This window comes from Pagrus major, chromosome 4 (assembly GCF_040436345.1).
Source record: "Pagrus major chromosome 4, Pma_NU_1.0".
NCBI classification, from domain to species: Eukaryota; Metazoa; Chordata; class Actinopteri; order Spariformes; family Sparidae; genus Pagrus; species Pagrus major.
In genome coordinates, this window is record NC_133218.1 from 6,616,958 (window position 1) to 6,732,381 (window position 115,424).

The 115,424-nt window shown below is 40.8% G+C and overlaps 5 protein-coding genes and 2 long non-coding RNA genes across 8 annotated transcripts; 4 read left to right on the top strand and 3 right to left on the bottom strand.

The window, feature by feature from the left end:
- Window positions 1–2,241: 2,241 nt before the first annotated feature.
- gldn (gliomedin) lies at window positions 2,242–7,030 on the bottom strand. Its single transcript, XM_073464579.1, has 10 exons — window positions 6,518–7,030; window positions 5,387–5,438; window positions 5,285–5,302; window positions 5,044–5,142; window positions 4,419–4,520; window positions 3,702–3,818; window positions 3,357–3,440; window positions 3,132–3,257; window positions 2,850–3,000; window positions 2,242–2,707 (listed from the first exon to the last, which is right to left on the bottom strand). The coding sequence occupies exons 1-10, from the start codon at window positions 7,028–7,030 to the stop codon at window positions 2,242–2,244; spliced, it is 1,728 nt and encodes a 575-aa protein (XP_073320680.1).
- A 4,994-nt stretch (window positions 7,031–12,024) lies between these two features.
- Window positions 12,025–16,002, top strand: cyp19a1a (cytochrome P450, family 19, subfamily A, polypeptide 1a). Its single transcript, XM_073464383.1, has 9 exons — window positions 12,025–12,246; window positions 12,351–12,501; window positions 13,075–13,229; window positions 13,333–13,497; window positions 13,645–13,759; window positions 13,865–13,976; window positions 14,109–14,271; window positions 14,852–15,093; window positions 15,549–16,002. Exons 1-9 carry the CDS (start codon window positions 12,051–12,053, stop codon window positions 15,807–15,809), a joined length of 1,560 nt encoding a protein of 519 aa, XP_073320484.1. The 5' UTR covers window positions 12,025–12,050; the 3' UTR covers window positions 15,810–16,002.
- A 13,533-nt stretch (window positions 16,003–29,535) lies between these two features.
- On the top strand, window positions 29,536–57,582 carry tnfaip8l3 (tumor necrosis factor, alpha-induced protein 8-like 3). The gene is made up of 2 exons (XM_073464672.1): window positions 29,536–29,805; window positions 56,509–57,582. The coding sequence occupies exons 1-2, from the start codon at window positions 29,760–29,762 to the stop codon at window positions 57,069–57,071; spliced, it is 609 nt and encodes a 202-aa protein (XP_073320773.1). The 5' UTR covers window positions 29,536–29,759; the 3' UTR covers window positions 57,072–57,582.
- LOC140994856 (uncharacterized) lies at window positions 42,517–68,291 on the bottom strand. Its single transcript, XR_012178747.1, has 3 exons — window positions 68,211–68,291; window positions 66,717–66,804; window positions 42,517–43,328 (listed from the first exon to the last, which is right to left on the bottom strand). It is a non-coding gene; the product is annotated as an uncharacterized lncRNA (long non-coding RNA).
- A 2,921-nt stretch (window positions 68,292–71,212) lies between these two features.
- Window positions 71,213–87,147, top strand: scg3 (secretogranin III). Of its 2 annotated transcripts, none has more exons than XM_073464441.1 (12): window positions 71,213–71,548; window positions 72,311–72,363; window positions 72,518–72,560; window positions 72,732–72,962; window positions 74,014–74,156; window positions 74,489–74,647; window positions 74,728–74,962; window positions 75,206–75,322; window positions 79,598–79,681; window positions 80,976–81,086; window positions 82,139–82,228; window positions 86,395–87,147. In XM_073464441.1, the coding sequence occupies exons 1-12, from the start codon at window positions 71,446–71,448 to the stop codon at window positions 86,511–86,513; spliced, it is 1,488 nt and encodes a 495-aa protein (XP_073320542.1). In that variant the 5' UTR covers window positions 71,213–71,445; the 3' UTR covers window positions 86,514–87,147. The 2 variants fall into 2 exon arrangements, with proteins under 2 accessions (XP_073320542.1, XP_073320543.1); XM_073464442.1 differs by having other exon boundaries at window positions 72,732–72,950.
- A 197-nt stretch (window positions 87,148–87,344) lies between these two features.
- Window positions 87,345–95,831, bottom strand: lysmd2 (LysM, putative peptidoglycan-binding, domain containing 2). Its single transcript, XM_073464518.1, has 3 exons — window positions 95,399–95,831; window positions 93,217–93,557; window positions 87,345–89,119 (listed from the first exon to the last, which is right to left on the bottom strand). Exons 1-3 carry the CDS (start codon window positions 95,642–95,644, stop codon window positions 89,068–89,070), a joined length of 639 nt encoding a protein of 212 aa, XP_073320619.1. The 5' UTR covers window positions 95,645–95,831; the 3' UTR covers window positions 87,345–89,067.
- Window positions 95,832–97,278: 1,447 nt separating this feature from the next.
- On the top strand, window positions 97,279–99,268 carry LOC140995201 (uncharacterized). The gene is made up of 3 exons (XR_012178760.1): window positions 97,279–97,962; window positions 98,486–98,579; window positions 98,699–99,268. It is a non-coding gene; the product is annotated as an uncharacterized lncRNA (long non-coding RNA).
- Window positions 99,269–115,424: the final 16,156 nt, after the last annotated feature.

Consider the following 115,424-nt stretch of genomic DNA (forward strand, 5'->3'; position numbering starts at 1 on the left):
AGTTTTTTTCCATCTGTGGAAAAATAAATTCCCTGGAATACATTTTTCTTCTTCTCTTCATGTGTGAAATAGAGTGGGAGAAAAAAAGTAAGGAGAAAAAAAATTGAATGTGTGAAAAAGGTTTTCAAGAGATGGAAAAAAAAATTAAGGAGCTAAGATAAATTATCCTGGCTAAACTGTTTTTCCTTGACCAATTCACCAAGTCATAAACACAGGAAAGAAAACAATTTAGAAAGAATATGGATCACCTGAAGAACTAAAATACTTTTTATTTTTGACAATATCACAAAAATTATTTAGCCAAAACTGATTCTCTTCAGTGAAACGGTGACTCTTAACAAGCAATCACATGGTTAGAATGCTGTAGAGCAATGGTTCTTAAAATGTTCAATGTCAAGGACCCCTAAACTTACAAATTAGAGCATTGTCCCCCATCTGATAAAATTTTATCTCAGGGATAAAACATTTGCTTTTAGATGCTTTAAAAAAAAAAAAAATTGGGTATGAAACCCATGAGCAAAAATCATTCATCATACATTTTATCATTGTGTTACTTGAACTGGCAAAAGACAATTGTTTTTGCTTCGACTTACCATTGTGAAACAGGAAGAGGCATTGTTTTTCCCAGTCATCTCCCCAGGTAACAATGGAACAACTGTGGAACCTCACACTGCTAAATAAATAGCACCCCACTGATTGAGAAGGCAAAGACGGTGAAGAGGGCGTGTGAGAGAAACTGAGGTAAAACAGGAGTGAAGGGATGGACATTCACTCTGTTCATACGTGTTTCCCCATAACCACCAACACTTGAGACGGTTCAAAACCAGCATTCTTTCTACTGGAGCAGGAAGTAACAAAACCTGCATGCTTAATAATACAACCAGATGTTTTACTCTGACATGGAAATCTTGGTCTCAGTGCTATATAAAGGCAAATTTGGGATTCTTAAGGTTGTTTTTTGCTTTGGACAGTTGTCAGGCTGCAAGCAGGAGCCATGTTGCTAATGGTGCGTTCAGACCAAACGTGAAGAAACTATTGACCGTATGTTACACGCACAAATTTTATTGCAGGATTATTCATTTTTAGCTGGGTGAAGTTCAGCGTCTGCAGCTGCATCTGGATGACTGCAGCTTCCAGCGCTACCTGAGGCTGACCGGTGCCCAGTTCTCAGCTGCAGTGTGTCCGTCCATCTGTCTCCGGTAAGTGGCAGGTTCTTAATAGGTGTGTTAAAATCTATTAATAGTTACTGTGACCAGCGAGTATACGTAGACTAATTTAATCTGTTTTACCACATCCGTATGAACCCAAAATGAAGTGATTTCTCTCTGACTGCAATAAATGGATCCGAAGGACGCTGAAATAACATCATAATGCCACCTTGTAAAAAGCCTGAATTCATGCTTCTGTCAGCCAGACGACAAACAACTTTTAAAATGCTTGTTCCCTGAATGGAGTTCCGATCAATCAGGGCTATGCTGTGCTAAGACATATTTCCATGACTTACCAGGTCATCCAACTTCCTCACTTACTTTCCTCCACACCAGCTCCTCTTTTTGTCCTCTCTTGATACCAGTAGAGGTGTTATCGTACAGCTCTGGGTGCCACAAACAGCCATTATTAGTGATTATTATCCTCTCCTCCATTGCTGATCATGAATGTCTGGACATCAGCAATGTCAACGTCATGACGTCAGTGTGAATGTCAATGCCGATAGGCTCGCACGAAATCTTCGCTTGAATTCAATATTTTCAACTCACGCGAATGTTGTGAAGACTGCATGTTCGCGTCATTCACACCACCCGGAGCAAACTGAAGCGAATTCCAGTCTTCATTGACATTGTGTGTAATCTAGACACACGAATGGTTCACCTCGCGTTTGGTCTGAATGCTCCATAACTTTGCAACAAGCACAAGGAGGGGGGAAAGTTGAAAAGTCAATTTCTTTGAGTCTTTAGTTGAGTCTGTCTTTAAGTAATACAGTAACAGAAAGTTTGATTATTTTGGTCATGAGTTTCATACACTGTAAATAAAAATACAAGCAAAATGGGGACGCTGGAATTAAATCTTTTTACCCTGATCGATGGTCTAACTTGTGTCAGTTTAGGGCTCCTTGATATTAAAAAGTTTGAGAAGCACTGCTCACAGGACGATAAAGTTGAGATTGACGTGTACCAATGTCCAAAGACGGAGTGAACAGTTTTCACTATATAACAGTCATGTCTGTCAAGTTCAGACTGATCGTCACTCGTCGGAGATGAAGTGAACCACGTGGAGCTTGACATAGCCGTGGTCCCACACATACAGGTGTCTGTCCTTCGGGCTATAGGAGAGCATTGCCAGCACTCCACCTGGAGACCTCAGGTCAAAGGTCACATTGACCGGCTTTCCCTTCAGCAGGTCAAAAGCGAAGGTGACTCTGGTGTCTTTGGTGTCGGTGACATACAGGACGCCACAGGCGATGAAGGCGTTGCCGGCCTTGGTGCGCGGGTAGGTGGTGTTTATGTAGGATATGACGGAGAAGGTCTTCTGGTCCAGCTGGGCCACTGTGATGGTCTCGTCCAAACTGGAGGCAAAGATCAGCCACAAGCCGTTCTCATCTGCTGCCAGTTTGAAGTAGGTCTTGGAATTGTGGAGCAGGTAGGCGAGGCTGTGGTGCAGAGCGTTGTCTATACTGAGAGTGTGAAGCCTCTTGGTTTCAAAGTCAAATCTGTGAACAAACAAAGCATCAAGTTGTTAAACGCACAATATGTCATTTCTGACACTTGGGGCCTCTGGACTTGGATGGCTGGACCAATGGGGGGCAAAGTTTAAAATTCTGGTATGGTGACAACATTACACTGTGGACTTACCTGCCGATGCTGGAAGTACCAGCGATGTGATAATAGAAGGAGCCGTTGTGAACAGTGTGTCCGCAGCCCTGGTAGAACTTTCTAACATCCACAATGTCACTGCTGCTGTTCTGGAAGGAGGCGATGCTTTTGTACTCCTTCACCACGCGACCTGGAGAAGAACAAGCAAAATGTTCACTGATATAAAATTCTTTTGAGATCCTGCAGTCTAACATGCCTGCTTTGCCTTGACATTGGGTTGAGATTAATATCTTTGCTCACTGTTCTCTATGACCAACCTACCAGAGAAGTGTTCTGCCACCCATATTCTCTCATCGTTCAGCCGAGCGGTGTCTTTCATCCATGTTCCAAAAGTGTTCTCCATCTTTGTCACGTTCCTGGGGTTGATCAGAGACTTAATGATGCACTCTGGGGGGAAAAAAGTAACAAAAAGCTGAGATGCTTTACATCTCTACCACACAGCAAATATTGTTCATGTACTGTAGACACACTTCTCTGAACACTCACCATTCTTCTTTGCAGGCTTGTCATGTAGTTTCACAGCCTCCTTCACAGGCGAGGTTTCATCATTCGGGATTGCATGTAGCAGCCCTGTTAGAAACAAATGTATTCAGTGTGTCTGTAACAAAACAATCTCACCACAAGGTAGTATCTGTTCTGGAGCTTCCAATCATATTACATGATCTTCATCATATAGTTTGATGAGTTGGATGAGAAGTCCTTTAATGCACAGTATGACATTTCTACTATCATGTCATGTGATCGAAAGCTTCAGAATGAAGTCAAGATTGAACTTCAGTCTCAACTGCAGTGTGTGCAGTATTTTTGATATAGGTCATAAAGTCCTCTCACCCAGGGTCTGCGCAGCCTGAAGGTTGGCTCTGTGGTGCCTTGTTCTGGAAGGCCCCTGAGGGCCCGGAGGTCCAGGAGGGCCCACGGGCCCAGGAGGTCCTGGAGGACCAGGAGGACCTGTACAAAGAAAAAACATCTTAACTCTCTCAATGAAAAAGTAGATGTATTCTGATCAGATCTGATGTCACAGACCTGGGCATTTTTGAGGAATATTTAAGGTCCCATATGCTCATTTTCTGGTTCATAGTTTTATTTTTGGTGTCTACTAGAAAATGTTTACATGCTTTAACGTCCAGGTAACACATTACTTCCTCACACAGTCCATTCCTGCCACACCTCCTTTCACCTTCTGTCAGAATGCTTTCTTTTTTAGTTTCTGTCTCCTCAATGCGCTCCTCCCAAAAAGCTCAGTTTGCTCTGGTTGGTCAGCTATCACAGGCCTGAGCAAGCACCACCCACCATGTTTCTGGGTTTTTGCAACCACACCTGTACTGGGGACGTGGCTGAGGGCCGTGACTATATAGCTGTGACATCACAACCTCACGGAAGTACTGAAAGCTCGTTTGAAGGCACAATTTCTGAAGAAAGATACAGTTTCCTGAACTTTGATACTTCCACAGCATCTAGAGAGCTGCTTTATATTTAAAAAATAACACATGGAAATCTCACCTTTTACAATATGGGACCTTTAAGTTCAGAGTGTAAAGCTCTACTTGCCCTCGATAATGACTTCATTGGATGGTTGTTCCATCTCTCCAGGTGGACCAGGCTCTCCTCTCTCTCCTTTTTCCCCTGGCTCTCCTTTGTCACCTTGCGGCCCTGTGGAGGACATTATGCAAAACAGCTCTAAGATTGCATTCATAAACTCAATTCACTTTCTCCTATTGTTAATACCATGAATTATTCCATTGACTTGCTCGGGTGAATCATGCCCTCCTCTGTGGAGGAGAACAGAGCGAAGTGGGAGAATATTTCCGGATCATTAAGCTGAAGCCCAAAACCGCAAAGCAGAATAATATTATCTGCAAAAATGAGAGAAGGGCAGCTGTTTCAGCCTCTTCAGTCATTTATGAATTACAGGAAGAACCCACTGTGAATCAAATCTGACGTCGTTATGACACATGGATGGATCAGGACACTGAGTGTGTTTGTATGGCTGCGTCTTTGCGTGTGTGTGCTGTTGTGACTGAATGTTTTGGTATGTTTGACCCCAGGTTACACTCAACCCTTTGACTGTCACATTGTACCAGTAGTTCTCCACTAAAATGGCCATCACTGCCTGAGGTATTAATAAAAAATGAATGGTGAGTTAAACCAAAATAGAGCCTCATCATTTCCTTACCTTTTTTTCCTCTTTTCCCATCAGCCCCAGGCAGTCCATTCAGTCCCGGGCTGCCATCAGTCCCATTGTAGCCGGGAATACCGTCCGCACCAGGCAAACCTACAGTACAGTAACACAAAAAATCTTCATCATGGGCTGAGTGGAAAATACATTCAGCAAAGATATGGGTCACTACACCACAAAGGAGGCATCAAGTGTGGCCAGATTTTAAATTTGGATGAAGGATTCAGAGTTTACTTACCAGGCGGTCCTGGAGGTCCTGGAACATAAGGTTCAAAGATGTTAGATAATAGAAAGTGATATATTGGACGTGAGTTGGTAGTTTAATATATAAAAGACGTACCGGCTATGCAGACTCCCTTGCTGCTGTTGCAAATGTCAATCAATAATTTGATCTGAAGGGAAAATATGAAAACAATTAAAATACAGTGATGCATTAAATTATAGCAGAAAAAAATCAACACTTTCAAAAAGGTTGGAAGTGGCATTTTTGTTGGCGGCGCTGCCACAAATACAACTGGATTGTTTTACATTTATCTCAGTGAAGCACCTAACAACACCAGGACAAAACACAAGTTCATTCATAGTCTGTTATGGAGATGTAGAAGCAGATACAAGTGGTACCAGTCTGCCAGCCTGATAGGATCTTCAGTCAGCCTTTATTTTCCAGGGACATTTGGTGGCCGGTGGCAGACAAAACAACAAAGTGGCAGCGAGGTTTACAGGGAACAAATCTAAATGTCATTATACTATAGCCATTACATTGCAATCATTTACTTCATAATCAAAGCGAAAAAACTTGTCTAGGTTAAGTTAAATTACAATTTTAAACTACTTTCAGGAAAATATATTTAACATATATAAAAAGAAAAAGTTCTCAACTAAACATGTAGCTGGTCAAGCTAATTTACCTTCTTTAAATACTGTTAGGAGGGGATTATGAAACATCATGCATTGCTATCACCTGTTCTGTAACATTTAAGTAAAATGTATAATATTTATCTCTGAAATGTTGTGGAGTATACCTCGAGATTACATAATAAAGTAAGATTTGCCTTCCATTTGCATTGTGCTCAGGTTGTTCCTGATTACTTAATCCCCTGACATTTAAACAGAAGTTTAAGCTTAGACTATTCGACTAGTCTAAATGTAAGAAAACACTGTGTAACCGACTGGTATTTCTCCTGCTGACTAGCGAGGGTAGCAAAGTTTAATCGATTAGTCGACTAGTTGCGCACATCCCTTATTGTGGTACTGCTGCAGACAGCCTTAACACACAAATTTGCAGGTAATCAGATTACCACAAACTGGACATGGCATCTTCAATCACATGCCATAGGACCACTGACCATTTTAACCAGCTGGTGATTGAGTATAAGTCAGCAATAAAAAAGTAACACACGATACAGACTGTGAACAGTATTTATAAATCTGTCCTCTCTCATATTTGTTCCACCAGCAGGTCTCCTCTCACCGGGACCATGGAGTAAGTCATCATCATCATCATGTCATCCTGCACGTGTGCCTTGTGGTAACTGTGTCGGTGCTTGTGCTTCAGCCCGTGCTTCATCTTCTTCTCCGTCTCCTCTCCCACCTCCTGGCTGACCTCCTGCTGATCGACCTCCTGTCCCTCCTCGTGATGAAGCTCCTGGTGCAGCTCCTTCTCCAGCTCTTCGCTTCTCTTATTCCTGGAGTACTGGTACTGGGGACGGTTGGCCTGCAGCCCCGCCGCTCCTCTTGGGACCTCCTGGAGGAACTCCACCACTGAACTCTCCTCCACCTCTGTCAGCCTCAGCTCTGTCTGCTCCAGCCTGGCACGTTGCTGATTATGCTGGACCAAGAGCACCAGAAGGCCCACCGAGTTCATCAGTGCCACAACGCACGTCCCATACAGCACCATCCGCTGAGGGAGAGTCATGCTGGGGGTCGGGATCCACATGGTTACCACTTCACCTCCTCTTTTCTGAGGGTCACCCACCAGCCTCATTCACAGGGGAGTACAATCCCAGCACAGCAGAGAAAAAAGAACAAAAGTCAAAGGCGGACAGAGAAAGTCCAGTCAAGTTTTATGACCTTGTGGCCAAAGATGCTGCCACCAAAAATCAAATAAAATCAACAAAAGCCAAATAAATCCAACATGAAGGACGATATTCAAGGTCCTGTCGAGATTATTTGAAAGTTCGAAGTGGACTCCAGTCAGCTTCAGTGTCTGAGCTCCACCAGGGTGGTCTCTCTGAGGGCAGACTGGTAAATACAGTGCTTGTTGTGTTGTTCGCCAAGTGGAGAAGGGGCTGTGTTTATGTGTGTGTATGTGCCCGTGAAAACCAGTAATGTAGGAGTGGGCATTACACAATCTTCTGGGCTTGTCTGGGAAGAAACCCCCGCCTGTTCAGTCACCTGATTTATATTCAGCACGACCCATTCTACTGCACCGCCGTGGGCAGACTGACATCACACACACACACACACACACACACACACACACACACACACACACACAGGGACATGCACATATGAATGATGTGCACACAAAAGCACTCACATAATAAATAAGCGCATACATTACACCAGACAAACTGACTGGTCACTCATGTTTACACATTATTGTTATTAGGACAACAGATCCAATCTTGTATTAAAATAAATCAAACTGCATTAACATCAATATAGTTTCCATTGGTTCATGCCCTCTCTTATCCAATCCTTGTACATCCTCCGTTCATTTCTCCCCCTGGGCGCTCGTCCTTGTCACATCTTCACAGCCTCCATCCACCAACTGCAACAATGACCCATTTCCATTGCTTTGATTAAGGCCAGAAAAGTGACATTCCACCAGAAAAATGACAGTTCAGATGAAAACACACCAGCTGCAGGCATTTAAGGCATTCCTCACTGTTACAGCGAGTTGGTACTGCCTCTTTTGACTTAAAGGGAAAGTTCACCCCAAAGTGAAACTTCAGTTATAATCTACTCACCCCCATGTTGATGGACAGGCGGGTGAAGTTTCGTAGTCCGTGAAACATTTCTGGAGCTTTATAGCAAAACAGCTCTGCAGCATTCTCTTCAGCAGCTGAAGTAGCTGGGGACTTGTTTTAAAACGTAAAAAAAACAACCTAAAATGGCTCCATACAGCTCGTCTGCCATAAGCCAAGTCTTTGGAAGCCCCCTAAATTGAATCAAAAAGATGTTATCTGCACCCTCGGCACATGGTGAAGCTCATTCACCTATTTCGGATGGGGTCAAAAAGTGTAAATAACGTCCTTTCAAATCAATTCAGGATTTGTGGGCATCTGAAGACTGGAGTTTGGCCTGACAAGTTGTATGGACCTATTTTCTGTTTGTGTTTTTTTACATTTTAAAACAAGTTCCCATCTACTTCAGGTGTTTAGGAGAATGCTAAAACAACAGAAATATTTCACGGACTACAAAACCTTCCATCGGCTTGAAGGTGAGTAGATTACTTTTCATTTGAACTTATCCTTTAAGTGTAGGTGTAGCTGGCACATTTTCTGTTATTAAACAAATAATTAGTTCCTTAACAATACAGTCTGTTTCAATGTCAGTCAGTCTCTCTGGTGATTCATGTAGGTGGCCTACTGTACATGCTCTTGCAGCCATATTATGCCCCATAAAACTGCTATGCACGCACACACACACATAAAAAGTAGACATATTACTGTTAGATTGAGGTCTGTTGTGTACGGCTCCTGCCCGAGGCTGTAGGTCACTGACAGCCAGTTGTTGGACAGCTTGAATCGCTCCAGCAGATGTGTAGATGTGTATGTACGTACATTCCTGAGAGCACTGAGGTCGTTTCTTTGTCGTCTCTCATTCACTGTGCTCTGAATCCATTAACATGAACCATGTGGTGTAAATAAGTCCACATGCCCACAGAATCTTCTCCACCTCTGGTCTCTAACTGACCTTCTCTGGTTCTGTTTCTTCCATCCTGAGGTGCAGCTGCAGGGTAAGCAGCCTTATCTCTCTTCTCACCACATGGCGGGGAAGTCCATGTCCGTCTTACCGCTGCAGGCCAAGGACAGCCTGATGACCTCACATGTCTTCATATTAAACTCTATCCTCCCACCAGCCTCTTCTCCTGGTTTCCAAGTTTAACAGATGTATTATCATTTTACAGTAATGTCACAATTCAACAAACTTATCAAGAATAAAGAACGGAAAATAAATCAATAAAATAATAAAGAAAATCAAAGAGGGCCAATAAATCAAATACACAAAATTACAAAAAAAATATTTATTGATCATCTAAATTTTTGAATAAAATGATTAATAGTTTAAGGAAGTTAGAATGTATAGTATATAAGTGTATTATGAAGTTTATTATGTAACTATGTTGATGGAACAAACAGTAAAGCTACACTGCAAAGAGTCAGCTCTTAAAAACAAGAATAAAGATATAAAATGGGCAAAATATGACTATGACAGCAGAGCACACAGATATCTTATTAGATATCTTATAACTGGTGTGCCCAGACTAAAAACAAGCACATTTGACTTATAATATCAAAATATTTAAGAATCATTTTCTTAATATGTAGAAAAATGTGCTTACATTTAGCAAATGAGGCTTTGATTAGGAACATTATCTTAAAACCAGCGCAGCTACAATAAAAAACATTTGTCCAGATACAAAGAAAAGATTTAAGATTGTTTTTCCTCAACATTCTGGAAAAAGTTCATACATTTATATGTTAACCCACAACCTTCTGGATGTGAGGCGACAGTGCTAACCACTGCACCACTATTACATTATGTCAGGGTAGTTGCAACTTAGCATCCAATGCTATTGCGATAGCCTTGATTTATGCTATATAACCAGGGATTTACCTATTTTAAGCTCAAAATGCTGTTACAAAACAGCATGTTGTGCTTAAAATAGGTAACCCAGACTAAGATAAATGTACGTGCACAACTAAATATGAGATTGCCTTGCTAAAAGAAAGAAATTAATGTCACGGCAAATACATTTCTTTTCACTTCATTATTGAGGACTCATTAGTCACATCCAGAGGCAGAACAAAGGCCAACTATCATCTCTATCACAGTGTGTTAACTGTTTCTGTTTTACTGCATATATACTGAAGCATATCATCTAAGAGACTCCTTACACAGTGTCAGAATTCATATGGGACTCCCCCCTCTCTATAAGCAGGGTGTAATGATGTGAAAGTGAACGGTAAAAGAGGCGTTAATACGCTCTGTTCATGCATCCTCTGACATTTCAGCTTTCTATCAATCTTGTTTGTTCGCTCCTGAACAACTCCCTACACATGCGGCTGAGACAAAGATGTGGTTGACCACAACAACAGAGCCCAGAGACAAGGTTACATTAACTTCTGTCTCTGCTTAATCATGCAGAACAATCTGAGCCATCACACAGGACATCGTTATCAGGGCAGGGCCTCAGCACACAGTCAGTCACTTCAACAATTCACATTCTTGGACTCGACCGTGGGCGGTGAGTGAATTCACAGAGTTCTTTATACAGAACGAGCCAAACGAACGACGGCAGAGATAAAGTCAGACAGCGCTGGCTTTGTCGCAAATTGCTCAATAATATAGAATTAAATCAAATAAATCCGCTTGGATTTTAAAGTAAGCTGAAGTAGAAGACACACTTCATAGAGTTCATAGTTCTTAGCAAGCGATATGCAGTACAAGGCTGGCTAAAAGCAACTGTTTATACGTTTAACAACGCACTTTAATCTATATGTGTGTCACCCATCTTGAATGGCCTACAATGCTTACAAAGGACTACACATACCACGTCACGACAGAATCCTGGAACTCACAACAAGGACGTATCAAACCATCTTCCATCCTCAGTGAGGATGTAGCATTCAGTTGTCAAACATTGCAATATTAACCAAGATATATTTCCAAATCTTTTGCCAATACACCACATGCTGTTGTCACTGAAAAGTCCAAGTCAGTGTTTGTTTCAGAGGTGGCCTGCACCTTTGACTTTCACCTAAAGGAAGAGACTTAAAAGAAGACACTGACTCCAACAACCTCATTTCCTCTGGCAGGTCAAAAAAGATTCATAAAGGATTAAAAAGTCTGAAATATAATCTAATGTCAGGCTATGAAGGACCTTAACAGTAATAAGATCTTAAAATCAATCCAAAAACAGACAGGGAACCAATGTTAAGAAGCTAAAACAGGTATGATGTTAATGTAATTCTTACTTCTTGTCTTAGCCTCGCAGACTTTAATTAACTTTCTGGTTTCAAGCGTAGCAACAGCCCTGAGTGAGTGAGCTGCTACAGAACGTGTGCTGTAATGATAATGTTATCATAAAAGTCAGTGTATATCATAGATTAAAAGACCCTGATTAATGCCTCGCAGCTCTGCTTCTCCATCTACTGGTAGTCTGACTTGCAAAAATCACAAATACTGTACGTTTTAAATAATCCCATCAAATAATTGTCCATGAGCAAAGGGAACATTGGAAGGATTGTAATGACAGTGAGCGTTTTTGAAAGGTACCGTTCAATTCCAGCTTTCCCCTTCAAAAATCAAAGAAAACCTGAAGTGTGGATGCTTCGTGGGAAAACAGTGAATTTAATTACACAAGACAGATAAAGCTGTGTTAAAACAGATTTTCCTTTGTTCTCACAGGCCAGATGGGTTTTTTTGTAGGATTTCCAACCAGATTCGTTTGATGTTCAAAGGAGGGTCAAACCTTGAGTCTCACCAAAATGTCAAACACAACGCATGATAGAAGCTCGCTCCAACATTTGATCACACCACAACATGTACCCACTGAACTACATCCTGTTCGCTCAAGGACACAGGCACAAATCCAACCCGTCAAGGTTTCGAGTATTGTTTGCAATTTTTTCTCCTCTGTTGTGGCGTTTGCATTACCCTGACCTGGCTGCTAGTCAGCTCAGGCCACATATAAAGAGGAAGCCCCGACTGTTGAGACAGCTTTCATCACTTCGTTTCAAGTTTGTGCCGCTGTGTTTTAAGCCTGCCTTCTTATGGATCTGATCTCTGCTTGTGAACTGGTGATGCCCCAAGTAGGTTTGGACACCGCAGTGGCAGACCTGGTCTCCATGTCCCACAATGCCACTGCTGTGGGAACACCGGGCATCTCCGTGGCGACCAGAACTTTAATACTGCTCGTCTGTCTGCTGCTGGTTGCCTGGAACCACACAGAGAAGAAATCTGTACCAGGTAGGTCCAACCATCATTTATCAGGGTTGATTACTTTTGTCTTCGAGCTGTTGTCGGTTCTTTTAACATTACTGATATAAATCTATTGTCATTTACCACAACAGGTCCTTCTTTCTGTCTGGGCTTGGGGCCACTTCTGTCTTATCTGAGATTCATCTGGACCGGTATCGGCACAGCCAGCAACTACTACAACAAGACGTATGGAGACATTGTCAGAGTGTGGATCAACGGAGAGGAAACCCTCATACTCAGCAGGTCGGTAACAATCAATCCTAATGAATAAAGTTAGGGTCGCCCCGAGTGTAAACTGATATTCTGTTCTCTGCAAAAACTCCAAAAATTCTAGTCAAAATATGTCATTACACTTTAAGACACAATCATCTAATGAGTAATATTTCAGTTGTAAACAGGGACTTGGACTTGTATACATTTTTTGAAAGAGCAACAATTCAGGAATGATAATTAACGAGTTGTTAATGAGTAATTCCTGAATAAATGTAACTTGAAGACTATACAGAAGATAATGATGAGTTAGAAGAGAACAGACTGAGAGATACTATATTAATGAATCATTATGTAATGATTAGTTCATGAGAATCCTACTCTTTGGTTCGTTAAGGAATTAATTGTGCAGAGCCATTATTACAGCCCTCATTACGTCATGAATATGGTAGTGCACAATAAGTCAACTCGGAAGCTAGCTGTTGTAATCATGAAGTAGTGAGGGACTACTTAGTAACTACTCAACGTTAGTTTGGATTAGTTCATATATATCTGTGAATCGACATACTTATTTATTTTTATTTCATGTATTTTTTATCATATAAGGGCATCAGCAGTGCACCATGTGCTGAAGAATGGACAGTATACGTCACGTTTTGGGAGCAGACAGGGACTCAGCTGCATCGGCATGAATGAACGAGGCATCATATTTAACAACAACGTGACTCTGTGGAAAAAGATACGCACCTATTTCACCAAAGGTACAATTCTAACCTTTGAATCAACCTCAGTGGTTAATCAAGTTATTTGTTGAAAGATATTCTAAATATTGACTTGAATCATAAAACCTTGATTTTCTGTCAGCTCTGACCGGCCCGAGCCTGCAGCAGACGGTGGAGATCTGCGTCTCCTCCACACAGACTCACCTCGACAACCTGGACACTTTGGATCATGTGGATGTCCTCAGTTTGCTACGCTGCACCGTGGTGGACATCTCCAACAGACTGTTCCTGGGTATACCTGTGGATGGTGAGTAGGCATAATTTATGTTATCATGTCAGTTGTAAATCAGTAAATCTATTTGTCTGGAAAGTTGGCTCAAACACATTTAGTTTGGGTCAGTGAAGTTACAGTGAATTTATCTCACTACTGTTTTGTTAATAACTCTGTGTGCAGAGAAAGAGCTGCTGCTGAAGATCCAGAAGTATTTTGACACGTGGCAGACTGTGCTCATCAAACCAGACATCTACTTCAAGTTTGGCTGGATTCACCAGAGGCACAAGACAGCAGCGTGAGTCATTTTATACATTCTCTTCATACATATGTAAGCCCACTTTTATGTGTTTTGGCTGAATTATGTTTTATAATCAAATGTTATATATCTGTTATCTCATAGCCAGGAGCTGCAGGATGCCATAGAGAGCCTTGTTGAACAGAAGAGGAGAGATATGGAGCAGGCTGATAAACTGGACAACATCAACTTCACTGCAGAGCTCATATTTGCACAGGTTAGTCTGAGAACTGAATGCACTTCCTCTAACCCAGATATCAGAAATCCTCTTGAGGTGAAATACAATTATTTTATTTTTTTTGCCAGTCAGCTTTTTCACATTTCTACGTGTGTGTGTGTGTGTTTTCAGAACCACGGTGAACTGTCTGCAGAGAATGTGAGGCAGTGTGTGCTGGAGATGGTGATCGCAGCACCAGACACTCTGTCCATCAGCCTCTTCTTCATGCTGCTGCTCCTCAAACAGAATCCAGACGTGGAGCTGCAGCTGCTGCAGGAGATAGACACAGTTATAGGCAAGTAGCTGGAGAACTTTAAGACACCGACACTTGTTAAAATGTCATGTTAACATGTGATATTATTTTCTTTTCTTTTTTCTTTTAATGTTAAAATTTTAGTTCACATATAAAGAGGCTAGATTAACATTTTCATCAGGGATTTCTTCCAAAAGTCTTTTTTTTTTTAAAAATCTAGCGCTGGTAGACAGCCCTGAATCTCAACTATATATAATAAGTGCACCACATAAGAACTTAAAATGTTCACACATGAATGACATATGTTCATATGTGACTGGCTTTTTGTCAGATGTGGATCAGGATTTCTACATCTGGAGACAAACTGAGTTACCATGCGATCTGCTGCACATCAGAGATGCATTTTAACAGGAACCCTGTGTGATAATAATGAGACAAAGGGGCAAAATAAAAGTCAGTTTACATACGCTCAGTTGCCAGTTTATTAGGTACAGCTAGCTAGAACTAATGGAGTCTAATACATCAAACCTGCAATAATGAATAACTTCATAATGTCATGTCAGCTCTTGTTGAAACTGTTTTGTAGAGGCCCAACAGTAATGACATCTCTCTACCATTGTAGGTGACAGACAGCTTCAGAATAGGGACCCTCAGAAGTTGCATGTGCTGGAGAGCTTCATCAACGAGTGCTTGCGGTTCCACCCTGTGGTGGACTTCACCATGCGCCGAGCTTTGTCTGATGACATCATAGATGGCTACAGGGTACCGAAGGGAACTAACATCATTCTGAACACCGGCCACATGCACCGGACAGAGTTTTTCAACAAACCCGATGAATTCAGACTTGAAAACTTTGAAAAAAATGTGAGTTGATGTATATTTTTGACTAGATAAAGTCAATTTATCAATCCTTAAAGCCTATTTTGTCATCCAACATTTTCACTATGAACAATGGTAACATGAGTAGAGACACAATTTTCTGACAAAGTTCGAATAATTTGGGATATTTCACTTATTCTTATTTAATTCTTGCTTTTCTCACTGGTTTGAAGTGGGCGGGGCTCAGCTGAAAAAGCTGATGTCACATATTTCTGTGCACTTATCAAGATCCAGCAACAGTTGAATCAGAATCTGATCAACTAGTCGGCTGTTTGTTTAAATTGCCACTGACAATGAAGTCTGATAAGACCACTGCACCACAGTCCTGATGAAGCACAGAAGCATCAAACTAATAATAAGTTAAATCTAAATTAGTTGTTTTCTTTATGTCATGAATATTTATGTTATAGAAACTAACCCTCTCCTCTGTCCTCCCTCAGGCTCCTCGACGTTACTTCCAGCCGTTTGGGTCAGGACCTCGTGCCTGCGTCGGTAAGCACATCGCCATGGTGATGATGAAATCCATCCTGGTAACGCTGCTCTCCCAGTACTCTGTTTGTCCCCATGAGGGCTTGACCCTGGACTGCCTCCCACAGACCAACAACCTCTCCCAGCAGCCTGTGGAGCATCAGCAGGAGGCAGAATCTCATCTCAGCATGAGATTCTTACCCAGACAGAGAGGCAGCTGGCAAACACTCTGAGACTCATTTGTACCGACGCATTCAAACAGAATACATACATACACTATATTATCCTCTTCATCTGTATTATCTTATGACTGTACAAAGCTAACTATTATATTTTGTTTGTATTAAAGTTGTATTATTTGAAATCCATTATGTGACATGTAAATTTAAACATGCTACCACTGAAGTAAACGTAAATTATTGTGCCAATGTTTTGTTTTGTCCTTTTTTGGGGTCATTTCTCTTTTTTCGTGCATTCAAAAAAAAACAAGAACTAATTGCGTTTACATTTTCTATCTAATTCCATCTAATAAGTTCAATGTTATGTTGCTGAATAATTAAATACCTCAGCCTGATTACATTAAATTAAGACTTGTACAGAAACCTTATGCATTTAATCTTTTATTACATATAAAGTTATGGGGAACTTCTACATAAACATGCATTTTTCTAGTCTATACAAAAGTAATGTATTTCAAACTGGTTATTCCATCTGCTGTAATAAATAACACATCTAGTGATTTGACTGATACACCGTGAATCAACATGATAGAAAAACCTTCATTAACACTGAAATTATGTAATAGAATAAGATGGTAAATTTAAATGTAATGAAAATACTAAAAGTGATTGTTAAAGGCAAATTATTTTATAAAGTTTAAATGTAATCACATATATTTAGACTAGAAAATATCAGGAGCATTTTCCAGATTAAAAAGTAGAACTTGGTGTAGAAATTCTTCTGTTCTTTGTTTTTTAAATCCTTCACTAGACCAACTCTACTGGTGGCACGGGGCCGAAAGCTGTCTCAAAATGGCCCTTTGATCCATTTGTTTAAAGGCTAATTAGCCCATTCATTAGTTATGCCTGTAGCTAAACTCTAATTTCTTGAAAAAGTTTTAACCAAGGCTGTTTAAGCAGGGTGAATTTATGAGAATCAAACTAACAACAGACAGATTAAAGATAATTTTTTCTGTAAGTATACAACGGCTCTTTTTCAAATGTGAAAACTAATTAGCAAAGAGGACGGGAAAAAAGTGTAAAAAAAGTTTTAAAACATTTCAATTCTAAGCTTTACGGGTCAGACATAGTGAAAGTAGCTAAAAGTCTGGCACTTTGGTACTTGACTTCTAAAGAAGAAATTGAATCTGCCTGTGCTACACAAACACACTTAAAAAAAATTAACTCACCATTTTATTCTGTTTTTTTTATTTTAATGCAATTTTAGCTGCATTGTCTCTGAAAAGTGCTCTTTAAATAAAGTGTATTTTAACTACGAGAAGTTTATGAGGATTTCTAAAATTATTTACTTTAAGAGTAAAAACTACAGCTTTAAACGTCACATATTAATGAGCAGGAATGGTGCAAGCATGCATATCAGATAAAGAGAGTAAAAATATATTGCTCTCTGTCTCTTCTTATTTTGTATTTGCAAATATCAGTCAGCAGAGGGCTCTGCAGCACACAACACAACACGACGATGTGATCTTCAGCACAGCCAAATATAGAACCAATCTGTTCATTATTGCTCTGCCTGTGGGCAAACGTGGCAATACATTTTCACCCACAGATGTTTCAATTTGTATTGCTTCCACTCTCTAAACACCCAGACTTTCAAAGGATTATTCAGACAGACCATGGGGGCTCCAATTACAAACATATTTGCTCAGTCGTGTGTTTGAAAGAAACAGAGGAGGCACTGAGGACGAGAAAATACGCATGTAGAGGAGGTTTTTGGCTGTGCGGTGCTTTTCCTCCAGAGATCAGGTGTCTATCAGTGATGCAACACACTGAAACATCTAAAATAAGAGTCTCAATTTCACTGACACGCAATCACCTGGAAGCTGCTTGTGCTGATTACAGTGATTAGAATCTGTTAGGAGAAACACACACAAGTGCTTGGTAGGCTAATCAATATCTGCAACAGACAGTTTCACCACCTCTGCAACAAGGTTATGGCTGTATGTGTGAGCCGTAAGTGTGTGTGTGTATACTGCATTAGTCTGCCTTTAGACTCAAGCTTTGTCATAATTATGTTTTTTCTCTGTAAAACGTTTTTTTTAAAGTGCTATTTGTGTGTTTGTGTGTGTGTGTGTGTGTGTGTGTGTGTGTGTGTGTGTGTGTGTGTGTGTGTGTGTGTGTGTGTGTTTGCAGGTGTCGCGGGACATAGCGGATGAATCACTATTCTCATTAACCCCAGTCTCATCCCTGGGCTCCATGAGGATGGAAATCATCTCATTTTCACTGCAGTAGCTCTGACTGCATTTAGTTAGAAGTATCTTGTAGATTTCCCCGGAAAACAATCATTTCAACAAAATTCTCCCTGTAAACCTTAAAGCCACTATTGAGAGTAAGAATATCAATAAGTAAATAGAAGAAAAAAAGGGAAATATTGAGCTGAATATCCAGTAAATCTGTTGCTACTTGACATGTTGATGAAGGTTCTCAGTCATCAGGGTCATGGTAATTCTAAGCGCTGTATCGTAGGCAGCTGGACCTGTGTCAGTTTCTGGAAGATGTTTCACCTCTCATCCAAGAGGCCTCTTCAGTTCTAACTAACTGGAAGGGAGTTCAGGCTTTTTAAACTCAGTGTGGGCGTGCTACTAGGTTCCTCACATTTGCAGCATGTTACTCTTCTTAAATCCTTTGAGAGCTGATCATTGATAAGGTCAAATGAGGATCAACAGACGTGGTGATTTAAGTTTTAAAGTGCCACTTCCAACAACATCTGTCATTTTTGTTAGCACTTACTACAGTTGAGAGATGCTCCCGGGTGAAAAGATGCCTTAATTATCACTTCCTTATGTAAGGGCCTTATACTGTCACTTCAATCACCATCAGCATCTATCCATCTATCTGTCCATCTGTCTGACCAGGGATGGAATGTGTACTAGAATACTTCCCTCAAGTTAAAGTAAAGTGACTCGTATAAAAATTAAAAATGAAAGAAAAAAGTGAGTAAAGAGTAAACATTACTGCGAGGGATGAGGTGTATGAAGACAATGGTGTTATATGACAGAATATTTAGTTAAAGAACACCTTTAAGCCACAAAAACAAGAGCATGATCGTGTCAGTTTATACACTAAAGGAACAACATTGTGCCTTTTAGGAGTACAATCTGCACCGGCAAGCCTTATCGTCCAAACCACCAATAAATTCCCTTTTCTATAGACGGACATTTGCAACCTGTGCGTTAGGGGTGGGCGATATATCGAATATAAGCAATATGGGGGTGGGGTTGTGATGCTAGCACACTGGCAAAAATCAATAAAGATATATAAACGTGCCACGATGACACACACACAGACTCACAAGGTGAAAGCCGACGCTGTCGTGGCTGGTAAAAATAATGTTTGCCTGAGTGGTAAGCATGCCCACACAAACACACACACGTTACATGGATAAGGACAAAGTGTCGCTCACTCTGGTGCACCCATACGAACTGCCATAAACACAGATATATATATATACATATCACAGGTTTCCTCTTCTAAATACACAAGCTAAGTACTCAGTTACATTTCTGTCTTTCTTTTACAGGGATTACATGTAAGTGTAAGTAATAAATAAACTTGCAGTAATTTACATGAAATCAAGTACAAGTACCTCAAAATTGTAATTAAGTACAGTACTTGAGTAAATATCCTTAATATGACATCACTTCACGAGTCCCATAAACTGATTAAACAAAAGTCATCCTATTGATTTCTTTTCTCTTGTCTTTATTTGCATATGTTTGATACTGAGTTAATCCAAAAGTAACGGAATGTAATGTCAATTTTCAGAAAAGATTTAGGGGGTGTTAATATTTCTCTGTTGTTTCAAACACACAGTACCACACACACAAACATGACCATGCTACACATAGTTGTTGATGGTCTCATTTGAAGAGTTAAACCCATCAGTGACGTTGGTGTAGTCACCGGTCTGTACGTCATTCTGACAGAACTTTCAGACAGAATGTTCACCCAAAGTTCAGCCTGGAAATAATGGGTTTCAGACGTTCTGTCTGAAAGGCCCGTAAGAGTCCTTGTCAGTCTGCTCTGTACATAATACAACCAGTCCACTGAATCTCTTCACCAAGCATCTAAGTGCTCTAAAGCTCTTGAGCTTGATGAGCGCTCTGCAGTGACAGCTGTGACATAGACTGTCTGAAACAACAGAAAGGTCGTGCACACCTCAGTGAAGGTAAAAGTTCTAAATATAGAAGTCACAGCTGGAGGACGCTGAGCCTGTTGATCACACAACATCCTGGGTTTGATTTGGGTCACTTAGCATGCTCTCTGTTCGGTGCATCAAAGATTATTGTAGATGTGAGCTTTTTTCATTTCTTGATTTCTAATCCTTACCCTAATCCATAATAAATATCCTTGAGCTTTTTTGCATTCCCGACCTATGTGATCACCCTCTTCACACACCCCCACAACACCTGGCTAGTCAACATTTCCAACCTTGTATCTATCTTTTACATGTTGATTAACTGCCTCTGAGCCTCGCATCATATTTACCACTTCACATTTAGCTCAGTTGTATAGAAACGAAGAGTCTGAGGCCACATTTGCAGCTCTGTGAGGTTGCTTTAAGCTAAATGCTAATGTCAGCATGCTCAAAATGATAATGCTAACATGCTGATCATTTGCAGGGAGGTTTACCATGTTCACCATCGTAGTTTAGCATGTAAGCATGAGAGTATTTCCTAATTAGCACTTAAGACCAAGTTGAAGCCGATGAGAATGCCATTGCGTTTGCACATATTTGGTCATACAAGTACTGGAAAAATGTTTTTAAAGTTTTAATTGATGATGGCGCTAAATCAAAGTCCACCGAAGTTATTACAATGTAACACATCATACCCTCATACCTAAAATAACTGAAAAGGGTGATTGTCAGTGTCTCTCAAAATGACATCTATCACTGTTCCCAAAGCAACATGACCTTTGCAGCGTAACAGTGGACCTTTGTCATGCATTTGAAGTTTGGTTAGGTTTAGGAGAACATCTTGGTTTGGGTTAAATTACTACCTTACTTCTTGTTACAGAAGTTACCTTGTCACAAACATACCTACGTTAACAAAGTAACTTATGTTACCTTGTGTAGATGACGTTACTTCACTGCGTTTGTGAATTCAAAAAACTTAATTGTTAACTTTTGGTTTCACACTGGACACGAACAATTGTCTCCTGATCGTCCTTCCCCGACCTTCGTAAATGGACTTTTCACTCTTTAGGCTGAAGATAAACTTGCTTTTAACAAGTCATTCGGGTGAGCATAAGGGCTGGCTCGCTTAGGGATGTCACAGGATCAGGAGTCAATAAGCATGTCAGTCAATAGCACAACAAGCTAACGTGTGCCATCTAGTGGTATCCTCCAGAATCATGCGTAGTATATAAATGAGTATGTGAACAACTATGTTCACGACACAGCCAGTTGTCAATGTGGACAAAAGCAAATAAATCTTCTGCCTTATATGACTTTCCTCACGTCCTTCTTATCAGCTGTCATAATTAGTATAGCCACTAGAGGTTGCTGCGTAACAATAAACGTAAATATAGGTCGATTTTTCTGATGAGGCTCAGGAAATCACATGGATACAGAAATATGTTGACATCATTCATTCTGGACCAAAGTGGTGGACCAATCAGCCACAGACCAACACTCCTGACAATGATGGGTTTCATGATGTCATCATCAAATGCAGTATCGACGATTTCCCTGAGTTTGAGGACTCAGAGGGTCTTCATGATGCATTCTGGTGCATGTCTTAAACTCTGAAATCTACATGTAAATGACAGATGTCATTGTCAGGGCAGAAAAAGTGCTGAACTTTTTTTAAAATCGATCTGAATCAGGACCTTAAAAAGTCAAATTGAATGATGAATTTGGAGAATTGTGACACCCCTATCCCTAACCATGCTACTAGCCTGGCAAATAATCCATTCTTACTTTCTTAAAAGTTTTTCTGTCTGTCTTTAAAAAAGAAAACATTGTGTTGCCTGTCAAAATTCAGGTAGTTTCAGCTGCGTAGTGCAGAAAATGTGAAGAGGTCGGGTATAAAGAGTACATACTGAGCTAATCTGGCTCCAAGCTGTGGGATATCAGGCATCTGCTAAATAGATCTGTGGTAACTTTCACTTCAAGTCTACTACGGGGACTGTGGTGTGTGTGTGTGTATGTGTGTCTTTGTCTGTGTATTTGTGTGTGTTTCAGTGGAGGAAATATTCTTAAAAGGGGAACTGAATAATACTTGTGGTTTCAAACTGTGTCAGCCTTGCCTGCTTCTGGCAGAAAGGTCGCCAGTGTGTCTGTCAGAGATGGCAGTTTAATCATGGCAGTGTCCTCTAAAGTGAGAGTTTTCACACTTTGAAACACTTTTTGTGCTATTCTAAGGTCGGGCACCTCAAATGAAATATGCAACTCCACAACACAGAACTGCATTTTCCTTGGAGCAGAGAGCGGCATCACTGTGAGGTTTTAAGGTATTATAACAGCACGCCTTGCAGAATCTGGTGCACTTCTTTGAAATATTCAGTCTGTTCCTTCTCGTAAAGAAGTCCATGGTTCTTCATTTGTGGTTTTCGCTAGTCACATGATGTATACTTTCCCTCTCGTTCCATTTATTTCCATTGCTGCATGACAGATTTATAGAGGCAGGATGCCAGACGGCTTTTAAAATAACTCAGACGTAAGAGCCTCGCAGCAAAAAGTTTAGACTGACCTGCATCGTGCCCTGATAGACAATCTGATTGATTACATGCTGCTTGCTGCCCACACACACACACACACACACACGCACTCACACACACACACAAATGTTGTGCTAAAATTCTCAAATGCCAGTGGCCATATTGTCTCTCTGTTTTAGTCCCCTGCTGGATTACTGCTTCATTATAAGAGAGCCTTGGTTGCCATGGAAACATCTACCAGTAAGGGTCAACAATGCACTCATCTCTCTACATCATCGGTTCATTGTCAGTGTGAATTGTACCTCCTACAGTTGGCAATGACACTGATCTTCGTGATGCTGTGGGACATTTAGCTTGTTGGTATGTTTCTCAGCCTCACAGTGTGTTCATATGAGCTTCATATTCCAGCTCTTTGGACACAAGAAAATATTTTTTCCTTTTTATAAAGTAGCCCGACTCCCCTTGAACCAGAAGTGAATCTCTTTCATTGGGCGAGTCTGTCTGAAGAGGCCCAGACTGGAAGGCTCTCTGCCAGCAAAGGCACTGGATCACAGGGAAACTCTCACTTCATGGCCTTCTCATGTGGCTCGCTTTGCAAAGTCAGCTCATTTGTTTCTCATTGAACATCAGAGGAGGGTGGTGCTGCTCATCATTACAGGAAGAGCTTCCTCTTCTTCTTCTTCTTCTTCTTCTTTCTCCTTTTATTCCTCCTTTGAGCCAGCCTGGAGGTTTCAGTTTGAGGCTGCAGTGTCTTTTTTTTTTCTGCCCACCCTTTTGATGTCGAAATCAAATTACATTAGTGTCTCACTGAGGATGGGTCATTACCACTGATGCAGAGTAATTAAAAGGTACATGTATTCTTGAATACGATTCAAAGACACTTCTACTTTGAGGTATTTACATTTTATACTGACTCGACTCTTATTACTTTATAGTTGTAGCACCCAGCCCACATCAACTCTTTAGACACCAAATATACAGCTAAAGTGTTGAAACCTTTTTCATAAAACAACCTCAATTCTTAATTATAACATTACGTTGCAAAGAAAGAAGATTGTCTCCTTTGTCTCAGCGTAAATAAAACCTTCAGCAAAAAAGTTTCACTTCGTCCAACACTTACTGTACCGCCTTACCAGCAGACTTGTCACTTCTACATATACTGCTTTACACTTCTACTATTTAAGAGAAAAATATACTTTCACTCCACTGTATCTATCTGATAATTATAGCTATAAGTTGCTCGAATTAGAGACTAACAACAGAAAAAAATATCTGATCCGTTTATTAGACTATATTTTGCATTAATTATCTAAGTCTGCAAAGTAACTAGTAACTTAAAAAACCTAAAGTAAAAAGTGCAGTATTTGCCTCCAACAGGTATTGGGGTAGAAGTTAAGCAGCATAAAATGGAAATACTCAATATTTTTTAAAGGTGTACTCAATAACATCACTTAGAGTAGTACTCCAAGGTAGAAACTTTCCACCTCTGTCTCCCACAGTCCAAAGACATGCTGGTTAGTAAACTGGTGCCTCTAACTGGCCTGTAGGTGTTATAGTGTGTCACACTGGTGACCTGTCAGGAGTGAAGCCGCCTCCGGCCCACAGGTTCCTGCCCCATGTTACCCTGCAGAGGATAGATTGTGGATCGCTGGATTTTACTACCTAATAGAAAATAATATACTTAGAATTTGCTTGGCTGTGACTAGCTATTGAAAAGCTACATACTGATGAATGAATCAGTAATTGTTATTTGTGAAGTATTTTGCTGATAATATATCTAATAATATATCAGTAAAGGGAGGGTTCAGCCCAAAATCCCAAATTTTTTTTTTTCTTATTACCTGTAGTTCCTTGTATTCATATTAAAAATAACAAATGTAAGTTCCGTAAGTCACGTAACTTTAACAAGTGATGTTAGAGGGGAACCTACGACTTTGAAGTGTTGGGCCCCTGACCAGGCTGGCCCTGTCACGATCAAGAGCCTCTCATCCAAACTGGGTCATGATTTCTGGAAAGACACATTGCTGTTGAGTTTTTCAAAAGTATTTTTATGGCGCTTTGAGTACAACAAACCCAAAGCCATCTATATTTGAGAGAAGGCAGACATCTCCTCCAAAACTCAGCATCTCACATAAAGACAAAATGGCAAAATTGCACTTTAGGTAAGAATGAAAATATGTAGTTTGCATTTTTGGGTGAACTGTCCCTTCAAGTAAGATTCTGAATGCAGGACCTCGACTTGTATTGTGGCACTGGAAATGAACCCTTCTTCCCCCTGTGGTCATTATCTCCTATTAGTGTAGTGCCGTTGGTTTGTCCTATCGTGCAGAGAAATGGAGATTTGACAGTAGCTTGTAGTTATACAAGCAAAAGAAACTTACAAACTAAATGGACCCAAAGTACCGAGGGCAGATTTACAGAGATGCTGATGACGGTGATTATGTCAGAAACTGAATTACTGAGGCTTTGACAAAAACTCAAGAGCTCTCATGCGAAGGCCAGGGGGACTGAAGTGTGCGCAAGAATAATACTCTGTTTCACTTTTATTGTGACCTTGTAACTTTTGATTAAAATAAATGTCTATGTATTTTTTTCTAGTAAACCAAGATAGCGTGGACTTACTTCCCTTTTATGTTTCTGTGTCTCAGGGCAATAGCAGTGTTTTTATTCATGTTCATACAACCTACACACACACACACAGACACACACACTCCATTTCCCATCAGGTTGAAGAAATACACAGCTATATTGCTAGGATCAAAGTAGCTCAGCTTGTTGTGATTACTGGCATATCTTTTTTGTCACTGCAATATTGCATAAGACAGTACACACACACACACACTAACACACACACACACACACACACACACACACGTACACGCAAATGCACACAGTGTCGAAGATAAGTCAGCCTTGGGCAGTGGGCAGGCAGGCTAATGCCATCTGGTGCCCAGTGCTCACGCTGAGCAACAGTCAGCTCCACACCTGGGAGATGGTATCGCCTGCAACTGTTGTTGGACCACCGACTGAACGCCCACCTGCCCCCACACTCATGACTCTGAGCTTTATGTCGTCTCACAGGCTGCAGACAGAAAGTAATTCAAGTTGATTACAAGCTAAACCAACCCTAAGAAGTTATTACACATCGTCAACGTCACCAGCCTGTCGTGCTGAATATCACAGAGCTGTTTTGTGATGAAGTGACTGACTTCATACATCGTGTCCCAGAATGCCTCTGTTTGTTTCTTGTTTTCAGAAAGAGGGTAAGATTCCCGATGCTGCAAGTCACAACCTTTACTCAAAACACAGCGTCTTGCTGCTTTAAGTGGGTGGAGAAACTGTTATATATCTTCTACAATAATAACTTCTTTCTGCATGCTTGTTGAATGTGTAACGTGGTGAGTCAACAAAGATTCTGTTGTTGTTGTCTGATTCTGATGCCAAAACTTAACATTGATTGCTAAAAATCTAATGCAGCTGTGCTGAAAGTGCTCAGAGACACTGCCTGTGTTTGCTTTGCCAGTAACATGGGAGTGATTTAACCCAGAACTGCAAAAGATATGACCAAAAAATGTTGTCAGAACAAGCTGTAAACACAACGTGTTAGCAAGCAGTCGACTATATAAATCGAGCAGAGGTAAAACAGTAGTGTTCATTTGGAGTAGGTGTTTTTTGTTTGTTTGCTTTTCTTAAAGGAACAGTTCGCCCACAAATTAAAATCTTGTCTATATCTGCTCACCCCCATACAGCTGGAAAGTCAAGGGACATTTCGTAGTCCACAAAACATTTCTGGAGCTTCACAACAATTCAGTGTTGCAGCATTCTCAAACAACCGAAGTACGTCGGGACTTGTTTCAAAATGGAAACCATACAGCTTGTCTGGCGCAATCCAAGTGACCGGAAGCCCCGATATCCAAACTCGATTTGAAAAGACGTTAGTTATAACCTTTTTTAAGCTGAAATCTTCACCTTAGCTGCGAAGCTATAAGTGTCAGCAAGCACCCCGTCTGAAGGAGTAGATCACATAATTTCAAATCAATTTGGGATCGTAGGGCTCCTGGAGACTTGGATTAAAGGAGATGAGCTGTATAGAGTCATTTTTAGGTTTTTTTCCATCATTTTTTCTGTTTTAAAACAAGTTCCCAGCTACTTCAGTTGTTTAGGGGAATGCTACAACGCTGTTTTGCTGTGAAGCTCCAGAAATGTTTTGTGGACTACAAAACTTCACTTGGCTTTCCATCAGTATGTGGGTCAGTAGATAAAGATAATGAATTTTCATTTTTTGGGTGAATTTGAAATTTGAAATTGTGTCTCTGGCCACCCATCCATATTCACTCACATTTTAGTTCTGCTTTTGTCAGAGGGGATTATCTGTCTCTTTAGCTGCTAAATGATCCACTATTGTTCACCAACTAGTCATTAACTCGGTCTGTCTGCAGTTTGTTGAATGCAATTAGCACATATTAGCTTTACCAGGGCTTTTTCTTTTAAAATAGCTGCCTGCTGCTGGAAACCAAGTTGATGGAGCGAGAGTGAACTAAAACCATATCTGAATAATAATGCACTTTAAAGCAGGCACTCAAGGACACACTGCCATTCTGAATTTCAGAATTGGCATTCATAAGCTGAGTGATCAGACAATCAAAGCCAGAGGGAAAATATGGACACTCTGAAAATAATGCTTTGATATTATTTTTTGCTTTGAAAAGGCTTCTGTTTGACGGCTGGAGCATCCCTGAACATTTTTAAAACACAAGTAAGTCTCTGCAACAAAGGGAACAAATACACTTCTGAGCAACTTTTTTAGGTACACCCATACAGTCCAATGCAATACCTTCACAAAGCTTAAAATGGCCATTTGTTTTTGTCAAAATTTCATAGAGGTGTTAACTCATATATGTATACTGCGGTCATAGTTAGTAGTGGTGTTTTACTGGACTGCATGATATTGAAATGTATTTCTGATATCTTTTCCCATCACATTCGTAAATGGTGTAAAACAGCACAATATCACCATATTGATGTTCCTGGAAAATCATTATCAGTGTTGTCACCAGGTTCATCATTGCAACTAACCAGTCACATTTTTGTAATATCATAGCTTTGCAACTTGGGAAAAGACCAGAAAAATGCACACATTAGAGACGCCATCTTTTGTAACACGTTAACATTGTGAAAGGGTCTATTTTAGCCCAAACCATGCCTCAACCTAACCAAGTATTTTATTGCCTCAACCTAACCAAGTATTTTATTGCCTCAACCTAACCAAGTATTTTATTGCCTCAACCTTACCAAGTATTTTATTGCCTCAACCTGACCAAGTATTTTATTGCCTCAACCTAACCAAATATTTTATTGCCTCAACCTTACCAAGTATTTTGTTGCCTCAACCTTACCAAGTATTTTATTGCCTCAACCTAACTAAATATTTTATTGCCTCAACCTTACCAAGTATTTTATTGCCTCAACCTGACCAAGTATTTTATTGCCTCAACCTTACCAAGTATTTTATTGCCTCAACCTAACCAAATATTTTATTGCCTCAACCTTACCAAGTATTTTATTGCCTCAACCTAACCAAATATTTTATTGCCTCAACCTTACCAAGTATTTTATTGCCTCAACCTAACCAAATATTTTATTGCTTCAACCTTACCAAGTATTTTATTGCCTCAACCTTACCAAGTATTTTATTGCCTCAACCTTACCAAGTATTTTATTGCCTCAACCTTACCAAGTATTTTATTGCCTCAACCTGACCAAGTATTTTATTGCCTCAACCTGATTAAGTTCTTTGTTGCCTCAACCTAACCAAGTTCTTTGTTGACTGAACTTAACCATGTTTGGTTTGGTTCAGTCAACAAAGGAACTTTGCTGCCTAAACTTAACCATGTATTGTTGTTGCCTCAACCTAACCAAGTATTTTATTGCCTCAACCTAACCAAGTATTTTATTGCCTCAACCTAACGAAGTATTTTATTGCCTCAACCTGATTAAGTTCTTTGTTGCCTCAACCTAACCAAGTATTTGTGTTGCCTAAACCTAACCAAACAGTGACCAAAAATTGAAAAAAGCAGGAAATAATAGGTGAACTTGCTGTAAAAATGACAAGTGAACAGTACAACAATATGTTCCAAATGGGATACAAACTCCAGACCACACCTCCTTGCAGAGGATCCTGTATTTAACCCCTTCAGCAACAACAGCTTGCTCTAGAAATGGACTTTGTCGCTGTTTTGTAAGTTGCAATGGTCCTGGAGCAACATTTATGATGATGTTCTGGGAACAAGACCAACACAGTGATATAGTGTATGTTAATGTGTGTAAAAGAACATTATTATCTTTGTAAAGGGAGAATGTAGCACTGAACTGTTGTACTTGCATTACAGGTGTGCCTAATAAAGTGCTCACTGAGTGGAAATTCCTGTAGGAAAGACTCTAAATATAAAATAGGCTTTGGATGGAAGTGATCCATGATCGATGGATTTGAATCATCCTTTCATTTCCTCTCTTTCACATTTAAATGACCTGAAACATGTCAGCTCCATTCAATGATTACTAAAGATAGTAAAACAGTAACCTGGCCTGACTTCATGTGACCGCAGATAGTAAGTGACTGATTTTTTAACAGCCAGTAACAAGGGGTCATGGGATTTTTACTGCTGGAGATGAATTTCAAGTTGCAATGAATGAGTCTGTGCTGAAACACAGGCAGCACTCTTACCCAGAGACAGAGGGAGGGAGGGAGAGAGGAAGAGAGAGAGAGGAAGAGACTGCACTTACAGCATACAGAAAGAGGTAGAGAAAGAGTTTGAGCGAAGAGAGCGTGAAGAGGCTGAGTGTGACAGCACCAAATGAGAGGAGGAGGAGGAGGAGGAGGAGGAGGAGGGACCGAGTGGCAGGGACAAGGGAGGGAGAAACCGAGAGGGGGACGAACCAAGAGTGAGCGAGGGGAGGGAGCATCAGAGAAAGTAGACGAGAGGGAGAAGGCAAGAGGGAAACTGAGAGAGTCAGGAGAAGAGAGAGGAGAGCAAAAAAAGGAGGACAGCTCAGCAAATCAGCCTAGAAGCGTTCCTCTCACAGCTGCAGTGATCCAGGCTGGGAGGGGAAGTTTAGCTCAGCAGGAGGAAAAAAAACATATAAGAAATAGCTTTTTTTTCATTTTTTTCATTCATTTATCTGGGTGAAGATATCAGAAGACTCCTTGGAGAGGAGAGGGAAGAAGAAGAAAGAGGAATCAGAGAGCTTCTGCAGCCTCCGAGTGTCCTCCTGCAGGGGAAGATGGATTCAGACTCCGGAGAGCAGAGTGACGGAGACCTCTCTCCAGGTAAGCTCCAAGACCATTCATGGAAAAACAACATCGGCTTCTGACATGTTGTTGTAACCAGACCAGACTGAGCAAATACATTCTAGATAGTATTACTTTATCTAGAGGATCTGTGAGGTCTTGCTGCCTGTTTTCCAGCACTTTCATCAGGCACTGGACCCTCAACACAGACACATTCTCTCACATTATGTGTCCTCATCAACTCCTCTCAAAATGCAGACTTCTTCTTCAATACTTCTTTAATGCCCCCAAACTCAAGACTCACATGATTTTCAACTTTAAGAGTCAGTTCACGCAGCATCTGCGGCTCATTTCTGACGTGTATCAAAGTCAAGCTGCTCTGAGCTCTGATGCATGCACACTGTGACTCTGGTGACTGGCGGAGCCTCGCTGAGTGTACGGATGAAAACCGGCTCAGTCGCCACCAGGAACAGGCAAGCTCCGACACGTGCAGCCAGTTTGTTCATCAACACATCCAGCTATAGAGAGACAGAGAGAGATGAGAGCCTCCCTGAATGCTTCAGTCTTCTTCTCTGTGGTGCATCTCACAATCTCACAAAATATTCAGATTCACAGTTTATTGGAGGGTGCGTTCGGTTGTAATACTGTCCGTTTTATGGTGTAAGAGAACAGGACTGCAAAGTTTTATTGCTAAGATGAAAGTTAACAGTTGGAAACACGCAGATACACACACACAAACACTCCTTAAAGTTTACTTTTTAGTGCCTCTTGGTGGATATTTTCCAGCCTTCTGCGCGTGTGGGCGATTTACTGAACTGTGATCTGCAAAAATTCAAGCCAGGAGATGAAACAGCCTTCTGGAAGATAAGCTTCAAGGAGTTCAAAGATCATGAATCAAATGAGTCTCCGGGAGGTTTTCATAACAGCACAGCATACTGATGTCAAATACAGGCTCTGTATGTCATCAGGAGCTGAAACTTTTTATGTGTAGCTTTAAATGACTTTATCCTTAATCAGAGGACTAAAAATACTAAAATGATCCTCCATTAGTCACGTGTATTAACTGTCCCTGGGTGCTATCTGCAGACCTGCTATAGATCAGATATATGATTCACATGATTTATCAGGGCATGTTGCTGCCCCAGTTAGTATTCATGTATTAATGTTGATGATGGTGTGGATGTTTGCCAGTTTATTTGACGCCGAAGAGCTTCGTGTGTTAATAATGCTGTGTTGAACTCTACCCATCTGTCTGTCCATCTGGACCATTGTCTGTCTGTCTTTTTGGTGCATTCTAAAGGGACCTTCATATGAGAAATATGACAAGTTTTACCCACATCATCAGCAGGTAGGGCTCGGCGATATGGCTTATAAATAATATTGCAGTATATATTCAGGCTATATCCAGCTGTGACTGTTAAGGCAGCTTCTAGTGGTCGTTGGTTTTATTATGGCAGCAAAAGAAGAAGTCAGGCGAAGCATGTCAAGGTCCACATAGAGAAGAGCTTGGAGATGGATGGATGGGTGAAACAAGCACAGGACTTTCACCCAGAAGACTGTTGTTTGTGTCCCTTGTGAAAGCAAAAACAACCCAATCACCAGAATAAATGTTGGCTAAGTACGTTTCGGCAAAACCACAGAACCACAGAACTTAAAACCGGATGTTTCTTTACGTTGCAACTGTATGTTTGTTTAGGTTGAATTTTCTGTTACTCTCTCGTCACAACCCTGCTTACACTCCGGCTAGGTTAAGGCACAAAAACCACTTGGTTAGGGTTAGGAAAACATCATGGGTTACACCTGTTTTTAGTCACCATGATTACAGATGGAGATGGTCTGACGTCCGATGAAAAATAGTCGATTTTGGCCACTACAAAAACGGCTAGGAAAATCCCCCGGTTTCCTTAAAAATATCTGGTATTGTCACCACTTAACCCCGCAGGTGCTTATAAACATATAATGTTAACATGATGTGCCACGTTTGGTATGAATGTCGACCTTGGACGCATCTGTGGTTTGCAGAAACATTAACTGCTAACATTATATCCTGACAACTGGGCTGAGCAAAAGTCAATGCTAAGTCATTTTAACTTACTAATGGAGTTAAGTTAAGTCATGCACACTACATAATTTAAGTCACCAGCACGAAGCAAAGCAGGTACGTAGTGATTGGAAGCCGAACCGTGATGTTTTCCTAAACCTAACCAAACTCGATATGTTGAAATCTCCTTTATAGCGCTTCAAAAATGCTTGATTTCACCAACATAATTCCATTATGTCTTTTTTTGAAATTTTCTACAGATTTAGTAATTTTATATCCACTTTAGCCAATAGTTTTCCGGAAATAAATGCTTTATTGTGCAGTTTTTGCAATTCTGAAGTGCTCCATAAGTGTTATGGGTGAGATGGACGAAGTCAAATGTTGAAGTATTTCTGAACAAATAACTCAATGCTGATATTGCGACAATATTGTAGGGAAAATATTCATTAACACAATGAGATTTTATATATCAATAATCATCAGTTATGTGGATTTAATGACAGTGAAAACAGGTAAAAGTATTACAACAAGTACAACAGTCTGGCAAGTTCAGAAAATGACATCACTCTACTGCAATGCAGCCTTTGAAACCAGGAAAAGACAGCACTTGTGTCATATTACGAGATGAAAGATGAAATGATGACATGTCTGTATCACCTGCTGATTCAGGCTGACGGTTCAAGGTCAAAACATCAACCAGGTCTCTCAGCCTGTTCACCTGAAGTACACTGATATCCAGGGACAGGGCCAGAGGTAAATCACGGAAACATTGTTCATGCTCTAATCTGCTAAAGCTTCCGGCAGTGTCTTTGTAACGGTAGAGGAAGTAGCTCTTGGAGGATCATGTGTTAAAAAGAACAGGTGACATGAGAGCAGAAGCAGAATGACATTTTTCTCGGTCGAGAGAACTCATCATGCTCCGTGGCTCTGCTGCTGATTCTCCTCTTCAGTCTGCCGTCAGTGAAGAAAAACTGGTATTGCTCACTTTATAAGGTCAACTGGCCCAACGAAACCTGAGAAAAAGTATTTTGAAAACAGCCTGTACACAAACATGACCCTTAATACTGTGGATGAGGGGTATTGTGGATGTGATTGATCTATGCTTTTAATTAGTACTCCGGCACTGAACATAAGCAGTGTAAATATTGAGATATTCTGTTTCAGGTGACTCCTCTGCCCTTGAGCTGTCAGTGGTTGTTGTTAGAGAGTGAGGCTGACATCTTAGAGCTCCATGCTCCCTTAAATTAAAGAGTGATCCATCTAGACCTTTTTTAAAAAATATTTTTCCCACAATGCCCTCTGAAAAAAGCCAGAGATCATGCCTGACCTTGGTCCTTTCAGCCGCAGGCTATGCTGCCTTCAAGTTGTGTTTTCAACATTGAAAGTCAAGAAAAAGCATTACGGTTGGCTTTTGAGCGGTTCAAATCACGAGAATATTGTGAATAGATGACTTACTACAGGAATATAGAATAGATAGATTGATAACTTTGTTGATAATTGCTTTGGCTGAATGTTTTGTGCATATTTAATTTTGTTGTCATGCTTGGAACAAGTGCAGGGTAGATAACAGAGGCCATTTTTATTGTCAAAAAAAGTTTGTAGCAGTACGCACATCCAAAAACAATTCAACACCAAGTCCTGGACAGAAACAAGAGTCAAAAATACAACAACAGAGTCAGCACATTAGATAATGCTCCCATGAACGTTTATTACCTCCGAAACGTCACATATGGAGGTAATAAATGTTCACCGAAGCATTATATAGTGTGCCGGTAACCTCAATGAGCTCTGATGAGGGCCTGAACAATACTGTATTTTCAGGGGGCAATGCCGATAATAGGGAGTTAATATATATTTATCTATATATATATATATATATATATATATATATACACTCTCTGGCATGCACGGTCTAGCTGAGTGGCTAATTTCTAGATTAGCCTTCCTCTAACTTGAATAGGAATAAAACTTTCTGAGTGGCTTGAATTCTGACAGTGAAATGAGTCATTTTAAAAAAAATGTATCCAGCTACTTCTTTCACAGTGTAGGAGTGGGCTGCTAATGTTAGTGGCCATTTGATGACTTGATTGATAGTGTGAAGTTGTGAACAAATTGCGAGCACCCATGCTTTTCTAACTCCATTCCAGGAGTGCCACAGTAACAGTAACAGGAGAAATCACCACAGCTGAAGACGACATATTGGAAACACCCGGTCGGGTCTGTTTACATAAACACCATAGATGACTACTGATGATGTATGAGGGTCTTGAGGGGGAGATTTCAACCACTACCCCTTGTAATTCCATTCTGAGGGCCAAGGAGGCACTCAAAAACGATTGGTAGGGGTAAAAATTGGAAAAAGGATTGGTTCAGTCTCTATTGTGAGGCTATTGTGTGACTCAAACAACCCTCCAGCTGAACAGGTGTGTTGACAGTCAGCCTCGCTTTGACTCATAATGAGGTGCAGTCGTCTCCACCCCACCACAGGAAGGAAGGACAGGGCAGCTGGGTAAATCAGTTTGTGGGTCTTGGTATGGTCAGTGCATGCTCATTGCATGACTGGATGGCTGGATGATGATGGGAAAATATGTGAACCTTTGTGTGTGTGTGTTGTGTGTAAGGTCTAAAGGGTATTTCTCTCAGAGTAGTTACAGCTGAGCTCTGTGCACTGAGGCTGGTCTTTGTGCTCTGACACAACAAAATGTACAGCACAGTGGAGCAAATATAGAAAAACATTATTTCTCTCTCCAGTGATTCTCTGTTTCACGCCACAGTCCAAAGCCTGACTCTCACATGATGAACACTCATAAAAACGTTAATTATAATTCACACATCTCCCCTGAAACTGTTCTTTTGTTGTTCTTCTTCACTTCTGAGGTGAGATAACAAAAAACAAACACACGTGATGTGTTGTTGCACTGAATAATTTATACTGCAGCTAAAAAGTTGACAGCAGAAAAGCTTCACTTCACTTCAGACACATCAGAGGCGAGGATCATATTTTAGTGTCAGCACCGCATACTGTAATTTAAGTGCAAGACCTGGATTGTGAGGTGTAAATTTTGTACATTGGCCCCACAATGTGAAAGATCTGAGTGATTTTACACTCAGGAAGTTGAACTTTTTTTGCTTCATGCTTCATGAGCTGCTCAGTGTTTCATTTCAGACGATTTTTCAAGTCAATAAAGTAAAATATCATCTGAACTGCATAGTCTCCATCAATATATGTCACTGACACCAACATGGCCGCCAACTCAGCACAGGAAAAGTATTAACAAAGTTGAAAATCAATCAGGAATCAAGCTAATATACAGGAGCAGCTCTACAATGTTTGAGTTACAGGTTTTGGTGACCGTTTAACAGGACGTCACTAACACGACTGTTGGCTGTGTAGTCTTTATAATTACGTATTTTCACAGCCTTTTATTTCATCAGTTTTATGACCAGTCGCAGCTTTTTCGACTTTTTTGAAAATTCTCTTTCAAATTGACAAACATCACGTGTGATTCATGACACAATTCAAACGGGATCAAAAAGGCATTTGTCTCTCTCCCTTCAGTACCATACAAAGTTTTTCCAAAATAAGGTCCCATGGGGTCCACCGGAAGAAGCATGACTTTCATTGAACAATGATACTTCATGATGATTTTCAGATACTTCTGCATTCTGGTTTGAATTCTCTTCTGGTTGTTACATTAGTGTGACACTGTGTTGGTGAATAATCAGCCCACGGTCTACTTTTGGCTGATTCATCATCACGGTGATGCGACTCTCTTTTACACCATAACCCAATCTGCCATCTGTGGAGCTATTTCCAGCCGTTTGTGTTTACTTCAAATTTTCTATGGAAAGCAGACTTGTTGAAAAGAGAAGCTGTTGGGCTGTTGTAATAACAGCTGTGGGATCCATAAGGGCATGAGGGCTGCTGCTGTGCTTCCATTACAAACAAAAAAGCTGCAGATGTTGTTTGATGACACAACTGAAATTTTAATCCTCGGCCAGGTGATCTTCACACACTCACATTCAGACGACTCTTCAGCTCTTTTGCCCCTCGCTAATTGCCGCTAATCCACACTTCCACAAACACTTGAAAGATTTCAGAAAAATAAATCGGCGCTGCATTAGAACGAGCCAGGAGCACCCAGCAATCAGAGGAGAGCTTCTGCCTTATGATTGCCATGTTGGCAGACTGACCACATGCTTTTCACATGAGAGACAGGCAGAGTGGGCCAGCCCTGCATACACTGCAACACTCCCATACTAAAATATGCCCGCGCTCTTCTTCCTCTTCTCAACACATGCATCCTGGATTTTTTTTTTTTTTTCCTCTCCGCCTTTAATCTGGCCCACAGATGGAGAGTGCTCACTACACACATACACACACACACACACACACACACACACTCTAGACACCAGGAGCTGGTTCTGGAAAATTGTAACATGAACTGAGAAAAAAAAAGAAACAGGAGTGAAGCTGTAAGTGGAAAAGACGACTCAGGAGAAAGTGGATTTTCCTCTGGCTGCAGCAAAAGACAAATCTGAAAACTCCCAGGTCTCTGACCGGTATGTGTGTGTGTGTGTGTCTGTGTATGTGCTTTCTCCCTCGTAGGCACATGCATGCGTTGACACAATAATACTGTGGCATCTCATGGTGTTTGTGGGACATTTGGAGAGAGAATTGTTTCCCCCACGGCTGAGCCATTACTGAAACATGGAATTAGACCACAGAGGCATTTTGACAAGGCCTCACAGACACACTCTCAGGAGGAGGAGAGGGCTGTGGTTTCCCTGCAGGGCCAGTTGGAGCAAAGCAAACAGTCACTAGTGGCGCCTGGTGTGAGAGGCGAGCTGTTTGAGGCAGGAGGGGGGTGTGTGTGTTATGGGAAGGCTGGGCTGGCGTCAGAGGAGCATTGAGCCTGTACAGGTATCTGTGAATCCTGTACATCTGGTGTGATCCAGGCACTTAAGTATGATGTTTTATTTCAACACGTACGTTGATTTAAAGCTCCTGCAAGCCAGTTTCATTCTTTGTTGATTCTGGCAGCCGCTGTGGACAAAAGATGACGGTGGTGAAAAAAAGTTAACTTTGTTTTAGTACCTCACCACCAGACTTGAGACCTGCTTCTTTCCTCAGGCTGTGAGACTCCTCAAGTCAGCCTCAACATAAAAAATGTTTTATGACTTTTCTGACGTGGTAAAAGCTGCAGTAAGCATTGTCGTCATTTTTGCAGTTAGCAATCCCCTCCTTCCTCTTCACATCACATGAACGCAGAGCGGTTATCGTCAGAGAGAGCTGCAAACAGAAAGATCTCTACAAGCAGACAGGACCGCCTCTTCATCGACTTCTCTGTTCTGATTGGATAAAGTGGGCATGGATATCAGAAGAGGGACATGGGTTACTGACCAAACAGCAGCTTTAAGGCAGAATATGGCCCACTGACAGGTATTAAAGAATAAGTTCACCCAAAAATGAAAATTCAGTCATTAGAGTAGATGGGGACCAGAAACAACATAAAATGTCTCCATACAGCTCATGCTGCATAAGTCTCTGGAAGCTCTGAGATCAAAAATTTATTTAAAAAGACTTTATTTACATCCCCAATGGGTGGTTGAGCTTGCGCATCCACTTCAGATGGGTTGCACGCTAACGCTTGTAGCTTAGCAGCTACAGTGAAGATTTCGACCGAGATGAAGATTTTGAGATCGCCGGGCTTCCTGGGACTTGGATTACGCCGAACAAGCTACGTGGAGCCATTTTATTACATGTTTTTCTGTTGTTGTTTTTTTTTTTAGATTTAAAGGTCCCCAGCTTTTTATTTGTTTTTGTGAAAGACAAAACTTCATCCGTATTGCCATCTGCATGGGGGTGAGGAGAAAAATGACAGAATATTCATTTTTGGGTGAACTTTTCCTTTAAGAAGGAAAGGTTCACCCAGGAAAGTAGCCAATCTTCTCTCTGATGGTCTCATTTGCTTATGTGGGTCATATGGACGCATCAGTATCAAATTGAGACATAACCAGTTAAAAGTTCCTTGTAGTTCATTTAAATTCATGTTGAAAAAAGTCCTTTGCTGTTTCAGGTCCGGTTTCTGGTTTCAACTTAGACGTTACGGTCTGATGTGCTTATTATGGAGGCCACTGCGGCTTTGCCTACCTTCTTATAACTTTACCATGAAGATCATATCATTTTAAAGAGACTTTTCCTCTCCCACGTGCCTATTATGGCAACAAAAAGCCAATAGAAAACGAGGCTGAGTGGGAGGCAATTACACACAAAGCTTTTCACAGCCTAACTGTGACAAAACTTAACTTACTGTGCTGATTATAACATAATTATATCATGTTGTGGAGGGAAAAAGTAGAATATGTAGAATATACTATATGTTCAGCTTGATATATAACAACCGTTAGTGAAGCAGTGTGTCACATTAAGCTGCTTTTAGCGTATTTTTTTAATATTTGCCACGGGGAGCTAGAAAGCAGCAGAACAGACAGAAGTAGCAAATGTGGCAATTAACATTTGTGGGTTTGGGAACCAAACATCCACACTGTTATTCTTAAAGGTTTGGATTGGAATTAAGTCACAGAAGGATTAGGGTTCATGCTGGTAGTGGAGAGGGTTAAGCTGAAAGAAGGAATGTAGTCACTTACAGTAAGAAACGGATCTACACATGTGTGCCTGTGTGTGTTGATGTGAGTGTGTGTGAGTCCGTGTGTGTGCGAGTGAACCACAGTTATTTCCTGGTCATTAGTTAGTGGTGGGTTGGCAGCCAAGAGAGCAGCAGCACTTTGGCTTTACACTAAAGCGTGTCATGCATAGTGAAGGCCCTCAAGGCCAGAGCTCAAAGTCTGTCCAATTTTATTACCAATCAAAGCAGCAGCAACCTTTTAATTGTGGCAGGATCGACAGCTGAAGCCCTGCCCCCCGTCCTGGCTGACCTTTGCTACCTGAACAGTCAGAACTAACTGTTATTTTCTCATTGAGGATTTATCTCATCTGTGCTCTGGAGAAGATGAAACATCTACTGTACTGGCAAGTAGACTTAGTACAATTTGTCATTTAGAAATAAAACATGACGCTCGCCACTGGAATGTTGTGTTTGAGTCATCCATGCCATATTGAAGTCACTCCCAGGATGTAACTCATCTCTCTTTCAGTATTTCTTTTATTAACCTCCTTTAAAAAAACATTCATTTCCTTAACAAAATTGATTTAAATTAATTTGATAACTTACAAAAAAACTCACTACCAGGCCAAAAAGCACCTGAACCATGGATCTAATGAGGTAAATCTAGATTTGTTCATTCCTTTGACCCAAAAACGCTCGACTCTTCCTGGTATAGAATTACTCGGATCTTCCGCATTGCGCGGCACATAGAGCGTGAGCTCCTTTTAAGCAGGATAGCATCCAGTAACTTACCTCGAGATAAAATTATTTAAAGGAGACTGAATATGCTTTTTCCATGTTCTTGTACATGTAAAAGATCTTGAAATTTAAAAAGCCGCACCAACTGGAGGTCTTCTCTCCCACAGAAAACACTGCTTCTGAAACGCCTCATCAGTAGCCTGCCTTTCATACCGTCATTTCTTAACATCACTATGTCACCATGTCACACATTTGCATAATTTACGCCTATAGTCGTGGTAGTAGTGAAGCTACACAGGAGACACAGTGAGCAGTGCTGGGCCAGGCGTGTGTGAATTGACCAATCAGAGCAGAATGGGTATTCAGGAGGAGGGGCCTTAAAGAGAAAGGAGCTAAAACAGAGCGTTTCAGACAGAGGGAGAAAAGTGATGGGATTTCTGAGCATGTAAACCTATTCTAGTGGTAACCAAAAACACAATTATGAACCTGAAAATGAGCATAACATGTCTTGTTTAGCTCTAGACTTTCCAAATATTATCGGGCTGAATGGATGAAATGATCAAAGCGAAACAAGTGATTTCACAGGAGTTGTGGCGCTCAAAAAAATGTATAGAGAGTAAACAATCTGCCTCCTGTTTACAACTGCCTGAGCATGCCCAGTGTACATGAATGGCCATGAGATATGTGTTTTCAGGTTGCTGTGTTGGCAGATTATTTCTGACAGACATGTTAAAAGCAGACACAGAGAGGACAGAGAGGGTCTCACATGAACTAACATGCATGAGCACATGCATTTAAACGCACACAGCCATCCTGTCAACCTAATCAAAGAAAAAGAGAAGCTCAGCTTAAAAGACACAGAGGGATTGTGATGTCGCTCTCTGTTCAAAATATCATATACTTAATCTTTTCCTTGTAACACAGTATTTCAAAGAGGGACATTTCTACTTTTAAAAACTAAAATTAAAGATTGAAACACTTCTTCTAGCACTGTTTTTTACAAATACACTGTGATCCCTTTAGCATCTCGTTAGCCGTAACGGTCATGCTAACAAAATCATTACTTGGTCTTTGAAATGAACCATAAAGGACAGCAAATACCCATGAAACATAGATTATGGACAGAGAACCTGGGAAATGCTTCTGTTTTTCATGACAGCAGCATGGATGAGAAAACCCTCTGAGTTCTGGATGCCTGTGGTAAAGAGGGTACATGGGGCAGGGGGGCGGGGCTTCAGCTCTATATAAGGGCACTGACAGACAAGACTTCTTGTGATTCAGAGCTTCCCAGCGCCTCGCTTTACGTAAACTCAGCTAGAGTGGGTGAACTAGTAAACAAACCAGGAGGCCAAAGTTATGGGGAAAGCTGGCAAGGCTCTGACGATTGTGCACGCGAGTATTTGTGTGTGTGTGTCTGCGTGCACGTGTGTGTGTCTTTGTAAACGATGCCACAGCATGCTGAGACTTGGCTGAGGTCTATGAGAGGAGCGTTTCACCCAGGGCCGGAAAACACTTTACTTCCTTGCCACTGGCGCTCGGCTCAGTGTCGTAGATCTGGTGAGAAATGGACAGAGACAAAAAGAGATGAGAGCTTCGTGAGTGTAAGACAAAGACACGCGTTACAGACAGTTTTTAAGACAGCAGCACATGATGCAACAGGGAATGAAGGCGAGAAGATGTCTTGATGTTGTCTGATGTAAAGAGACTTTGACAATCACAGTATGGACATATGATTTCACCTCTCTTTCTCAGACACCACCACCTCCTCCGTCCTCACTTCCATCACTCCTCCACACTGTTTTTAATCGAACTGACACATCTGCAGACATTCAGACTGGCTGTGTTTGTATATTTATTTTTTATTTGTGCTCAATCAAAGCATTTTCCAAGCAAATGTATTCTCCTTCCTCACTTCTATTCTAATCTTGACTGAATGGTGTGAAATGGAAATGTACATTTTGCCAACTCGGCCCACCTCCTCCTTCTTTCTCTCTCTGTAAATAGCTTAGTTTCTTTATTTCAGATGGAAGAAGTTAAGGGAACTTTCTGCCGGCTTGCCAGGGCAGATAAAGTAAGAAAAAACCCCCAATATTTTATCCTCCTCTGTTTTTTATTAGGCCTCAGACTCACAGTCTATCATTATAGTCCACCCGCACACCCACACGTTTGTACCCAGCCTTCTAAAAATAGATAAAAAGCCTCTGTTTTATGAGTCAAATAATATTTTGAGGTGGTTAAATACAGGATTTTTTGCTAAGCTGCATTTTCCGCTGATCATATTAATTAAACAGGATTTCTTGTGCTGTCCCACATACCTCATTTAGACCTGGTATTAAAATGTGATCTGTATCCAGACACATTATCCAGTTAGCTTTTTAATGCAAGGTATAAATGAAATATGATAAGATATGTGTGACCACATCTGGAGGAAGTCTGGTTCCCATTGTGTTTGGATCTTCGGCGTGAATGCAATCTGTACAACGTGCTGACATCTGTACACAAACTGACATTGATAAAGATATGTGTTTTTAGCTAACATTAAAGCGAGAAGGCTGAGAGACACACTTCTAATTACTGGTAAAGTATACGTATGTCTCGTGCCATGGAAGTGCCAAAAGAAGAAAGAAAACTCAACAGAAGTGCATGAAAACGAAAGCAACAGGGGAGAGAAAAAAAATGTCAGTAAGAGCTGTTAGTCACAGAGAAGCCCACATGCTATTACCGCATCACGCCTGGACAAACTGACTCTATATCTACGTATACAGAAAAAAGACAAAGATTATATAGTTTCCCTTATTCAACAAGTCACAAAACTCAGTGATTTTGTAAGGGAGTCTGGGGCTGATTTCCCACCACCCCTGGAGGACAGAGATCCAATCTTAATGTGGAAGACGAGAATGCATTTGTAATACCATGTGTAAAAGCAAAGTCAAGATCGGATCTTTTATTATCCGGATGTATCCAGATACTGATTCCAGCTGTAAATGGAGTGAAGTTTTCTCGTCCTCTGTCCAGCCATGGAGCCTTCACTGTATTCTAGACAAACCATGGTTGTTGTTGACAAAAAAGCAACACTTCCTGTGAGCCAAGAAAAACAGGTTCACAGACTTCAAACCACATGGCTGTTTCATTGAACCTTTATTTAAATCTTGAAAAGATTTTGATGGTATGCCGTCACTTTCAGTGATGTTGAGACTTAAAACAGAATAAATACAACAATTATTAACAAGAAAACAAACAACAACAGAACATGTTTACAGTAAGTTCATGGTTATAAAATGACCTAAAGATACAGCTGTGTTACGTTTAAAATGTTAAGTGTTACAGCACAAAAGCAGTTTTCCCAAATGTTGTCTTTGCACGCAGGACTTCAGGCCATTCCCATGAGCAGGTCACATGATGACCGCAGGACCAGATTAATAAGGAAGTGATGTACGATGGCAAGTTATTGTCAAGGGCTTTATAAACAAATAGAAACCAATGTCTGTCACGTCTTACTGTTAGAGAGGACCACCCAACCTTCTCATACAAGAAGTGATGATGAGTGTCACCAGTAATGAATCTCATCTTATAGTTCGAGTCCTTATTGTGTTGTTGAAATGATCAGTGGACGTTTGAAAATCTGCCTTTTCTTCACACAGTAAAATTCAGCATTTTTTCCCCTCAACCAACGCCCACCTGACAGGATCTGTAAGCGAATGTTCGTGGCAGAGTAGTTTTCCAGAGAAGCTCCCAGAGGAGGGAGGCAGAGAAGGGAGACAGCCTCCAGCCAGTTCCCATGCCCGCTTCACCGGCTAGCTGTGGCCTGGCTCTTTACTTAGCTAAACAATGGCACATCAGCAAACCACAGCTGGTGAAGACATTAGCTTTACAGCAGAGGAGAGGGCAGAGGGCAGGGATCTCACCCGGCTGTGTCCTAACAGGATGTTTCATCCTCTGCGGACCAGTGGTCTTCATGACGAGGAGTGAAAGACAAGGACAGAGCTAAAGGTGGAGGTCAAATCGCTGATCTCTCTCTCTCTCTCTCTTTCTCCTCCTTTTCCATGAGACAGCTGATCAAGCCAGCGGCACATTAATCAATCAGACGTCTCCGGCTGCTGCCTCATTCCGCCTCGTCCCTCTGGTTCAGCTCTACAGGGACATGGCCATTAAAACTAAGAGACAAAGAAAGAGATGAAGGATGGAGCATTAAATAAGGCTTCACGGCGGCCAGAAGCAATCTGTTCTTGTGTCCCTCCTGATTCAGAGACACTCCTAAGTGCTTTTCCCTGGACTGTTACTCACAGTAGAGACTATTAGACTGGTCCCAGGATAAACACACTTCTAGTTCCAACCACCGTCTCGTCCTGTATTAACAGACCTCTTCATTACAAGTACATTAACTTACATCAACTGGCTCATGACAGGTTTGTTTGAGTGAGTTTAATCCTTTCTGCATCTGCCAGTAAGGCTGAGTCAAACCTTGTTTTGCTGCCTGTTGCCATTAATTCTGATTAACTATAAACAGTGAATATCTCAAAGTGTGATGGCCAAGTTACCAAATTCTATCTTCATTTAGACTCCATGTCAAGCTTCCGTTTAGACTTTTCCATTCAGTTATATCAAAGGTATAATATGTAGCATTTCCACATTAAATGTCTTAACACAACTAGGCATTTTTTATACATTTTGTTGAGATGTGTAATTACATTATCCTAAATGTTTCCAAAGATGATCAAACCCAGAGAAATTCATAATTTTACTCAAGGTAACGTGTATTAGAGACAGTAAGGGAGGAAGTGACAAGAAATAAGGAAAATGAAACTTTAAAACATCACCTCGTGCATGAACATTTCTGCATGAGTCATGTAGATCAGTTTTCCTTGCAATAGTGGTCAACAATGAAGACAAAACTACCCATGATCCCACGCTACTTACATCTTTTGTTTTGTTTTGACTAAGGAACCTCTGGTGGCAGAAATCATACACTGTTTGTTTCAAGCAATATAAATCACCAGACAAGTCAATGTTAGAGGGTTTATTATGCAATCAGTCAATTACAGACTCACTTTGTGGTTCTTATTCCACCATATTCTTTGTTAATGTCCAGACCTCCGTCTATCTCGTCAGGTTTCAGTATGCTCAAAACAAACAGCCACAGTGAAAGATCAGTTGAAAAGCCTGCTGTTATAGTCATGATCACCAAAACAATGAGGGGAACAGTGCATATTATTGGAAAATCTTTCCTCAAAGGCGTTCATAGTGTTGCCCTCCGTTGCTAACACAAATTTGGTTAATGTAGTTGTGTGATTTTCACTCAAAAGAGAGCGAGAAGTTCAAATCTTACTTTAACAACCCTCCACATCCGGCCAATCACTGCATGACGCAGGCTCGAGTGTCAGATTGTTTGTTTCGTACACAGCAACAACCCCGATTTCTGATGTTGGAAAGGTTTTTCAGATGCTGTTCAACCATCCAACAAGCACTTTGTTTGTCTCAGTTGTCCTCACATGCACTTCAGAGCTTTACAGCACTCTCACCTGTATCTTTATACACTGTGTATGCACCTCACCTCAATATGAAACATAATGGGCTTTGCATATTCATAATTCTAGCTAAATTCACTAATTATCCACTTATCAAATATATGCAGCTATTGTACGTCTTGTGTGATGTCATTAGAACGTACACACTATAATATGTGACATCAATATAAAGGACTAACATGTGTAACTACAGTAGCTTAAATGAATAAAGCCTCACTGATCATGGACTATAAAGGCCAATACTGATAGCAACATGAGAGATTTAAAAAAGTATAATAATGATAAATCAGTAATATCACCAATATGTGAACTTATGAACTCTATGATGAATTACGCAGATGTGTCGCTGCTACTTCAAATATATCTTTGACATTTCTGTACTACAGTTCCTTAGTTATTGGCTAAAATATGTGCTGATTCTCATGTATCTGCGCTGAGCTGATACTGACTGATATATCGACCCAACAGACATATCAAGTCAATGTAAATCTGTTGAATTACTGCGCTGGCGAGGCTTTCAAAGGGAAACCACTGCAGCCATTTGCTCTTCATCATCCTCTTATCAGGATCAAATTCACACAGTCCTCCAAGAAAAAGATCATAAAACGCGACTCATGGGATCAGGACTTCATCTGAACATTTGTTGCATTTTTAACAGCAAAATTAATGAGGCACTTTATCACATATTAGAAGTTTTTTTGTGAGGATGCAGTTTCGTTTCATCCCATCTATATTCCCCATTCAGGGCAAATAAGTTGAGATCAGAGAGAGAAAGAGATAACACCTGCACAAACCATTACCAGGGCAAATAAATCATAACATCCATTTGTCTTGTCCACAGAGTTTACACAGCAGTGTGCCTTTTACGAGCCTCTGGGAGCTGTGGAGGATAAATCTGTATTTCCTGCCGTTGCACTTTCATCCAGTAAAGCATGAGGAAGCTGTAACCTGCACATTCCAGTTTCAGCCGGAGACACTAAATGATCCACATGTACAGAAGGGAATGAACTTTAAACTCCATGACCCCACTTCACACAAATGAGAGTCATTAAGGTATTAAAAGGGAGTTATTTATTAACCCTAAAGGTCTGGATGCCGCTCTACATCCTGAGCAGCTGTTAATGGCACGGCGAATGACCACAGTGCCCTTTGGAAACTGGCTCCGAGTCAGATTTAACAAGTCATGAATAATGCACAATAATGTACTACGCACTCCACTGTCTCCCTCTCTCTCTCTCTCTGTCGCAGTAGAAAGCATATCTTTCTAAATCTTTATGATCCCCGGTGACTTTCATCTCAATATAAACACACACACAGGCTCTACATCAGAGAGAGAGTGAGCAGGGGTGGTGTGTGTTTGAGTCATCTGCTGATTAGAGCAGTGGGAGTCAAAAATATGCCAGTACGGAGCCTTTGCAGGTCCAGAGTAAGCGGAGGAGACACATGAAGCAACAAAGACAGCCTCAGTTTATTCCAACGCCTGCAGCTCTTTCTTCATTTATGAAGGCCTACATCGTGACGGATCTTCACCGGGGCTGTCACGATATCACATTTTCACTATGTGGCTAATAGAATTGACCATAACGATATTATTGTGACATCTATCCACAAGTTTCCTGGGGACATCACTGGGGAAACGTGTATGGGTGATACTTCCAGTGCACTGCAGGAGTAACGTGATAACTGACACACCGGTGGTACTTTTCAAGCTTTACAAGTGTCCGCTAAGTGGGCTAAGCAATAATAATAATAGTTTGTCACTAAAACTAAAGTCACACCCATAATTTGTGCAAAGTATCATCGGGGCTGAGAAAAAGATGGATCGAAAATGTACAGAATCCAAGAAAATTAAAATCAAAAATAAAATAAAATATCTATTGGTTTCATGCTTAAAAATGTTGAAACAGCCTGGTGGCAGTCTCGCCTAGATCCTCCTCCTGACATGTAAGTCAGCTCGTATACATCTGTAATCTGAACGTGATATGACACATATCGTGGAAAGCACTGAACATGTTGCCAAAGTCCCTCACTCTGCTCAGTTTGCTGCTGAAAAAGGATGAAATTGTTCCCAAGAAGAAGAAATAAGCTTCCAAATGTATCTCCACTTGGGCTTTTGATCCCTTTTTGTACATTTTGTATGTTTGTTTTTTTTTATTTCACTGTGAATTTAAGCCTATTTTACTTTCACATCCTTGTATTTTTTTACTCTTTGGTGTAAGGTTTTATCGGGGTGTTGAGGGTAGGCCATTTTCCAGTACCCCTGAAAATCTCCCTCTTTTTCACAGCCTAATGTTGGTAGGTACGGCGAACTGACAAACACAAAGCTTGCAGCCTTGTAGAATGACACTGGAAAGTAAACACATCTCCCTCCAGCTCCACTAGTTAAGCTCTGGTACCAGCTGGCACAACACACCATCCTCTGCTCCCCACTCCAGTCCACTGGCCTCTCAGGCTTGCTTAACACCAACCCTGCAGGCTATTAAAAAACCCTTTACTGTTGCTGAATGACCCACTCCATTGTTTTCCTCAAGCCTTGTAAATGCAGCCAGAGTGAGTCTGCAGCGACTCCTTATTGGAAACCAGAAATGATGAAAAGGCCAAGGCAAAAGAAGTGGAAGTCAAGCTGTCACCCCTGTTTACTCCTCCTGAGCAAAGAGCATTTTCCCTGACATTTTCTGAGCACTGATGGTTGTTATCCTTGTGTTTGTTCGCTGTGAAATGGCAGAGCTGATGGGTGTCAGACTTTATTACTGCTAACGTACGAGCACACAAGTTGGAAAACTTTAAAGTCAGTCTGTCTGTGATGTAAAAATGTATGCAACTACAGCAGGAGTCTAACTTTACAGCACACATGAGGCAAACGGGGATTAGCACTATGCTGCTGTTCCCCTTATAAAAGAGAGTATCTGAAAAGGAAAATGTCTGGAAAATGATTGCCGTTTTAGCATTTACAGGGTGCAAAGAATGGCCTGGCAACCACTCACTTCAGAGCGGCTATTGAGTATTAAAATACATTACTGCTATTACTGTGAATGGAAAATAGGTTGCACATGGAAAGTGAATGTATAACGGTGAATTCTGACCAGAACTGGGCAACAAGGAAGCTCTGCAGAGCTCAATAGCTCATTGTTTTGTCACTCGGGCACAAACACACCAAACCTGTCCTGCCTTTTTGCATCTCTGAGCGAGGCCGTCTGTCAGCGACCTTTCCTGTTTGGACCAATAATGTTTAGTGACAGGTGGTAAGCAGTTTTTGCTCACATGTTTTTCGTCTTCCTTTTCCTTTGTCTTTTTCAACTGGCAAGAATGTATCCAATGCAACCCTGTTATCTGTTGTGTGAGCACATACAAGCACGTGTGGTCAACACATGTAGGCGCGTCTATCTGGGGGGAAAAAAAGAAAAGAAAAAACAGTCCCATGCACCGGTGCAGAGTGTGACCTGGTCCTGAACATGTTGTCATTAGCAACCCATACAGGGACGCACTGATCAAGCATTGTGCTCCGTGTGTGTGTGTGTGTGATTCAGATACCTGATACAGTCATGATCTGGAGTCCTGCAGAAGCGGCGAGTGGTTCAGAGCAAAAACATGATAATTAGTGGCTGCAGAAGTAAATGACTCTCAGCTCTTCGGGCAAGAAAACTCAGGAATGAACATCATTAGAAAATTAGTAAGAAAGTACAGTTACGTGTTGTGTTGTTTCCCGTTTTATTTCTTTTTTTAATTTAAATTTTTATTATTATTGAAGTTTTGCATTTTTATTTCTTTTAATCATTAGATAGTTTAGTTCCCCATTTGTTGTTCCAATTTTAGGACGTTTTCTTTTTATTGCTGTTGTGGTAGTTTAATTAAGATTTTTCAGTTTCTTCACTTCTATCATATACTGTATAAAGTTCCTGCAGTTTTACATTTGTTTTAGTTCAATTCAAATCACTTTATATCCAAATAATATCATGCATCCCACTGTACGTATCATTACGTTTCAAAATTCATAGTTCAATAATCTTCCACAGGTCCAGCACACATTTTATGCAACATGCAGAGTTTGGTACCATTAAAGGAGCAGTTTGCCCAAAAGTGGATTTTCAGTCATTATCTACTCACTTTCATGCTGATGGAAAGTCGTGTGAAGTTTCGTAGTCCACAAAACATTTCTGGAGCTTCACAGTGTTGCAGCATTCTCCTAAAAAAACTGGAGAAGTTGGGGACTTGTTTTAAAATGTAAAGAAATAAATGAGAATAAAAAATGCTCTAGAAATGTTTTGTGCACTATAAAACTTCCTCAACTTTCCATCAGCATGAGGGTGAGTACATAATTACTGAATTTTCATTTTTGGGTGAACTGTTCATTCAAACAGTTCACCAGTTATGCTATTCACTACTTTATCTACACCTATATTCATATATACACTCACCCATTTACACATATATAAGTTCCCTTATTACAGCCTGACATGTACTGCTGATGAAGTTACTTTATTTATTAACACATTAATGTCCACAGTGGAATTTTGTCATTTTCTTTAGAGCATTTAAAGTACCAGTTGAGCACACATCCGTTGAATTTTTTCAAAATTGGTAAACTACTGTATAAGGCTTTCTTAACATACTAAATATAGTTGTATTTCCTTTTATAGGCTACATCCTCATCTTTTATCTCAGTATGAATAATTACCCTGACCGGTTGAAGCTAAACACAGAAGAATATCTTTAATCATCACTGTAAACAAGCAGTCTTCCTCTTAACTTATGATGATGAATGACTGTATTCTATTTATCTCGAAGCTGTTTATTCTGCTGTCGAGACATGAAGCCCAACAGCCTCTGAAAGACACACATGGATTCACACACACTCACTGTCAGACGTGTGTGTTCTGCAGCGTTCCGGCTAATAAGCCCACAAGTGCCTCCAGCGTTGACTCAGTAAAGGCCAGTCGGCCCTCGTCACTGTTAGCTGCTGGCCCTACTAATGGCTCATTCCTCTGGTCGCTCTGGAACGAGACCAACACGAGCTTCATGACCCGTCTCACAGCTCAGCCGATTAGCAAGTCATGTCATATAGTGTTGAGTTTAATTGCTTTACACCAATAACAAATTCTTGATGATGTTTGAGTGATCTGCTTAAGTAGTGATTTTAGAATGTGAACAGGTGACCAGGTGCATGTGGGAGTCAGGTGACCAGGATTAGGGGGAAACTCTGAGGACATCTGGTGGACAGGTGGAGGACGGCAGATCTGGAAAGTTACTCAGGAACTCATGGTCAACAACATCATGTTGATTAAAGAGCTTTAGTAGCTTGCTGGAAGGTGGATTTTGTTACCTTTGGACAGAGCTAGGCTAGCTGTTTCCCCTTTTTAAAGGTCCTTGTGCTAAGCTTATATAAACGGCTTCTTGCTATAGCCATACATTTACCATCTTGTCATCTAAAAGTCGCATTACAGTGGAAAAACATGGGCCTCGCACTACGCTTCTGCATTTGATGCCATTGAACCACTCCCAGTGATGTTGTAGCGTTACTAACTGCCACTTTAGCTACAGTGATAATAGTGCTAACAGATTACTACAAGACTCAAACAGGGTTTTTGTAACAAACCTGGTGGCTGCATCTACATGTTGATATTGCACTAAGCAACAAATATGAGCTTTCCATGCAGATCTGTTGCGACACAACACATACAAAATAGTTAAGGCACTTGTGTATATGTAGTTCTAAGCTTATTTGCATCAGCTGGTAATGTTTTCACCTTGTGAGTCTGTGTGTGTGTCTATTTTTGTCAGCACGATAGCGTCACAACCTTGCAAGACAGTCACAAAACTTTCCAGGTGTGTAGTTGAGATAAAAATGAAGCCTTAGTTTGAAGATGGGTGTGATGAGCAAGGGGGCTGGAAGTAGGGGGTGCCTGCCTCCCCACCTCATGCCCCTGGCCCACAATCGTAGTCCTGGAGACAGCTGTTGTAGCAGGAACAACCACAGAAGTGATTTTAAATACCAGGTTTTTGTGTCTGTCTGTCTTTCTGTGGACAGATAACGTCACAAACTTGCAAGACTCAGTCATGAAACTGTACACGTGTGTAACTGGGATCAAAATGAATGCAGAATTCAAAGACGGATGTGGTCTCATGGAAAGGCTCATTTATGTGCCACGGTAGATACACATACGGATACGACTGTCTGTGCTCTGCGTTAATTTCGTCCGTATTTCTGCACGTTTTCTGAAAGCTGACAGATACGGACCAACGGAGCAGAACCTCTGGTAGTCGTGGGGGGCAGTGTAGCAGCGTAGCCAATAGTTAAAAATGGTGGAAGTTTTTAAGAAGAGGTTATGTGAGTGGGTGAGAAGGTTTAAACATCTGTATGATGGTACTTCGCCCAGGCACAGAGACAAACAATCACTACAGAACAGCTGGGAGGAGGCTGGACGGGAATTAAATGCGAGTTGGATGGTGGCGAAGGAAAAGTGGAGGTCTGTGCGAGATCAATTTGGCTCTGAGAGGCACCCTCTAGTGACTCTGGCTGTATTGCTTAACATCTCGGCCAACGTGAAAGTATCTATTTTCAGACTTAAAGGAAGCATAAATGAGACTTAATAATGAAATAATGACAACTGAGTACTCATGGGTCATAATGTGAACATGGTTCACATGTTCTATAGTTTTTAAAATACCTTTGTTCAGCTTGGTTCCCCTTGTTTTAGCTGTTTTATTTCTACCTCACTCTAAATGATTCATGAAATCATACTTAAAACCAAAGTCAAATGTCTTGTATGTGTACATGACCTACTTGGACAATAAAGTTGATTCTTCCCTGCTATCATTTTCAGGGAAGATTTATCGTCAACTGAATAGCCATTTACCATAAACAATCACTTCATTGATACAAGTGTCTCTGGCTGAAATGAAAATAAATCGGCCCAGATGGGCATTTTTTGCAGAGCGCCACCCTTAGCAGGCCAGGTTTGGCGGGTCTCCATGTTCCACACTGGATGTATGTTCTGATGCAGTGCAGCAGAAACTGTTGACTCAGCGCTCTAAAAACATCAGGCGGAACAAAGAGAGACTGTCTGGTCAACAGCCGCGGCCAGAGAGCAGCAAGCACCTTACTAATCCTGACGTTAAAAGTAAACTCCACCAACTCCCAAAACACTCTTATGTAAGCGCTCTGATGGGCCGGTGGCTGCTGCGACTGGCCCGACTTTGGCGGAGAACTGGTTTGTTTTCAGTCACTTATTCTCACATGCAGAATGGCCACTTTATTTTGTGAAACCTTCACACTTGAGGAGAAGTGATGAGAGAAAATAATGAGCAGGCAGGAGAAAAAGTGTGAAAGCAGGAGGGAGATAAGTGAGGAGAGACAGTTTTCTCTCCTGACAGCTCGGACTCTTCTGTAACTCGTTCTGACAGTCTGGCTCATGCATGTCACTCATCTCAGCCTCTGGGTGACAGGCTGTATGTGAGTGTACGAGAGAGCTCGGACTTCTCAGAGCCTCCTTGTGTGCACTTCTACTCATCTATCCTCGCTTACTGTATGTGCTAAAATCTCCAGCCAGACTCTGAATCACCCACCTCCTTCCCCGGCACTCTGACTCACACCTCGAGCAGCCTCACGTCCATTCTTCACAGTGTTTTTTTCCCCCCACACTCCTTCATTTTTGCTTACATTCTTCGCCGCTCTGGGATGTGCAAACAGACTTGAGACAGGGGTCAAGGCAAGTGAGTCGACAGCCACCTGCTGGTCCTCAGAAAGTGGCTCCAGGCTGCGTGTTGAGGGGTGGCAGGAGAATAATTAGCCTGCTTTTAGCTCTGCACTAAAAACAGAAAAGATCAAATCTTTGGTGCAGGACTCTTTTCAGTTATGAGCTAAACTGATCTTTGTAGCGATAGCTGCAGATGTTAAACTGAAAAGAAGAGAAAGTCATTTAGAAAGTCACACACGCTGGTTGGATCCAAATCCAGATAGACCGAGCGACGACTGGTCTGACAAGGCCGGCTTTATGGAGTGAGCTGTCACCTTTTTTAGTGTGCCAGGGTTTCAGAAATCTATCCAGTCGGGTTTCTGAATATCAGAGGCTCGCTGGAACAAAGAGCTGCTTCAGAGAAACAGGAAATAACAGTTACAAAGAGAGCCTGTTGATGAGAGGCACAGATCTGCCTAATGAAAACCAGTTATATGTCCTGGTGTTGCAATGCAAATATCACGGAAACCACCGTGTTGTTGTTGTGAAGCTTGCATGTGCGTTATCTATCCATCACTCGAGGCCACATTATTTACATTTCGTAGCTTTAAGAGCAGTTTCTAAACTGCAGCCTGCAGCGATGAGACAGTCTAGGATTTGTACGGAGTCACTGGAGGCCACTCTTTGTATTGAGTGCTGCTAGTGGTCACAGGATATTATAAGTGAGGATAGATTTGTTCTTTCAGTGATGCAAAATTATTCCTTCCACATAACTAACACAGACCAGTTACTTATCCACGAGTGTAGAAGATGTACTTTTTGATTCTATATTACTTCAAGCTGCACTAATTCATATTTTTGAATCACCAAAGGTGAAATGATTTTATGTAGCAAGAAAGGGATTAGTTTTAGCATCTTTCAGCTTATTGTTTTGATTGTATGGCCCGCAACATAGAAGCTTTGGTTCAGTTCCACCACTCTCATCAGTCTCGTTTTTGTCTGCTACAGGCAGCTGTTTTCAGGGGAAAAGTTTTGTTTACAACCTGCCCAGCACCAAAAAGCAGATGAACAAAGTTAGCAACTAAGAGATGAAGAAAGTCTGACCAAAACAGAGCTAGAGGAAAACTGAATAACAGACTTCCATTTGTCAGATCACCAGAAAAATTACTCCAAATCTTCAGTCAAATTGTTCCAGGTCTGCAGAGTGTGAATTGGCAATCGTTAGCTAATATGTTGGCAATAACTTTATGATGCCTTTTCCATATTGGTCAAGAAAAGAAACCCACTAACACCTGCTAACATATGGCTTTTGTCTTTAAGGTGAATGTATAAAATCTGGATTTACTCCTGCGTCAGTTAACCCTGCAGGAGTCACAGGTATTTATCGACTCCACCTCGGATCAGCCGTAATGTGAACACAACATCCGAGTGAACAGGCCAATATTCACCACTATTGAGGCACGATTTTATGACGTGTGTTGAAGGTTGAAGGTCTTTGGCTGAATACTTTTCCATTCATCTCTGTGTAAGCAGCACTTGGACATCGTTCAGATGGAGCTGAATTAGAAAAAGAGACTGAAGTTAAAGATATTAAAAAAGTACCACCGTTAGTCACTGTTATCCAATTCAGAATTGTATTGATTAAGATGTTTAATCACTTCTGGATGTAGTCTGCTGAGGTTTATGATCTGCTGCTTTACAGCTACCTGTTTTTCCAGCGCTTTCATGATGACGAATGTGACAAAACAAAGGCAAACTCGTCTCCTGGCAGTGCCTATTTTTAGTAGGTTAACCCACAATTTAAAGCACAATCAGAAGTTTATTCACTTTGAGTTTGATTTTCAAACTTTTTTCCTCATATCGAAAGCCTTGATAAAATGTTCTTTCATGAAAACAATAAGTATTTACATGGATTATATATACTCACCCCCACTCTCATGAAGCTGTACATCAGATTGTATGTATTGGGAAATGAATGTAGACAAAGACATTTGCTGTATTAGATGTAAATGTCATAGTTGGGTAATTATATGTACGAAATGTCATTTAGCTGCAGACCAACACGTGAAATGCCACTTCTACAACACATGAAATGCCAAGGATAGGATTTCTCCCAATTGTTGTGCAACCTCGTGTGTATGTGTGATTTTAATTAACACACACGTGGACATAAAGACAAACACACGCGCAGATGATGTGACGATGGTGTGAATTCTAAACGGTCACATAGCTGTCTGTTTTAATCAAATTAAAATGACAACAAAGCAGGTGTTCCTCTTTGAATCGGGGCTCATCTGCTGCTCTGTATCGAGAAACGACGCCCCCATCCATTCTCTCTCTCTGTGGACATACATGTGGAGGAGGCTGACAATGTGCCCAGGCTTCAGTAGGGAAAAAGTGAGGTGTCATTCCTGAGCTTTAATCATAATTGGAGTTATCTGGTGTGTAATTTGTAGCTGGGTGGCACCTAAATAAAACCCCCTTCCGTCCTCCCACTCCACACACACTCACACAGACACACGTTAAGCTGCTGCCGTTGCTACGTGAGGACACGGGTGGTCTTTGATGTTCTCCTCTATGATAAATTGCGACTACAGTGGGACACGATGTGAAACTGTGATCACTCTGGACATGTAGAGTTACAGCAAAAGGGGTTCTTATCGGTGTACAGCTGTTTGATGTTATCCACAGCAGATAGTCATTCCTTCCCAAAGTCGGCCAACCACACTCCAGGAAGGACGCCGCCCTGCTTTGAATGCGGCTGCACCGCGTTTCATCTACTCCTCAGCCTGTTCAGACTGTGCTCTGAACAGAGTTTGTAACTTTTAAAATATCTGTAACCCTCAAATGAAGACAAATTTTGCTTTCTGTCAAATAAAGTTTTAGTCAGTAAGAGTTCTGTGTATCCAAGTTTGGAATGGATTGGCTTTAGCCTTTGTTCATGCCAAACACACTGAATCATCCGAGAGTGTTTTGCACCAGTGCTGTGCCTTTATTTTTTACTGAGGTCGCATTTAATACTGCTACCAGTTGTCTTGTTACACAACAGTAAGTTGTGTAACAGAAAAAAAAAGTTCTCCTCTGAACAACTAAGAAAACTTAAAATCAGCCTTTTTGAGCACACAGTTCTTTATGTAAGGACAAAGTAGTCAGTGACAAATGGAGAACGGAAGAACCCCTATTTTTTCCTACAATAGGTCAACAGAGTTGTGAAAGCTTTGTCCACATGAAAGTCAGCTGTTACATGTAAACACACTGTACTGGAATTTAAGGGCGGTGGTTAAATACCACAATAATAGACAGAGACGTTCTGGAAAAAGACTCCATGTTTTTCCAATTATCTGTCATCTGTATTTATTAAAAAATACATGAATACAATCTTTCAACATCTCTTAAAGGCACAACACACTGTCTGTTTAAGGGTAGCTCCACCCATTTCACACATTAAAGTGTGTTTACAGGTTTTGTCACTGAAAATCACTGGAGGCAATATATCAGATTAAATTAAAAGGCTTTCTGCTACTTTTTTCACAAATGCAGTAGTGCTCTCCAAGACCTGTAAACACACTTTCATTTGTACAATTGTTGGATTTACCCTTTAATCTGTTAGGTTACCAAATGCCAAGTCTTTCCCTCAGGGGTTGGTATAGACCAAAACAGAGCTACAAAGAGACTGAACATTGGACTTGGATTGATCACTTGGACACGAACAAGACTACAAATAATAATGTTGGTCTATGTTTACTGGATCTGTGGCTAGGAAATGTCAACTTTATCCACCCTATTCCAAGCCCCCATGATACCTTGCATGAATTAAGGGCATGACTTCAATCATGTCCTGCCCCTGAACCGGTACCTGGGTTTTCCATGGTAACAGGAGGCTAATCATCTTTCTTAGAGCGAAACGTACAGTGTATCTTTTATTCATGAAGATCTAGGTTAGCAACTTGGAGTGGACACTATTATCATTGCTTAGTTCACATAGCTGATGCTTCTAAAGTCTTGAAAGTGCTGCTACTTATTATAATACTTTACTTACACTAGTTCCATGAGCACCAGAAGTGTCACCCGTAATCATTTCCCCAGTAACTTCCAACCTGTAATCCAAAACCACTTGTCTTCTTCTCTCCCTTCAGGACATGAGAGCTTTAACTCGCGCTCCCTGGCCCTGCAGGCCCAGAAGAAGATCCTGAGCAAGATGGCGACCATGGTGGTGGCCAACATGCTGACAGACGACACCAGCAGCGAGATCTTGGACGAGCTCTACAAGACGAGCCGGGAGTTCACCAAGAGCAAGAAGGAGGCCCACAAGATCATCAAGGACGTCATCAAAATCGCCCTGAAGATCGGCATCCTGTACCGCAACCACCAGTTCAGCCCCGACGAGCTGGACACGGTGGAGCGCTTCAAGAAGAAGATGAACCAGGCGGCCATGACAGCGGTGTCGTTCTATGAGGTGGAGTACACCTTCGACAGGAATATTCTGTCAGAGCTCCTGCTGGAGTGCAGGGACCTGCTTCACACCCTGGTCGAGCAGCACCTGACCGCACGCTCACATGCGCGCATCGATCACGTTTTCAACCATTTCGCCCACGGGGAGTTCCTGGCCGAGCTGTACGGGGACGGAGAGGAGTACAGACTGTCTCTGAGGAAGATCTGCAACGGCATCAACAAACTGCTGGACGAAGGAACGCTTTAACCTCTCACACCTGACCTCTTTCACCTCTCGCTGGTCACTTCTGCCTCCTTCTATTTCCTTTTCACTCGCTCACCCCTGCTCTATCTTCTTTTCGCTCTCGTCTTCCTCTTTCTTCTTCACCCATTTCCATTAAGCTTGTTGTAACATCCTGCTGCTGTGGTTCAATGAGGGAATCAGACTGTCTTTCCACTCAGTGGATCATCGCTGCACACTGGGACAGCCTGTATCATGTTGTGTGCATTGTAGCATCCCAAGTCATCCTTTTTGTGTGCAAACGTGTACTGTACCAATGGCCAAAAAACATACAGTAGGTATATTTGGATATGGAAGATAATCAGTGGTAGTAATCAGTCTCTCTCTCTTTGTGTGTGTGTGTGTGTGTGTGTGTGCGTGTGTGTGCGTACACATGTGTTTGTATGGGGTTCGCTTGAATAATGTGTTTGTATATAAGACCAACTATGACATGGTGTGTATGTATTATGTATCTGTGTCAAACTTCTCTACAAGGGTGTAACACTTGTCTTTTATTAAAGATTTCTTGTAAACATTATTTTGCAGTTATTTTGCCGTCTAGTTGGCAGTCATAATAATAATATTTCTCTCATGACAACATGCAAGGGAAACAATGATTTACGTGCCTGCTAACCATGTTTATTAATATTTTAAACAACTAAAAATAATGCTGCCTCGTTAGGGGAAAAAAGCCACAATGACAGAAAATGGACTGGTGGATCGAATCTGGAAAATAAGCCACAAATGGTGCATTAAGCAACCACTTTCCCGTCCATCTGACCCACATGCACGCCAGGCATAAATTTGCCAACGCTCATTTTGAAACGAGCAGGAAAATCAGTGATTTGTCATTTCTGGTTCATTAGTTGCCCTCTCATCTATTCTGCTCTCCAGTCCAGGAAAACATATTACTGGTGGCTTGGTGTGACTCCAACTGGATTATTTTGGCAGCCAGTGGAGAAGAAGTCCAGTTTTATGTCTCTGTCTCCTCGTAGAGACACAAAACAGACAGACCACCCAGCCATTGGACCTCCATTTGCTCTCACGTACTTTCTGTCAGGCGGACACACATGCATCCAATTTGTTATATAGTTATAGTTTATTTAAATGTTACTAGAGAAAGGTGAGGATTTATGTCATTAATCGTATCGTTCACTGACTTCTATTGAACCTTTATTCTTTCGGCTACAGCTTCTCGAATCATATGGTTTGGGAATGAGGAGTATTAAAGTGTGTCAAACACATAATTGATGTAGATAAGTTGTGTTACAGGGACAGAACACACATATCTATTAAGGTTGTTCTGATTTTAGAAGCTAACAAACATTTAATTTATTTATCTAACCTTTAAAAGTCTGCCAGAGAAGTCAAAACTATTCGTGTGGTACAGCAGATACAAACACAAGTAAATTAAGGGAATAGTAATCAGTCGATCACATATGTAGTGCTATCTTATTAAGTCAGCACACTGTGAAACAACATTTTACTCTGAGGCAGCTTCTGTATCTACAAGGTCCTGTTATTGAAATCAATTTATTTTACAAGAATAATACAAACATTTTGGAAAATATGTTGAGAAGATCAATTCAACTCTCATGATCTGCACTGCAAATATGACGCCAGCAGACTTGGCTTAGCATCAAGGCACGAAACATCTGGAAGCAGTCCGCCTGGCTTTGTCCAAAGGTCAAAAAATCCCCCTACCAGCACTTCTAAAGCTCACTAATTAACACATTATTTCTCATTGGTTGTGGTCTCCTGTCTAGCTTCATATTCAATGAACAGACACAAGATTGGTATCAATCTTCTCATCCAACTCTAGGCAAGACAGCGAATCTCAGCATTCACGAGTACTTCATTTCCATAGCCATCAACTGATCCCATAAAGTTTTAGAATTCATTTTTAATTGCAAGAGATTTATCATACTTTTCACCCAACAACAAGGTCCCCAATACAACCAGTGAAGGGTTAACTAATGTAGGCAGAAATTAATGGAGTTTGGCCAAATTAAAGGGAAAGAATATACCAAAGACTTGGAGAAAGAGACTGTAATGAAGGACTGAATTTGGCCACCAACAAGCCAGTTTTTACAGGTGATAATGCAGTACTTGATAAAGTAAGTGTAATGTTATTATTAAAATCCCTAGCATTGGGTTATATGACTTTTTTATTGTTAAAAGTCATATATTACTGTTATCTCCAACAATGCTCACTGATACTTGGTCCGTTCATTACATGCAACTTCCTTATTCTTACTTTCATTCGTATTTTTGAAATGGAAAATAAATATACTCATACATTAGTGTAAATACAGTATAAATTGATAAATTGGACGCATTTGATAGCCTGATATGAGGCATTATGATGTCACTTATTACTGCTAAAATCTAAGCTGACGAGAGCAAATGTGTATTTTCTAAAATGTTGAACTTTTCCTTTAATTTAAACCAGCCCACACCCTAAACTTAAAGGGGTAGTTCACTACATTGGTATTGCACTACATTTACTCACAAGACAGACTAAAGAAGGAATGGTCAAAGAAAAGAAGCACCATAACGCAATATATGCTGACTTTTAATCCCTAATCAAGCTCGAAAAACGTTGGATACTACAATTCCCATAATGCAGCATCTTTTCTTTAAAGCCAAACTGCCTGGTATGAACACATCTTTCAAGCCCCCATGCTTGAGTGCATAACACAGATTTCAACCTCAAGACATCATTAGGGGTCATTTTCTCAGACCTGACAAAGCTCCTCTAGAGCCACAGATGACATTAAACAAGTGCTTTCAGAAGTGCAGTTAAACGAGACCACACACACACAACACACAAACAAAATATAAAATATCTGGTGCTGGTGGACTAAAGTGGCCTGTGACTTAATGAACCATCCAGAGGATCAGAGGACGAGGAAGATGTCAGCAGCATTATCACTTCATGTCAGCTGATGAGAGAGAGGCCCGACTGTTGATAACAACACTGGGAGGTCACACGTTTGATCCCCACTGCAGCACATTATACTTTTGAGAACGTCTTTGAGGAACGCTACAGAGAACTACCGGGTCATTCACTGTAACTGCCTAAAGGTGGTAAAAATAGTAAAGCTAGTCAAACTAAAAAGAGATAAAAAGAAGTTATAAATCAGGATGAGGCAGTGTCACAGATGTTCAGTGGTGTTTCACTCACAATGAAGTTTCATTAAACCAATTTGCATGGGGGAAAAAAATAGGATGGTTCAGATGTTTGCTCGTTTTGTTCATTAATTTGGCCTCTTTCCCCTTTTATCTGATTTCATGCAACATCTCCTTCTACTCTTTGTTCCCCACTGTGTTTGAAAGGAAAGCATTGACCTCTAGTGGTGAAGTGACTCCTCACACACATTAATACATCACTGATGCTCTTTGTGACTGCAGTCATAAAAACAGCGTAACTAATGAGAAACAAGTGGCTAATATGGTTTATCCAAAAGATTTAACAGTTGTGTTTTCCTCAGTCAAACTGGATGTTCAAATGGAACAAAAGGGAACCACATCAACCACTATTCACAATGGCCTGGTGGCAACAGATAACAATCTGAATACAAGAATGGATCAATGTGTCCACACAAAGGGTCGTCTGTCTCAAATAACCACAGGATTTCTTGGAAAACGCTGAACAAATAAAGTGTCCTCTGTATAGTGTTTGAAAAGGCTGTAAATAGATGAAATATCAAAAAGCTCCTCCCTCCCTCAATTTCCTCTGGAATGACTCCGTGAGGCAGCGCTCCCGTCTTTGAAGTCATACAAACAGTTCACCCTAGGGTCTGATGTGTCCTCTGGAGACAGACTCTGTTTAGACCTTCCAAAAAGAGAGTCAGACGGCATTTACAAACAACAGTAAAAGACAAATAAACACAGAGTCAACGGGCCGCCGCAACAGCTCTTCCTCCAAACACACACAGCCAGAGACAATGATTCTCATGTATTTTTCTGTTTGGTTTTCAAAGTTTACAGCCCTTGAGGGGTATGACTGCATATGTTCAAATAGAAAAACTTAAGTGTTTTGATGCTCTGATAAAATGTGATGTCACCTAAGTCAGTGTCGTTCAAGGCTAAAGGCTATGGTGGGATTTCAGATCGTGTTCGCTAGAGATTCTTCTCTACTGCATACTTCATTCACAATAAACTCATTTCCTGTCTTAACTTTAACTCTTATCCTGTTTGAGCTATTTAAGAATTCAATTGGAGAATCTTGTTATCAACTGCTGTACCATTTTTATGTTTATCACTGAAGTCTTCACTGATTAGTGATATCCCCTAATCTATTCACAAACTATGTAACTACGATGTAGTTTGTAATCACCACTGCACCAAATATGTGCACCTGTATGAAATGTATAGTTTTATCATTATTAAAAGCTGACCAACTAAAAGCCTCATTTCAGCACAAACTGTGTTTTATTCAGTAAACACATGATGGCAGTATACTCACTATATATACACGCCACAGACTGATATGAGAATACTTCAGATTTATTCATTATAAATGAATGATTATTTTATTTAAAGGTGCAATATGTACAAATTTTGGTTGAGAACATTCAAAAAATGAACTAAAATTATCAACAGAATGTGAAGAAATAACAGGTGTTGCATTGTGATGTCTATGTATTGTAGCCATCCAGCTAGCCATGGCCCCAAGGACAGTACGTTAAACCTGTATCCTGAAAAATGTATCCACCATTTTAGAGACGCTTCTTTCACAAAGTAAGCTAATGGGGAAAAGTCTTTTTGGGCCAAACCACGTCACTTTTTAGTAGTGACGTGGTTTGGCCACTACGAAAGTTGGCTTCAAAGCCTGGCACTCTTCCTGGGGTCTTGCTTGGCCCCTCCCAGTCCAAAGCTGCTGTGCTAATGGTGTAAATACCAACTATTCCCTGTTGCTCCCCAAGTCTGGACCACAGCTAACCAAGCTAACCAAGCTAAGTAGCTACCGGCAACTACAGTTAGCAGCAGTTAGTTGTTTCTCACAGTTACAGTTAGTCAATTCTTACATACAGCTATAATTATTCAAGACTAAAATTAATTTGTTATATATATTTATGTAATTAAATGTTATTGAAGACAGAGAGTGCAATCTTTTCTTCTGTTCTCTTTAGAACCACAAACATCCAAACCCAGGCCTCGTGCTCATCCACGACCTGTATTTGTCCAATGAGCTCTTTCTGTTCTACTCTCTAATCAGGGTCCACTATCAAGCCAGAATCCCACCTATAGAAAGAAGTTACTGGCTACTGCTGTGTAGTACATTTTATGAAGTCACCATGTAAACAAACACAAAAGATCAAATATTTGTTAAAATTCAGTAGTTACATCTCCTGTATGAGGTTTTGACAGTGCTTCCATGGCTAAGATTATGATGTTTTTGACTAACAACAACAACAACAACAACAACAACATAAAGTAAATCTAATTGTATTATTTATGGTGAGACGGTCCAATTTCAATAGCTATGCTAATGCAGTAGTGAACCTTCATTTATTTTAGCGCAGAAAAACTCTGAGTCATGTTTAATTTTTTTAGGAGGACCAGCGAAAGAGACCGGCAACCTTTACTATCAAAAGAGTCATTTTTGCTCCCCTCCCTTGCAAAAAAAGGAAATAAAAATAAAAAAATCTGTCTGGAGCTGCAAAACACATTTAGGCCTGATGGTGACACAGCCTAAAAAAATCTAAATTAGCCTTCACATGTGTCTTCTCTGCAGTGAAGTGATTAGGTGGTTTCATTACAATAATACTAGCCTGCAACTAGCCTGCAATAAAGTAAACTGTTTACAAAATACAAAACTGAACTGAACCACAATGATATTAGCTCAGGGTCATCCAGGTCACTGACAAAATCATAACTTGCTAGAACAGACAGGACATCAGGAGAATGTAAGAATCACTCTAGCCCTACGACAACAATAATGTTAACCATAAGGCCTGTTCATTTCCATCTAATTTTAGTCAAAGCCACTTGGAGCCACTGCAAACTGACCCCTGATCTATGACAAAATACATTACAGCCCAAGCGTACACTTACAGCCAAACCAGTTGTTTACAAGAGTTTTCAGGGGTCAGGAAGTTCTTGTGAATATCATTTCTCATCAGGGCTGGACGCTGATGGATAATCTCTTTTCTCCATGGAGTGAATAGTGGGTTTTTTGTTTACATGTTGGCATCTTGTCAAACAGAAGAGTGAGTGTAATTACAGCTGCCACACACAAGATGTCAGTAGTGATGTGCATTTTCCACATGATGACACCCTGAACTAGGACAGGCATAGAAAAGATCAGCAAGAAAAATCAAATATGAGGGAATGGTGGTAAATATAAATAAATAAATCTATGTCAACTTGAGGAAATAAGCACAGCTGCACATCCTCAGAATCTCTCATTCCCCTCTTGGTGATCATTGCTGATCTGGATGATTACATGATATTCCTCAGAGGTGTCCTTTGGTGTTCTTAGCAGAGTATCTGATAGGCCGGGATCTTGGCAAGGATCCTGTTCTTAGACTGCTGAGGCAGGCAGAGGACAGGAAGTACAGTCATCCTACAGGAGGTGGCAAACATCCCATCCTGCACTGCGCAAGGAGCACAGTGATGGGGCAGAAATCACTTTACGATCTTAAAGAATCTTCGCTGTGTTGGCAAAATTGCACACTGAGTGAGTTTTTATATTATTATGAAGTGTCAGAATGGGAGTTTTCAATTGATAATATATCCTCAAATGAATAGTTTATTCTGCGTCACACAACATTCATGTAAAACAATATCTTTCTGATCATTTTTGAAGCCTTGATGTTGTCGTATTGGACTGCATTGTTTCCGTTATTTTGTCCACCCCCTATGTAATCTGTATATACGCCATCCACTGCTGTAACTGTTTCTTTCAATGTGCTGTGTCCTTTGTGAACACATAATGAGTCTGAAAGCTGTTGTTAGGCTGTCAAACTTGCCTACAATTAACCGTCATTGTGTATTCTGTTTTTAACAGTCCTGAAGTGAATATATAGCGCTTACTGCTCGATAAATGTTGGGTGTATTGTGGATTCTGTTTCTTGGTCTTCGCCCACTGAAACCCTCCTTAGGGCAGGAGAGAGGGAGAACGAGACACAAAGGAAAGCTTGAGCTGAGAGGGAGCACATTAAAATGAGAAAAGCCCGGGAGGAAAGTCCAGCCAGTACTACAAAATGTACAAATATGTTCAGGAGGAATAATCAGATCAGATCAAATCAAGTTCATTTATAAAGCACATTCAACAGAGATGACCAAAGTGCTGTACAAATTAGCAGCAAGAAGGCACACTAACAGCAGTAAAGCAATGAAAAAAATGCAACATTATATCAAAAATATGTGCAGAAATGCAAAACAAAGTAAAGATTGTAAAAACAATCAATAAAAAATAAAAGGTTAAAATACTAAAACCACTAAGAGCCACCAAAGGTCATTAAAAAACATCTTGAGTTATTTTCCTTAAAAGTGGGGGAACTTAGAAGGAAGGATGTGTGTTATTACTGATCTGTGCCAAATTTTGTTGGATTGGGGAGGGCTGGGAAAGGGAGGGAATAAGTGGTTGTTGTTTTTGGAAAAAAAAGAAAAAAATCCTTATTTTTCACTGTATGTACTTTTACCTGTCAAATGAATAAAAACATTAATAAAAAAAAAAAAAAAAAAAAAAAAAAAGTGGGGGAACTTGAGGCACCACGAGCACGGCAGGCCAGTCGCCAGACAGGATATCATTTTGGCAGTTAACATTTCTACAATTCTACATGTGCGGACATTTCCTGCAGTTTTTGTGGTGACCAAAACCACCTATTATTCACAGGAAGTCGCACCATCTCCATCTGTGATCGTGGCAACCACAACAGGTATTTTAGGCCAAACCATGATTTTCCTAACCGTAACCAAGAGGTTTATTGTGCATACGACTAACCCAGGGATAAGCACAGCCTTGTGACAAGACAGAAATAGAAAATTCAACCTAAATAAACATAAAGTTGCAACATAAAAAAACACTCAGTTTGAACTAAAACGTACTTTACTACGGGTTAAGCATGTTAGTTTTAAAAGAGCTATAATATCACAACTACCCTTTCCGGCTTGATAGAAACAAATAAATGGTACCAACACTTAATCCTGCTATGTCAGAAAGCAGGGGATGTGTGGAATAATATTGAAAGTAATGAGCTTTTCTCTCTCAGGTGGAAATGTCTCCAGTTGCTCAGAGCAACCAGAGCTTTGTGATGATCAACAGATATCCAGTCAGAGCTCTGGAGAAATCCAGGTGCAAAGCAAACAATTCAAAAGTTACTGAAACTAAAGAGACTGTTGTTGCTTTTAACTATTTTGGATGTTTTTCAAGCAATGTTATGTGTAGCAATAAAACTGAAATATGTCCTACTGGTTATAAACAGTCAAAAGAAAACCGTTTCAACACGTTGTCTGGTCCCATCACCTGTCCAGAGCTACCCCACAGAGATGTTTTCACTTATGTTGCTTGATGAGACCTCCTCTCAGGACTGTGTGGGCGCCTACAAACTGAGCTTAATTGACTTTGTCTTCACTTTTTCTGATAGCTTTGTTGCACCAGTGTCAGCCTGACCTTATCAGCAGGAGTAATTGAAGCTTGTGTGTGTGAGAAGGCTCCTTTGATATATAATAAGGGTAACGATGGCTTAAGTCCATTTAGCTATTTTGGTGTCAGGGTCCCGGTATCAACAATTAGTCCATCAAAAGAAAATTAAACTATTTTGATAATCAGTCAATCAATCGTTCCTCTCATTGTTTGAGAAAAAGTGTTAAATATTTGCTTGTTGCAGCTTCTTGTTTTGAGGATTTGCTGCTTTTCTTTGTCATTCCTGACAGTAAATGAAGAGTCTTTGAGTTTTGGACTGTTGGTTTGACAAAAGAAGCAATCTGATGACGTCACTTTGGGCCTGAGAAATAGTAATGATCATGACGTGTCATAGACTCGTCTGATGAATCATTTAATGAAAATAATTCTTAGCTGCAGCCCTAAAGGTAACACTTGTGCTTCTCCTACTATGATAATCCAATATGTCTACTGTGAAAAATAACTATTGCATCGCATGGTATTATCTCATTATATTGTATTCTTTTGAATGTTCCCTAAAGGCAAGCTGAACTGTAACAGATAGAAGACACCCACACACTAACCACTAATGGCACACAGCCAGCAACAACAACACTAAATTTTAACAGGGTGAAAGCTAACAGAGCATCACTCCCACTTACTGTGTGGGGGAACAACTGACAGTAAACAACATTAAGTCACAGCTACATTTACTCTGCTAGCAAAGGGAAAGGTATTAACACAGTTTACTGTTTGTTATTATGACAAATAAATGTGTGCTGAGAAGTGAAGTGACTCCTCTGAGATAAGAACTGTCAAATCACTGACCGCCGGGGTGCATTTTAATCCCACACATAAGACTTTCATAAACCAGCGGATTAACAGCAACATGCCACATCATCCACATCATAAACCCTAATGCAGCAATTAAGAGTTCCCTGCTATGGAAGGATACGAAATGTGTTGTTAAAGGAACAGTTCAACCAAAATTGAAACTTCAGTAATTATCTACTCACCCCCATGTTGATGGAAAGTCGGGTGAAGTTTTGTAGTCAACAAAACATTTCTGGAGCTTCACTGGAGAACAGCCAAGCACCTAAAAAACTGAAGTAGATGGGGACTTGTTTTAAAATGTAAAAAACAACAGAAAGAAATATTAAAATGGCTCCATGCAGCTTGTCTGGTGTAATCCAACTCTCAGGAAGCCCCAAGATCCAAAATGTATTTATAAAGACATTATTTACACCCTCCCCATGCGGTCGATCTTGCGCACCCACTTAGGACAGGGCATGCACTAACACTTTTACCTTTGCAGCTACAGTCAAGATTTCAGCTTCAAAAAGGTTGTAATTGCCTTCCTTTTAAATCAGATTGTGATCTCAGGGCTTCTGGACATTTGGATTATGCTGTACAAGCTATATGGAGCCACTGTTATGTTACTTTTTGATTGTTTTTTCTTTTAAGTCCTCAGCCACATAAATTGTTTAGACGTAAAATGTAGAAAAACAACAGGAAAAAAAATGAAATGCTGGTCCATTATAATCCAAGCAGTATATGGAACTGCCGAGACCCCACACTGATTTAAAAAGACTTTATTTACACCCTTGACTTGCAGTCGAGCTTCAGTCGGTGTGTGCATGCTGCAGTGAAGATTTTGGCTTCAGAAAGGGTGTAAATAACGTCTGTAGACCCTCCAGTAACAGCCACGAGTCATGATAAAAAATGGGTTTTGTTCCAGACCAACCGGTGAGAACTGAGTTAAAGAGAGAAAAAAACAATAAAGAATTAGGGATGCAAATTGTAAACAATTTCTTTATTGGTAGTTGCCTCAACAATCGATTATGGATTAATCATAACTGATATATTAAATATGTTGGAAGTTTTTCCATTAGAAAATTGTTTGTAGGCCACATTAGGAGGCAAGTTACTTGGATAATAAACTAAATAACACTGGCCCAACAAAAATCAACCCAGACTGAGGCGACTCAATGGCTAAAATGTAATAACATCAGCTGGTATCGAAGGTCTTTTTGCATTTTTAAAATGACAAACTACTTGTGTGTTAATTAAATATAATTTCTCATACCAGTATTTTGATTTAATTTTGATATATTTGTATTTGTATTTTAGTATTTAGTGATTTGTAAAATGATACTTTGATGTATTTGTGCCTGTTTCTGATTGTCAGTTAATACATCTTCTATCAGTTCATTCTTAACGGCGATTAATCGATTAATTAATCAATAACATCCCTATAAAGAATACAGTGAATGAAATGCTTCATGTCATGTGTTTACAGTTCATGCCCCTAAAGCCATTCAACACATCATAACATCACTTGTAGCTTGACTGTAAGTTATTAATTTACTTATAAAACATTATGTGAACTTAAACACTACACACACTCACTTAAGGTATTAAACTAGTCACTGCAAATCACAACTGTAATATTAAATTCTTATACTTGTTGCACTTCTTTACTGTATAAATTTAACATGAACAAAACACACCTCGGAGGCTGAATCTTGCTCATTTAGTCCTCCTTGTCTTCTTTGCTCTAGTTTTTATCCCTTTACATGCTTAATATTTAGTTTAGCTTGAGCTAATCTTGGCGCTTCGCTTTGAAGTGTTCATTAAATTAATTACGTGCGGAACACTGGAGCAGCAGTAATTAGTTCCGCCTTGGAGTTGCTGAAGCCACGCCCCTTCCGGTTTCCTTCACGGGACATTATTTCAGAAAACCTTTGTATGGTAGTGTATGGAGCGTGATAAATAATTGAACAAGTGAAGAGAGTTCAGTTTGCCATGAAACTTATAAGACTGAAAATATGTAATTATAAAGACTACACAGACAACAGGTGCTAAATTGGCGGCCATGTTGATGTTGGTGACGGTGTAGTTCACTGAGCAGTTTAACACAAAACTAGATGGTATTTTGCTTTTATTGACAAACATCATATGTATACTTGTTACTAGCATACATTGTTTTTCCAAAATAAGGAATAATACATTTTATTTTGTTTTGTGAATATTTTTGTTGCCCAAAAATGATGCGACACATTTCATTTGACTTTTATTGCATATCCATATGTATGCACTCATATCTCATAAGTCCTTTTAAGTAGTTGTATATCACAGATATTATATCCAAGCTAATACAGGTAGGAACTGAAAAAAAGAGCAGGCTGAACATCGAGAAACTAAAGTGACTATGTAAGGCGGTTACGTCTTTTCAAATCAATTTGGGATCTCTAGGCTCCCCGCACCAGACAAGCTGTATGGAACCATTTTGTGTTTTGTTTCAGTTGGTGTTTCATGTGTTAAAACAAGTGCCCATCTAGTTCAAGTTTTTAGGAGAACGCTGCAGCTCCTTTATTGCTGTGACGCTCCAGAAATGTTTTGTGGACTACAAAACTTCACCCAGCTTTCTATCAGCATGAGTCTGATTGAATTTTGGGTGAACTTATCCTTTAATACACTGTGGATCACAAGCTTTATCATCATGACATTTTATTTTTACCATTTTTTGTTACCATGACCTTAAAAGGGAACCATGTTAAAAGCCATTTCTATTACTCTTATAATAGCTGCAGTACCTAAATTATAGGAGACGACCTTTTATGAAACAGATGATTCTTCTTCACTCTCTCCTCCTGTGCAAGTCTAATAAAAGAAGAGGGAAATTAAACCACTTCATTCTGCTCGCAGCCTCCCGTTGGGAACAGAACACAGGAAACTGGACCTAATAACACCTGAATCATCACGTAGACACGCAGGCCTCCATCTAATTAGTCAAACGCTGCGCTTGTGAAAGCAAACTAGTCATAAACCTGACCTCATATATCTCCCTCTTTGTTTATGTGTCTAATTGTTTGCCGTTTTATTAACGGTTGCTATTGACCGGCCAGCCGTAGATCTACAACCGTGACGCAGGTTGTGTGTGACGCACGAGATGGGAGGATTTTCTTCTCAAACGCTGCGAAAAGTGTCAAACTCAGCATTTAGTTCAGTCTCCTGAACACTTAAAGGGGCACTGTGTGTTTTCAGAGAAGAAATTCAAACTCAGAATTTTAATGTTTACAATATTAAAGAGGCAACGACATAAACTCAGAGATATTTATTTTTTCCATCATTGAATAAACGAGCTGTTCTCAGAGGAAAATAAGGTCCCAGAACACTGTTTGAAGCTAGAAAGGTGGCAGGGTCCGCCAAATATAAACATTTATTTAGCTTGTTTAGGCATAAAGAAATCTGTCAATGAAGATCTTTCTCCTCTGATTAAAATTACTTCCCAAAAGCTACATAGTGCACCTTTAATAATGTTATGGGTTAAAAGGATCATTCTACAGAAATGTCCACTTTGGGAAGGCAAAATGTCTGAAATGTCTTTTTCTGATATTTAAAATTCCATAACTCATTGACTCTATGGATACACATAAATGAAAGCTTAATGACTTTTCTATCTTTTTTTAAATGGTTTTACTCATAAGGCAGGTAAAACCAGTGACGGTAACACCAGTAACAATATTCATGAAAAATGCATTTTACAAAATGGCTGCTACAGGAAATCAAAACCCATGTTGTCAATCGTGTAAAACTCACTAAATCATGTCATTCAGTCCACTTGTATTTTACTTTTTAATAAAGTCGGTCACACCAGTGATGTCAACTAAAAGCTTCTCATGACATTTTGAGATAAATGTTAAAATTTCTTATAACTGAAAAGAGACAGTGGACTTTATCTTATCCATTATTCATGGGTCTTCTGGGAATAGGTCAAATGAAGTAAAGTGATGTCATCAGTGGGATTTTGATTCAAAAGGATGACCTTCATTACATATTTTATCATATTCATTTGGAATTTGATGTTTTTATGTCATTTCTATCATATAGTTGATAGTTATGTATATTTCTGCATTTGAAATGGTAGAGAACGTGGTTTTGAACTCACTTTCCTTCTATACATGACCATGGGGACATTCTGGGTGCTCGGACTGTTAAATAACTGATTCAAAAACAAATATTGATAAATTGATGACCCAAGAGGCGGTAATTGTTCAAATAACCTCTTGTTTTGCTACAAAATATGAAAAAAGAAATTAAGCCTGAAGTGCTTTTCATGTGTAATTCTTCTGTAGAGGCTAGGGATATAAAAATGTGACGTTTTCATGGAATGACCCAAAAATGGCGTCCTTCACTTGTTTCTGGGCACCCAAAGAAATTCTTATTCTTATTTCAAGAAAAATCTGAATTAATTTGAGATCTCTTGGCTCTTGAAATCATGGCATAGCCTTTGATTTGTTTCCCCTGATCAACAATGAGCACGTCTTGTTAAGACTGACACTTTTTGCAGTGTTCTCCTCCTCCTCCTCGGTGAAGACACGAGGGGGCAGGTCTTGTTGTAGTGGGCTCTATTACTGCTTGGCAGGTGACGCTGTAGCTCACACGGGGCTTGAAGAGCCTCCCAGCTTATCTGCTTGTAATTATAGAGAGGTGACCTGGTTTCAGCACCGCGGCTCGTCAACAGCTCCAGTGCACAGCGGAGATTTGTCCGGCCCCTCCCCGCCCCGGTGCGTCTGACAGAGCGGCTACCCAGGGCGCAGCCTGCGCGGCAGATTCAGCACCAGCGGGCGGCCGGAGAGGAGCGGAGCTGTCCACACATTCAGCACTTTCTCTTCTGGGGGAGGGAAGCAGACCACAAAGAGCCAGGATATATCTTCCTCCTGGACGATCCGAGATTTCAGCATGGCGTCAAAATCCGTCGGCCTTTTGGTCCTTTTCCATCTTCTTGTCCTGAATGTAGTGAGCCAGATCTCTGCCTTCCCCACACCTACAGCCTCAGCGGACGGTGAGTGGGACGTCGCCTCTGCCGTGCAACTAAAGATTCATCGTAGTAGTCTTGAAGTGTAAAAGCGTTTGTGCATAATCCTGCAGGAAACGAGCTGTTTCTGTGATTTATAAAAGAAGATTTTAAAGCGCAAAAGGCTCATAAAAGTCTCTTTTCCGCTCACATGGTGCCTGGAATTTAAAAACAGAGACTACTACCAGATGAACTCATTATTATTCATCCATTAGACATTAAAAAATAGGCTATATACAAGTTGTACACCTTGTACAGTCCACACATGGGGAGTTAAAGGAGTAATAAAGGGATTTCTCTTCAATTCAGTTTGTCAGGTTTTATAATGTTTTATTGTTTGTTTCGGTAACTCCGATTTAAATTCAGCTGTAAACCTGTTGACTAACACAGAATATATGAAAAAGCAGCGTGTTTAAAGTTCATCTCCAGCACTGGCTGGCTGCTCGCATGTTATGGCCGCTTGTGGTCTATTTTCGCCGCAGTTTAATCTTTTGTTTGATAATCCGATTAAGCTCTGCCTCTGCTGCGTGCTGAGTTGGGAGAGCAGGAGTGATCACATAAGTCTGAGAGCAGGAAATGTCACAAAATAACAAGAAAAACAAAGAATTCAATCAATCAAAGTTGAAATAAATGTCATAGATTTGTTTTATCTTGTCATAGCCTGGTTATCTGTGTGCAATTTGCATCCATAACTCCAACGTCTAGGTCTGTTTTTAAATAATAAACTCTGCTTTATCTCCTCTGTTGCAGATAAAACTGTGTACAACAGACAGCTGACAGAAGAAAGGCCACTACAAGAGCAGGTAAACCCCACAGCTGATTTTCTCCTCCAATATCCGGCCCAATGTTCTTTATTGTCACTCGTCAAACAATCTGTTCATTAGCCCGGCAGACATTATTAATCAGAGTTTACATCCTGACTGGAAATTATGAGTTTATTGTTCGTCATTTCCCCAGATTGCTGAGGCGGACAGCGTGAAGGCTGCAGTTCAGTCGGCTGGTAAGAGGAAACCTCGTTGTCAATCAATTAAAGACTTTATATCCGCCTGCTGAGTGGGTTCATGTTGCAGCACTTCCAGTAAAACAGGCTTCATCAGTAAAGACAACCACGGTGATGTCTTCACCGCATGCATTTCTCCAGTTTGCTCATATTGTCTGTGCTGCCTTTCAGAGAGCCAGCGTCCCACTTCATCCAAGGACACCGAGTCGCAGCAGGACCTTGATGACTTAACCTTGCTGAAGTCACTGGCCGATGGCCAGAAATCAAAGGAGGCCGTTGAGGAGGTGCCACTGAAAAAGGAGGAGCAGTACGTCCCAGATGAATCAGACTCCACCAAGAGCCGGCGTCTGGCTGAGGACTACGACTCCACCAAGAACGGGATGGACTACGGCAAGTACCCGGGTACGCACACACCTTTGTTCGTAAAGGTGCTGTGATTTAGCTGCTCAGCCCCCCGTTGGGTCTGAGTCTTTCTGCTTTTCTGACCCACAAGGGCAGGCCTCATGCCGTGTGCTTCCGTCTGTCACATTTTAAGAAAGAGTGGACAGAGAAAACACGTGCATGTGATGGGGATAAGCAGAGACAGATAGAAAGAGTCAAAGACAGGACACGTGCTGGCAAGAGAGAAAGATTATCCTCTCGCCCTCAGAGACTGCAGTTGTGAAAGCTGAAGCTAATGTACCAATTATATCTTATCTGCATGTCATATAATGTTGAAGAAAGAAAAAAGATTCCTGACTAATCTAAGAAATCACATTCAATTAAACATTTGTCCTCATTTCCTCTCATCAAAAATAGCCCCTCAGTTACATTTGAATCAATGTTCACTCAAACTCCAATCAATTTGCTGAAACCTACAGATTTCTCGTATCCACAGATTTCATCAGATCAGCAAACATTTCTCCACATACGCACGTAATTTGATATCCAATCATCAGCACAAAGCAGAGACTCTGAGCCGAGGTGACTCAGACTCAGATCGCTGAGTGCTACGCTTCATCGACTCCCGGGGTCGGCCCCGGCAATGTCAAGCAGCTCTTCGGGTTACGCTACATCTAAATTTGGCGAGAGCGCTCTGTATTTCATTTCTCAGTTCCTTGAGTGCGACAGAAATAAATGTTTGGAGGTGAAGTACATCGGCGATGATTCAGCTCGCCAATACAGGCAGAAGTATTCTGGCACTGCTCATTTTGATTGTGTGTGGACCTTGGAAAGCAGTTGGGACTGTTATGTAAGAGTCAAGCTGTAACAATTGTACACTTCTTGCTCGGTCTTGCGGAAGAAAACAAGCTTGAAATATACAAATTGTATGCTGTTTGACTGTTAAAACTAGAGAAAAGTCTGAATAAAAGTCAGACAGATGGAGAATTAAATCAGAGACACCTGCACCCAGCTAAGAAGCATATTCAGAAAGTTTTGAAAAATTGACATTATCTGTTTTGTCTTGTCTCAGATGACACAGAGAGCTTCCGTCAGGTCGACGGCACTCCGCTGACGGCAGAAGACATCGTCCAAAAGATCGCTAACAAGATCTACGAGGAGGACGACAGAGGGGTGTTCGACCGGATCGTCTCCAAACTGCTCAAACTTGGGCTGGTAGGTTCTGAGCTTGTACTCGTATGGCGTCCGACACAGCATGCCGCATGACATTTTCTCAACAGGAAGTCTCTCTGCAGCCCTGCCTCCTCACCGGGAGAGGAAGAGAGGTGTAAATTGTCTTCTGTTCTCTGAACTCTGTTCTGTCTTCCGGTTGTGAAGCACTTTCATGACACTCAATAAGTAGTCTGGCGGTGGCCAAATTGCTCCCTGAGATGGATTTCTCACTGATCAGTATGTGATAGACGGAGGTTTGTCATCAGCGCATGTTGTTCTTTTCTACCACATTTGTTAAAGACACAATTGTTCTGTTTTTCTGTGTCTCTCTGTAGATCACAGACAGCCAGGCGGACACCCTGGAGTACCAGGTGGCCGAGGCTCTCCAGGATCTCATCACCAAAAACGCCAAGAACAACGAGATCGAGGACATCGAGAGCAACGACCAAGAAACCAGGGGAGAGCAGGACGACCAGGGCTCAGACGCAAACACGGTAAACGCCTGCAACAAAGTGATAGTATGACAACAATCATAAGAATAACAACAATGACAATAAAAATCTGGTATTTCCAGGACACATGGGACCCACCCAGACGCCGCATTAACGACGGCGACGAGGACGAGGAAGAAGATGACGATGAGATTGAGGACGAGGTGGACAGAGACGCAGAAGAAGAGGAGGGTGACGCAGATGCCAACACCTGGGACAAAGATGCCGAGGAGGGCAACGAGGTGCGCCCTGAAGACGGCCTCCAGGACCTGCAGTACTTCCCCAACTTCTACCGCCTGCTCAGGAGCCTCGACTCAGGTGAGAACTCAAACACACCACGGGGGCACTGTGACATTTTGGATCGTTGCATCACATCAGCCGTCAACCAAGAGATAGAAGTTCCTCTGAAGTGCTGACACACACATAACGAGTAATTATTTATAATCCCATCATTATGACCCCAACAGTCAATCACCATGTGGTAACATTCACAGCATGGAAGCCAATTAGCGTCGATGTTTGATCCTGGTTTTCAATTCATACTCTGGTTTGCTGTTGCAGACCAAGACACTCAGGAGAGAGAGACACTGATCACCATCATGAAGACGCTGATTGACTTCGTTAAGATGATGGTGAAGTACGGCACCATCACGCCAGAGGAGGGAGTGTCCTATCTCGGTAAGACATGACACAACACAAACATCGTTTATCTGTAGTCCGGTGCATTCACTAATAGAACGTGAAACATAGAATCCTTTGATAGGTCCTTGAAGATGGGAATTTATGGGACTTTTTCCTGGTCCTTCATACATTTCAAGACTGTTAAATGCTGTTAAAAGGTTTGGAAAAATCTTGCTTAGTTGGCTAGTTAAAGGGACAGATTGCTTTGGCATGAGTTGGAACTAGGAACTAGATGGCACACTAGAAATCATGACCTGGTTACTCAAGATAATCCACAGACTTTGCACCCACCAACTATATCACCGCGCTGAAGGAATTGTGCATCTACTCATGGGAGCGCAGGATGTAAACATTAATGGCATCTTCCTCTGAGCTGTAATGTTTGCTAGATTATTTAGCTCAGTTAGTTAGTCTTGTCACAGTTCATCAATTAAAGTCTTAAACACAGACACAGAGACAGGCGGGTTGAACAGCAAAAAGTATGCTTTAATGTCGAGCAAGTAATTTGTAAATAATCTAGCAAGAAGGGTTTTTGAGTTTTTTGTTCTACACTTGCAAACAGTTGCGCTGATGTGCTGCATTACAGTGGAACACAGTTTATTGTTTTGAAGCCCAGTTTCTATCTTTATATCAACGCTATATATTAATAATAGTTTGATATTGATTTGAACCATGCTGAAGAGAAAACTTCACAGTGAAAGATCAAAGTTTCAGTCCCTTCATTTGCCGACTAGCACGCATGCATTTCTCTCTGTGTGGTTTATGTGCTTTTGCCTTGCGTTCTGTGTGTTCAGTCGAGCTAATGTTGCCTATCAGCGTGTGCGGTGGAGTGTGAAGCCTGTACAGACAGATTAGTGTCAGGGGCACCCTATATAACCAGCCCCGTTTTTATGGCTGGCCATCACATCAGTAGCCAGTGGAAAAGGTCAGTCACCTGTAAGGGACAGCTGTCATCTCTCTCTCTGTGTGTGTGTGTGTGTGTGTGTGTGTGTGTGTGTGTGTGTGTGTGTGTGTGTGTGTGTGTGTGTGTGTGTGTGCAGCTTCAGTCTCAGACAGAAAAAATAGAAAAGATCTCCTCTTTTTATACATGTAGTTGTATCTAGGGCGGCAAGATTATTTTTATTATTGATTAATGTGTCGATTAATCAATGTTGTCCTGAATTTTCCGGTCATTTCACATGACAATTATGAAAAAACTGACCACCACAAGTTTCTAGAGCCAAAGATTACGTCTTAATATTGCTTGTTTTTTAAATCCAGCAGTGGAAAAATATACAATTTTCAGTGATATAAAACATATCACGGTCATTTTATGAGAGCTTCTGTTAGTGCGGACTTTGACCAAGGAAAGGGGAAAAAGCATAATAGGTCTCCTTTATACACAAAAACGTTTGGGGTTTTTATCATTGTATGACTAAAATAATACACTGAAACCAGTTAATTTTCTGATTATTGACCACTCAACTATTTGTTTCAGCCTTAACCTCAACCAGAAATATAATTGTGTAACTAATCAGATTAGGTTTACAATGCGTGTGTCCTGCTAAAAGAGCAGTGATCAAGTTACCCGTACAGGCTGTAGCGGGATAAATCAATACTCCTTCAGATGACCGCTGGCAGCAGCCTCTCTGGTCATTGTTGTCTCTTAAAGCAGAGCGAATGACCACTGCTGACGTTACACACCAGAACAAAACAGGCATATACGCTTACACAAGACATCAGTTTCCTAGGCAGCCTCTTATGTCGTATAGGTTGTTAGGAGATAAGAGGACAGTATTCACCATCGCCTAGCAACATGTTAATGCCCCCTCCACCTCCACCTCCACCCTTCCTCCCCCAGCTGGCCGCGATGCTCCGATGAGTCACCCAGGTATAAAACTGAACACACACAGCTGTCAATCAAGTCTAATCTGCCTGAGGGTGATACAGCCCCAAGACAGATAGTGTGTGTGTGTGTGTGTGTGTGTGTGTGTGTGTGTGTGTGTGTGTGTGTGTGTGTGTGTGGGCAGATGGATGAAATAATAGGCCTCCACTCAGCAACAGGTGGGAGGAGGCAGCCTGAATACACAGAAAGTAAAAGGGAAAGTGAGATGCTTAGATAATAAGAGAGGAAATGAAAGCAGGCTGGAGTGAATCTAGATGAAAGGGGAAATTGTGAGACTCCCTGATGCTCAGTCTCGACACCTCTCCTGCTTCTCTTATCTCCTTGTTGTCCTCGTGTCCTGATATCCAGATTTCTAATATTCTGTCACCACGTCAAACTCCCCTTAAGTTTCAGTGTGTAGGATTTAGGAGGATCTATCGGCAGAAATGGGATATAATATTCATAATTATGTTTTTATTAGTGTATAATCACCTGAAACTTAGAATCTTTTTTTTCCCCCTTAGAATGAGTCTTTTATATCTTCAGAGGGAGCTGGTCTGCTCATAGATTAATATGAAGAACTAGATACTGAATGTACAGATGGCGTCTACTTAGTCCAACAAGAATTGCTTTCATACTCCAGAAGAGTTTTCTAGCTTCTGGATTTTTCTTCCTGGATGTGCAGCCCACTCAATATCTGCAGTAGAGTTTCTCACGCTGGCCCCACCCGCTAGTTCCCACCCTGAGACTTTACATTGTGATGACAACTCCATGAATGAAAAAATCATAATGGAAAGAGTCATAACTGACCTTGTGTGCTGTCTGAGGTGTCCTGTCAATAGTTTTATCGACGTCTCTTTTATACAGTGCTCTGTGGTGAAAATGCTTTTTGGGCCGCAGGATAATTACTGCTGCAATACCGCGAGTGGCCACTGGGCAGAATTGGAAGCGAAGCTAAGCAGCGCCGCCGTATCCAGTCCTAAATGATAACTTAATGAGTCTGCCATGTTGCACTGATATGCGTCTACAGTAGCCCAGAACACAGATACAAATCAAACACTCGTTCTAGAGAGGACTTTCTGAGTTTTTTTACGTTTTCAGCAGCCACCAGGGGGTTGCAATCTACAAACACGCTGCTAAATGCCACTAAAATCTTCACACAGCAACTTTAACTTCTGAACACATTTCAAATAAAATAAACACTTCCTCTAACTTGTCGTTGTGCGATATGGCTTTAAATAATATTGCAATATTTTTAGGCAACATCACATTTCACAATATATTTCTCCATATTTTGAAATTTCTTCCAAAGCACTTAACAAATCTAAAGACTGGGTGACAAAATAAAATATCACAATATTTTTAGCCAAATACATCGCTGTCGATATTGTGACAGTAGTGATGACTGTTGGTACTTTGACAACACAATGACTTTTGTGATAAAGAATCATCGGTAATGTGTATATAATGACTGAAGTGGGTATTAGAACAAGTATAATAGTCTGGTTAGGTCAGAACATTATATAATTTTACTGTAATGCAGCTTTAAAACTAGGAAAAGACAACACTTAGGTCAAATCATGATATAATATGATAACAATATAATGTTGATATATTGCTCAGGGTTAATCCACAAAGCATAAAGTAAATGATCAAATTATTCAATTTCAAACTATATGTTAAAAACCAAAATATTAAGTATAAACACTTGTCCTTACAGCTGCTACAACTCGATTACAGCTAAGTACAATCCATTTATAAAGTGTTTAAATTGTGCCTCTAAATGCTTCATTGGGGGAATTAATGTGTTTGTTGAACTTGATATAGAGGATCTGATGTCTCTATAATTTCAGCTGATCTCTGGGGTGTGTGTGTATCTACAGAACATCTGCCTCCTCTGTTCTTTGAACATAATGTTTACCTCTTTGTTAATCCACAGAGGATCAGTTGTCACTTAACTTGGGTCTGTTTGAACCATCTGATCTGTTTGTGTCAATCCCCGGCTGTATGGGGTCTTTTAAATTCTCTAATGTCGTTGTGAAAGTGTAACCCGTGGTATTAATTGTGTAACACAAGCTTAGTCTGTCAACACAAACAAAATACATTCGGTTGTTTCTTTAGACTTTTCTTTCACTAGTGGATAAAGTATTCCTATATTTCTGATGCTGTATCCTCGAAAAAGATGATGGAAAAAACAAGATTTGGTTTTTTGCTCTCGTCATACTGTCGAGCCTCCTTTCCATTAATTAGATGGAGCCCTTTTCTAATGCTAATCACCCTCTGAGTCACACAGGAACAGCATGGGCCTTTTTAAAGGTTAAGAGCTTTTCATTCATCGTCTGTACGGGGAGCTGACGACACAATGCTGATCAGATCTAAAGTAAATGTTTGGCCTGTTTCGCCCACAGAGAACCTGGACGCTATGATAGCCATGCAGACCAAGAACAAGCTGGGCAAGTCTCTTGGGCCTCCTGACTTCATCGGACCCAACGGTAAACAGCCTCACAAGTTATCCTCCAAACATTTCACACATCGATAAAATAACTCACTTTCATTCAACATGGTCAGACGCAATTAGCATATTAAGCTATGTGGAGCTGCAGAGACTTAACTGTGCAAGTAAAGGCAAAATGTGTTTTTCTTCGATATGTTTTTGTCATGTTTCCACCTCAAGAAATAATTTAATGACCAGAAAGACTTTGTGACCAACAGTATATGATCCAGTGTATTTTAAGCTATTTAAGTTTTTCACTGGGAATGCACGATAATACCGTTAATCATCAGTATCTGCCAATAAAGGTTGTAAAATGAAATATTGGCATCAGCCTGAAATTAAAATGTCTACCAATATGACCGAGAGGATGACACAATCAACTAAATGGTGTTTCCCGGTGAAAATCATTCTGTGTCAGCATCTGTCAGTCAGCCACCAGGATAAGAGCCGGCAGAATAATATATATATAACATATATCAGTGTTGGCATTGGCAATTAGTCAGAATGAGTGGCAAATATCCAGCGTTGTGCCTCCTATTATGCACCTTTTTAAGTTATGAACTAGAAAGATGTGGGACCAAACCGGGACAAAAGAATAATTCCCAAGTAGACAGATTCAAGGGGGTTAAATTCGCATAATTTGGGTAAATATGCTCATTTGATTTCTGGCTGAAAGTTAGACTCTCAAATCTATCCATTAAATATGAGGCTACAGCCAAAAGCAGGTTAGCTCATCTTAAGTCGAAACAGCAAGCCTGGTTTTCTCAGAAGATCCACATAAAGCTCAGCTACAACCACATTATAATGATTGTTTAATCCAGACAAAAGCTTAAATGTAAAAATGTCAATTCAGTGTTTTACTGGGGGTCATGTGCCAGAATGTTTCTTGGATGGGAGCAGTTGTAGGGAAACAGCACCTGAGTCTCCAGGAAGTCACTGCCCACAGACAACTTCAGGTTTTAAATAGATTAAACAAACAATATATAACATGTTCATTTATATTAATTAGTCTCGAATAAGAATACAGCTCCGATTGGGATTCAATCCACAAGTGTATATTTAGAAAAAAAACAGTAAGGTTCAGTTTTACATGAAATATATTCCTCTTTGTAATGTATTCAATTAAATATAGGTCACAATAGGATTTTGAAATCATTGGATTTTTCTTTTAATTGCATTTTACGCAGCGTCCCAACTTTTTGGAATCAGTTTGTTTTTCCCCAAAGTCCCCGACAGTACCAGTGGCCGAGCAACAATTTGTAATGCTCTGTGTTCTGTTTTCTTTGCTTTAGGAAAAATCTTGGACGAGGACGACAACACAAAGGCGGAGGCCGCCAAGATGCAGAAGGAGTATGAGAACCTGAAAGACTCGACCAAGGAGGAGCAGCCGTCAACTGAGAGCAGTCAGTCCACCACCCACCCCTGATGCCCTGAGGGAGCATGATAGCTTTCTGTTTAGTTTAGTTTTCGAAAATCATTTTAAATAATTTTACCATTTTGCCCCTCAACTATGATAAACAATGTGCCTTGTAATTTGCATGACCCATTTTTTTGTTTTTGTATGTTTTGCTTCTTTTTTCTATCATTTTTTATTGTTTTGTTTTGTGTCAAATGTCTCAAATAAATTCAGAATCCTCAAATGTAGCAAATCCCAAACACATCCGTTGAATTCTTCGCTCTACATCAGTGAAAATCAGTTTGAATGTAACAGCCGTGACCTTTTTTTGAGTCCTTTTGTTTGGCCTCAGCAGCGCTGACAGGAAATAAACACCATGCAGCCAATCATAGTTAAGTCCCTGCTCGTCCCTGAACTAGGCCAGTCCAATAACACTCACAGGAAGGATGCCGTTAGTCTTTGTCACTGTACACTGCACTGCAGCAGCTCATCAGTCTAATCCACACAAACACACTCGCATGAAAAAGGAAAAACAGAGTGAAATGTAGAGCAGGATTACAAGCAGGGAATTCATTTCAACAGGACATTAATTAAATCCTGAGTAACGTCAGTTTAGCTTGCATAACAAGATTTATGGAAATATGAGGGCCGTGCATTATAATCCAAATGTAATCTGCGGTTGAGCAACAGTCTGATCTTGATCAGTGATGTCAATATACATCTCAGACTGTAGATATCACGTACATACTGTAGCAAACATTCCTCCGCAGTGAGAGTATTGTGCTTCTAGTTTAATATAAAAGTACAACCCTGGCTGCCAGCGTGTTCCCAGCGCTGCTGAAGTTTGAAAGATAAAGCACAAGTCTTGCTTTAGGAAAATTACGCGGTGTAAATAATTGATAAGTCTAAGATAGCGCTAACTTACTCTTCGGAGGGTAACTAGGCTCCTCTGAGTGCCATCGTACCACAGAAGAAGTTAAAGGAAATTCAATTATTCTCCGCTTTCTAAAAAAGAGGAAGACTTTCATGATTTTCTTCTCTCTCTGCGTCTGTTCCCAGATCAGCCCAGCAAGTCAGAGACTTATCTGGAGGCCATCAGGAAGAACATCGAGTGGCTGAAGAAACACAGCAAAGAAGAAGGCAAAGATGGTGAGAAACAGCCCCTCGGTGGAGGATAGATGAGAGAACGCAGACCTTTAATCTTGTGTTTGTGCCATCTTTGAGTTTTTAAGAGCCTCGTCTCCTCACTTCACCGTGGTGGCTCGCAGACAGGTCGGAGGCGGCGTGCTGAGGGACAGAAAATTTGAAGCCTCTTTTGTCAGCCCCTGATTTGCAATTGAAATGAGTGTGGGATACACGGGACGGATGCTTCTCTCCACAGCTCATGAATATGGATCATTCTTGATGAGTCTGTCCTAATTAACGGAGATACAGCTCACTTGTTGGGAGACAAAGGTCCATTCATTTACTCCCTCCTACCTGATCCATAACAGTTATTGTCTGTGTGTGTGTGTCCTGCTGCATAATCAGCACTTCTATCACAACAACAGACCTTCATGTCTGTGTGATGAAAGTCTCAGGATTTATAATATCGGTGAGTGTGTATTTATATTTGCTGCCTGAGTCACACTGTAACTGTCAGGACTCATAAAGGAAGAAGCAGCGAGTGACCCAGAAACAGCAGCAGTCTGCAGTCAGAGCTGTGACAACTGTTGTAGCTTCACACACACGACAACAGGAGGATCCTGCTGCTGCTGGACTCTCCACAGTGTAAAATCAATGCCCAGTGGTGCTCAATTAAGCAGCAGAGGATGAAATGTTAATGAGTTCTCACTATTCAGGCCATCCGTCCACCGGCGACCGTCTCAGCGGGACATCTCAGACACAAACGTTCTAGTTCTGTGAGATTTATATATTTACTGCTGTTCAGTCGGATCTAATCTGAGCCGATCAATATGTGACTCAACTGGTCAGCAGAAGTGGAAAAGAAGTAGTATATTTACTCAAGTACTGCACTCAGTGTAGTAAAAAGTACCCAGAAGTCGTGCTTGAGTAAAAGTAAACATATTGTGTTGAAATATGACTTAAAGTAAAAGTGAAAGTCACTCATACGTAGAGTAAAAGTCTTAAAGTGTCTGATATTAAATGTACTTTAGTATCAGAAGTAAAAGTATTTGTGTGCGTCGATCAGTTATCTGATTCATACATTTTAAAAGATGCTACTGTGGCCCTGATGCAGAACTTCTGCAAAGTAACTAGTTACTAAAGTTTTTAAGTAGCAGTAGAGAAAAGAGAAAAAGTTAAATATTTGCCTCTAAAAATGTAGTGAAGTGGAAGTATCAAGCAGCAGAAAATGGAAATACTAAAGTGAAGTACAAGTACCTAAAAAACTGTACTTAGTTACATTCCATCACTGACTGTGTTTGACATTTAAGGTACTCTCTACTCTTTTATATTTCTACTCCACGACAATTTAGAGGCAAATTCACAACACGCCGACCCAACAGATAAGCTACATGAAATAGTTAAACCACCTTCAGCAGCTTTAACTTTAAAGGAAAAGTTCCACAAGACGTTTCTGGAGCTTCACAGCAAAACAGCGTGGTAGCTTTCTGCTAAACAACTGATGGGATGTAGCTGCGGACTTGTTGTAAAATGTAAAAAATTCAAATCAATTAATTAATTAATTACTACAAATGGCTTCAGAGACCTTGTGCGCCATAATTCAAGTCTCCAGAAGCCCAAACTTAATTTGAAAAGACTTGATTTAGACCCTCAGCACGCTAACACTTTTAGCTGAGTCACTACAGTGAAGATTTTAGCTCTAAGAGGGTGTAAATAACATATTTTCTTTTCAATTTTGGATCTCAGGGCCGCCAGAGACTTTTTTTTCATGCCAGATGAGCTGTATGGAGCCATTTTATGTATTTTTTAGTTGTATTTTAGGTTGTAAAACAAGTCAGTTGCTCAAAAATCAATGAGGGCTGGTCCTCGTTTACAATGATGTCAAGTAAGGAGAAAGAAAACAATTAAAACAAGTACATGAGCACAAAATACAAGATAAAAAAATCAGGTGAAACAGTTGCAAACGGATGAATTATGATTTTTGATTGAGGATTTTAATACACTGAGAGGGACCAGAGTAATATTTTAAGCTCAGTTAGAGCTCAAAGTCCTTGCAGTGAACGCAGGTCATTGAACCAATAATAATATACATTTTCCTGAAACATGCCACTCTGCATGATGAGCACTGTTAGCTCTGGTACCTTTAAGTACATTTGTGCTGATACTTTTGTACTTGCACACTTGCCAATTTTATTCGTAAATCTGAGTTGGCTATTTTGGTCCACCTCTGCTGGTGCGTCAGAAAAACAAACTCAAAGACAGAGACATTGCAGATAAAAACAAAGTTTGACCCAGATACTCAGCGCATCTTAAACACAGGAGAAAGAAGGAGGTAAAAAAGGCTGACGCTGAGCTTATAGCGCAGCAGAGTCCGGAGCAGAGGGGCCGAAGCAGCGGGGAAGTTTTGTTCGCTGCTCATCTCCGACCTGGTCTCTATATAGGACACCTCATTAGCATTCTGGTGCGTGGAGTGGTTGTCTGGGACGACAGGGGCCTCCCCGCCTGCCTGTCAGTGATCTGGGCCGAGGAGACAGACAGATAATGGTGTCAGAAGACATGAGCTCAGACTGAACACACGCAGAGAGTCTAAATGTGCCTCCACAATCACCCAGTTTTTCCCTCAGCAGCTAAAATGATCCACCACCAGGACCTAGTTTTCTAGCACTCATTGTGCCACCTTAAAAATGTCACCTCGTCATTATTCTCAAATTATCCTGTCTGATCGGAGAAAGTACAGCTGCAGGAGAACAAAAGCCTTTTCAACCAACAAGCAGTGTCATAGTAACAGAGTGGGCGACGGGCCATTTATTGTGTTTACTCTACCAGAAGCACCCATTAGGACATTCTCAGCGAGCGCAGTGTGTGTGTGTGTGTGTGTGTGTGTAAATGTGTGTGTGTTCACCCACACACTGCACAGATTAGCCAGAGGAGCAGATGGACAAAGAGGCGACATCCTGGTTTCGGCTCTTGGCGCCTCACGGCCAAGATTGAGAGAAGCGGTGCCGTCTCTAATCACATTTTGTTAATCCCTCCCGCACGTCATGTTTGTCATCAGCGAAGCAACTGTATCTCGAAGCAACGCAATAAAAAGCCGTTTCTTTGAATGTCGTTAGGTAGGCGCAGAAGTCGTTCTGCGGCTTCTTGGCTCTCCTCTGTCCTTCTGTTCCTCTGTTATTCAGAGTCAGTAGGAGCAGGGAGGAGGAGGACGAGTGCTGCAGCAGCTGTTTGCTCGCTCTCTGAAACTCATTTGTTACCATGATGGATAATACAGAGTTAGGTTGAGTTCATCTCTAAATATAGCCCCGTCCTGCTGCGGCCTTATGGTGTGTTCAATTATGTTGACTTGTCTAGAGCAAGGTGAATACACATGGTGCTTCAAAAAAAAAAGGTAACTTTTTTTAAAGGTGTATGGAGCTCTGTAGATCAGCAAAGTCCTATTAAAGGTTAAAGGTTTATTTGTTTGGCTAACATTACAGGCTAATATCAATGTTAGCTTCTCCAATAGTCTAACATCTTTATTAACTTTTCCATCTGGCTAACATCAATGTTAGCTACGCCAACAGTGATGTTAGCTTCTCCAACAAGCTAGCATTAGTATTAACCTCTCCACCAGGCTAACATCAATGTTAGATTCTCCAACAGGCCTAAACCATCGATTTAGTGGTCGACAATAGAGACTTAACAACAGTTGTGCTGCAATTTTGAGCAGCTTTTTTGAATTTATGAAATTATGGAATCCTAGTTTAGGAGTCCTAATTTAGCAAATTCTTACAATTCTGTATTAGCTCATTTTTTCCCCTATACACAGTTAGGAACCATGTTGCTGTCTTTCTAAAACTCAGAAACTGAGACCATTTCAGTCTCAGGAAGTTTCTGTAATGAGGCCCCTGGTTTGTGGGTGAAATCATTTCATTGGAGTAAAACTTTATTTTCCACACTGTGATCTTTTGACCTTGTTAAATCATGCTTGTATGTGGTATCTTCTTAACCCCAGACTTGCTAACTCTGACCTTAATCCCTCCTTTATAACGAACTACCGTGCCAGATTATGGCTTGTTTGGGTGTGGCGTCTTAAGAAGAGGCAGCTCCTGGAGTTTAATGTCTGATCTACCCTGCCAGACACCACAGTCTCATGATATTCCTCTTTGAATCTCACCATGAACCCACCATTGCTGTGTTTGTCTTCCCAGATTATGACCTGTCCAAGCTTAAGGACTTCATGGACCAGCAGGTCGACTCCTACATCGAGAAGGGCATCATCGCCAAGGACGAAGGCGACACCATCAAGAGGATCTACAGCAGCCTGTAACGCCATCGCCCCTCCTCCTAAAACACAGGACTGAATCTGACAACAACAAAACCCCAACTACTTACAGTTATGTCCCGCGGCATGGTAAAACATATACTGTGTATTCAAAACTACCTGCTTAGGGGAACTCGATCACCCTCCCAGATGTTCCCAAAAATGTATCAAGATGGGATTTAATATCAACAAATCAGCGAAATTACTCTTTACAGCTACCTAACTGATTACATTTGCACGCCATGATTGCAGAGAAATAATCACTAGAATACTACTGAGAGAGAAATCAAAGTATTTTGTGTAACCGACTCACTCGTCCAACTTAACGCCGGCATTGACTCCAACCTGACTCCTGTGGGAAATGAATGTATGATGCTGTAGCTTCGTCATTGACTCCTGTTTCCAACATTACACATATATCAAATTGTACTCATTCTGTGTAACCTGTCTTAGCCTATTTCTTTTTTTCTCCAGTGTATATGTAAGATCTTAATGTATTCTTGCTTTTTATTCTACCAAAAAATATATTTGTTGTGTATAATGTCAGTGCCCTCCGTACTCCTCTGTTCAGTTCTGCTGTTGTTCCTCTGGGGCCCGCTAGGGGGCTGCATCTGTACCATCAACTCTCTCTGCATGTCTCTGTGAGTGCAACGTTTCCATCTCTGTAGAGACAGAAGATAAGTATTTTTAAATGTAAATATTTGTGATTTTTTCCTAAAGTTTAAAAGCAATTAAAGCATTGCCTTTTCTTTATCTGTGTACTGAACTGTGATGATGCAGCAGCACTGAAGAACGACCGACATTTCTCACAAGAAAAAGCACTTTGAGACGTTCACATCTGGTTTTAAATACACATTTATTCTCATATTCCCAAATAAAACCAATAGAACTTTAAAGCACAGTAAAACAGCTGTAATAGACAGTTCTCCACACATATAAATAATGCATTCACACCTCGAAAATAGAGCAGTCCCTTTCTGTTCCCAAAGAAAAACAAAAAGCTTCTATGAGGCAAAATGTTCGAAGGCTTGAGTCCGTCCACCGCTTCTGTTTGTGGAGTGCTCGTACGGGGTAAACACTGATGAGGAAGGCCTGAATATACTTTCCATTGATACTATTCTAGGAGGGGATTAAGAACATCAGAAGCTGTTAGCAAGTCGGACAAGCTAATCCTTCTGGAGTTGCTTAGCGCCGTGTGTGTGTGTGTGTGTGTATGTGTGTGTGTGTGTGTGGACGTATGCAGCAGGTGGGTTCTGTACAACAGCGTCAGAAGCGTATGATGAGTGGATGGACATGTGTGCTCAGATATTATTTATATCAGTTGCTGCCCTGCACTGTTAAAGGGATAGTTCACCCTAAAATCAAACATACGTTGTAGATTAGATTAGATTGTTTTTTTGTGGGAGTCGCAGAGTTTTGGAGATATCGGCCGTAGAGACGACGGCCTGCTCTGGAATATTATGGAGCTAGATGGCACTCAAAAGGCCAAAAAAAAAGAAAAAACCTCCATGGAACAAAAAATCATAATAGAAAGAGTCATGATTGTCCTTGTTTGTCCTTTCAGCAGTTTTACAGACGTCTCTTCTACTGGACAACATCGCAAGCGAGGCTGAGCTGCGTCCTTGTAACAAGTTCAAGAATACATTCATGGTTACAGCTCAGCCGAGGAGATGGCCTTAATGTTTACATCCTGCTCTGTCACAAGCACGATGACTAGTTGCAGTGTTATGCTGTAGAAAACAGTTCCTACATGAAACTGCTCACAACAAGCTCTGTGGATTATCTCCAGTAACTGGGTCATGATTTCTGGAAAGAGGCTTTTCAAATTTATTTTGGTGGTGCTTCGAGCTCCACAAGCAAAGTGCCATCCACTTCCATTATATTGGAGAGAAGGCAGAGATCTCTGCTAGAGCCCGACTGGTACTTGATTCCTGGGACTGATGCCGATATTGGAGTAACAATTTCTGAATTGGAATTATCCCTGAAGTGTGGTTGTGACAAAGATATGTAACGGAGGCAGTCTGACAAACTAAATTATCTGCAATGACATCAGTGTACTGAAACATTAAACCTCACTGGGAATTTAATAATTTCATAAGTGTCTTTTTTGGCATTTGATCTCTTAAAAAAAACTCCTTCATATCGGCACATATTGGACGACAGAATACGCCGATACATCTGTGATCGGCCAACTAATATGTCGGTCAGGCTCTAATCTGTACGGATGATATTTTCCAAAAAACGATAAGAGGAAAAATATACGTTTGGTTTTTGGGGTGAACTGTCCCTTTAAGTCGCCCAGTGAAACTGTACAAAACAACTACAATCGTATACATCATCATCATCATTGCATATCAATAAATAAAAAGGCAAACATGACACTTTTGTTCAACGTGGTTTGGTAAAAGCAAAAAGGTAAAGAGGAGGGAAAACAAGTGATGAGGCTGTGGTAGTGTTTGTGTGTGTGTGTGTGTGTGTGTGTGTGTGTGTGAGAGAGAGAGAGAGAGAGAGAGAGCAGTTGTGTGTCTGAGGCAGGGCTTCAGGTAAACAGACTTTTCCTTTAAATCTCCTGATATGACGTTGTGGGGGCTGTGTAGTCCTCCTCGTCTCTCCTGCAAATGAGAAGAAGATAGAACAGCTTTAACATTTTTGGAAATTTTTCCCCCACACACACACACACACACACACACACACACACTTTCTTCCTCTCTTTCTCCATCTGCTTTAACTGGTCACCGCAGCGTCTAGGTGCGTGAATAATGGATGAGGCCAACCAAAGAGATGTATTGTTCTCCGTCACAGCTGAAGGCTCATCTGGCCTCCAGGTATACGACACAACACTGTCTTGAGCTTGACAATAAAGTCTCTTTAGAAGAGCTGCAGTTCTTCAGAAGTGCAGGCGTTCTCATTTAGAAGAAATGTTTTGCCGTACAAATATATTCAAACTATTCACAAGGTTAAGAGAAACAGTCTCGCTCCCAAGAGTTACAATTAATTAGGCAAAGAAATACCAAAAACATCAAAATCAATAGAGGATGGAGAGGAGGGTTGTGCACGATGACCTAGCAGGAAAAAAAGTGAAGAGGAGAGAGAAAAGTGAAGGCAGGAGGCTGGGAGAATGTTGCCATAGAGCTATTGATTTTCTACTCTTGGACTAGAAAACATCCTGAGGCGTGACAGGATCAAACGCAGAAGAACTCGCTAACAAGAGCCGAGTGCTGTTTGGTCTTTATAAGGCTGTTCATCGGAACGACAGACTCCCAACTCAGTCATTTCTTGCAGGAATCTAGTGGAGAGTGAACTTGTCCAATCCAACGTTATTCCTCTGGTGTTTTAACAATTTAGGGATGAAAAATCAGAGATAACTACACAAGTATACTGCAGAGCTGGCACCAAAATATAAGTACGGATACATGTCACACTACATGGCGCAAGTGGGAAATTACTTTTGAAAACAATTTTACTGCAAAGATTTTCTACAAAACAGTGTCAATCAGTCAACTAGTCCCTCCAGTTCAGCTTAAGCGGTTTGTGGTTTGTGTCGCTCCAGACAGGCGTGCGGTCCATGTTTGCTCTGGGACTGTGTGGAAACAACGAAGTGAGTCTCTGTTTGTCTGAACACACAACAGCTCCACAGGCCGGCCGGCCTCCGCTGTGGCTGCAGTCAGACACAAAGCTCGGCTCTGCCTCAGCTGGTAGGTAAACATTTAAAGAGGAAAACTTTGTCCTGCACAATCTGCAGCTTTGTAAAACAAGACGCGGTCTAGAGTTACTGGCACGTGATGCTAAACTTAATAGGACGTGATGTTCATTCAGTGCTTATATAAAAATGAAATGCTTGCACTTGCGCTGGCAGAGAGTATTTATAGTATGTAGTTGTATTTCAAACATGGACCAGTAATTACAGTTAATAAACACAGTTGCCATGACGATTCCTTATAGTTTTTTCATGTAAAAATAAAAAAGAGGTTGAAAATTAAATCAAAACATAACAACTAAAAATGTAATTATCGGCAGAGTGCAAAATTATCTTTTTTTTTTCCACAGGACAAATCACTAGTGAATGTTAAGGTTTTTAATGAATGTAGGAAAACAGTGAAGGTTGAATTATAGAGATATGATAAGGTGTGAACTACGAGGCAGACGAGAGGAGATCACCGATATTTGGAGCTGATACACATCTGCAGCAAAAAAGGAAAATCTTGTGTCAGAGTGTCAAGATTTAGAATAACCAGTGATGGGATGTTGTATAATTTACTCAAGCCAGGCTATCACTTGTGCCTTTTAACCAATCAGATCGTGTTGTAGGCAGGAGACTCAGTGAGATCACAGACTGGTGTCTACAGACAGGAGGGTGCTCGCCCAAAGCAGCACATTTTTAAATTATTTTATCAGCAATCTGATAACAATAAAAACAATTACTGGATAATCGGTCTAATGGCAAATTTCAGAATAACGTACATTATTGCATTTTAATTATTGATTCATAAATGTGTTCATAACTTTATTGTTGAAGCTGGCCTGGTTTGACTACTTCATATAGTTGAGCAGCTTGTAAGTAAATTAAACGATCATATTCCATCATAATGTATTCGTTTATTATATTTTGTATTATTACTCACAAAAGTGCTAAATCTGCAATGTAACTAGTGATCAGAGTTGTTGTAGTGGAGTAAAAAGCACAATATTTGCCTCTTAATTGCAGTGGAGTAGATTCATATTGTAGCAGAAAATGGAAATACGCAGAAGTACCTCAAAATTGTACTGAATAATAGTGAATGTACTTAGCTGCTGTCCAGCACTGCTGTTAATGTTAAGACTCTTTAATTCTATCAGGAGAAATTGGACATAAGTAATACCTCATGTCTTCAGACCAGCAGTGATAACAGAAATCAGATAGAAAGGACAGTTGATGCCAGCTCAGCTGTCAAACCTGTTAGGTTGTGTTACCCACAGGAAGGAAATCAACGGCTGCTACAGGAGGGCCTGTGTCCTCTGAAACACAACAGCATGAGCAAAACACTTCAGAGAGCCTGAAGAGGAGAAACAGCTGATACTCTGCGTCTGTAGAAGAAACTGCTGCAGTGTGACTCAGTCCTGACGGGAGTGATAGTACCAACACAGCCTATTTCTCCGTGAATGGGTGCATTGCCAGACAGGCGTCCATTGCTACCTCACTACTGAGCAGACGTGAGAGCGTTCTCTGTCTCAACTTGCAGTGTCAGGAGGACATGCCTGATTCAGCGAGCCAAATCTCCTTTCTAAATACCTGACTGTTGCATAACATGGCATCTGACTAGTACAGCAGATTAGTAAATGCCTGATTCTTATCTTCGATCCTGCCTCTGTCAGAATACTTTTCATTCTCTGTATTTGGTTTCTGTTCCTGCTGATCGAGACCTCTGACACTCACCTCTGAGCTCATGGATCAGAGTCAGAGCACCTTTCCCTGTACGCATTTCACGGCTAAGGTGAAAATGGGGCTGTGAATGGTGACAAGGCAGTGACAAAACACCAAAGCATATTTTCAGGATGCATAACTACAGCTTCTGGACTTTATCAGAGAAAACGTTCTTGTCCTGTCCACTAAACGCTGTCCATGCCACAGTTTGATATATCGGCTGGCTGATATTATCGGCCGATATTAGGCATTTTCCAAACTATCGGTATCGGCATTTATAATGGTCGATTAATGATTATTTAAAAAATAAAATAAAAACAGACGAAACACCCTTCAACCATGTTATGAGTGTTGGCGTTGCATAGTTTGTCCACCAGAGGACACTCTACAACGTCCCTGTTGGCAACACTCGGTTTAGAACGCCACAAACCCGACAACCAGCTGATCCAGCCAGAGTCGGGCAGAGCAAACCAGTTATCCACGACTGAGATCATCGGTGAAGTGTGTTGATGGTAAGTTGGCAACTGTCACGAGAAATACATTGCTTGAATAACAATTAAAAGAACATCCCCATCAGTTATCTTTACTCAAATAAGCATGACAAAATTTGTGACTACCACGTCCAGTTTTGCTGCTGTTAGGTGTAAGCCGAGAGTGAAACTGACTTAGCTAGTAATTTTGATGTTCCTCTGTTCTGTTAGGACAATAAAACAAACAAGTTTATTTTTAAACTGCATTGTCATATTATTTCAGTGAGGACTCGTAAATAACTACAAATAATGTTGTATGTTTTGTTACACGTTTCTGGATATATATATATATATATATATATACATATATATATCGGAATATCGGATTTTTAAATCACCAAATATTTGTATTGGTATCGGCCTTAAAAATCCTTTATTGGTCGGACTCTACTCAGTATTTATGAACCCTTCGTGACCAGTACCAAACTGGGAGGCAATAGCGTCATTTGCTGCTGACCGGTATCCCTCACTTTAGTGGGGCACCAGTTGGCCATCATACCAAGAATTAACACCATCTGACTGGATGCTGCAAGATAATTACTGGCAAGTGATTAATTACCTATATTAACTTTATAAATGAGATATAATTTCATGGGATTTAGATACAATCTAACTGTCAATATAAAACAGCCACTCATCAGTTAAATGTATTTAAGTTGATATGTTGCAATTAGAGCTTCTGTCTGTAGATGTATCAGTACAGCAGAATGACGACCAAACACCTGCACACACACAAACAGAAGCAGCCGTTTGGTTTGCGGGTAGTTCAGCACCTCACCTCACTTCCTCTTCTTTCAGCCGGCGCGCTGCCTGCTTTGACTGTTTTATTTGCAAGTCCAGTCTGTGTAAGAAGTCTTTGGCTGACAGCTCCTCTGGCTGGGGGGGTTTGGAGTCTGCAGGGGGCGGGGAGGGAGGAGGCGTGGGTCCCTCGATGTCCTGCGTCACAACACAGGGTGAGTCTGCCTCCTGGCACGCTGCTTCACCGTCCCCATCAGGAGACTCCAGAGACAGTCCATTAAATATGTAGCGCTTCTCCGACACCACGGGGATGTTGAGGCTGTTCCTCAGAAAAATGCAGTCATTGCTGAACAGCTTGTTGGCTCTCTTGATTTGCTCCATCTGGTGCATCAGGATGACAGAGAACAGGGGTTAAAATAGGCTAATTTCTGTGACTAAACTTCCACCTTCCTTCTTTTCATTCTTTGCACTTAAACAGGAACTTTTCAACCAGCTTTGTATCACTACAGTGTGGGTAGTATATGCCCATGTACAATGGTAAACCTTTCTCCATTTTGCCTGCACCCAAAGGCCCCAACTCTTTTATTTTAGCAGAAAACATTAAAAAATGTACTAAAACTACAACAATCAACACAACGGGAGTAACAGTTTTTATGTTATGACTTTATCAGTATTGTGGTGCAGAGATATCGACTGAAGCTAGCATGCTAACCAGCTAGCCCCAGCCCGTCCCGGTCCAAAGCTCCTGTGCTAGCGGTCTAAACACCAACGCTTCCCCTATGCTCTGAGCTCCCAGTCCGGACCGCTAGCTGCATGGCTAACTGAGCTAACCAGCTAATGGCAGCTACAGTTAGAAGTTACTTGAGTGATACACTGCCCCTTATTTGCTTTTAAAAATTAGTTCAACAGGTGGCCAATTCTTACATACTGTGCCTTTAAAGGTGCACTTTGTAATTTTGGGGGAGAAACTTCAATCAGAAGAGAAAGTTCATGTCAGTTCATTGACAGTTTTTTTTTATGCCCAAACAAACTAAATAAACAAACTCTCTTTGTTTTCATGACTGAATAAACAAACCGAGCTTAAAGGACAACACAATTTCATACTGTATTACTTTGTTTATATGTGGCGGACCCTGCCACCTTTCTAGCTTCAAACAGTGTTCTGGGACCTTATTTTCCTCTGAGAACAGCTTGTTTATTCAGTTATGGAAAAGATATATATTTCTAATTTTGTATTATTACCTCATTAATATTGTAAATATTAAAATTCTGAGTTTGAATTTCTTCTCCAGAACTACATAATGCTCCTTTAATGTTGAACATGTGCTGTAGTCAGGCGCTGTAGTGCTGCAGAGATGTCCTGGCCTAGAAATCTAGTAAGAAAACATGTCTGTCATGTCATGTCTAATTGTGAATCATATCACAAATGTAGTATCTGTCAAAATAATGCAAGACGATTGTTATAACATATCATGCAAGCCTGTCTGGGTGCAAATAAACATGCATTTTATCCAATTTTGGGCAAACAACGACGTACAGTGAACCCTGGGCTTTGGAGGGGCCACTGGGGGTCTTGGGAACTTGGGCCCAAGGCAGTTGCCACTTTGCAAGGTTGGTAATCCATCCTCGATTGGATATGTGTACATGCAAGCTTGACAAACCTTTCTCTTTCAGTCAGCGGTCTAGACTGCTTTGACTTGTTGGTGCTTGCAGGAGCATGACTGCCAATTCTGAGCCCTCTAACTGATTACTGTGTTTAATTCTCCACCTCTTTATGAGCTACATGCTCTCACAACTGTCAACAACTTGCACATCACTGGTGTTGGCACATGTTGGATAATTGAAAGTTAAATCAAGAAGTAAGCACCAATTCCCAAAAGATGAAGTGAAATACAGAAGTGGTAGTAGTAGTAGTATATGGTCGATCAAAATCCCCTTTATGAGGCCAATAAGATGCAACAACATTTCAGAGCTCTGACTGTGGCAGCATCAGTCTACACATGTTCAAAAGCTGTCATGAGATATTTCTGCACTTCTGCCACATGATGTGACTTTATAGACTGACCCTGACACGAATGAATACAAAGTAAACATGATGTTAAATAGGCGTGTTGTCTCCCCTTCTCTGTCAGTGAGGACTGATGAAATGAATTAAAACTGTCTTCACCTTCCCTCAGATCAGAGCTCACACTAACACTGCAGTGGTTGTGTGGAAACCTTACCGTAACACCGTATTTCAGAGCAATCCCTTGCAGGGTGTCAGTGTCTGTAACCCGATGCTCTATGTATTTCTCGCCCAGAGAGGCCGTGACGCTAGCTGTGCTTCCGTACGACCGGATCTTGGTCCGGGCCAGGCTCTGGGACAGTTCGCTCTCTGACTCGGAACCGGACCTGGACCGAGGGAAGATGGGCTGGCCGAATCGTCCTCCTCCATCCCGCATCGGCAGGACTGGCGAAAACTCCGCCATCTTCTCTTGAATAAATAAAGAGCCCTGTCGCCTCTGTTTGTTTTATCGCTCCGGTTGAGTCGCTGCAGTAACGCAAGTCGCTGATTTAGGCGGCAGGGAGGTTCCCATCCCCGGTCATTTTCAGCATGCCAGCCCGGGGGATAAGAGACATGTTTCGGGGACCACTGCCTCACGGCTCGCTTTTGTCATAGAGCCGTTACGTTGACGTAAAGACGTAAAAAGCGTGTGAACGTCCAGGAGGAACAACAATAATACAGTTTCCGGTTACACTTTCAAAATAATTCATAATACCACAGACTAATAAGATAATTACCACCAATTAAAATAAATGAATAAATAAAAAGGACATGAACGAAAATATATTACAATATGTAATGATAATGAAGCAGCAACATTTTACAGTGTACAGTAACTGGCAAAGCTTGGTTCAACCTTAATTATGTTAGTTAGCTACGAGAGCTAATTTTAAACCGCTCCATTCAGCTAACATAGCTAACCTCCCCAATCCTGAGGTTAGCAAGAGTGTGTGTACCTCACTCCTTCCCTCCTCTTTCTTTTCATCTTTCTCTCTGTCTTCCTCATAGCTTTTTTCACAAACTCCCTCCTCCCTACATCTTTATGTTTCTTCATCCATCCTTTTCTCTTTCTGTCACCAAGTTCCTTCGCTTTCTCTAAAGAGAAAGCACGAGTCCTATAAAGACAGGAAGAGGAAAGGAAATGTCCTCTTTATGTCTCCTGAGCACTTTAAAGTCTATATAAAATAAATATAAAATACATTTTCCAATTTGATTTGTATTTATTTCTTGAAATATGCCAAATTAATATGAAATACATGATATCTAAGTATTTTAAATCAAAGCCCTTCTGTTTTCTTTTCATAAAAACAATATTTTTTGTAATTATCTTAAACTTTTAGTATCAACAAAAATCTATGCCACCAGCTGTGATTAGATACTAGACAGCATTCCTACAGTGGTGGAAAGCACATTTACTCAAGTACTGTTTTAAGTATTTCCATTTTACTTCCACTACAATACGGGAGTTTATATTGGACATTTTACCCAAGCTAATATTGGACTTTTAACATTTATTTGACATTAGTTACCAGTTAATTATAAAACCCCTAACCCTAACCCTTTTATTCCTGAAAAAAATATACAGGTATTTATTCCAACTCCAACTCTTGGCTCCAAAACTAAGCCCATTTATTGCAACTTAGCCATTTAGTGCATTTAAGTGTCAACTGACATTGCAGAAACAAATAAATAACAATACAGTAATGTCAACTTACTGTGGAACATGTATAACATGTAAAACTATGAAATATAACTAAAGGCTATTTGGCCTTAGTTTTGTCTTCTTAAGACGAAAGGGAAAAAGGATTGTATCTCCTGCAACCCATCTGAGAATAAAGAATGAACCAAAATGTAAGAATAAAAAATAACAAAAGAGGTATACAATTTATAAATAATAAATGTATATAAAAAATAAATATAAATAAGAATTCCAAGCCATTTGGCCTTAGTAGCTGCAATCACAAAACAAACTTCCAAAGGTACCTAAATGAGGTAGATAGGGCTGTGTGTGTGCGTGTGAGTGAGAGAGACGAGATGAGTGTGTGTGTGGAAAGGAGTTATTTGGTGTAGGCTATTACTCTCTTGCAATTTAACACAAATTAGTTTCCACATCTTAACATGATATCTAGTCATACCAACATCAGTCTACAGCCTCTACAAATACCCTACGTTCTAACTAGCGATGGTAGGCTACGTTAACTACGTTGTTAACACCAGCTCACCAAGCGTCGCAGACACAAGGTAACAGCCTTTTACTGTGGCGAGCCTAAGGCACACCTGTGCAATATTCATGCTGTCTAATCAGCATCTTGATATGCCACACCTGTGAGGTGGGATGGATTATCTCGGCAAAGGAGAAGTGCTCACTAACACAGATTTAGACAGATTTGTGAACAATATTTGAGAGAAATGGTCTTTTGTGTATATAGAAAATGTTTTAGATCTTTGAGTTCAGCTCATGAAAAATGGGAGCAAAAACAAAAGTGTTGCGTTTATATTTTTGTTCAGTGTAGTTAGCTAGTGGAGTCCTAACACTGACCGAAACCTTGTAACGCTGCTCCCTGCGACTCACGTGGACAAGACCGACCATCTCCCCATCAGCATAGCTGGAGCTCTCTACATGTCCTGACTTATAATGATTTTCGCCTCTTTCTAGGCTCTTATCCTCCCCTTGAAAAAGGCGGTGAAGTGGAGCAGAGAGATCGCCATGTCTGTTCCAGAGTTCCAAGTGCGGGTGGTGACGTATGTCTTCTTCGTGCTAAATTGTAGTCTTCTTTGAATGGAAACTTATCTTTAAAAACCACACTTTGTGGTGTGTGTGTTTTTACTCATTTGAACATCCAACGCCAGATACGTTAAACTTCAGGGGACTTGGAAAACCTCCAAATTTTAACTTTCAGTTAAAATACGTGACGCTGGTAATGCATTAGCATATGGCATACATTAGCATTATGCTGTTGGAAGTAAAGCCTTAAAAGTCTTCACTTTCAAAATGTTAGACGTTCAGAGGTTGACATATCTTATTGTGACGAGACTATTTTTACTTCATGGGCATAAATGGACCAAGATGAACAAATTTAGATTAGGCTGTGATCCCTGCTTTATTTCCAGACTGTAAAACTGTAAAGTCTAGTTAAACATTTGGATTGAATAAAGAGCTAAGTTTAGGATTATCATCATTATTATTATTATATTTTTGCTATATTAGAACCCTTTTGTCTGTTGACATAACACAACACGTGTTTTACATTTCATTTTGTTTTAGGGAGCAAGGAGCAAACGGAGGAGTTCATCAGGGTCAGAGGCCAGAACGACCACTTATTTACAGAGGCGAAGCATTCGGCCGCTGTTGGATGGAGGTAAGGCAATAATAAATAGCCATTTGTCAGTGTCCTGATGTCACTTTTTGTAAATCTTTGCATCCCTGTGTTAATGTGATCCTGTGTTTACCTTTTCTCTTGCTTCCTTCTGTGTTTAGAACAATTCTGGAAAAACTGGGCCTGCAGGGGAAGGTCAAGCCCCAACAGGCAAAAAAAAAAATGGGACAATCTAAAAAAAAAATACAAATTAGGTGCAGGTGTGAATGATGATGTGGAAACTACATTTTATTTGTTTTACCCATGCAAGTTAATAAATACTTTGCTGAAAATTGCTGATGTGATTGATTTCCACTGCCTTAGGATCGCAAATATCCAGGGACAGGAGAGGGGGTCAGCGGGAACTCCACCATTGCTACTTGGCCCTGGTTTGTCCTCATGGATGAGGTTTTAGGACAGAGGGCTTCCATTGCCCCCCCCCCCCATCCTAATTGCCTCCATGCCTGAGGACACACCAGGGCCAAGTGCCGCGGTTGACTGCGGTTACCAGGAGGATGAGGAGGAGAGCCAGCCAGGGCCCAGTAGATAGAGGAGGAAGGAGGATGAACTCCTTGAGCTCATCAGGGAGGATATGAGGCTGCAGAGGGAGGCAGAGGAGAGGAGGGAGCGAGAGAGCAGAGAGAGGATGGACAGGCTGTTCTCTCTGCTCGAGAGGATGGCGGATCGCTGAATTTTTTTTGTTTGGTCATCACTGTTCATTTATTTTGTCATTTATGAGTTCTATTTGTTCACTTCAATCATTGTGTATATGGTATGTATTTCAGTAATTAAAATATTGTCACTTGTCACACGTTGTCTATTCCATTTAGTATTCACAATGTTTATAATATGAACATAATATTTACAAGTCAAAACATCAGACCTTTCTTCTTTCTTTCTTTTCCCATATTGCACCTTCAACATACTAAATATAGTTGTTATTCACCAATGGGTCAATGTTTATTTTGTAATGTTGATAATTCAATTTAGATTTGACACATTTTGTTGTTGATTTTTTTACACACACAAATGAATGTGCACGTTTGATAGATTTGAACCAAAACAGACTTTAATGCATCTCTTAATTTAAACTTGAACATAAAAACATTAAACAATTATCAACCAAATCATTTACAGCAATAGGCTGAGCAGGAGTCCCTGGCAGTGCTGCTGGGCTGGATGGGATGCTACAATAAAGACCCTGGTGTCAGTGAGACATCATCTGGGGTGGTATTCAGGATGTTTGGGGGTGTAGTCTCCACTGTCCACCACATCGTCCATCAACAGGGTTTGCAGGGCTGACTCGATCGACGGCTGCCATGTCACTAAGAATTTTTTAAGAAAGAGGCAAGAATTATGATTTCATAATGTGATAATAATAATAATAATAATAATAAATAATTACAACAAACAAAACTATCTACCAAACACTTTAAATGGGAATAATGCCTTTAAGATTATTACTTGCCAACTAAAGATAGACAGCTGGTCCCGCCATGGAGCACCACTGGCTGCCTCCAAAACGTTCTCCCCCTCATCCTCCGGCATGATGTCCTGCAGCTCATCCTCTGGGGGCATGATCTCACCTGCCCCCAGGCATGTTGTGCAGGATGGCACATGCTGTTATGACCTGAAATGAAAGAGAATATTCATCAATTTTGATTTACTCTGCTTCAGTACTCAAAGAAACAAAAAAGAATCCTGTTGAGTTATGACGTACCTGAGGCACAAAGGTGTGGTGCACCTCCAGCGCTTGCAGGAAGATGGACCTGAACCTGGTCTTCATCATTCCAAAGGCACGCTCAATGATAGAGCGTGCCCTGGAATGATAAACATTGAAGCGCTGGGCTCCCACACCTTGCACAAGCCGCTTGTAGGGAGTGATGAGGGGGAGGGGATGTTGGAGGCACGGGTACCCGCCATCTGCGAGGATGAAGTGCCTTGGAGGAGGGTAGATGGCCCGCCTGTACAGTGGGCTGTGCCGGAGTACTCTGGAGTCGTGCACCGACCCCGGCCAGCCCACGTACGTGTCTATGAAGTGGCCCTGATGGTCACAAACTGCGTGCATAATGATAGAGGCAAACAGTCTCCTGTTCTTGTAGCAGTGACCATCAGGGCCGCTTGGTGGCTTGATCCTAACATGGTAGCCGTCGATCGCTCCAGCAGCTTTTAAAAAAGCTCTGTGTCTTGCCAGCCCTGCAAACCCACGAGTTACTGCCGCCAGGTCTTCAGCGGTCTTTGGGAGGTAGATGACCTTGTGGCGAATGGCCACCCCCTCCCCAGTAACTCAGTGGACGATCCAGTGGACGGTGGAGCAAGGCATCCCAAACACCCTTGAGACCACCCTGTATGATGCCAGCCAGAAAAGGAACACCAAGGTCTCTATTGTGGCACCCCATCCATGTCTCCGGTCCTGTTGGAGAAGGTTCAGCAGCACTGCCAGTGACTCTCTGCTCAGCCGGAAATCCTGCCTGGTGTCCCCGTCCTCGAAAAACCTGTCGAGGACAGGAACGGCCAGGTTGACCCTGCAGTACAGGGCTCTGGTCTGGATTGGGAAAGGAGGGGAAGAACAGGAGAAGAAAAATGGTTAATTAGACAATAGCTACATAATTTTAGTTGATAAGATAATTCTAGTTCATTTTAGAGCTTTGGTAGATAATGCTAAATCTGTTTATCGATCCACTTATCAGTCTATCTTCCAGCTTCTCAATCTGGTTTTGATGATTCATGACAAAATATTTTAATATTAAATTAAGGTCAGGGTTCTTTAACTATTAAGCAATTGTCAAGGTTATATGGCATTAACCATATGTGCCGTTCTACAGTTTATATGTCTAGCATTAACGTAATGTATTGGTATGTTAATGACCCCTAACTGTGAGCTAGCTAATAATGATAATAATGATAACATTACTGTGGGTTCAAATAACTCTCCACGTTCCTCTCTCAATCGGAGATACACCAGCCGCCAGCGGCGCCGACGGAGCTGCATCTCCTCTTCCTCCAAAATAAGGAGGATTAAAAAGAAAACCATAAAATCTATGAGCTCAAACATATTCAACTCTCTTCTTTTTTCTTTCTTCTATTTTCGCGGTCCTGGGGGGCAGAAATCGTGACATAAGGGTAAGGGCGGGAACATCTGGTGACACAACCAGGAAATACTCCGAAGGCTAGACCGCCCCATTTAACAACAGTTGATGCGGCCTTCGAAGGTCCCTCCGAAAGACTCGCCTTCGGAGACCGCAAAGGCCGGGTCCTTCAAAGGATGCAGCCCCTGAATTTGGACACAGCCAGATAGTGTGTGTGCTGCTGACCGTGGTGTGCATGGCTTCCATGTTAATTTGCAGACAATGAAGAGAAAGTCCGCCGCACCACCAATTTCCTCTTATTTTTCGAATAAGAAAGTAAGCACAGAAAGGACTCAGTCGACAGTGGAGGAACTGCAGACGCAGTTTCCTAACAGCAGTGAGGAGGTGGATGACCATGTAGCCGAGGCAGGTGCAGCAAGACAGCATGAAGGAAACTCAGAGACAGATCATTTACCTGAAAGTGTGGAACAGGGAGCAAGTTCAGCCACAGAGAGTAGTGAAGTTTCAGCCACTCAACCTGTCACTGGACTAACAGCTGAATTTATCTGTGTGTGCCCATGATAATGAAATGGATGGCTACAGGGTTAAATCATTTTAATAAATCTATGGTTATAGTATGTTTAGAGTGAGTGAGGAAATGTTATGGTAATTATATAAAACCTTTATGATTCACCTCTATCAGTAGTTGAGGCTAAGAATAGTCTGAATAGAAAAGTTTTTTAAAAATCAGATTAATTGTTTTTTCCTCTTGTATCCTAGATCTATCTCAGTCAAGAGCAGAGGGGCCGAAACAGCCACACCTTAAGGTTTTCCCCAGGACTCTTCAGGTAGACAGAAGACGGAGCTTTAATAAAGAGTGGTACTCTTTACACAAATGGCTGGAATACTCTCAGTCCAAAGACTCGAATATAGAATATAGAGAATATATCAAAACTATTGCTGAAACCCTGCTTCTCACAGCGGCACAAAATATTCCACAGCGAGGCCATAATCAAACAGAAGGTGAGAACTTTTAGCTAAACACGATTATCAGGTGAAAAGAAAAATGATGGGCCAACAAAATGCGACCTACCTTGGCCATATCACACAGAACGAGATAATCGACTGCCTGGCAGAAATGGTCCGCACCTCAATAATAAGTGAGGTTTCCCAAACTGATGCTTTCAGCATTTTAGTTGATGAAACAACAGACATTAGCAAGAAGGAACAGATGTCTTTTGTAATTAGATACTATTATGAAGCAGAAGCATGTGAAAGTTTCCTAACATTTGAAGCAGCTGAGCGTCTTGATGCAGCAGCACTCGCACAAAAAGTAATACAGGTACTGCAAAAGTATGGCCTTGATTACAAAAACCACCTTGTAGGGCAAGCTTATGACGGTGCCTCTGTAATGAGTGGTAAAAACACTGGTGTGCAGGCCAGCATTAAAGCAGAGGCTCCATTAGCATTCTACGTTCACTGCAATGCACATTGCTTGAATTTAGTGTTAGTCGACACTGTGAAAAGCATCCCGTACTGTTTCTTTTCTCTTCTGCAGAAACTGTATGTGTTTGTCTCAGGGTCGTATGTGCACCAAAGAGGTACAGAGGGAGATGTTTCTGGGGACAGCTCCAAGAGAGTTGCAAAGGCTGATAGAGACACGGTGGGCATGTAGGTATAAGTCTTGCAAGACATTGAGGGACAGACTGCCAGCCACCAACAACTACTGAAAGAAATATCTAAAGAAAGAAATGGTGACAGAGCTGTAGAGGCAATAGGTCTATTAGCCCAAATAGATTTGAAGTTTGTTGGCCTTCTTGTATCATTCACCAAAATTTTTGGCGAGGTAAAATTTCTTTCAGATGTTCTACAATCCCCACAACTCAATTTGGGCACAGCTGTTACCCTTGTTGATTCTCCTGTTGACACATTGAGCAGTTTTAGAGAGGGAGCTCTCTTTGATGAGATCTGGGAGAAAACTGTGACCCTTGAAGAGCAATGCAACATAGGTGCTGCACCTCCAGGCCATCAGGTCACACCAAGTCTTGAAGGGTACATTCCACTCCAATAGCTCAAAAACAGGGCAACACGGATAAGGAGTCATTTCATAAAGGTTCATTAATTCCAGTTGTTGATGTGCTTCTCTCTGAGGTAAAGAGGATATTTTCTAAAGAGAACTGTGTTATAATGGAAGGCATACAGACCTTGAATCCATGCAGTCCCACATTTTGTGAGAAAAATACAGTGTTTGCATTTGATCCACAATACAACTGCAACTCTGAGGATCTAGAATATGAGTTACCTCAGCTTAAACAAATTCTGGAAAGGAAGAAAACTAGTGGCTTGGAAATCCCAATATGGTATTGTAAGAGTTAGATGGAGCTCACAGTCTTCCTTGAGCCATATCGTGAGGTGTTTGGCACGATGTTTAAACTTTGCAAAATTGCACTTGCATCGTATGAGCACAGTTTTTCTATGCTCAAGTTAAGACTCACTTGAGAAACACCATGAGCGATGAGCAACTGAGCAACTTGGGTGTCTTGAGTGTTGAGTCAAAAAGAGCACAGAGCATAAACCTTGATTTTGTTAATGTTTTCGCCAAAAGACACAGCAGCAGGAGAATAAAGCTGTTCTAAAAAGAATGATGAGAAAGAATTGCACTTTTTTGTTTTGGATACATCCTGTTTATTTTTTACGATGTATGTTTTGTGACAGCTAAATAAAGCTGTATTGAAAAGTATTTGAAACATTTGTGTGTTTTTCTGAAATGTTTGTGTGTTTCTCAAACTTGAGGTAAATGTGTTGGATGCATATTATATTTTTAATGAAAAAGAGTCAAAGGGCATGCAATACACAGCCACAGACTGGAACTGAATCTGAGTTGCCACAAGGAGCACCAATTTGGTGTGCCACCCTAAGATTTTCACTGGCCCCATCTGGCCACCCCTATGAAAATGTTCTGGGGGCGCCACTGCCTAAAGAACATAGTGCATGAAAAAAAACCCAGGTGGAAGAGGAGAAGAAAGAGTTGGCCATGTTTCTGCATTCAATGGAAAGCTGCAACCCTGTAGAAGCAGAGAGCAGACAACTGCACCTCCATCTGAATGCATCACGGCGCATCATCAGCCTGGCATCTGCAGAGAGCGAACGCTGGCGCCAGCTGTTAGACATTGAACGGCAAACCACCATTCAGCTGGAAGAATTAAATAAACGCCAGTATTCAATCCTGTTCTCCAGCAAGCTGTCCCTCCTCTGGAGATTCTGCGACAGGAACACACTGCAGTGTTCACACTGCCTGCCTGGCTGGGTCGAGCATGCTTCACGCTGCTTCCTCCTGTCCAAAGACTCAAAGAAGTGGGAAAAGGCTCGCAGGGAGTCTCTCGACATGGGGGCTGACATGGCTGTGGTTCTGAATGCCGAAGACCAGGCATTCTTGACCAACATGACTTTTCAGTTTGTACAGCAGCACCCTGAAGAGGGGTTCCATTCAGTGTGGATCGGGTTGCAGGACATGGCGATGGAGGGCGACTACTTCTGGGTCACTGGCCAACAGGTGATTATTGTGAAGTAAAATGATCTGAGGCAGCATACCTGCAGCTGGGTGGAGTTGGAGGCGAGGCTCTCCTCCTGAGCATCACACCTGCTCTTCCACTGTCCTTCAATCCTGTTGAGCTGGATTTCTGATTATTGTGAAGGAAAGTGATGATCTGAGGCAGCGTACTTGCAGCAGGAATGTGTTGGGGACGAGGCTCTCCTCCAGAACATCACATCTCCTCCTCCTTCCATATGTGTTCCTTCACAGTTTGGATGTCTTCAGTATTGATCTACAATGTAGGAAATAATAAAAATAAAGAAAAACCATTGAATGAGAAGGTGTGTCCAAACTTTTGGCTGGTATTGTATGTTTTTTCAAAATGACCAGAAACAGAGGTCCCCTCTTAGATAGTGGAGAAATTTAGTGCCCTGTTAGCAATATTGATGTGTACGTGTGTGTGTGTGTGTGTGTGTGTGTGTGTGTGTGTGTGTGTGTGTGAATATACATTTGAAAATTGAATGCATTCACTGACGATGGTGTAGATAGTATAAACATTAACATATTTATTTATAAATGAAACTACCAAAATTATAATTATTTTGAATTCAGGAGAAGCCAGACATTTAAGTGCACATCATGTGCAGCGCTGAAGACAGTTCCTGCAGTCTTGTCACCTTTGTATGTAGTGACACATATTTAATGCCATATTTGGTAATTTAATTAATTGCCAAATGTGTTTATAATTATTGTATGCTCCACCAAATCCCAATATAAAATGAAATGGGACCAAAGGAACACCTGTATTATAACCCAATTTTGAGACTTTATATTGTAGAAGGCCCCTAATTTAAAGGGCTTTATTTGTTTCTTTCTTTCTTTAAGTCCACTTATGAAAAAAATTAAACTATACAATGCATAATAAGAAAGAATGTGAAGGAGAATTGCCTGAAAACCATCCATTGGCTTGAAAAGTTGCATTCTCCGAGCAGTGATTACAATAAATAGAAACAGTTATATATATATAAATTAAATTCAGAACAGAGTAAAAGACTGAGACATTATTTGTCAATAACTCATCCCATAAACACCCTGATTATGAATTAGACAACATCACACTCACACACTCATTCATTTGCACAAACACTGTTGTTAACAGTGTAAGAACATACTCTCAGACGATATGATTTAAAGATAACCCAAGACAGGAAAGAAAACTGACAACAAACAAACAAATAATTACACAAAAGAAAAACAAGCAATATTCATAAAAGGTCTTTAGACTTGAGGTTGAGAGAAGATGCAGACAAGACCCAATTTATGTTGGAAAACCATATGGAAATTATTGTCTGGACAGAAGAAGTGATACATTGGTTATATATAGTTTATTTTACCAAATAAAATTGTGCTTAATAAAGTTATTACAAGTCATTGATTACAAACTAATTAAAAGCTGGCCCAGGAGTTTAGACTGTTACCAGATATCTACTTTCTGTTAACTGCACTGACCTCATAAAACAACACTCCCTCACTATCAGGCTACAATTAAAGGTCCTTAGGTCCAAGACTGAGCTACTAGTTAACTCACTTTTCTTGTGTGACACATAATGAAGTGAGATCCTTTCACGTTGGGTGGAAACATTTAGCAGGTCTCTGTGACCACTAACCACTGCATGTGACATCTGGAGCCAGTGCTGCTAAATGCAGCATGACTTTAGTTGCCGTCTGCGTGAGAGGAAACCTGGTTAACAGTCTCATGACCGACCATGCATAAAAATAACGTGTTTATGATTATCGCTACATGGTAACAGCTATAAAAGATATGAGGGATTTTCCCACTATGGGATATCAGTGTCATAAAGTAAATGAGGATCTGACTGTTTATATACTAGACAGAGATTTTCCATATATACATTTTAATCATCTCGACACCAGTCGCACAAACAAAACACTGACCTTTCTGTTTAGAATGTAAAGGAAGAATAAAAAAAACTTTGATATGGAAAATAAAGCAAAAAGAATATATTTTAATCTTCTTACACTCCATCAACAGTTTGTTGAAGGGTTTTGATTTAATTGCTCTGAGGATTTCTTTTTTCGATCACGGCTATTTTGACCCTTATGATCAGATTTTGAATGCTTAAAGTCGATCCTGGCACGTTTGAGAATACATAGCTCCTGTATGTTTTTCCATTGGCTGCCCTGTTTTACACCAAAGTCATTTTGATTTTATGTGTTTGGTTACAACAATTATTAAATTGTCAGTACATTGGTTTTCTTTGTAGGACAATGACACCACCAAGCATAAATGATTTCTTCTGCAGGACGACATGCAATAAAATCCATTTTATCTGATCTTTTTTTCTAAATGGTTTGATGAAGATCTGAGTATTATGATCAGATATGAACCGGCAGCCTGCAGCAGGTCAGTAAATCATTGCACAATTGTAAATGAAAGATCATAAATGAACAACAAGATGAATCCGAGATGAAGGTACACGTTGACCAATATGTGAACTCTGACAGTACTCTTCTCATTATGCATTCATTACTGTAGCTGCTGGAAATTTTCCCTGCCGGCTGTCCTTGTCATCTGTGCATGTCTGTGTTCGTTTTATGATTATTCAGAGGAACGCAGAATTAATTCCCTGAAGTTGTTTTCTCCTTTTTAAATCACTCTGTCAGGACATTAAAACCATGTGACTACTTATAAAAACAGTGCTGGCTGTGGAAAGCAATGATGGTACATGTGTCATTAACATAATGTGTCATTTTAATGTAATGCTGGTGAAAGATAGTAATATTTAATTTAATTAGGACACAAAGGCTGCAGGTGCTACTTTGGGATGCACCTCCATGAAATCTAACTCCCTGAGGAACAAATACTGCGACGCAACAAGTGGATTCATGATCTCTGAATGATTCATTTATTCAGTTGCTCTCTCTTGGTTATAGATGATGCTGCAGTAATCTCACTGTCTTACATTTTCTCATGGAAATCAGGTCATTAAACCTATGAGTACAAAGAGAGATCAGGAGGAGGGAGCTCAACTCATTAGTTAAACGTGATGCTCTCCATGTGAGATGATAGTCTTTTAGATTGAACTGCAAATCAGGTCATTATTTATGTTGTATTGTCTTCACATCATTGGTCTTCACTTGTCTGACGCCAGTGGGCAGAAGTCTGCCTATGTTAAGTTAAAACTGCTGCTTCTCCAAGTCTTCTCCAAAAGTTTTTTAAAATCTATAGCTATGTTGAGTTCCTGGGATCAAAACTACAACAGGAGAGTGCATCAGCAGACTGACCTACATGAAGAGTCAGTTTACTTCACTTTCATCTCCACCCTTTCTCTTCCAGGAAAAAACAAACACAGGAAACTGAGTGGGAGGACAAGCAGTAACACCATGAGTCATCTGTCACAATGTTACCATGACGACAGTCTCCCTGGTCCAACTGCACCCACAGGTCGTGGGAGAGAAGATAGAGTAGAAGAATCACTTTATTTCCCTTAAAGGGTAAGTTCCCCCAAAACTGACGATTCAGTCATTAAATACGCCAGATGGAAAGTCGGGTGAAGTTTTGCTAGTCCACAAAACATTTCTGGAGCTTCACAGCAAAATAGTGTTGCAGCATTCTCCGAAACAACGGAAGTAGCTGGGGACTTGTTTTAAAACACAAAAAACAAAAGAAATTCATTTAAAATGGCTCCATACAATTCGTCTGGCGTCTTCAGAGGCCCCAGGATCCCAAATTGATTTTAAAAGACATCATTTACACCCTCGATGTGCGATCGAGCTGGTGCACCCACTCAAGAAGGGGGGCGTGCTAGAATGTTTTCTGGACAACAAAACTTCCCCTGACTTTCCATCACCATGTGGGACACTGAATTTGAATTTTCATTTTTGGGTGAACTGTTCCTTTAAGGAGGCTAAGGTATGGTAAGGTAAGGTAAGGTAAGGTAGCATAGTGAAACATCCTCTTTGGGACAGTTTTGGATTGGAATTGGCATTATTTTCATAATTGGATGATATTGATGTTTATGTTTCCATCATGTGTATTAGTGTAAAATGGGATATTAGTTGCATATACTGTAAATGTCACTCCCCTTTCCCATCTGCCTCCTCGCCTTGACTTCAGGAACCCAAAGGAAATATGTCGTCTGACTTTATTGCAATATCCTGATGAAATAAATAATAAATATCTGTAAATATCCCGAATTATACTTAAAGACTACAACTACCCCAACCGCAGGCTGCTGCCGTACAGTACCACCATACTACAGAGCAGCTTCATTCCTGAAGCTGTGAAACTCCTCAGTTCATGCTCAGCACTCCTCCATAAAAATTGATTTTTGTTTATTTCTTATGCAGCATAAAGGGACTTCAACACATTTAGTTCTAGAACCCTGCTATTATAAAATTACTATTAAATGAACCTTTGAATTATACAACTGTGAATTTGAATGTATCCAATACAATTAATCAATCAAGCAGGCAGTAAACCACATGTGGTGAAGCCTGCAGGACTTCAGGTTTTATGGTTGCTGTAAGATAAGATATGCTTGGTGAATCATTATATCTAAAGTTCTTGTACTTGTTGAGACTGCTGTCTATGGATTACAATGAAATGAAATGTATCAAGAGGACCACAAGAGTTATGGGAATAAGAATAAAGTATCCCATCACTAAATAAAAATAAGCATTAAGTACTTAATTTGCAAACACATTTTTTGATTCTGAATGTGCAATTAGTTATTAATTAGTCAGATAACTGACTCTTGTGATCCTCCGTGGAGGTAAACTATCTGCAAAACATGATCACCATGAGACACACACAGGACCTCTTCCTCTCTTTAATGTCTAGTATCAGTCAGGTGTTTCTGCCCCCTACTGGCTTTTCTTTGTTATTGCACTGCCAAATCCCTGATATTTTCAAACACCAGGTGGCGCCACTCGCTCACCAGTAAATCCTCCTTCAACAACTCTTTGACACACATTCATGATTATAAAATGTGCTTTGCTTGATAAATTGATGCTTTACAGAACTTGTACATGTATCTTTCAGAGATATATGTACATTATGATAATATTTGGAAGAACGGGAGCCTCTTTACTGAAGAGAACCGGTTGGTTTGGTTTGATCTTGTTATACAGTACACAGCCTCTGTTTTGAATAGTTGTTTATCCATAAATATTTACTAACCAGATCCATTATGAAAGACTAATTAACCACCACATCTCCAGTAATCACAGTACGGTACCACAGAGAGCATTTCAAAGCCCGCCATTGTTTTCGCAGCGCTTCTAATAATTATTTTTCCACTCCGAACAGGGATTGCACTGGCAGACTCACTTGGCAGAATGTGTTTGACATTATGAGGCTGAGACAACTTACTATTTTTAACACTAAAGGAAGGGAAATTAATGCTGCAGTGCTGCTTTGGCTGCTCTGAAATAGAGATGGCTGTTATTCCTGTTAAAGCTGCGATGCACATTTAATACATTAGGGCTGTTCATGGCTCGTTATACATTCTCTCTTATCTCAAATTTGAGAGAAGTAAAAATACACCATCACTGATCTGTCAGCTTTTGGAGATAATAAGACAAGAGGTTCAGTCTAAGAAGGATTAAATCAAACAGGCTGTCACAGACTGTTCTCACTTCTTTTCAAGGTTTTTTTTTCTGTCCAGGGCGATTACATCAGCCGGTCAGGTATGAGACTGTGTGTGGAGGTCACTGTCATTACTCTCCTTCTACTGATAACATGTCTGCTCTCACCTTGAGAGGCTCCAGCAGAGGGAGGATAGCAGGGCAGTGAGTTCAGCTGAATACTACTGAGGACCAAGGGCGTCACTTTGTTGTTGGGAAGTGGTGGTGACATGAGGGCTCGGATGAAAAACAAGGCGGTCTTCAACATACAGTATGTAATTTATGGACAGTATGAAGTCAGACTATATATTTATACTGAGGGAAAAAATGCATATTGCCATGTTAAATTCATTTTATCTGTTAACATTTCTCGGTGCAAGCTATTTTTTCTGCAGACATGCAGTGTCCCAAGTGTAAATGATACCAATGCTGAAGACTTTTATTTCTTTCTTCCTTAAAGCTTCTACAGAAACTTTCATTTTTGGTTGATCCTGGCAGACCCTTTGCACAGAAGTAGGGGTGTCACGATATTTGCAATATTCACAATGATGTCAAAATGTTCAATATTGACATCGTGTTAATAATAAACATACGATAATATCGTCTGAATAATCCAGCGGAGATGTTCAGCCTTGTGTATCGTTTGTTTTTGAGTTCATCTGTTTGCCTTTTCACAGGTAGTTGAGTGTGATTGTTCTTTCTGTACACTTTTTTATTTCAAGTTATGGTTTCAGACTCTCTCCACCTCCCTACACTCGTATTTTGTAGGTAATGTATTTGCCAGAAAAGAGACAAAACACACAATAACCGAAAAGGTAAAGGTAGATTAGATTAGATATATCTATAGATATTATTATTGTGAATTTGTTTGGCGATAATAATCGTGAAAATCTGATATTGTGACAACCTTAGACAAAAGATGACGATGGTGAAAAACAGTTAACCTTATTTTTTAATGCTGTAGCAGCAGACTACAGAGCAGCTTTTTAATCTGATGATTTATCCAGCCTGGATAAGTTTGAATCCGACCCTGTGACATGTATGAAGGATAACTATTCTGAGAATAACAATGAGAATAACAATATCGTCATTGTACATGTACAACGAGATTCAGCGTGCCGTACCAAAGCTAGAAGAAGGAATAAATATAAAATACAGAGAATAGAAAATATCAAATATGAACAGAAAGTAAGTACAAATAAATGTACAGAAACATTAATGTTCTTGCTGACGGTCTTGTTTGAGACTGTGTGATAACCAGTTAAAAGTTCCTTTCAGTACGTTTATAATGAGGGCGTTCCCTCTAAAATAAACACATTAGCAGAGGAATAGTGTCGTATCAGATGAATGATTTACTCACACCCTTTGCTTGGCTGTTTGTGAATACAGTACAAGGGCCCTTCTCTTTTTCTCCTCTCTCTTGTAATCTGTGAGCCTTTGTTTACCAAGCATGAGGTCATAACAGCGAGGGACTGCAGAGAGCTCTGTTCAGAGCAGCACTGACTCACAGTGAGACTGAGGTGAGCTTACCTGTTCTCAGAACAAAGCCCCTGTGTAACAGCTGGCAGCGTCCAGAGAGATGGTGTTTGGGAGATAAACACTGATATGTAACCATGGTGACTTCACAGATAAATATGTCAGCGCAAACATTTTTCTTTTTTCTTTTTTGTAAAGAGGATGAGTTCATATCTGTGAATGTTCAACATCTGCTGCCTGTTTTTGCATCGCATCCCGTTGATGTGGAGGCAAGTCGACTCTGCTGTTGGAGTCGGTCCAGAGATGTTTAATCCTCGTCTGCATCCCCGCAGGGACAGGACTACAGCTAATCCCACCTCCTGACCAGCAGCTGCTTCACATCACAGCTGATCGGACCGTCCACGCCAAAGTGCAGAGGAGAGTATCATCCATGTCTTATTCAGTTACTGGTAGATATGATGCTTTTTTTTATGTGCCGGTGCTTTTGCTTTACCAGGCTGCTTGATGTTATAAATAACTAGGCTCAGTGTTTGTGGCATGTAAGGTAGGTTTGAGATGCTCCAAGAATATCTCCTTTAAAGGAACAGTACACCCAAAAGTGAAAATTTAGCCATTATCTACTCACCCTGGAAAGTCAGGGGAAGTTTTGGAAACATTTCTGGAGCTTCACAACAAAACAGTGTTGCAGCATTCTCCTAAACAACTGAAGTAGATGGGGACTTGTTTTAAAATGTAAACAAAAACAAACTGAAAAATAACATAAAATGGCTCCGTACAGCATGTCAAGTTTCTGTAAAGCCCTGAAATCTCAAATTGATTTGAAAAGACATTATTTACACACTTTATAAGGTTAAAATGAAATGAAAAATGCCTTTTTAACAAGTTTAGATCACATCCATGTTCACAATTTGCACCTATTTAACAATATATGCCAACAAAATGCATTGTTTGTATTTATATGTCATATTTTAAGGACACTATGTTCTCTGGTTTTCCCTCTGATGTCCTCCGGCTGCTCTGCACCTCTGAACCTCTGTGATTCTCCTGATGGACAGATGGCTTTACATGTTACTAAAGTTGCTGCTAACTGCAGCAGTCCTATTGCTGACTGGGCCCCCGGGTTTCCAGGAACCAAACCCAGTTAGAAAACCACCCTAGTACTATATTCCCTGTCATGAAATTGTCAGCCGTTTGTCTTGGATGCTGCGTTAGATCTCGCTCGTGTTTGGCCAGCCCTCTGATCACGTAATCGTTCATGTTCACTCAGAGCTCCCAGTGATTCAGGTCAAACACGACCTGACCGTTTTTAAGGGAGACACCTTAATATGCAGAAGCAAATTTCACTCTTTAAACTTTAAAGCAGAAATCTCCACTGTAGCTGCTGACCTCAGAGCATGAGTGCCTACCCAATCTAAAGTTGTTGCATTGGCTTGAGGACGAGTTGGGGGTGTAAATAACGTCTTTCCAAATCAATTTGGGATCTAAGGGTTTCTGGAGACTTGGATTATGCAGGACAAGCTGCATGGAGCCATTTTGCTTGCTTGTTTACATTTTAAAACAAGTCCCCATCTACTTCAGTTGTTAAGGAGAATGCTGCAACGCTGTTTTGTTGTGAGGTTGTGAAACTTCATCTGAATTTCTATCCACAGGCGTGAAAAGACAATGAACACATTTAGATTTTGGGTGAACTGTTCCTTTAAGGCTTCATGGCTTACCAGAGACTCCCCTTGTTTCTTAAAGTTAAACATAACATCCTATTTATGACTCTGGACATCACCCTTTAATAAAGACCTGCACTAGAAGCTGTTATAGTCCATTTTTTGTGCCTGCGGAGGCGTAGAGTTTATTATTAGTGCTGGTCTGAGGGAACAGTCAGACTGTACTAACATAAGCACATAGTTTACTGTCAGATAATGACTCTACGTTTGGATTCTCCTTTGAAATGAAATGACGCCTTTTAGTGATTAGCAGAGATGACAAAAACCTGCTGTTCTCGTCTCCCTATTCTCGTAGAGTGGAAACACTTGCACACACACACACACAACCCCCCTCTGCCAGCAGTGCAGAGTTTTCTCTGACAGCAGCTCACCGCAGCGCTCTGGCACAGGAAGCCCAGAGAGGGATGGAGTCATATCGTTACATCATCTCTCAGGCATGTGCAAACAATCTGAAAAACTGGATCTGATTAAAGGGTGCATACGTACACCAGCGTACAACCAAAGAGGCCTGTCTATCAGTCATTAAGATACTGTTTGAACTTAAGATGCAGCCAGAACCAGATTTAAATCTGCACTTCAGGAGTTACAGTTTTTTTTACCTCATGCTCAGTCGACCACCTTGGTCCAGACTGAAATGTCTTGTGAATTCATGATAATCTGGGGATGAAGCCTGTTGACTCTGGTAATCCTCTGACTTTTCCTCTTGCACCATCTTCAGGTCGCATTTTTAATTTGTTCTGTACTTTGGTTTATGACCAGACACCCATAAAACTAATGTATCTGCAACAGCCTATTTTATTTCTTCATAACTATCTAGTGGCCACTGTAAATAAACTTTAAACTTCTAATGAGCTAAGATAGTGAACTGAACATACGGCCTAAAGCTCACCTGCTGAACATCAGCAGTCAGGACCTTGATGTAAACGTCAGCGTGGCTGCAGTCTCAAGTCTGTTCTTGTTTTAAACTCTCTCACCCTGTCAGACCTTCTGGGGGAACATCATCAGCTGTGAATGTTTGCTATGCAGAGAAGAACAGTTCAAATCTATTATGCTGTCAGCAACTCTTGAGCCTGTTCTTCAGGTGCAGATGAGACACTCTGCTGTAGTAATCTAGCAGCTGCGCCAGGCTGAAGTTTGCTTCTCATTTCCGTGAGTGTCTGCAGGCGTGGCACAAAACTCTCTGTGGGCTTCTCTCCAAATCCATTTATTCTACCATCTTCACATGAGCACCCAGTCTTCTATTTCCCCCAGTGTGACGCCCCTGTCTGCAAGATACACCCCTCACCTTATTTAAGGGAGGATAGTGATCAGATGTTGTCATTATTGGTCAAATAAAACTGTATACTGTCAATAAACTGTAAACGGCCTACCTTGTGTATATTTTGTCTTTATCTTATACTTCATG

Bases quoted from the DNA above. Each gene is read 5' to 3' on its own strand.
- scg3 (XM_073464441.1), top strand. From the start codon at position 71,446: ATGGCGTCAAAATCCGTCGGCCTTTTGGTCCTTTTCCATCTTCTTGTC. The intron at 71,549-72,310 runs GTGAGTGGGACG...CCTCTGTTGCAG, and splicing joins ACCTACAGCCTCAGCGGACG to ATAAAACTGTGTACAACAGA. The intron at 74,157-74,488 runs GTAGGTTCTGAG...GTCTCTCTGTAG, and splicing joins AACTGCTCAAACTTGGGCTG to ATCACAGACAGCCAGGCGGA.
- cyp19a1a (XM_073464383.1), top strand. From the start codon at position 12,051: ATGGATCTGATCTCTGCTTGTGAACTGGTGATGCCCCAAGTAGGTTTG. The intron at 13,498-13,644 runs GTGAGTAGGCAT...CTCTGTGTGCAG, and splicing joins CCTGGGTATACCTGTGGATG to AGAAAGAGCTGCTGCTGAAG. The intron at 15,094-15,548 runs GTGAGTTGATGT...GTCCTCCCTCAG, and splicing joins TTGAAAACTTTGAAAAAAAT to GCTCCTCGACGTTACTTCCA.
- lysmd2 (XM_073464518.1), bottom strand. From the start codon at position 95,644: ATGGCGGAGTTTTCGCCAGTCCTGCCGATGCGGGATGGAGGAGGACGA. The intron at 93,558-95,398 runs GTAAGGTTTCCA...CTGATGCACCAG, and splicing joins CTCTGAAATACGGTGTTACG to ATGGAGCAAATCAAGAGAGC. The intron at 89,120-93,216 runs GTGAGGTGCTGA...TCTCATTTGCAG, and splicing joins CTGAAAGAAGAGGAAGTGAG to GAGAGACGAGGAGGACTACA.
- tnfaip8l3 (XM_073464672.1), top strand. From the start codon at position 29,760: ATGGATTCAGACTCCGGAGAGCAGAGTGACGGAGACCTCTCTCCAG. The intron at 29,806-56,508 runs GTAAGCTCCAAG...CTCTCCCTTCAG, and splicing joins TGACGGAGACCTCTCTCCAG to GACATGAGAGCTTTAACTCG.
- gldn (XM_073464579.1), bottom strand. From the start codon at position 7,030: ATGAGGCTGGTGGGTGACCCTCAGAAAAGAGGAGGTGAAGTGGTAACC. The intron at 5,439-6,517 runs GTGAGAGGAGAC...TTTTCCCTTCAG, and splicing joins TGACTTACTCCATGGTCCCG to ATCAAATTATTGATTGACAT. The intron at 3,258-3,356 runs GTGAGTGTTCAG...TTTTCCCCCCAG, and splicing joins CAAGCCTGCAAAGAAGAATG to AGTGCATCATTAAGTCTCTG.